Raw genomic sequence first — 136,052 nt, forward strand, 5'->3', positions numbered from 1 at the left:
AACAATCATGATTTAGATTTTCTAATTGCTGTCAAATTTTAGGACTAATGATACTATCTTATATAAAACTTTTAATTGCCCACCTACATTTCGACGAAAAATAAACCAAATCCGTCCGTATGTCTGTTTGTCTGACCGTCTATTACACTTCGTGTCCGGTCAATAACTCAGTCATTTAGCAAGGTTTTTTTTAAATAAATTGACACAAATGTTGACCATAAAACAACGACGTGTCATGCATCCCAATCTCCAAGGTCAAGATCACACTAGGAGATAAAATGTCAACATTGTCTGTTGGAGGTTATTTTTCGTGTCCGGCTCGTCCATTACTTTTCATCCATCAAGGAGTTTTGAAATAAGTTTTCACTAATTTATACCATAAAAAGACATGGTGTTATGCGCAACACCCAAGTCCCTACTACTTAGGTGAAGTTCACATTTACAGGTCAAAGTTTAGCATGGTCTGTATTTTCTATGTCCAGAGAATTCCAGTGAAACTTAAAATAGAAATAGATAACACTATGAGAGAAAGTGCAGAATCATAACTTCACCTTAAATAATTTTCGAATGATCATCTTTATTACATACTTTTCAGTAAAAAAAACTGCAGAAAACCTGCAAAAATGTATTTCTGTTGACACATACAAGAAAATATTTCATTTTATGTCTATAATGAATTAATTGTTGCGGTGCAAATCCACCATTTATCAAGATTTTGCTATGAAAGTGAAACTTTGGAATAGTACAATCGTGTGCTTCCTGTAAAACTTCCATTTTGCGGAGAACGTTGGTAAATTTGTTACAAATTCTTGTTACGGATACTTTAATGCAAACTTAATTCGGATATCATCATGTCTCTAAATGTGTATACTTGTTTTCTAATTTATGCGGTTGACAAAAATAATAATATAATGCAATAAAATATATAAATATTTAAGGTTATCTCTTTACATGTAGTATGAACTGATGGGCCTAAGTGAAAGCAATACTGCATTCTGTCAGGAAAATACAACTTACTGTATTTTGGTAGCTTAAGACCATTACCTTTGATACAAGGCCAGGAGACATGATAACATGTAGATGATGATGACGGTTTTGAGTAGGCAATCATATAAACCATAGAAATCTGTTTGACTGATTATCCATCCCAGTAGAAAAAATAGTGCAAAAAATAACAAGAATAAAAAGTTCGGTAAAGTGTCTCAAGATCATGAATACATCAAATGTAAAGCGGTCCCAAAAATATCACACATAATATTACAAATACACATTCAAGATTACCACCATTTTCAAAATGGCCTCCGTGTAAATTTGATCCCGTGCATTAGATTTGCATTGACTGAAGCAATGCTATCTGTTACAATTCGCATTCAGTGTTGAAATAATACAAATAAGGCAAATAGTCCTAACTAATAGTAATAGACAGTATAGACATGACTTGTGTTTATGGCGATATGGGCTTTCAATGATAGCGAGGCATAGTTTCTATGGGCGAAGACTAGAAAAAGATGTAGCCAGGCACTCGAGATTGTAAACGGTGTATTTTGTTGAAAAGGCCGCCCCAAAAATATAGAATTATCTAGATTCAAACGTCACGACGTTAGAATTAGTTAACATCTATTGGGGAAAAAAAGAAAATAAAGAAAAAAAGGGTCATGATGGCCCTGAAATCGCTCACCTGTATGTAAAAGCTCTCCACGACAAGGAACAAGTAATATTGTAAACTATATAAAATCTAAATCTTGAACTGATATCACAAAGTTCATATTTGTATCTAAAATAGTACATGTGTAAAAACATTACCTGAGAAAACAACAGTTTCAAAAGATGTGTACATGTAAAGAAAATCAATGACCCCGGGGACCCCGGGGTTTTTATTTGAACAAACTTGGTAGACACTCACATAAAGATGTTTCATGCTAAATATCTAAACTCTAGCTATTTGTTGCTTTTTTAAGATTTTTTTTAAAAGTTTTTACTATAAACATATAAAGAAAATCAATAACACCCCAGGGCGGAGCTAATTTTGACCCTAGGGCTTTTGTTTGAACAAATTTGGTAGACACACACTAGAAGATGTTTCATGCGAGATATCTAAGCTCTAGCTCTTTGGGTTTTTTAAAAGAAGCTTTTTTAGTTTTTACATGTACATACAAGGAAAATCAATGACACCAAGGGGCGCTTCCAATTTTGACCCTAGGGCTTTTATTTCAACAATTTACAAACTTAGCAGACACACACTAGAAGATGTTTCATGCTTAATATCTTAAATCTACATTTTGAGATTTTTAAAAGAAGTTTTTTAAGTTTTTACTATATACATAAAAGGAATGTCAATGAACCCCCCCCCCCCCAGCGAGGCAAATTTTGACCACAGGGATTTTATTTGAACAAACTTGGTAGATACTGGCTAGACGATGTTTCAAGCTCTATCTCGTTAAAAGGATATTTATTCTTTTTTTCTTTCGGTTCCCTGGCAACCAGAGTTCTGCATGGAATTAAATTCTTTGAACAATTTTTAAAGTTGATTATCAAATGAACATTCTTGGGAAGTTTGGATGAAATTGACTAAGCGGTTTAAGAGATGCCGTTTAAAGTAAAAGTTTACGGACGGAAGGACGCCGAACGAAAATGGTCATAAAAGCTCACCATGTCACTTTGTGACAGGTGAGTTGAAACGAAAAACAAGGATATTCCGATTTATAGAATCAGTATACATTTTTTTCTCTGATTACTGAAGTGGGAACATTTTAAAATATAATGGAGATCACAACCATGCTCATGACTACTACAAAATGTGTACACCCTTTCATTACTTTTTAGTCCAGACTCTTTGGAGTTGGAATTGCATGTTATGAATTTACACAAATGATGAGCTTATAAGAAAAAAAATGTTAGATACTCTAGGAATTAATTTGCAATCCATTGGCTTGTAAGTATCAAAACTTTCTTGAATAAAAGTGTTTGCTCAGAAAATTGGTTACTTCAGTCATGGAGCTTAATATAGAATGTATATGTATATATGTGCTTCAGTTATTTCTGGGACAGAAAGGAACATAATTTTAAAATTTTAGTCCCAGGTTATTTGAAAGCAAAGGTAACGTCTGTTTTCCAGTATTTTTCAATAAACTGACAAATTGGTCACCAGCCGGAACTTGACGGAAAATACCGAAAGGTTGCAGTAGATCAGTATGGTATGGTGCAGTGTTTTTTACAAATTCGGAGCTGTTCGGTATTTGTCGTATTGTGCAATCCAAAATAAACAAAAGTTAGACATTCATTAGTTAATTTTTAACTGAACGGTCTTTACTGTAAATTGACAATGCAAAATGTACAAATATATTATATCCCATATGCAAGCAGTTTAATAAAGCAATGACATGACAATACTATAGAGAGAATGCAATGTGTCACATATATTCGCGAGGTAAGTAAATTTTGTTTTTTGTTATTTTTGAGATTATTGTTTGATTGGCTATAATTTTATTAATGTGTCCTTTTTAGTTACGTTGTCTCAGTATGTTTATGGGCATAATTCAACGTAACTGATTGCTTTTGTTGTAAATCACAGATACTTGACATACTATTTTAATGTTTCCACATACTGCCAGTTTTCAATCACAACCACTTTTCAATCATCCCTGGAAATTCTTTATTTTTGACCTTATTTGTCATGTAACCAAACAGTAAGCACATCTTGTATTTACCTTGACTACATTTATAAGCAGCAATGTCAATTATGGTGTTAAAAAAGAAAATAACAGTATTTTAGTTCAAAATATGTAAAATTTGTGTTTTCCACTAATCCTTTATTTACCCAGTTACAAATTGCAATAATTTTCTAAAAATAATTAATTTACAGACTCAGTTTTTTGTCAGTCTGCAAAATGGATATTAAGTTAGACAACTGTTTCAATATCATTAAGTCATAATGTATACTGCACTTCAAAAGCTATAATTTTAATATGTACATATTTTACCTTACTATTCTTAATTGGAAGGTTATACGTCAGTAAACTAACAGTCACTAAAAGGAAAAACATTCTCTCTGATAACTTTTCAGAAAGCTGTCACTAGAATGGGGCCATATAGACCCTAAGATCCTAAAAATTTCACAAGAACATGCTTTTTCTGTTATGCACATTGAGATGTACATCCATACCCCAATTGTGACAGCTTTACTACTGCAAAAAGATATCAAGATTGAAAAATGTCATTATAAATAGGTTAAAATTGTTTAATACCATTTATCTGAAGTTGATTTTGTTAAAATTTCTTCAAAATACATAACTGGTTATATTTTAACATTGTATGACAATTTTTATGTGGTACAGTTTATATTTTGTTAACTGATTGAAAAGTGGTTGTGAAATTGTGAAGAACAGGAAAATGGGTCAGTAATGATTTGTCCTCGATTCATAATAATAATTCAGGTAAAATTTTAAAAAGTTGTTGCATTTATAAGCTGAAATGATAATATTTGCAGAATTGTAAGAGAAATTTTATTTTCATAATTTCACTGTCAGTTATTATAGAAAAATCTGTTAGCTGATCGGAAATTGGCAGTACGGGGATTCTATATGGGGTAGCCCGGGGGGGTGGGGGCGCCTAAAATAAGAAAGTGAGATTTTTTATGAAAGTGAGCGAAAGTGACTTTTGATATTTGAATTGCACTGTTTTAATAGAATTTAACAGTAAAATTGCTAACTTGTAAAATATCAAATATAGAGTTTGAATTGAAAATGTACTTAAATTGCAGTTTGTAAACGTATTATATATCAGAAACTAAAACGCGGAAAGTCCGAGCAGGGCCGAAGGCCCCGCGAGGGCTGTAGTGCTCTTAGATAACATGTATGACACGTATCAATTGAAATGAAATCAAATTAAAACTAAATGAAAATTTCAAAAAAGTATATATCCTATAACTAATGAGCTGTGAAAAAATCCTTAGTTAACTGGGCGCCGCCATTTTGAAATCCTTTTGAGCTAAATAAAGATATCAGATCGCTTTTAATGAGCGTCTACAAAATTCAGACTATTGTTAGCAGACGCATGCTAAGTAACACTTCCGGTGAAAAAATTGCAAAATCAGAAAATAAACCTACATTTCATTGATAAGAATTATAGTAACGATTATAAATATAAAAAGTTACTTTAACAATTCCTATTTGATAAATAAGCACATTAAAAATAGTGTTAAAACAAAAACTGTGATTAGAGATTAACAAAAATGGCGGACGGGATTTTCCAAACGCCGATGCATGCGCAGTGGTCCCCCTTTACGTTCGGAGATTTTTCGGAATATTCCAATCACTCCAATAATAGGTCGAACACCACCAAATTATTCGTTTTGTTTATGGTACAAAATACCTGCTAACATGTACACGAAACATGTTATGCTAAAATCATAATTCATAAGATCTTTCCGCGCCATAGGTAGCACCTAATTTCATATTAACATTTATATTCAAAAATAATCATTATGATGATTAAACATCCATGTATTTTCATGTACCAGATATCTATCATTTGCATTGAACAAAAAGTGACTTATTCGGACGAAAGTGAGAGGAAGCGAAAGTGACTTTAAAATTATTAAATATAGGGTTTAAATTAAACTTTATATAGTATGTAAACCTAAATTATCAAAAAATGAATTCTATTTAATTATAAAAGAAACTTAAAAAACGCGTGATTACTGTCAATTAAAGTGGGTACGAAAAACATTATTACAACACGTGTTTGCATGTAACCAATTAATTCAGCAAGATAACCTACACAGCTGTCATTGTTGTGTTAATGTGATAATATATTGCTCTGAACATCGGGACATAATGATATTTTTGATACAATAATATTATACAAAATATTTAAATGTAACATATTTACTGTACTTTCTTTAAACTGCAATATTAATATTAAAATCTATTTAAACGCTATATTTGATATTATATTTTATAAGGCACTTTCCTCAGGTACACAATGAGAGAAATGAAGATCTCAGAACTTGTGTATAGAAATTATGCAAATAAATGGCGATTAAATCATCATAGTGATTATTTTTGAAAAGAATTATTATTAGTTACTAATAATTTATGTCTACAAACAGAAAATTCACTGTAAAATTCTATTAAACAGTACAATTGAAATTTTAAAAGTCACTTTCGCTCACTTTTGTCAAAAATTTCACTTTCGTATTTTAGGCATACCGAGCCAGACGGTACTTAAGGTTTATAGGAAAATATTCAAATATAAATATCATACATGAATGAGATTTTTCTTCTATTTAATAAGTGAACTTTTTCCAAAACTGTTCATCATAGAATTATTTCCAAAGATCTAATTAAAATGTTATTTTTTAAACTATTTCCATTGTCTGCCACTGTGGGTAATTTCAGAGAAGGTTACTATGGTATCATGGTAATCCCCAGAAATGCAAGTATGGAAGGATAGATGGGTCAAAATCTTCAAGTTAAGTTGTGAAAAACTTTGAGCAGTTAACTTGCTATAATGAACAGAAAATATGTCAGTATATGTGATTGTAACATATTTTAATAGACTGTGTATAAACAATTAAGGGAAATAGTATAAATACTGTACATCAAAGATCCTTTTGTTATGATGGGAATTTTTTTATTAATACATTGATAAGGATAATAAATAATGCAGCTATTTTAAGATGTATTTTTATAATGCTTATTTGAAATTTTTGAATTTTTTTCATTTCTAAGAAAACATTTTACAAATGTATCTCATTATAAAGATATATGTCTCTTAAATAAAATGTATGCAATTATTTTGTCTCTCTTTTAGCCATTTTTAAAGAAGAAGGCATGTAAATACAATCCACAATCTTGCACATTTTAGTACAATAAACTTGTTCCTGTATGCCATCTTAAAAATAGGATAGGTCTAATGTATTAAATATCTTTTTTGTCGAAATAATTTTGGATATTTAAAATAGGATATAAAATGTTAATAATATCGTTTGTAATTATACACATGTGTGACTGTTTGGAGTCACCCTAAATTATGAGCTGTGTGAAAAATGAATATATTTTTATAATTTTTTCAAACAAGATAATTATGACCTTTTGGCACTGTTAAGCCTTTTATGTTTGTGTATTGAATATCTATTGACCTTCTTTGACTGGTTTTTCTCAAAAATTAAAAAAGAACAGTCCTGTTTTTTAAAGAAAATGCAGATACACAGTCTGATTTTAATATTGCACAATATTAGCCTGGTACCTGGCTTATGGTCAGGGGTACTCAATCCCTGGATGACTCATTGAACTGGTCTCAGTTATAGTCTGATTTTATTGACCTGTCAATTATGAATACATTATAGCACTCATTTAAATATTCGATCCTACTTCGGTTTTGTCCGTTTATTTTACGAGAATAAATATGGAGTATAAAGCTAACTTTTAGAAAAACCCCACTAGCTTAATGTAGGTTTTTGTAACATCCGCAATAGCAAAGACGGTTAAGTGACTACCTTATGTATGAGAGGTCCGAGGTTCGATCCCTTCTTTTGACATTTTTTAGACGTCACTTATTTTTAGACTTATTTTTTCTTTATTTTTAAGCAAATTATAATGAAAATGATCAAGCGCTTTCAGAATTTTCTACACAGATATGAAACAACTAATAAACACTGACTTGTCACGTTTTGCATTGTATTTTACGGCACTGAAATGACATTTATTGATCCGAATGAATTTTGAATATTAATTCTTTAACAATGTTATATACAAAAAGATAGTATTAACAAAAAAGTGCAAAACCTATTAACACAGAGGGAACAAACTTAAAAAATATCGAAAATAGTTATAAATTAGAAAAAATGTCTGGACATACGCTGTCTCGATCTTACAACGCGTAGGACATTTAGAAATTATATACCCATAGTTTACCCTATTGCGCTATAACGGTCAGTGTAACTAATGCAAAGAAACCAGATGAATTTAATAATATCTTACTGCTTAAATTTCACGGAATTAACCGAACATTTATCGAATATTAATATATTCTGTGCATTGACCGTATAATCAGTATGGAATTGACAGGTTAATAAAATCAAACAATAATAGCTGCATATATTAACCTAAACATTTTTGTTTATGTTTCACAACACATTTGTAACTGTAAAGATTCTTTTTCCAGAAATTCAAAGTACGGAAAGATAATATGGATTTAGAGAGATTTCTTGGGAATTTAAGTGTTTCAACATGAACTTGGGACTGATATGTTAGTTATGTGTTAGAGTACATATGGATGGTAGATCATTTGTGCAAGACAATTAAGAAGACCTTGCTTTATAAAAAATGGGCAAGCGAAAACAAAGACCACCACAAAAGGCCACTGAGGAGAAGAGAAAATGTCTGTCATGGAATATGCTAGACAATGCTGAGAATACTCATGATCTTGTTATTGATGACATTGATGAAAATGCTGAAAATGGAACAGTAAGTAACAAAAGATCCAGTATACTGACTGAGAAGGAAAAGAATAACACAGACTTTCCGACTGTTATTGAGGGTGGGGCTTGTTTTGATACAACAGGTACTAGTTATAGATCGGCGGATTTGTTTGAGATTTATGAACTACACGCAGATAATTGTTTATTCAGTATACCTGTCTACACAGAGTTGTGCACTAAGAAAGGAGCCTGGAAATGTGAATTAGCCGAGTTTCAGATACAATTTTCGCCACATCCTATATTTGTTCCGTTACCTACAGAAAAGTTACCAGACATTACAGAGTTTTCACTTTTTGTTAGTAAAGATGGTAAAAAAAATATATTCAGTTGTGAAACAAATAGATTTAAGAGGGAGTTGTTTGGGAGAAAAAAAGTCAGAAATAAAAGGAAAGCTGACGTCACCGATGTAAAATTTTGGTTTGTTGATTCAGACTTACCTCTGGTCTGTTTTGAAGCTTTGGATTGTAAAAGTTTTCAAGTGGTTATAGACAAGTTTGAGTGTAAGAATAAGACAGTCACATTGAAAATTTATGGGACAGAGGCATTGCTGCTACGTTTATCTTGTCCAGGTGAAGCTGTAAGAATGGCCAAAAAGCAGAATCACTCATTAATAACTCTTATGCAGCATTTCTATGGAATAACTACTCCAGGTAAAGTATTACAGAGGTTTTTATTTGTGCCATATTCTTTTAATCGTTTTTTCACCAGTAAATCCAGTTTTAACTGGATCAGTCAAGATTGGTTATCATTTTTATTTTTAGCACAACTAGAATCATCCAGTTTAAAATAATAATGAAGACATAAGCAGCCAATGAAAAGAGCTAAAATATGCATCGTCATTCAGTATGAAACCAGATCCTTCTGAGTCGTTCTCATAGTCCTATGTCGTTAGTAACCAAAGAAAAACGTGACAATTGCAAAAATGAATTATAGACATGAAAAATAGTTAACTCAGAGTACAGGGTTCACAGGCTGGCCTAGCTTTATGTATATACATTGTATACTAGAGCATTAGATTTTGTATTATTTGTATGGGTCTATTATTATCTAATTTATATTTGACTAACATATTTTTAATAAAATGTCTAATTAAGATGTAATTTTCAAAGAATTTCATGCTTGTTAATAAAAAAAAGTATTATTAAGACAGCATTCAAATCTGAACCTTTAATTTTCTTTGTTTTCATTGTTGAATGCTATGTTTTTTAATAGATTACGATCATTTGCCCTATACGAAGAAGCATGACATAGATGAGCTGTACAGAGTGATAAAAGAACGGCACATGTCTGTTTCCTGTCAAGTTCTTCCAGGCATTCAACACGAAAGTTTGTTACCAAGGTTACGGCCATACCAACAACAAGCTATCACATGGATGTTAAATAAAGAAAGAAACGACAAAGAATGTGACAAGCCTGATGGTATGTTAGAAATAAAAAAACAAAATCTTGACTTTACCCCTGAACACTGCTAAATATGTATAATAAACTTGTCCTGTTTTGAATTTGGTCTGTTTCTATATTTATGGATTTCTGTATAGAAATAGTAGAATTAAGAAGCTATAATAATAAAGCCTGTTTGATCAGATTGCATTTATGTACAGACTGCTCTTGCCGTATACTTGGTGGCAGATTTGGTAAATCATCTGGCATTAAATGATACAGGTTTGAAAATAACCACTATCTATTGTTATATTTCATTTGTTGTTTACATATAAGTTTGTTAGTCAATAGTTTTGTCTTTACTTATTAGGGGATTTTGAAATTAATTGCACTATTTGGAAATTTCAATAAAGTAATTCAATGTTTTGCATGTTGTAGCTTTAAAGGTGCTTCTATTAAGCTATCCAAGCCCCTCACCACTTTGGGTTCGAATCCCAACAGTGACTTTGAATTCAATATGTGAGGAAGCTACCCAGCTAGCTTATGTAACATCAGTGGTTCTACCTAGGTGTTTGTGCCTGAAACAATGCACAGAAGAGCACCTGATGTTTTTCTCCATCAGTAAAGCTGGAAAGTTGCCATATGAACTACTGTGTTGGTTTGACGTACAACCTACCAACAGAAAAACAACTACAAAAATCTATGCAATAAGTTTTACAGAAGGTGGACAATTCTGTTTCGGTGCCTACACATGCTCGAAGTAATTAATGGATTATCTGACCCACTGGTAATTCTCGAAAGTTGCTGTATGCCATTGAGTTTTTCAACAAATTTATTTTAGTCCAATTGTGTTGGAAATTATATTATTAAGCTTATTGAAACACCCTCAAATCCTTTCCTGGAACCAAACAGTACGAAGCAATGAGTGAAAAAGTTCCTGGTCACGGAAACAACGGCTTGCCCCTGATGAGGTTTGAACCCATGCAGCCAGCAATCCTTAGATTATTAGTCATAAGCATTAACCACTAAGCCATGCCATTTACTATCATGTTATTTTAAGTACCCATTTACAAAGCAACAACAAAAGAGAATTCATTAGAATCCTGTTAGCAAATCTAAATGTTATTCAGATGGAGGAAAGTAAATTTACTCTTGTATTGAAATGATTGTTTCAGATCAGCTACATATGTTATTTACGGAGGTTGTTACAGCAGACGGACAGACAGTCTATTTCCACAAATACGCAGGAATGTAGGTTTCTCTGTCTCCATTTTTTTATTTTTCATAAGCTTTTCACCTTAGTGCAGTTAACTCCTTATATAGATAAATAGAAGTTAAGAAATTAAATTACTGCACTAAGGTGATGACAGATGAATAAACAATGTACTGTAGATTATTGTTTTGGTACACGTTCGAACAATTCATCTTCTGTGTGCTATAGATGCAAATATAAAATAAAGCTTTTATTTCTAAGACTTCATATTGTTTTAATGGTAGAAATTGATCTTATATTGGCAGCATTAAAAAAAGGTATGTTGTGATGTTTCAAAATCTCTCATGATTTACTTTTGAAAAATCTTTACTGATTTTAAAGGTTTGTACTGGAGAAGCCATGTTGTGTTGCCCACCCACCTGGTGGTATCTTAGGAGATGAGATGGGCCTTGGCAAGACAGTTGAGGTGCTGGCATGTATGCTGCATAATCCAAGGGAAAACCTACCACTTCCAGACCCTCTTCCTTTTGTTGAAGGTAAACTTTATCTTGTTAAAGACTATGTTCATTGGTGAAAAAACTTGTTAACAATAAAGGCAGTAGGTGTCTACTTGCACCATAGGCAGTGTATGAACAAGAATTTGGTTTTGTCTACCATTAACAAAATATTAATATTAAGTTGTACAGTTTTAGTATTATATACTTCAAAATAAAATGGAAATGTTACTGTTTACTTTTCACTATAAAACTAGATTTTCATTAACTTATGAATTTTGTTTTCTCTAATTTTATAGTTTTTATGATTTTTGACTAAAGATAATAGAGAAATCAGATTTCTTACTAATATTTTTCAGTTATCACTCTCAAAGAAGATGAAATATCTGCTAAAAAGAAAAAGAGGAAACAAAAGCAAATCATTGAAGATTCTATCTCCCCTGAATCTGATGATGAAACGATCATTTATTCTGATGATGCAAATGAAAATATCTCATTAGATTTAAGCAGCCAATCAGATTTGAATACAACTGACCAATCAGAAAGCAACGATGTTAACAATCATTTAGACGAAAGTGAAATAAAAAACACTACAAGAACAGGGTCTGAAAACTTCAAAGAGAGTAAAAATATATTCACAGAAAAACCAGAAATTAATAAATCAGAATTTGAATGTTTATGCGGGGCATACAAGTTACGTCAACACGGGAGGCTGAAGAAGCATCCAGCACAATGTGTAAAATGTCACTTGTGGCAACATGCTGAATGTGTCAACTATGACCTGAAGGATCCGTACAGGGGCGAGTTTAAATGTCCACATTGTCATGTTGCATCTGTAAGTTGCTTGCCTTCATTTATACTTTATGTTATATACAGTCGGTTAGAGCTTATGTTGTAATGTTTGTAAACTTGCCGACTTGAAATAAAACTTATCTTTTTAAAATAATGTATATCCAAATAATTTTAATGTTTTAACTGGAGAAAAAAAGTTATTAAACATGGCGTGTTTTGAACTTGTTAGAATTTGTACAAACTTTTGGAAACTAGAATAAGTAAGTAAAAGCCTTTTACTATAAATTTTAAATTTCAGGATCCAATTCCATCAGGGGCTACACTCATTATCTCCCCTTTTTCTATTGCTCACCAGTGGCTGGAGGAAATATTAAAACATGTGAAGAAAGAGGCAATCAATGTGTTTGTAAGTAAGATTCAGGGCTTCCTTTAGTGGAAGTTTGGGTGTCTTTTACTCCTGATTTTGGCTTGTGACTTCCAAAATATAACACTTATTTTTTTTATCTATATAATGTGACTTCAAATGTCCGAGATTTTGCAGTCTCTGACTTCCAAATTTTGAAACTTAATGGAAGCTCTATGAGATTATTCAAATGTTGACTCTCATCTAGCTATTATTGATTAACTGATTACAGGAAGTTGTGCAATTAAAATGTTCTAGCATGTTTATGCATTTTGTGTAAATTCTGATATATTGGATTTTATAAATGTCTCTGGCCAAGAATAGGCATGTTTTTCTGTTTTCAATAGATTTTGATATGTTTATTACAATAAACATGATAAATAAGTGTTTTAATATGTCCTTTTATGAAAAAAACATGATTTAGAAAGTCGTCTTTTTTTGTGTAAAAATAAGTCAGATACAGGTTTGCAGTTAATTGTTTAACAAGTCTTATTCAAAAATTGTTTCCATAAACATAAAGAAATCTGTGAAGTATACTTATATAAAATGTTGGTATATTTTTTTTATGCCACCGCAGCATCTGCGATGCGGTGGCATATAGCGATTCACCTGTGTGTATGTATGTGTGTGTGTGTGTTTGTGTGTGTGTTATATAGATTATATAGTGAACTTAAAAAAACTTCTTGTGAAAAACCGCTAGTCCAATTTCAACCAAACTAGGCAGGATTGTTCCTTGGGTGAAGGGCTTCCAAAGTTGTTCAAAGAATTTCATTCCATGCAGAAATCTGGTTGCCATGGCAACCAAAAGGAATTATAAGGATAAATTTAAAAAATCTTCTTGTAAAGACCCAAAAGGCCTAGAGCTTAGATATTTTGCATAAGGCATTGTCTGGAAGACCTCTAACAAGATTGTTCAAATTATAGCCCTGGGGTCAAAATTGGCCCCGCCCCGGGGGTCATTGATTTTCACTATGTACATATAGTAAAAACTTAAAATACCTGCTTGTAAAAACCCAAAAGGCTTAGAGCTTAGATATTTTGCATAAGGCATCATCTGGTAGACCCTTACCAAGATTGTTCAAATTATAACCCTTGGGTCAAAATCGGCACCGCCCCGGGGTCATTGATTTTCGCTATATGTACATATAGTAAAAACTTAAAACACCTTCTTGTAAAGACCCAAAAGGCTTAGAGCTTAGATATTTTGCATATTAAAAGGCATTGTCTTGTAGACCTCTACCCAGATTGTTCAAATTATAGCCCTGGGGTCAAAATCGACCTGCCCCAGGGGTCATTGGTTTTCCTTATATGTATATAGTAAAAACTTTTAAAAAATTCTTCTAGCAATTGACAAATGCTAAAGGTAAGATATTTTGCATGAAACATTGTGTTGTAAAACTCTAGCAAGATTGTTCAAATTATAGCCCTGGGGTCATAATTGTCCCTGCCCTGGGGGTCTTTGATTTCAATATATACATATATAGTAAAAAATAAAAAAACTTATTGTCTGAAGGTACAAGGCTTAGAGCTTTAATATTTGTTAAATAATATCATCTAAAGGTACTCTACCAAAGTTGTTCAAATTTTGCCTCTTGTGTCAAAATTAGCCCCGCCCCTGGGAGCCATAGGTTTATCCTATATGTATATAGTTAAAACTTAAAAAATCATCTTCTCTAAATTTACAAAGGATAAAGTTAAGATATTTTGCATGAAACATTGTGTAGTGAACCTCTAGCAAGATTGTTCAAATTATAGCCCTGGGGTCAAAATTGGTTCCGCCCCGGGGGTCATTGATTTTCATTATGTACATATAGTGAAAAAAAAATTTTTTTGTCTGAAGGTTCAAGGCATAGAGCTTTGATGTTTGATATATAATATCATCTATAGGTCCTCTACCAACGTTGTTCAAATGTCAAAAATTGGCCCTGCCCGGGGGCAGTGATTCTCATTATGTACACGTAGTAAAAACAGAAAATAAAACAAATGTTTTCTGAATGGGAGAAAGCTATAGCTTAGATATTTGACTTGAAATGTTGTTTGGTGGACCTGTATCAAGATTGTTATTAAACCCTTGGGTCAAAATTATGCCTTGCCCAAGGGGACAGTGACCTACTTTCTTGTCCTTTGATGTACAGCAATGACATTTTGACCATGTGCACAGTTTTAGTTGTAAAATTGAACTTTGACCTAGATTTTGATGATGTGACTTTCTTTCTTGTCCTTTGATGTACAGCTATGAAATTTGAACCATGCGGTGGCATAGCATTTTTCTCAAATGCAATCTTGTTTTACTTTGTCATCTAAAGATTTCATTTCATTTAAATATGCACTATATTTTATTGATTGTTGTAGATGTATAATGGCGTATATAAACAAGGTTTTATACAGCCTCGGACACTGGCTAAACAAGACATTGTGATAACTACCTATGAGACACTGAGGAAGGAAATAGACTATGTTGATCTCCCACATTGTAACAGTAGGCAAATTTTTTATTGTTGTCTTATATTGTCTTGTTGTTAGGAACACGCACCTACTTGGTTGCTATTACACGCAGTATAAGGAAAAAGGCATATACAGGCTTGCATAGTCTGAACACTGTTCTGCTGCCTGAACTATTTGTCGCTAATGTATTTTCAATCCTGTTTTATACAAGTGACGGCATTCAAAAAGGAAAAAAACTACAAATTGTTCAAAAGTTGACCTTGAAAAGTAAATAATTGTCACAAGTGACTATCATTTTATTTCACAGTTTGAACAATTATTGCGCAATATTGCTTGTTTTGTGAGACCTCATATAAAAAATATTTTTTCTGGTTTGTAGGACTGCTGTTTGCTGACAGGTTTTACTGCGTTTTCTTGTATGAATTGTGCTAGATAATTTGAGCCGCGTCATGACAAAACCAACATAATGGGTTTGCGACCAGCATGGATCCAGACCAGCCTGCGTATCCGCGCAGTCTGATCAGGATCCATGCTGTTCGCTATAAGTGTCTCTACTTGCTATAGGGTTTGTAAGCCAACAGCATGGATTCTGATCAGACTGCGTGGATGCGCAGGCTGGTCTGGATCCATGCTGGTTGCAAACCCATTATGTTGGTTTTGTTGTGACGCGGCTCATTTTATTTTATTGTATTATTTATTTGATAATTTTGTGTTACAGGTTCTGAGGGTAGGAAGTTACGTCATGCAAAGAGATTTATGGCAATACCAAGTCCTTTGACAGCAGTAGAGTGGTGGAGGGTATGTATAACAATGTTTCATAATGAAGTCTACATACTCTTTAACAAATTACTACTTATATATTTTGTTTTTATAATTCTGACATGATTTACTCTCAATCTGTTTAAATGTCTGATGGGTGTTGTTTTTTTCCCCATTGTTTCTTTATCCTGAAATTCTGTGGAATTTTATTGTTATTTATTGCACATGAAGATATTTCTATTTTTATTCACAAGCTCTTTCATTTAAAATTTTTCTCTAGTTATATGTGCTACTATTTTGTGTATTTTAGATTTGTCTTGATGAGGCCCAGATGGTTGAATGTACAACTACTAAGGTGAGATATTAAATGTTTAATTCATGATTTAGAAATAACAAAAAAATAATTATGATTTTTTGTTCAGAATTGCTTTAGGAGAATGAAAGGGCATTGCTTCTTTATTTTACAAAATATGTTTATATATAATAGTGATATGAGATTAATTATGATTTAACATAATTCTTCTGTGTATTAGTATTTAAATGGGAAAATGATGATTATTATTGATACCTTAGTCACATATAAAATTGATTGTTGAACAAGACATATGATACAAAAACGATAAAAGTTTTAAAGGAACTCCAATGAGGTTCATAAGCGTAAAATCATAAAATTTTAATTTCTCACATAGATCAACTGGTGCACCTAAAACAGAAATATATACAAAAGATTATTAAGAAATATACACAGAAATACACTGAAAATCGTATGTTTGTGTTATTCTCAGTCCAATTTGAGTGAAAAGTGTTTAAACGCTTTTCAATTTTAGGTCATTTTTGACAATTAAAACAATTATTCTGGAAAAACGAAGCGAGCTAATAATACGAAATTTTGTACATAAGTTGTTGGTATAGACATACATCAGATGGAGTAATAATCTCAAAAAAATATTCCAGTGTTGTCATGTCAAAAAACCTCAGTGGAGTCCCTTTAAAGAACAGACTTTACTATTTATATGATGTTTAAAAAAAAAAAAAACAACAACATATTAGATAAAATTGTATGTACAGTGTAACTTCCGAAAACCGAACACCCATGGGACTTGTCAAAAAGTTCGGATTTCAGAGGTTTCCGGAATTCAGAGGTTTATGATAATGCGGACAAGACTAAGCCACTTAATATCAGGAAGAAATGGCCTTTACTGTAATATCATATATAATAGTTTTTTAATCAAGATAAAGATGTGAATGAAAAGAATACATTTTTATCTTACTTGCAATCTTAAATTTCTATCAGTTTGTAGAAATGTTGTTAATTGCATAAACTTACATAGCGTCCGATGCTAGTTAATTAATTATTACTTCAAATGCAATAAAATCCCTAAAGACTTTTGATGCATACATTGTCCAATTAATTGTCATTTAATCCGCTAATGAACACTTCAAATTAACTGACCGCCGTAAATTACTTTGATTAACCGCATCACTTCAAACATACCTTTTCACAGTTTGTGATTTTAACACGTGTCAAATTACACGATCACCGCTAATTAGTAAACAATCGATAGGGAGATTAAATCTTCCTGCAGGGTTTACAATGTATTTCACACCTTTGGATATTTCCGGTTTTAGGAGGTAAAATTGCATTGATTTGACTCTAATTTATCGTCCGGAATTCAGAATTTAGAAGTTCCGGAATTCAGAAGTATTATATTAATAGAAAATAGAAGGGAAAAAATCGGGACCGAAAAAATTGTTCGGTTTTTAGAAGTTTCCGGATTTCAGAAGTTCCGGAATTCGGAAGTTACACTGTATATACAGACATTAAACAGTTAATATATTTATCAGACATCTGAAATGGCATTACGACTGAAGGCAATAAATCGCTGGTGTGTAACTGGTACTCCAATACAGAGGAGTATTGATGGTGAGTACTGTGTCAGTTTTGATGTCAGATTCAAGAATATTTTTAGGTACATGTATATGCTGGTGTATGGTTTCCTTTTGGATTTTCCCACAGCTTGTTTCTGCTAAAAAAACTACCAATACTATTTTTTCCACAAATCATATTTGGAATTGTGGAAGAGGACTGTATGATTATCAATTATCAGTTTGTCACACTCGTCTTCTCTTTGGTAAATACTGAACAACCAGAAGTTTCTTAGTCCAGAGTAGTACCTATTGAAATCATTTTTTGATGAATCATTTGATATACAAAAATCTCCTTTAGTCATTAAACCTTTATGTTATCCCAACTAAAATTGTTTTGCCTTTAACTTGTCATATTTGCATTTTGGATTCCAAATTAAATTTTCGATCGCCACGTATATGTATATTAAATGATTCACATAAATTTAATATGTCTGTAATGAAGTAAACACATTTCACATGCTTCAGATCTGTATGGATTGTTACTATTTCTTGGAGTTGATCCATACTGGGTTTATATGTGGTGGACAAAGCTGGTCTTTAAACCGTACTGTCATGGTGTACCTGATGCCATGCATGACCTTTTAACCTCAGTTCTGTGGAGAACTGTTAAGACCGATGTCCTTGATCAGGTAAGTGGTCCTGGTATTTGTATTAGATGTGTAAACTTTATTGAATTTGTATTCTTTTAACCACTTATATGCAAAATTTTGATATTATCATTCTTTGAATATGGAATAGACATCTTTTAGTTTAAATTATCTTTTCTTATCAAAATTAATTATTTTTAGCTCGACTATTCGAAGAATATGAGAGCTATTGTAGTCGCCCCGGCGTCGGCGTCAGCGTCTGCTTTGGTTAAAGTTTTTTGTAAAGTCAAATATCTCAATTATTACTTGAGATATTCAATTGAAACTTACAATACTTATTTATAGTAACAAGGTACATCAGATTGACAAGTTGGATAACTCTGCCTACAATATTGACAGAATTATGCCCCTTTTTAACTTAGAAATTTTGGTTAAAGTTTTTTGTAAAGTCAAATATCTCAATTATTTCTTGGGATATTCAATTGAAACTTACAATACTTATTTTTAGTAACAAGGTTCATCAGATTGACAAGTTGGATAACTCTGCCTACAATATTGACAGAATAAAGCCCCTTTTTAACTTAGAAATTTTAGTTCAGTTTTTTGTAAAGTCAAATATCTCAATTATTACTTGAGATATTCAATTGAAACTTACAATACTTATTTATAGTAACAAGGTACATCAGATTGACAAGTTGGATAACTATGCCTACAATATTGACAGAATTATGCCCCTTTTTAACTTAGAAATTTGGGTTAAAGTTTTTTGTAAAGTCAAATATCTCAATTATTTCAGGAGATATTCAATTGAAACTTACAATACTTATTTATAGTAACAAGGTACATCAGATTGACAAGTTACATAACTCTGCCTACAATATTGACAGAATTATGCCACTTTGGAACTTAGAAATTTTGGTTAAAGTTTTTTTTGTAAAGTCAAATATCTCAATTATTGCTTGAGATATTCAATTGAAATTTAAAATTCTTTTTTTATAGTAGCAATGTACATCAGTTTGCAAAATTGCATAACTCTGCCTGCAATATTTGCAGAATTATTTGCCCCTTTGAAACTTAGAAATTTTGGTTAAAGGTTAAAGGTCTTCAAAGATATTTACTTAAAACTTTACACATGCACTTAGGGTCATAATTGGAGGGTCATAATTGTATGTCACTGACCAAGTTCCATAACTCTATCTTGCATTAAGGCTGATTCATATCCCCTTTTCTACTTAGTCTCTTGGTTAATGTTTACATGCAAGTTTTACATATCTCAATAACTATTAAAGATATTTATTTAAAACTTCACATATGCATTTAGGGTCATAATTGTAGGTCACTGACAAAGATCCATAATTCTATCTTGCATTAAGGCTGATTTTTCTCCCCTTTTTCAACTTAGAAATTCATGGTAAAGTTTTGCTTGTAAGCTGATATCTCAATAACTACTGAAGGGTTTGTGCCTTTTTTGGGACAATTTTATGCATTCATATTAATAAAGCAGTGATTTACTTGATAAAACATCTCAATAACATTTAGCCTTTGTACCTTTTCTGTCAAATTTATGTATTCATAGGTAATTAGTATTATTATACTCAATAAAACACCCTTGTGACATTACCTTCCGCATAGTCAAGCCAATACTGTATAATTAGAATCTCTCTAAGGCCAATAACATGAATTTATAAAAAAAAATTTAACATTATCAAGTCTCTTTTACTATCAAGCACTTAGAATAGTCGAGCGTGCTGTCCTACCGACAGCTCTTGTTATATATATAATATATTTAGGATAATTGGTGTGAAAGAAAATGCAAGTTTTTTGAAATGTTTATTTCAGATAAACATTCCCCAGCAGACGGATGAAGTTCATTGGTTGACATTTTCACCTGTTGAGGAACATTTCTATAGACGACAATACAGAGACTGTGTCAGACTCTCAATGGAGGTATATAACAGAAACTTTAAATCACCAGATGATGTTTTACAGTATGAATGTGAAATTTGTTGTACTACATTGTTAGTCTTATATAGCAAATGCGTTGTTAGTTTTATATTGCAAACATGTTTGTCTTAATTTGCAAATATGTTGTCTTATTTTGCAAATATGTTGTTTGTCTTACATTTCCTACATTTGTTTATTTTTTCCAAGGCCTGTAACTTGCAATAAAGGTTTTTTTCATGACATTTTCTAGAATTTTTATAGCCCTGATCAATATATACAAAGTCTAGTAAATGTATAAAACTTTTAAATTGTCTGTAAATTAGAATATTATAATACACATAAATATCCTAAACAATAGCTGATCAAGGATTGTGTTTCTCATCAAAATGAAATATATGCTGTTGATTTATATAAAAAAAAATGGCCATCATTTGAATGTTGAATTACTTCTTAGCTGCTGGCTTCTTGGCTGCAGGTTTTAGTCCTTATTTGTGTTCAGCAGGGGTAAAGATATTTTTTAAAATGTTAGTCCTTTTCTAACATGATTTTCATTGTTTATAAAGAAGAATGTTGTATTTATATTTATAGAGGTTAAGTAAGTGGACTGATAGTAACATTAGGTTGAGCAGTCTGGACAGACGGACGGTGAGCCAGGTAACTATATTATGTTATCTTCTTTGACAAAAATATACTTATTACAATATAAAGGTGTTGGGTTTAAAATTTGAACATATTTTCACAATTAGTAATCAGCTTAGAAATAATGTTGGTTTTAGCCATTGTCATTGACTATCAAACACCACTTTGGAGTTTTAATATCTGGGAAATCATCACAAAAGTCTTAGACAATAAAACGACAAATATAGAATAGCACTTACACTGATTTTCAAATGAGTTCTTTCCACTTCCGGTTGAATATATTGTTGTTATGCTCTACATAATTATGTAACATATATAGTGTGATTATTTCAGTTACTGTATCCACTTATAAGACTTCGACAGGCATGTTGTCATCCTCAGGCAGTGAGAGGGGAATTTCTACCACTTCATAAAAGGTATAATTTTTTTCTTTTTTTAAAAAAACATCTCTTCTTTTTCCCACCAGTAAAAAACCAACCTATGGGGGGGTTTCTGTACGGGGGCTTGTGATAATTGTTTTAAGTTTTTCAATTATAACTTACTACATGTATTTGGGATCAGTAAGCCTTTTTTCTCTAAACTCAAAATGGTGTTTTTTAACCTCAAAACAAAAAATAAAATTTTGGGGAAATTGAATCATAGCTCATTTACTCATCTTTTTTCGAAGAAAAAGTCGGTTTATATCGCTGCCATTGTTGTTTTGGGTCTTGAAAAATTTTTATGTACCTTTAGGTATTCAAACAAATTAAAAAGTTATAACAAAAAATTTAAATACTTGCTATCATGAAAAGGTTGCAAGGGGAAAAATTTTTTTAAAGAAAATTTTTTTCAGTAACCCCCTTTAATTAGGATTTTGAAAGAGCGTGTTTTGTTTTAGTACAATGACAATGGAAGAGTTGTTAGAATCCCTGACAAAGAAAGCCAAACTTGAGGCGGAGGAATCTCACAGGGCCCTCGTTGCTGCTATCAATGGTGAGGCCGGACTACTTATCATCAAAGAGGAGGTAATGTAAATTATTGAATGAGTATTTTAGATTTAGGCTTTGTTTTAAATGCTATTACAATATTGTTAATCCTCATAAGCAAATAAATTATTTCATATTCTTCATACACTTTTATCAATCATACATATGTATAGACAATACCAATCGTTAGAAATAATTTGCCTCATGCTTAAAATGTCATAGCTTTTAAATAAAAATGATTCACAGAACTATGAAATATTTAGAGCTTCCAGATATACTTTGCAACTTCCCAATTACTTGCTCCTCTTTGTTGTTCATTTGAATCACTCCAGTGATTTTATTCATTTATGTGAGGACACTATCAATTTGGCTTAAGAAAGTCAATAATTCTGCTTAGGTACTCTCTCATGTCTGATGGGGCGTCCGTTGCCGAGTGGTTAAGGTCGTTGACTTCAAACCATTTGCCCCTCACAGCTGTGGGTTTGAATCCGACAGGGACTTTGGATTCTTTCATGTGAGGAAGCTATCCAGCTAGCTTACGGAACGTCGGTGGTTCTACTCAGGTGCCGTTCGTGCCTGAAATAATGCACGGAAGGGCACCTGAGGTCTTCCTCCACCAGTAACGCTGGAATGTCGCCAAATGACCTATTCTGTGTTGGTGTGAAGTAAAACCCAATCAAAACAAACAAAAAACAAACTAGGCAGCTGAGGTCTACCAGTAAAGTTGAGAAGTTTTAATGGTTTTGTAACAATCATAATAAGTGTGTATTAAAATTCAGAATGCTGGTGCTGAAACAGTTAAACCTTTTATGCCAGTATAGAGGCAAATCAACCAACATATCCCAACCTCACGAAGGCATGATACCCAACCAATGACACAGATTCAATGTAGCAATTATAATTTTTCAGTTTGTTGAAGCAGTTGAGAAATACAGGGATGTTTTACGATCTGTAGAAGAACATAAAGATACCTTGAAGACAGACAGTTTACAACAGTTACATGCCATGTATAACCTGCGTGAAATTCTTGTCTCTAAACCAGACGGAGTTGCTCCTACACTTAGAGATGACCAATTACCTAAACAGGTAGAGAATGGCTTTTATTTATAGTAATTTGATTTTTAAGAAGGTTAAACTAAAGAATATTCAGTGGATACTCCGCAAGTGTTGAACGTTAAAATCATGTCAAGAAGTAATATGGTACATGCAAGAAATAAAGTATGTATTGGTGCAGTGTTCAGGAAAATGAATTAAGTAATTGGTAGAATGTAAATAATTGAAATACTTTAGAGCTGTCATTGATTCAGTGCAAAGCATATCAACGATATATTGATATCAAGTGACTAAAATCAACGATACACCGATATATCGATAATATACTATACTCACTTGTCTGTCATTCACTTTCATACCTGTTTCAATGATTTCAGTCAAAAACATGTTCTGTACAGTGTCTTGTCCACTGCATGATTTTTTCCAGACAATATTTTTTGTCACCATTGCTATGAAATAATTCCATTATATAACAAAGGCATAACATTAGATATAAATAACTGCTTCTGTATTGGGTGAATTTTATAATTTATAGACATTTAATTTATTAGTCAAAAGAATCGATTTTTTAAAATGTGTATCGATTATTGATCGGCAAAAAATATCAACGATACATCGATATTGTCGATATCAATGACAGCTCTAAAATACTTCCACAATGTTTCCCTATATTCAAACATTCATAATGATTATAAGAAAGATTTTGATATTTACAGAAAAACCTTAGTATGTAAAACAAGACCTCAATTTGTATTTGAAATTAAGCTTTCCATTAAAAATTGATTCAAGTTATTCTTTAGCTCTATATTTATATTAAATTGAAAGAATAATTGTTGTTGTTTTTTTTCACCACAGATTGATGAGTTACGTGACAGGTATATGGCCAAGGCAGTAGCATATGCAAAAAGTACAGAGGAGGCCCTGGTACCTTTGCAGCTTGATGTAAAACAACTTGAAAGAGAGGTCTGTAAAATATGTAACAATGTAAAAATGTAATAAAAATTAGCTTTCTTTAAAATAAGTGAGCTTTTAAATCAAGTAAGATAAAGTTCTTCTTCAGTTATTTTGTCACACTGCATGACCAGAGCAAATTCCTTAAATCTTCAGTTTTTCCATTTAACAAACTTATAGGTGAATACTATGTTGTAAGTTTTTCAATTCAACCCTTTAGTAACTAAGAAAAAGAGTTTCCTAACTATCACATGTTGTTTTTGTTGCCGTTTGTATGTGGAGAAAATTCTGTTCAAATTGAAATTTAAAAGGTAATCCCAATAAAATTTATTTACTACATTAGGCCATACTGTCAAGTTTATATTATATCCCAGTTCCAGGACTACAGTGAGTGGTGGTTAGAAGTGGTACAATGGGCTATAGACAGAGACTTGGATGATAATCTTGTCCTCAAGGTCAGAGATGATCTCCTTGACAACAGAAACCCTCAAGTTGATACACTTGTCAGAAGGTAAAGAAAAGCCAATGAGATTTTATTGTAATACTGATATCAACTTCTAAAGTTCTGAAATTTCAGCATGCTTTGAAACAGAAGACAAATTATTTTGACTAAATGAAGTGTTTATCAAAGTGTTTATCATTCTTCTGAAAAATTTTGACCTAATATTTTGGTTGTTTGTTGTTTCTTGTAGTGTATGTTTGAAATGTTTAAGATGTTTCTGTATATCATTGCTTTTCATAAACATAATTTTATGACTTCATTTTATACATGTTTTGTGTTTACAATTAAATAAGTCAACAAATTCCATATTTAATCAATTTAATCAATAGTAAGTAAACCCTCTGATAAATTTCAATTTTAGAGACAATTTTCATTACTTTTGTAAAGACCTCTGAAATCCAATTTTTTGTTTAAATTCTATTTTTTTACAAATTTAACAGCTGTAGATCTGCTTCTGGACTAGAGTATGCTGTTAACAGTCAGTTAACAAGTATGGAGGCTGCATACACGGCAGTGAAGAAGGCTATGAAAGGTTTAGAGGGCATACCTTCACAAGATCTTATAAACAAAACTGTAGAATGTTGTCTTAGACCTGTGGATAACATCTTGAAAAAGTAATATGTTATCTTGTAAATATCAACATTTTCAATTTATTTTGAAAAGTTTTAATTAGACAGAATAAAGGAATGTTACTTTAATTTCATAAATGTTTTGTTTATAGAATGACTTTTAAAATACATAAGATATAGATGTTAATCTTTTGTTGATTGAGAATAACATATAAAAATACAAACAACAACCTGCTGAGCTATAGGCTTGATTTTAAAAGGGAGCATATAAGATTTTATCTAATCAGCATTAACTGGTGTTGGAAATGTACATAACTTAAGTATATGTTTCATTTGTTTCAGCTGTCCTTTCTGTCAGTCAGAAGAATTGTTTGAGACATATGAAGCAAAATTGTTTTCTTTTGTTGAAAAGTAAGTATGTATAACAAGTTAGAGTATTTTTTTATGGTTACACAGGTCCCATAACTCTAAGTTACCTTTTTACAGAGTTCTGAGAAATAGTTATGTGCACTGTCTTATAGGCAGCTCTTGTTGTTTCTATGTTTTCCCTTTAGTTTGAAAATGGAAGACCTTATGTTAGAACAAATGTCATTGAGACAAAACGCTATACACAGAACACAGACAGTTTAGGAACTTTAGTAATTTAAGAAATAAAATTTTTGTTTTAGAAAAAAAAAAAACTTGTCAAGTTTCTTGGGTGCAAATTATTTCCTTTTTCATTTATCTGTAGATGAGTATGTATATGAAATATTTGATGAGTTTACATATTTTACTGGTATCTTGTGTTAATTACAGAGGTATTGAAGGTCATATGGATCACCTTGGTTACCAGGTTAACACAAAGAGACAGGGTACTTGGGCTGATAGTGAGGCTGTCAAAGCTTTAAGGAGCATTCTTACCTTTGCCAAACATTACAGAGGTTAGCATTTCACATTATATGTAAAGAATCATTGCAATTATCACTTTCTGCTTAAGTACAATATATCTTCTTCTTTTTTTACTCCTGTTTCATAGGTTTATTTTACTCGTATTTCCATATGATTATTTCATTTATATACATATACAAAATTGTTTGAAGTAATTTGAAACAAATAAATTGGAAATTATAGACTCAATTTTAATGGGCAAGATTGTTTTGCCAGTTCACCTGCCGGTTATACAGACAATGCCATGTTTGTTCTCGAAATCTTGAAAATTACCTACTCAGTAATTGCTTTCCAGCGGTTAAAATTAGAAACTGCATTGCTTTCAAAATTGTGAAATCTTGCTGATGATTGGCTGTTTGAAAGAGAATGTGTCAATCTATTGGTGGTCGTCAGATCCTAATGCATAGTGTTATTTTGAAGCTGATTTTATTCAGATGCATTTTTTCCATTAGGTTTTTCTTACTGATATTTCCATAATTTTATGATACAAGTTCCTTTTTTCATAGCTTTGTTATACTCATATTCCCATAAGTTTATTATACTTGTATTGTATGTATGTCATAGATTATTGAGATGATTATGATTTTCCATATTTCAGTATCAGAAGAATTGATAGAAAATGGGACAACTCATATCAAACTTATAGAAGCTATGAAGAAAGAATTTAAGGTAATAGTGGGAAATACAAACTGACAAAATTTCGACAGTCTATACTGTACCATTAAACGGCTTAGTAAGCATGCATTTATTAATTTTGAATGCAACAGGTTGACTACTGATTTATGCAAAATCCTTAGTATTTCTATTTTAAAGAAGTACTTTAAAATTAAAAAAAAAGAAATGGGAATGCCTTAAGTACAATGATAACAAAAAACAATAAATATAATTGTGCACTTTGTTTGACTTGGTCTGTTCAGTAAAGATAATGAATTTATACAAACCTCTTAGAGTGTTATCATTTAAAACTAAAATGTACAGCTATCATAAATATATGCTTTATGTTAATTATTTTATACAGAACAGAAAAAAAAGAATGCAACATTAAACACAAAAATCACAAGTAATGTAAAGATATGGAGACTGCTAGTGCTAGAGAGTCAAACACAATTTGTTTTCATATGCTGAGATATTTTATTTATATCTAAAAGTGTCCCATGGTCTGGTCTATGATATATGTTATGAATATTTACAGAAACTGAGAGCTCACTGGGCAGGTATTAAGGAGTATGTGGCAAATTTTGATGAGTTAGACATGTCTACTACAAGACTTCGACTCCGCCTCCCGGAGGAGCCCATCCCAGAAACACCTCAACTGAATATATTGGAAAAATCTGAGGTCAGTTGAGATGTTATTTAGTAAAAAATGTTCAGCATAGTCCAATACAATGTAAAAAAAATTGATCTTTGAATGCATGTGGACTGAAACTATGTTCATAGCAGAAATTTTGTTATTTATGAAATTAGAGCAGTTCTGGTGAAGATGCATGCATGCAATTTCAACAAATATATAATTTCATCATTTTATGATGTTTTATAATTTTTATAATGCATAAAGGTTCTTGAATTGATAATGTTATTTTTATAATATTTCAGTTATCACAACATAAATTGAAGTTAGCATCTGACAGAATTATTGCTCAGGGAGAATTAAAGAAAAAACAAGGGCAATTACTCTACCTAACAAATCTAGCTAAAGTAAGTGTAAATACTTTATTGCCATATTTTCCATGACATATCTCAAATTATTTAGTGTAAGAGTGCTTTCATTGTGCTCAATTATGTTTTGCTTATACCGTTTCCAACAACAAATTTTCGATTTGTTTTGTTCTACTTTATTCAGTTCCTAAAAGTATGGACTAGTGGCATCAATGATAATTTTGTCACCATATCTAAGTTAAACAAGTTTCAATCATATTGTATTTTGTTAGTTTATGTATGATTTAAAATTTTCTAAAGTATATCCATATTGTCAGGTTATATTTATAGATTAATGCATTTCAATATTCATTGCTTTTAGATAAAAATCAGTTTGTTGTTACTTAGCTATAATTGGTTATTGTCACTCAGTGAAGGCTGCCTAAATAATAAGATACATTTTTATAACCTATTTTTCAGAACCAGACTAATAATAAAGATGGAAAAAATCCTGAGCCTTGTCCTATCTGCCAGCAAGAATTAGGAAAAGAGGTATTCAGTCACTATTCACATGTGATTCTCTCTTCTATATGATATACAATTCAAGCAGTCATCTACTTCTTTCTTTGATTTTGTGCGTGTTGATTCTCTCTAGCAAAAAAATGTCCAAGCCCTGACCTTTTAAAGTACATGTAAGAGATAGTATCTTTATTGTGCCAGAAAAAAAACCCCAGAAAATGTCTATCATTTCAAAACTGCACAGTAAATTTTGTTTAAATTTTGCATACAGATGTCCTTAAAGGAATACGACTCAACTATGTTGTTGATTTTGTAGTTCCTTATAGTGGCCATTAGGGGTGTGCTACCTTAACTCTAACAAATACTAGTAATTAATAAATGACTAGCAGCTAAAGAAATGACTTAGCAGTCTGTGAGGACTGTGATTGTGAGTGAACAATGTGTTGTGTTCAGTTTGTTTCCTTTATTAACTTTGAATATTTACATACACAGGAAGTGACATAACGTTAATTACATAAACAAATATTACACGCAAAAGCGCATTACAAGTAGCAGCACAAAATCTAAAACATTGTCTATTGATTAAGGCTACTGATCTTGAACTATTTGCTGTTCCCTTTTAATGGTTCAAATAATATAAACATTAAAAAGTACCAGTTGACAGTTCAGTTTATGTTTCCATCAACATAAAGCATACTGATGCTCCTATGGTCATTTCTATGTTTTTAAGCGCGCTTTATAAGTTTATATGATAAAATTTAGATATTTCAGTATAGGAAAACATTCTTGTATGTGGTTTGTTCATAATATTTTTATTAACTGACATATATTTTACTTGTAGTGGAGTGTCATGCAGTGCGGACATTGTTACTGTATAGAATGTATACGTATACTAGTAGAGAGAGCTAGCTTTGGTCGTAGAAATTTCTCTGTGAAATGTGCAATATGTAGACAAGCTACACATCAAGGTGAAATATCTTATGTGATGACTAGTAGGGAACTTCAGCCAGACGATGTTGGAGTTAAGGTATTTCTGTTATATATAACTTTATGAAATAGATAGGACGAAGGAACACCATGATTTCTATTATTAGATAATAGGCAATTTCTTTCTTCATTGTTCATCAAAGTTATGAAAAAAAAAATATTTTTTTTTCTGCTTTTTGTTTTGTGACTGGTAACACATGCTGTGGGTTTACCTGGCAGGACTTGAGATTTTTTTATAGGTTTCACACAGACAAAACTATTCTTTAGCTTAACTATTTGAAGAATAGGAAGAGCTATAGTACGTACCCTGGCATTGGCATTAGTGTCGTATTGTCGTCATCAATATTACATGTTGGTTAAGTTTTTGTGTTCAAGTTGGTATCTCCAAATGTACTGAAGGGAATGGATTGAAATTTTGTACACTAAATTGAGAGCATCAAAGGAAGTCATTGTGTAAGGCCCATAACTAAAATGGATTTTGACAGATTTATGGCCCTTTTTAAACTTAGGAAATTCTGCATTATCTGGGCTCTTGTTTCACTCTCAAGCACGGACAATAGTGTGGCATGCTGTCTTTCTGACAGCTCAAGTTCTTCTAATTCTACAAATATTTACAGATTTTTCCTTTTACAAATAATCAGAGTAATGAATATGTGATTTTTCCAGGGAAGTCATTCTACAAAGGTGGAGGCTGTTGTCAGGTGCTTGTTGAATATTCAGAGAGAAGATCCCAAGTCCAAGTCACTGGTCTTCTCTACAGTAAGATTATGATACATATTGAAATACTTCTTATCCCTCAGAAATATTAACAAGCTCAGAAATATTTCAAACCCCCAAGAACATTAGAATTTATACCTTTCAGAAACAGTTTATTCTTCCCAGAACAACCATATACCTCCCAGAAAATATACAGCTCAGAATGTTTAATACCTCTAAAAAAAATTAATAGATTTAAAATAATTATTACCTCTCAAAAACTATACCTCTCAAAATAATATATACCTATCCAAAGTATTATTACCTCTCGGAAACATTACAGAAACATTTTATTTCTTTTAGAAATACTTTATACCCTAAAAAATTATACTTTATACTCAGAAATATTTTATGCATTTCAGAAACAATTTAATAGAATTTATACCTTTCAAAAATATTCTATATCTTCTAGAAATATTTCTATGCATTTCAAATAATCATTGTACTTTTCAGAAACTTATTTTATCTCTGTGAAACATGTTATACCACTTGAAAACATTGTTTAAGTTAATGAATATAAATCACATTAATATATCATCATTCTGTAAATATTTCAGTGGATTGATGTACTAAGTGTTATAGCAACAGCTCTAGAGGAAAATGACATCAAATACAAGGCCCTGTACTCCAGTGGAAAATTTCAGGTATTAAAAACTTTCTTAGTAGTTTGCCTGTTTGTACTTAAACTTACTAGAAGCAATAATAGTAAATAATTTTCACCAGTAAAGAATCAGGTTATCATTTTATCCTGGCAGTAACCTTTTGCTTTTCTGTTTGCTGCTTTAATGACAGTATTTCAAAATCAAAATTCCTAAAACCTTACCCTGCTAGAACCTTCAGTGATTGGCCATTGTCTCCATTATACAGTAGGGTTAGAAAGCTCTTTTATGCTGGTGGAATAGCATTAACTTGTCATCTTGATATCCCTATAAGTGATAATTGACAAATCTCAAAATAGGAGCTGAACAAGCCCATTACATTTTAGACTATTCCAAAATTCAAAGCATGACCCGTCCATTACACAATTTCACATTGTGTACTTCATGAATCTATCCTAACATGTTTGTTGCAGTGTTTATTCTAGGATTCGAAAAACAGGGGGGGGTTTTATCAAAAATTGAGAATTTATTACATTTGTTGATCTTTTTCCTTCTTTGTCTATGTAAAATTTTCCCCCTTCCTCTCAAAAAATAGGGGTAAATTTTCAAAATTATGGGTGAATCCCCCAATCGCCCCTCCTAGAATAGACACTGTTGTTGATAACATCGAGATAAAGTAAATATACATTTTTTAATTACACTGATATTGCCAATCTTCTTGGAAAGTTATGTTTAGGAAATAGATATCAATTCTGAGTGCATTGTTGTAGAATAATGCACGGTTTGAGTTCAAATGCGTAGTAATATAATCACGAAGGCCGATAGGCCTGAGTGATTAATTACAAAGCATTTGAACGAAAAACGTGCATTATTATACAATACTGCACGAAGAATTGATATCTATTTCCATTCTAACACGTCAAGAAAAAATATAATTATTATTATAACGTTGGACTTTATGTTTGGTGGTTGAATTTGTTTTCGCCTCAGAGTTTCCAATAGAAACGTTCTTTAAAGGCCGTTCCAGTGGGTTGAAAAAAAACTGTCGTTAAATCTACCGTGTATAGAAACATTTTGAAAATAACGAATTTTGAAAACGTTGATACAACTTTGTTTGTTTATTTATTTCAGGTTATAATTTTCCAAGCGAAATACAAATTATTAAAAGTGAAATAAATGTAAAACTAAACTCGTTTGCGACATTAAAATAGCGTACTTGATTTGATTGTTTTGCACGTGCTGTTTGGCGCTACATTGTGACGTCACGTAAACAACACTTAAAACGTCTGTACAGCGTTAACGACTGAATTAAAGATATTGGTGTTCGGATTGATTTTCTTAGTTAGACCATTTTCTTTCATTCTAGATAGTTTTCACAACAAAATTCGACAAAAATTGTTTTAATTTATCAGATTTTTTAAACAAAATGGCGCCTTCAATGTGAAAATACACAGGGAAATAATAAGAACGGCGAGTGCATTGTTGTAGAATAATGCACGCTTCCGGCCTTCTTTGTCTATATAGAAAAAAATCCGATAGTGTTAGAATATGCTGTAGAACTCTTTTATCCAATGTAATCAATTAAGAATTTTTTTTTTTTTAAATATTGGTATGATTTTCTGTAATTCATGGAAAACTAGTTATTGTCTACAGAAAGTAAATTGTTCAACAGATGTGACTTTAGACATTGGATTTTAAACTGTATCTAATGTAGCATCATCTCGGTATATCTTACTTATATATAAATCAAGTAGCATTATTTTGGAAATAAATATTTGAAATCATATATGACGATGGGGAGGATTGCATATAATTATTGACTGGTTTACAGGAAAACTTGACATCATTTAAAGAGGATGAAGATGTTTCTACATTGCTGTTACCAGTCCACTCAGGAGCTAATGGTTTAAATCTCATAGAGGCCACCAATGTGCTACTTGTAGAACCAATACTGAACCCAGCACAGGAACTACAGGCTATAGGCAGGGTGCATCGTATAGGCCAAACTAAGTAAGCTAGTTCATTTATATTATTATTGCTAATGTCCTCTTTGATGATTGAAGTATTTCGTCATATGAATGATTATTGACCAATTTCTACCAAATTGCTCAATAGTAAGTCATAATGGTGAAATCCTTCAATCATCAAAGTGGGCATTAGGATGGATGAAAAATGTTACCCTACACCACCCATTTTTAACACATGATTAACCAATTTCCTACTTAGGGAGTCTTATTTTAAAAAAATCCTTAAAATCTACTAAAATGAGTACCTGTTTACAAAGTTTCCCTAAATTTTCTCAAAAGTTGCTCTTGTAAAATATTAAATACTCTTTTACCATCTAGTTTTGATTTTATTGCACTTTGAAAATTATTTAGACAATAAATATCAATATTAATTAAATAATTAAAATTAAACACTTTTTTCTTCCCAAAAGGGATATGATATCTTATTGTACATGTAATTAAGTAGTTATTAAATTGCATAATTTTGATTTCAATTTTCAGACCAACACATGTTCATAGGTTTTTGGTCCGTCATACTATAGAGCAGAAAATGAAAGTTCTCCTACAGTCTATGGACAAGCATAGTGTTTTAGAGAAGTCAGAGGAAAGTGGTTTAACAATTGGTGACCTGTCCAGCTTGTTTAGCCAGCAGATAGAGGAGGAAGATAGAGAAGGGGTCCACAGCTTGGACGAGGAAGAGAGTTCAAGCCCAAGGTCAGACACTGAGGTGCCTAGTACAAGTGGTACCCAGCAAGCATCTGTAGAACAAGTTCCTTCTACCAGTTCTAGTTCACAAGTTGATTCAGGTAACGGAACAGATGTAGAAATGCCTGGTAGTAGTCAGGCATTGACATATGGTGATGACAGTATATGTTTAAGTATTAACACACAGTCTAGTGAAAGAGATCAGATACCTTTGCCAGTAGGAAGTATAACAGAAATCAGTAGTTCTAATGGTCAGAATGTAAATTCTCTTCCAGAATCCATAGAAGTGGATATAAGTGAAACACCAGAGATCACCAAAGATGATGATCAAGCAGGCTTTGATCAAAATACTGACATAGATACCAAAATAGAGGAAAATGGGGAGCTAGTGATCAGAGAGGAAATCAAAGGGTTAGGAAGCTGGCAAGAAATAGAAGGGTCAGGAAGCAGGCGAGAAATGGAAGTGCCAGTAAGCAGGGAAGAAATGGAAGTGTCAGTAAGCAGGGAAGAGATGGAAGTGCCAGTAAGCAGGGAAGATATGGAAGGGTCAGGAAACAGGGAAGAGATGGAAGGGTCAGGATGCAGGAAAGAGATTAAAGGAAGCAAGCAAGATATGGAAGGGTCAGGAAGCAGGCAAGAAATGGAAGTGCCAGTAAGCAGGGAAGAAATGAAAGTGCCAGTAAGCAGGGAAGAGATGGAAGTGCCAGTAAGCAGGGAAGAGATGGAAGTGACAGTAAGCAGGGAAGAGATGGAAGGGTCAGGAAGCAGGAAAGAGATGGAAGGGTCAGGAAGCAGGAAAGAGATGGAAGGGTCAGGAAGCAGGAAAGAGATGGAAGGGTCAGGAAGCAGGAAAGAGATGGAAGGGTCAGGAAGCAGGATAGAGATTGAAGGAAGCAGGCAAGATATGGCAGGGTCAGTAAGCAGGCAAGAAATAAAAAGGTCAGGAAGCAGGCAAGAAATGGAAGGAACAGGAAGCAGACAAGAAATGGAAGGGGCAGGAAGCAGGCAAGAAATGGAAGGGGCAGGAAGCAGGCAAGAAATGGAAGGGGCAGGAAGCAGACAAGAAATGGAAGGGACAGGAAGCAGGCAAGAAATGGAAGGGGCAGGAAGCAGGCAAGAAATGGAAGGGACAGGAAGCAGGCAAGAAATGGAAGGGACAGGAAGCAGACAAGAAATGGAAGGGACAGGAAGCAGACAAGAAATGGAAGGGGAAGGAAGCAGGCAAGAAATGGAAGGGGCAGGAAGCAGGGAAGAGATGGAAGGGTCAGGAAGCAGAGAAGAGATGGAAGGAAGTAGGCAAGAAATTGAAAGGTCAGGAAGCAGGCAAGAAATGGAAGTGCCAGTAAGCAGGGAAGAGATGGAAGGGTCAGGAAGCAGGGAAGAGATGGAAGGAAGCAGGCAAGAAATTAAAAGGTCAGGAAGCAGGCAAGAAATGGAAGGAACAGGAAGCAGGCAAGAAATGGAAGGGGCAGGAAACAGTCATGAAATTGAAGTCTCAGGAATAAGGCAAGAAATAGAAGGGTCAGAAATCACGAAAGTAATGGTAGAGTCAGGGATTAATCAAAATGAAGTTGAGCAACGAGGGATTAGGCAAGAAGATGTTGGAGAGTCAAATACTCAGCAAGAACAGATAATTCAGGAACCATAAATTAAAAGAAAAAAAGGCCCTTTTTTAATGGAAGCTAAAAAGTTAGAAAAGATATTAATGAATGAGCCACAAGCAAATGCTATTTATGATCAACCTCCTAGTTCCAGTTCTTTTCTTATATTAAATGTCAATGGAATAGTTGAATCTGGAATAGTCAGTCAGAAGTAAAACTGTTAATGTTCTTAGCAACCGTCTTAAGAAAACTAAGTAGCTGTGTAATATACATTAGATTGATATCGTGGTACTAAAAGAAGTCTTTTTGACTTGTTCCTACTATGATACAGAAGAAAAGAAATTGTTTTTAGAGTTGAAAGGTTTTAGTGACAATACTTTAGTGTTATTTTAATTCATATATGCTAGGATTGGTAATAACAAATTAACAATTAGACAAACATGGAATTATGCTTAACTAGTCTATGATGAAAACAGATCAGATTATCTTTGTTTTAGCTGATTTAAATATACAGACGAGAATAAATTTATGATTGTGGACCTAATATGTGACATGTCATATACTTTATACATAGCTGGTACTATGTGTTTTATGACTTGATGTCCGTGGTATGTATTTTGATATGAAAATAATGTACCGATAGATAAGTATTTTGTTGTATTGCTTGTGCATCAAAATTAACATTCAGTATTGTAATTTTTGATTCGCAATTTCATGTGGACCGTAATGAATTATCCAGTTTGTTACTGTTTTATTTCAGTGAAAGACCAATGATGACTTATGTTAAATTAGCCTGTTATATAGCCATTTTTTTCCATTTCATGCGGATGAATATTGATCCTTAAAGGGGCACAACTCTGTATAAAGGCAAGACTATTTCTTATGAATATAGACTAGATTTAACCCTTACCCTGCGGAAACCTAAAGTTATTTTATATAAGCCTTTGCTACCAATATAGAGACAGACTAGCATTTATATCCATGTACTCTGACCAGACTCTTAAACTGTTGGTAGCTCAATTTTTGTACTATTTCATTCAAATTCCTTGAAATTTAGACTGTGCCAAATTCAAAGGAGGGCAGGTAAAGGGTTAATACACTTATCATGAAACAAGATGAAAAGGAAATGATAAAGTAAGTGTCTGGTTTGTTTTGTTGTTTTTTTCTTTGCTTTTTTGTTTTGTTACTTCATAGCGTTAAAAGTTAGTTATTTTGTTTCAGTTTCTCTGAGTTAACTATTCACAAATTATATTAAGTCTTACATTTTACTGGTTGTGCAAACTGTATGATAATCATGAGATACTGGTACATGTGCTGTGAAAAGTTGTGATAAAATTGAACTATATCATTTACATTGTACATAAATTTTTCTAACTCATGATGTTGTTGTCGTTGTTATACATGTAGTAGAAAATAAAACTTGGTAAAAAAGATACTTGTTTTTTTCTGTCTATATTAATATTTTACAGTATTGCAAGCTGAAACATATTTGTCACAAAACTATGTATACTATGAATATAACATCCTTCACTATAATTTAAATCATTTTAATATCTTTTAATCAACCATCCGTTTTCGGCATACAGATTTCGACAAGCACATATGAGCGTCCGCGCAGTCTGATCAGGATCCATGCTGTTCGCTTACAAACCATATAACAAGTAGAGAAATATATAGCGAACAACATGGCTGGTCTGGATCCATGCTGGTCGCAAACGCATTGCGTTGGTTTTGTCGTGACGCGGCTCATCGAGATTCCTGGAACATATCCAATTTTTATCCTAGGGTATTTCATGTATGCAGACTGAGCAATGAACCACTACATTATCATGTCAGAGGGCAACCAGTCTGAAGGCATTTTGGATTCTGACAAGACTTTAATTTTCCCTATTTTAGAGTAAGACTATATAGAATTGATGACCCTTAGCCAATACTTACGCTGAGGCCATGATTCCAACAAACTGAGTTGACAATCACTGAATTAAACTTCATGACAAATACCAAAATAAAAGCTTTCACAGGTAATATGTCTATTTTGGCATCAATTTTGCTATCAGAGTTGCAAATGAATTTTGATCCTTCAAGATACAGAACTCCGAAAGGTAACATTCTGTCCTGCTCCTATACTATTAGGTGACCATGTGCTTGTTTGTTGAAAAACATAGTTATAACAATTATATTTATCAAGTGTCAGGGTTGTCTATGTGTCGGAGTTACTTCTCAGACCAGTCATTGTGTAAGATTGCTTTCAGACAGGTTTTGTGTAAGTTTTGTTTGAATCAAATAATAAAAAAAGCTATTCTCACATAGATCTACATCTTCAATTTTTTTACAAGTTAAGATCTACTAGAGCAATAGCACCTTTATTTGACATACCCATTAATTCTACACCTTTCTTACAAACACCATGAGCTCTTAAAATTAAGCGTTTTAACTAATATTTTTATCAATATTTACGTCCATCATTCAATTGATGACGTCATAAAAAATCAGACCACATAGGCAACGCTATTTCGCTTACATTGGTTTGTACGAAAGTGTGGTTCGAAAATTCGAACATAAGAGGTTGACCTATGTAACAGTAGAAATACTACTTAATTTTTGTCAAATTATACTATTGTTAACTTTTTAAACAACTTTATTGAATTTCTTCAAACTGGACCTTCAACAGATTGTCTAGAGTTAAATTTCCCGCCAAGGCGTGAGTGTCGAACTTAGGAACCAAATTTAAAAGGAGATTCGTTATGTGACAGAATCAAACCAATTTAGAATTAACTTAAATCAAACTGACCAAATATGACATTCCATGTTGCATTTGGCTGTGGACAAATAAGTATTAATTAGAGTATATAAATGTTAAGTACTCCGTAGTAACACGTTGTTCGATGTCGCTAATTAATACATTCTCATATAAAAAATACATTTCATTAGTAACATGTAATGGTAATGTTTCGTGATGTTGTTTATTCTGAAAAACAGGTACAACGTATTTGGTTAAAATGAACTTCAGCAATAGGTATATCAGTGTTTAAAATTACATACTGATGCCTAATTGTGTATACATGTCAAAAGAAATATTGCAGATGTTCGCCATCCAAGTTGATCAACGCTCTTTCTATGGTTCAAAGTGGTGTGATATCAAAGAAGATAAAAACAGCAATGATATTTGGCATACCGAGGAGAGCCCTGAGGAAATGCACCAACTGGTTTGAATCCAAACAGTACGTGCGTGCTGGCTGCAACACTACTTGTTATCCGCTTATCTGTTATGAAGTAAACAAATTAACAAGTCATATAGATCATTATGTATGGAAGAAAAACATTTTAGAAGACTATGTACCTGAAGAAAAAAATGCCGGTATCGGTTATTTTAATACCGTTATGCTACACGCTACACCGACTCCCTTAGTTAAGTGGCAGACTTGCTTTGACTTTGGGCCATTACTGTAGAGATACAATGTAACATAATTAATTTTATTACATGCTTTTCGGTGGTTTATAGAAATATATCAGTGATATAAAACTGGTAATTTCACTGTTTGAAACAGTGAAATTACCACTTTGATAATTTCACTGTTTTGAATTTAAGCCCCTTACGTTGTTTCAGTGAAATACCAGCGTGCACAGTACTGGGTACCAACTTAATGACGTGACGTTGTAAATGACGTCACGTTGTATTATTATTTGGCGCGCTTTTCATTCAGTATTAGGTTAAATGTCTTTTAAAACGTTTCTTTGCATGTAATAAAAAGAAAATTTGTTTAGTTTAGTGTAAGATTGTAATATATTTCACCTTGTGAACACCAAAAGTTCATATTTCACTCGTGGCTGCGCCACTCGTGAAATATACCTTTTGATGCTCACTCGGTGAAATATATTCCGATCTTACACTGAACTAAACAAATATCCTCTATATAATCAATGCATGACGAGTATCCATGGACTCTACCGATTATGTATTCAAAGTAGGCCTATGATTTAAACTAAGAACTAATCTAAAAAAGAAATGTTTCCGCTATACAGCCTGTCCGTGGTACATAATGTGCACTGTTGGCACAATGTAATTTGAATTCCCAGCTTCAAAGATTAATAAATAACCCTTTTCTCTATAATTAAATTATGTGTGTAAGACATACAAAAAATGTATCTACACATACACATTTTTACTGATTCAAGAGATAAACTGATCGTGCTTTTTAATGCAATATTCTTTCATAATCATGTTTGGGTCGTAATGTGTTATTAATAGTGTTGGAATTCATTTTACTTTTATATTATTTGAACTTTTAATGTATTTCTTTAACCTTAATCAGGGTGTCGAATTTAGGATCACCATGTCGAAATACCGGACCCTCAACGGACAAAGAATAAAATTAATGAGTTGATAAAATAAAAACCTACTAAACGCTGTAAGTAAAGTGCCCAGTACTACTTATAAGTTTTTGAATTCAGTTTAAAGATTCTTAAAAACATAATTCTAACACGTTGTCGTCACAATATCCCCCTATCAAACCGATAGGGCTGTCAAGTGCATTAAATATTACACGGTATATTGCGTACACGTCATATGACGCCAGATATGACGTCAATAAACAAATGACGTCTATGCTCAATGTATTTCAACATATTTTTATCAATTCTCTTTTGATGTTAGAGTGGAAATAGACACTGATCGATCTATTGTAGATCTATTAATTCTTCATGCAATATTGTACAAATAAATTGAAATAATATGGGACTAAACATCTAAATACTTTGTAATTTATCACTCAGGATTATCGGTCTATGCATATGGACTCGAACCGTGCATTATTCTATAACATATCTATTACATAAACAAATAACATCGTTTGTCACTTGTCCTCGTTTTACCCCTATCCGCGTTTTTTATAATTTGTTAATGCGTCTGCGTTTTAGACTGTGCCAGTTCTGAATTAAAATTTAAATGTTTAAGCCACATTTAAACAAAGATATTAGACTGTGTCAAACCTTAAATCAAGAAAATGTTAGATCAGACCATATAGCAGTTTTTTTGGACATAGATGACTACTGTAATCAGAGACCTGTGGAAAAAGAAATCTTTTGTATCAAAGAAATGGACATCCTCAAATGGCAGGCAAGCACTAAAGCGAGTTTTTCCTCATGGAAATCTGAAAATTTTCAAAATTTAAACACTGAAGATATATACTCATGTTTTCTAGAAATTTTTCATAATTGTATGGCTGAAGCTGTACCCAAAAAAATTGTGAAATATAGCAACAGGAGAGTGCACCAACCCTGGATCAACGAAGAAGTCAAAATTATAAAAACAGAGCTAAATAAATTAAAAAAAGTTTTCAAGCAAAGACAAACTCCCAGAAATTTAATAAAATTGAAAGAATGTGAGCAAAAATATGAAGAGGAAATTGAAAAAGCTAAAGATGAATGGGCTGATATGCTGTGTGAAAACATAAATATGTGTAATACTCCAAAAGAGAAATGGAAGTACTTTAAGAGTTTAACATCCTATCAAGTAGAAGATGTAGATACTATACTCCCCCTTGTTAACAGTAATGGTGATGTGATTTTTGAAAGAAAAGAAAAGGCAAAACTGCTAGAAGAGACCTTTTTCAGTGATAAACATCTACAAAATGTCACTTTTGATGAAGATTTCAAGAAACATATTGAAGAAGAATTGTTTAACATCAGACAAAGTAAACATCATGATACAGAAGAAGATGAAAGTCAAAGTTTCCTTAATAGATCTATTACAATTCAAGAGGTAGAGGCAGCTATCCAGCATTTAAAGAAAAATAAAGCACCTGGACCAGATAAAATATACACAGAGCTACTTTTATACTCAAATAACCACCTTCTTGAAGCCATCACATATATTTTTCAACACTCCTGGGATACCAGTATTCTTCCACAGGCCTGGAAAACAGCAACAGTGAAATTCTTAAAGAAACATGGAAAAGAGTCCTATTATAAGTCAGGATCCTACAGACCTATAAGCTTGACAAGTGTCCTTGGTAAATGTATGGAGAAAATAGTATATGCCAGATTATATGCATACTCAGAACACAAGAACATCATAGACGAAGAACAAGAAGGTTTTAGGAAATATCACAGCACTACACAAGCCCTGTTAAGACTGGTGCAGAGTATCTTTGATGGATTTAATGAAAAAAAGCACACACTAGCAGTATTCCTAGATTTGGAGAAGGCCTTTGACAGTGTATGGAGGGATGGTATGCTTGTTAAGCTACAAAGATTGGGAATAAGTGGGAAAATGTGGCAATGGTTGTCCAACTTCTTAACTGGAAGATCAGCAAGATGTGTAGTAGCATGTGAAATGGGAGATACCTTCCAAACTTCTGTTGGATTACCACAAGGCTCAGTGCTCTCCCCTCTTTTGTTCAACCTCTACCTAACTGATATATTCCAAAACATAAAAAGCAATAGTATCAAATTTGCAGATGATGGGACTATTTGGATGTCTGGAAATGATATACATGATCTAGAAAAAATAATCAATACAGACCTAGTAACAATTAACACATGGACAGAGAAATGGAGAATGAAATTAAATTTGGATAAAACTGAATATACCATCTTTAATAGGAAAAAAGAAAACTTAGGTCAAATAGAGATCTGCTTAAACAAGAAAGCATTGCAACAGAAAGATAAATCAAAAATTTTAGGTGTTATTTTAGATTCTGAATTGTCATTCAAAGAACATATAGAATACACTGAAAGAAGAGGCACTAAAGCATTGGCTTCCTTGATGTCAGTAGCCAAAACAGAGAAGATCAGTGTTAAAAATATGATAAATCTTTATACAAGCTTGGTTCTACCTCAATTGGAGTATGCAGTCCCTATTTGGCAGATTGCCAACTGTCAGCCCCTGGACAAGATACAAAGGAAAGGTTTAGCTTACTGCCTTGGATTGCACAACACAGCCAGTAAAGATGCAGTTGAAGTATTGGCTGGAGTTCTTCCACTTGATTTGAGGCGAGAAGAACTGAGTGTTCGAGAATGCGGGAAAATAATGGCAAAAGATATTAGGCAAAACATAGCAAAAAGTTTAAAAAGCTGTCAAGATAGATACGGAAAAGTCAGAGAAAAATTCCAATCTCCATTCTTTTGCATGCTCACACAGATAGAGGACATGAAATCATTAACCACCATTTCACTGAACAGTATTGAACCAGAGTTTTCATACCTTGAATATCTGCAACCATCTAGAACCAGACCAGATTACTGGAACAATCTAGGATCTTCCAAATCAAGAACTCTAAAACAAGAAGAAGATGCAAGACAACACATCTCATCACTTCTATCTGATGTAGATACCAAAACAGCTGTAGCATTTACTGATGGTTCCTGTAGAGGAAATCCAGGTCCATGTGGTGCTGGAGCCTGCATTCTTCTTCCAAACACAGAAGTTATAGAACTGAAACAACCAGTATCAAAATTATCATCAATTCTAGTAGGAGAACTGGTTGCCATTAAAATAACACTTCAAGCCCTACTTACTGAGATTGGAAGATTTGAAATAAAAAAGATAAAAATACTTAGTGATAGTCAGTCAGCTGTTGGAATTATTGATCTTGGATGGGAAAATAAGACACACAAATTCCTGTCAACAGAGATACTCCAGTTGAGGAAAGAGCTTGAATTAGCTGATGTTACTGTTTATTTTGATTGGACTCCTGGTCATGCTGGCATAAAAGGGAATGATATTGCTGACAGACTTGCAAAAGAAGCAGCAAAAGAAGCTGAGGAAATGGCAACAGAAGATTTACTCATTGTAACAAGTCAAAGTGACATTCGCCATTCAGCGAGAGAATCAGTCCGCATTAAATGGCAGAGAAGGTGGGAAATTGTTGAAACTGGCAGGCATCTCTATGGACTCAAGCCTCAAGTCCAACCCAAAAAAATTAATTTCCATGGCTTGAGCAACCAAAGACAGTTATTGCAACTACAAAGTGGATATTGTCTCAATGATTATTTGAACAAGATTGGGGCTAAAAACACAAGTCTATGTAATTGTGGACAAGTGGAGACAGTTACACATTTTATAGAGGACTGTACCCTGTACGAGACATCAAGAGAAAACCTGAAGAAAGAAATATTCCTAAAGACTGGAATTAGTGTATTTACAACAGAACTGTTGCTGTCAGACATACAAGAAGACCAATTCAAAGACCACAGACAAGAGTTGTCAAACATTGCAAATGAATTTGTCAAATCATCCAAAAGATTTTAATTTTTTTTTTTTTTTTTTTTTTTTTTTTTTTTTATATTGTAACCCTACTTGAGAGTTTTTACCGTAATCGGAAATACCAGAGTTTAGCTGTAAATACCGGAGTGACAACACGGCCATTATCAAGGCTTTGAACGAAACGAAACGAAACGATAAAAGGGCAAGATGTTTGTAATGCTATTTATACTCCTTCTGGTGATCTTGTTCTCTTATCTGCCTTCATATTCATCTAAGATATCAAGAAGTGTAAGTATGAAGTGTTGTATGATTTTATATTTTGATTGAACTTTGTAAAAAAAGAAGCGATGCTAGTTTACATATTTTCGGATGTTGCATTATTTTGGCTAAATATGTTCATTTAATTTAAAACCCCTTTAAATACTTTTCCTAAGTCGTATCCAACTGATTCGTTTGTGCCAGAAACTTAAGTCATATTCTTGAAAAATACAACTGAACAAAAAGTACATGTACATTCAGGCATATTAAATCTTACAAGGATCACAGATATACATGTATTTAGCTCCATGCAAGGTTTAAGTCTTAGACAATATGTCACTGTCAGTAGTAGTATATGGCTCCACGTCTACTTCTATCCCAGTGTCTTCAAGTGTCCCACAGGGTTCTATCCTAGGACCTCTCTTATTTCTTAGTTATGTAAACTTTCCAGACTTTGTTAAACTCTCTAAAGTACGACTCTGCAGATGACACAGCAGTATCCCTGTTTCTCGTATTATCGTGGTTTCTCGTATTATCGTGGAATAATTAAAACGGATGAAGGCGACGCTCGTCACTTCCGTCAATATCCGAAAACTTGTCTATTAAGCATCTCGGGCAAAAATAACAAAAGAAATGCGACAAAAACAGATAAAAAACAAAATAACTGTAGAAATTATCGTAAAATCCAGAGAAAAAACATTAAATTTACTAGTTTTTTCCCAAAAATCATCAATTTTCAAGTTTGTTTCCATGTTGCAGAAGCCTGAAGCGGATCTCTGACACAAGACACTTCAAATGACGGTCTCACACAACTTTATGTACAATACAGCTCAAAATATTTGTTCCACAAATAGATAATTTACAAATCATATGAACTCCAATTAAAAACCAATAATGAAACATTGTTTAACCTTATCACTTTATTTTTGACAACAAAACAACAAAAACACATGCTGTGGTCAAAATTGACATATTTTAGTCATGATACACCCAAAGAAGAAAAAATTTTATGTAAAATATTTTAAATCGATAGATTTTTTACGTAAATCAGAACAGCATTTTACTCATTTCTGCAAAGCCACAATAGTCCATTGATATGTGTGCATAAACATTCTTGCTTGTTTGAAAAATAAATTTTGAGTTACAAAGTAAAGATAGTTTTAATAATTAAAATTGAGCAAATTAACATTGTAATTTTAACTGAAACCTTAAAAAACCTACACCATTTATTCAATATTGCGATTTAAATGATGACATACTGTTTTGTCATTTGCAGACCCATGTTCTATGTCTGACCCATTGAATCTGATTTTGATTGAATAAGTTGTTGTTTCCTTTTGTCATACAGCAGAAAATACCTAAATGTTACAGTTTAATATGACAATTGTTTGTACCATTATGGCATATTTTCATTGTTTGTTTTCCTTCTTGTTTCAAAGGGTAAAGTATCGTGAATTAAAAGGAGCACAGTATACTGGTATAATACTAAGAATTGATAACATTATTCGCCCCCTACTGACGATTCACCCCACTTAAGTGACAATTCGCCCCAGACTAGTGATGATTATATTACCAATACTTATAACTTTTTCTTGACTTACAGATTGGTGGTTATTTCATCCATCTGACAGATGAAGAGTTAAATTTGAGACAACAGGTGAGAGACCTGAAAGCAGAGCAAGGAGCTGTCAGTATGTCAGATGAGTTTGCCAAGTATATGAAACTACAGAGGAAGATTGACCGGTTGGTGGATCAAGTGAAGAAAATGGGTAGGAATGAAATTTTTTTTTTTTAAAACAAGGAACATAAAGTTTTCAGGGCTTTTTCATGCTGTTTTGGTAAGAATGGCCTAAATTGAAATGGAAAAATACAGCATTTTGGAAATTTGAAATGTTGATAAACTACTATTGTGAGGGTTGATTGGATGTTGGCTGAATTACTTCTTATACAATCTACTATTAAAACCAGATATGCGAAGCCTTTCAGTGGTCTCAATAGCAAGTTTTTACTGAAAATGGTATAGAAAACGAAAATATGAAACTCACGACTGACAAAGAGGAGAAGTATTATTCAGATAGAGACATGTACAGTCATTGAACACTGAAGTTTGCATGAAACATTGAGCAACAGTACTTACATACTGTATTTATAGCTAGTACTTCAAGCACACAACATCAGTGAATTCATTGTTGGTTTACATTATTGTTAGTTTAACTTTCTTGATGTTTTCACCACATGTAACTTCAAACTGTATATTTCTTGCATATCAGAGAAAAACCCCTGTGTATATTTTGGATTGGAGTTGGGACTTTTCTTGTGATTATAGCAAAATGGCCTGATTCTTAAAAGCTATAAATCATATATGCAATAATAATCATACAATTTTGTGTTGATTTAGCAGTGAATTTGAAAAAGAGAGTTTCTCTGAATTTTCAAGCTTGTTTTTTATTTGTTTAATTTACATAAATACTACAATGTTTACAGATTTGCTAAGATGACTTACAAGTAAGGCTCCCACGTTTACAATTTTTTGTAAACGTTTACACGATTGTTAAGAACCGAAACGATGCCGTACTTCTTCCATGTATTTGAGTCGCCAAATGATGACTCTACTTTCTTTTTTAATACATGTACAAATAAATAATGTTCGATTGAGTCCGCACACATTTTCTGCATTGTATCCCCATTTCGTTCATTTGCTAGATCACAGGAAAATCAACTTTACAAAAATGTATTATGTCACAAGCGATTATTGCACGGTAATGCTGTCTGAAGGGTTGTAAACACCCATTTTTAGTTTTTTTACTTTGGAATAAATGAATATTAAGAATTGATAGAATTCATGATCGCAGGCAATGATAAATATATTTTGTAAGACAATATGGTCATTTCAATTAAACGGTAAAAATAACGTAAACGTTCACGGATGAAAATCGAAACGTAATCATTTAAACGTGTAACCGTGGGGGCCTTACTTACAAGTTTAGCATATTGTACCATTAAAAAGATGATCTTGAGAATTGATTGTCACTTGTTCCTGAAATTGACCTACATTTGTATAGGTTCTGTTTTCAGGCTCTTCAAGGTCACAGAAGATTACAATGTTCTCAATGGGTGTGAAGATTTTGATCAATGTTCTACATGTAAGTAAATCTTTTGTTGATGATTTTTCTGCTGGTATACAATGATGAATTTCATTTCATTATCAGGATAATATTCTGTACCCAGCATGGGGTCAAAACTGGTTTCCTTATATGATTCATGAATGGAGAGTTCAAGAGAGATTCTAGTCACTATACTTGTATGGGGCAATTCATTTGTGTATAGAAGCTATCGGGCAACAGAGAATGCAAAAACTACAAAATATTAATAAGGTAGCAGAGTGATGTATTGTCATTTAGTAAGAAAATCTAAGTTAAACAAGATGTTATAACAATTTCTATAATACAATGTATGTTGTAGTTATAGATGTATTATTTTCTATATTTCAGGGTATAGTAATGATATCTGTGATTATTTACTACAAGAATGATCCACTATACATGTTACCTGAGGAGTGGTTTTATCCTATAAATAGATTAATATCATTTCCTACTGGAGTTTCAGGTATATTGTACAATTTAATTTTTTAACATAAACCATTGGTCTAGATATCATAAGGTCGAGTTTTGTTTGATTTAATTTTAAATTAATCATTATTCATTTCTTATTTTATATTTAAAAGTCAAATTTATGTAATACATGTACATGTACAATAACAGCACTTATTTTAACATTTAAGACAAAATTTATTAATTAAAGTGTATAAAGCAATATCTAATGAAATATTTTAGAACAATTTAAAGATAGTTTTGAGTTTATTTATATTGTTTTCATACCCATATGACTGTTTCTTGAAAGTTTTGTAACATACATCATGTAGAATGTCTATGTAATTCACTAGATATTGTATATGTAATCAGAATAAGATATTCTAAAACAAAAATTTTGTTGCTTTTTTAGTATGTTTGGCAATGATTTCATGGATGCCCCACTTGCTTTATATAAAATATACTGATAAATTTCTTTTATTCTATGTACTCCATATTGTTTTTAATCAAAATATAAACAGTAATTTTACAATCCAGATTGCGATTATATAGCTTTATTTTCTTTAAAGAAACGTACAGAAAGTTCTTGCTATACATTGTTCTTCCCTAGTGCCCACTTTGAAATTAAGATTTGTCTTTTTTTTTTTTTTTTCTTTTGGGTTTTACATCACATCAACACAGTATAGGTCATATCGCGACGTTCCAGCTTTACTGATGGAGGAAGACCTCAGGTGCCATTCCGTGCATTATTTCAGGCATGAATGGGCACCTGAGTAGAACCTACGACGTTCCTTAAGCTAGCTGGAAAGCTTCCTCACATGTAAGAATCCAAAGTCCCTGTCGGGATTCGAACCCACAGCGGTGAGGGGCAAGTGGCAAGATTTGTCAGTAAAGAGGAAAACAGCCTGTTCATTTGTTTTAATCAGCATTGTTTACTGGACCATTTGGTTGATGGTGTATTATTTTAATGTTTCAGGAGGTATAGGGGTAACTTGCTGGATACTGGTGTGTAGCTCAGTTGTATACAGACTCAAAAACTTCATTAATGTTCAACCCTCGGCACAGGAGCTGAAGGTGGACTCATGATACAGTGTATCAGTTTATAGGGACAGCATTTTTAAGATATTTTATCATAGACCATAAACAGCTGATTATTACTCAGATGATTTCATATGAAAAAAAAATTCCCATGTCATGTATTTGAGAGATTGTCTTTTAACACAAATTGTGGAGTAATATTGTGTTCCTAGAAAAATGAGTGAGCTTTTCTCAGTTATAGCCAGAGAAATTTGTAGATCTTTTTCATCCCTTTTATTCGAATTTTGGGCAATTTCTAATTCATGTATTTTTTTAAATACTAAATGGCTTCTTTTGTGGTATTATGTGTGGAATTGCTTTTTTGTTTTAAAATAAACTTATAGCCTTTGTAGTTGATGGTAAAAAAGTTGGCTGTTTATTTGATTTTTTTTATGCCCCCACAATGTGGGAGCATATAGCGTTGCACTTGTCCGTCCGTCCGTCAGTCCGTCCGGCCCTTTGTTGATTTTTTCACTAGATACTATGTAGAAATTTTGTGAAAGCAACTCCTCTTAAACCGCATGTTAGATTTTGCTTAAACTTACAGGGATGAACAACCTTAATGTGTAGATGGCAGTAAAGGAAGGAATTTTTGCTGCGACCAAATTTAACAGAATTATGGCCGTTTGTTGATTTTTTCACTAGATACTATGTAGAAATTTTGTGAACAATACTCCTCTTAAACCGCATGGCAGATTTTGCTTAAACTTCCAGGGATGAACAACCTTAATGTGTAGATGGTAGTAAAGGAAGGAATTTTCGCTGCGACCAAATTTAACAGAATTATGGCCCTTTGTTGATTTTTTTACTATATACTATGTAGAAATTTTGTGAAAGCAACTCCTCTTAAACCGCATGGCAGATTTTGCTTAAACTAACAGGGATGAACAACCTTAAGGTGAAGATGGTAGTAAAGGAATGAATTTTCGCTGTGACCAAATTTTACAGAATTATGGCCCTTTGTTGATTTTTTCACTATATACTATGTAGAAATTTTGTGAATGCAACTCCTCTTAAACTGGATGGCAGATTTTGCTTAAACTTCCAAGGATGAACAACCTTAATGTGTAGATGGCAGTAAAGGAAGGAATTTTTGCTGCAACCAAATTTAACAGAATTATGGCCCTTTGTTGATTTTTTCATTATATACTAAGTAGATGGTAGTAAAGGTAGGAATTTTTGCTGCGACCAAATTTAACAGAATTATGGCCCTTTGTTGATTTTTAGTTTTCAACTTGTGGCACATGTAGTCCAAAAAATATTTGACCTAGAGTCATAAGATTGACAGAACAGTGGCGTGTGGGGGCATCCGTGTCCTATGGACACATTTCTAGTTTTTACCTCAAGCCATACTTGTAAGTTTGTCAGTAGAATGGTTATTAAATGATGTACTAGAGTTAATTAAAAAAGGTCATTACAAAACAATGAAATCCTTTCATTAAGTATGATATTTTTTATCCATTACTTTGATTTATTTTTTTCCTGGTATCTAATGACACATGGTCATTTTTATGTGTTGTGTGTCATTCTTCGAATTTATTTTAGTCAGGATCAGAAGCAAGGTTCATTTTATGGTGCCAAATAGCATGACATTACTTAATATTGCACAACATTTTATTTTTCTGTATGATTCTAATTCTACAATGTCTTAGACACAAGATGATAAGGAAGATTAAGGTAATCAACTGTTATATTTTTTAGACCATTAGTTTTGTTATATACTAGAACTATTAAATATATTTTTTCTTGTGATCATAAGACATATTATTCTGTTTTTACAAGGGTATTTCATCACAGTTTTAATTGTCAAAATTATATTATATGGTTAAAAGTTTGTTCAAATAACATACAAATGTATGCTTACAAAATTTTGATATGGAATATTTAAAAAACACTCTGCCAGTGTAATATATATACATGTTAAACATTATTATTGGTGCCAGCTGTCAGGAAGTAGTATTTAGCTAAGGTAAAATAAGTTTGAAATTTTGGAATTTATAGAAGTCTAAACTTCTGTTTCTCTCACTTTAGCATGACTATTCAAAGAGCATTGCTATTGTACTCACCCAGGTGTTGAGGCCACACTTTGGTTAAGTTTCTGTGTACAAGTTGGTATCTCAAAAACTACCTAACAAAATGGGTTGAAACTTTCACACACTTGTTTGAGAGCAAAATAGGAGGTCACTATCCAAACATGGATTTTGATAAAGTTATGGCCCTTTTTGAAACTTAGAAAATTTCTACATTACCCAGGCTCATGTTTTACTAAAAATAGTTTTCCACATTATCCAGTCTGATATTTACTATCAAGCACTAAAAATAGTTTAGCTTGCTGTCATATCGACAGCTGTTGTTATGGTTTGTTATTGTAATTTTTTTGATAAACATTTCTCCATATTATGCTGAATATTAATTTTTATTGCAGTGTAATTTACAATAATCTTGACCAATACATAAGGGGCATTTTTTGCAGGGTATGAAGTTCTTTTGTTGAGTTCAGCTAATTTTATTGTTTTACCTAGGACCAAATGTGTGTTCAGATTCATGCATTTCTTTTTTATTTCTTTTTTTTTATTTTTTTTTTTGTAATTATTAAATTTCTTTTTCATTTTACATTGTTAAACAAAATAGGATTGTTTGCATCAAAGGATTGTATGAATTTTAATTATTTGCTTTATAATATCAAGGCACAGAAATAATACAATAGTATTGTAGATTTCTGAAACTATTTTACCTAAGAATAACTTTTCAAAGCTTTTCCCATTTTTGTGTCGCCTTGAAAAGGCGACATATAGGGATTACTTTTGTTGACGGCGGCGTTGTTGGCGTCGGCGTCCCCTAAAGCTTGTCCAGAGCATAACTCAGTCACTTTAAGTCGGATTGACTTCAAACTTGGTATGCATGCTTCTTTCAATAACACGAAGTGCAGTGCACAAGGACCGGTACTCTGCACTTCTTAATTTTTGAGTTATTTCCCTTTATAAATTTTCATACTTTAATTTTGTCCGGGCCATTTCTCCTAATGTATAACAGCTATGGACTTGAAACTTCATACGCTGATAGATCTCATTAAAAAGAAGTGCAGTGCACAAGAATCGGTACTCTGCACTTCCTGATTTTTGAGTTATTTCCCTTTGTTAATTTTCATACTTTATTTTTGTCCGGGCCATTTCTCCTAATGTATAACAGCTATGTACTTGAAATAGGATGATAGATCTCATTAAGAAGAAGTGTAGTGCACAAGAACCGGTACCCTGCATTTCTTATTTTTTAGAGTTATTGCCCTTTGTTAATTTTCTTACTTTATTTTTGTCCAGGCCATTTCTCCTCAAGTATGAAAGCTATAGACATGAAACTTCATAGGATGATATATCTCATTAAGAAAAAGTGCAGTGTACAAGAACTGGTACTCTGCATTTCTTATTTTCGAGTTATTACCCTTTATATATTTTCATATTTTACTTTTGTCCAGGCCATTTCTCATAAATTATAAAAGATATGGACTTGAAACTTCATAGAATGATAGATCTTATTGATAAGAAGTGCAGTGCATAGAACTGCTGCTCTGCACTTATTATTTTTTGAGCTATTGCCCCTCGTTAGTTTTCTTATTTCGTTTTTGTCCTGGCCATTTCTCCTAAACTATATTGTTCACAAGGCGAAACACATCCGACTCGCGGAGTTCTACTTAGTTTAGCTGTTTCGCTATTTTGAAGAATATAAGGGCTGTTCTAGTAGCATTTTGGATTTTCTTATTTATTTTTTTTGTAATATAGGTAATCTCCTGAAACTTCATGCATGTCTTTTGGACCATAATTATTGCCACTGTTCAAAAATTAAAATTATAGCTTGAAATTACCTGAATAAATCCCTTTGTGAACATTGAAAATTTCTGTTACTGTAAGGTTTTGCATGAATGTTTTATGTCATAAAGTTCTGAAAGTGTTCTATACATGAAACCTTACTGACGAGTTTTGGGTCATGTTAAATGTAAGGATCTGTCAGACTCACAATATGATGTTGGATTAGGTAGATATACATATATTAATTATGGAATGTTTTCATTTTATTTTATAAATATTTTGTTAATCCAATTTTTTTTGTTTATATGATCTCCAAGGACCATTGTCAGAAAATTGTTGTGATTTATTATTATATTGTGTTTTTCTGTACATAGCTTTGTTTTAATGTAAATATGACAGCTTTAGTTTTTGTGTTATTCTTTTTTCTGTAAGCTAGTTAACAAAAGGTCATTTGTTTTGCACAGGTGCCCAATTATGTCTGAAACAGTGTATGAAGGGGAGGACACCTGAGATCTTCCTCCATCAGAAAAGTTTGGAAGTCATCAAATGACAATGTACAGTATAATTGTGACTTGAAATACAACAAAACAATCACCTTTGTTCCTATTAGTAGAAGGAACACATTATATTGGACCTCTCCAGTTTTTAGCAGTGAAAAATTAAGCCCTGCCTTTTCTGTTCAATGCTAGGTCAATTGGTCACAAACAGCATCACAAACAAAATCATGTGTTCTTTTGTGTAAACCATGTCAGGCAGTGATAATGTATTATCCCTGAGGTAAACCAGGTCAGGCAGTGATAATGTATTATCTCGGAGTAACAATAGGATAGCCATTCAGTGAATTTGCATAGAACTATAAACATTGGAAAGGTACATCCGAATGGACATCTTAAAACACTAAGCCTTCAATACTTGGATCTTTGTCAGAGTGCACATAAATGCATAGCCTGGGATTCAGGCGTTGATATTTTTTGCTTATTCATAACATATGCTCTATTTCATACACGTTCATGATTTTGATAATATCAATGTCGAACAGAAGCACATATAAAAATCAACAGACTGGAACCCAGGCTAAGAAATGCAGACTGACCTGGCTTTAAACTGGTTGCAAAGGCTAATCACCTTTGGTTCTAGCAGAATAAGGGTTAATAAAACAGTTTTTATTGAATAGGTTTAAATACTATAGAACTATTAATTGCTTTATTGGATCATAGACATAGATTTGTTATTTGCAATTAAACAGTATAATATTATCTAAACTAACAGCTGTATGTATTATAGAATGTTATATGCTTGTAGTTCAATATTTATTTGTCCTATTGCCATGCCAGATTGTATCATAAAAAAAGTGCAATAAAATATTACAATGACTATTTGTTTATGTAATTCTGACCCAAACCATCTTTTAATTAATATTAAAGAAACATACCTCCAGATTCATGATTCATTCTAATTATCATATTTTTGTAATGTATTTAAAAAGTTAAGATAATGTCAAGTCTACAAAGTTATTTACACTTTGCAAACCACACTTTAAATCCAGAAAAATTACTAAAAATATCAGAATATGCAAAAACAGGCCTTAGACGAGCAGTAAAAATAAGGTAATAAATACTGCAAAATCAGTCATTAAGTGCATACAATATGTAAATTATCACTTGAATCTTTTTACTTTTCTTAAAATTTTAGTACTTTAGGTTTTCTTGAAATAGTTTGGCTCATCTGGAGGCATGTAGCTTTATAAAATGTCACAATATACATGTAGGCTGTTTTAATCCAGTATTATACTACTACGGTCCTCATGATTATATTACTGTGCATCTGAACTCTATACCGTGCTATATTATATCATAGATCACTTAAAATCGAGATCTATTTCTTAAATTAAGACTAAGTTGTAAGAACACTTTCATTTAAGAAATAAAAAGAATGAAGACTGTATTTGTGAACTTCCTCTTATTTTAAATTTTAGACATTTTATCTTGGACAGCACTTTACCCATGCAATTGACTTGGGGGCGTCTGTGGCCAAGTGGTTATGGTCGTTGACTTCAAACCACTTGCCCCTCACCGCTGCGGGTTCGAATCCCGACAGGGACTTTGGATTCTTTCATGTGAAGAAGCTATCCAACTAGCTTACGGAACGTTGGTGGTTCTACTCAGGTGCCCGTTCATGCCTGATTTAATGCATGGAAGGGCACCTGAGGTCTTCCTCCACCAGTAAAAGCTGGAACGTTGCGGTATGACCTATACTGAGTAGATGCGACATAAAACCCAAAACAAACAAAAACAAAGCAATGGACTTGACCAGTTCTGCATTTGGAACTGTCCATTACAAAGTTTTAGGGAAAAGAAATATCAACCTGGATGTAATTTATGTATCAAGATTTTATTTGAAAAAATGAAGAATATAGAAGATAACTGTTTGTCTTGCATGTAAGATTGAAATATATTTCACTTGGTGAACACCAGATGCAATATAGCATAGCCACAAGTGAAAATAGAACAGCTGGTGTTCACTAATGAAATATATTTAAATCTTATATGTAAAACAAATAAATTTTCTTTTTATTTTTTATGCTTTTTAAGTGATTTTAAGTATTTTAACTGATTTTTCTGCTTAACATCGCGCATTCTCATTTGTGACGTCATCACATATTGGCGTCTCATCATCACTTTTGAAATATAGTTCTGTTAAATTGCTCTTATTTTGTTACATTTTTAACATGTTCATTTTCTAAAGAAGCAAAATTTATGTTTGACGGCATTTATATCATTTAGTTTTGATATACTTTTCATGCTCATTCAGATATAATCCGGCTACAGTGAAAATTATATTTTATAAATTTCACTAGTGGTTTATCAGAATATAATCATCTGATATATTACAGTAAAACACTGGAAAGCATGAAATACATAGAGAATATTTGTTTAATTCAGTGTTAGATCAGAATATATTTCACTGAGTGAGCATCAAAGGTATATTTCACGAGTGGCAAAGCCACAAGTGAAATATGAACTTTTGGTGTTCACAAGGTGAAATATATTTCGATCTTACACTGAACTAAACAAATTTTCTTTTTATTATATTTTTAAAAAGACATTAAACCTAATGCAAATTAAAAGCACTCCAAATAATAATACAACATGACGTCTTTTACAACGTCACGTCATTAAGTTGGTTCCCAGTACTGTGCACGCTGGTATTTCACTGAAACACTGTAAGGGGCTTAAATTCAAAACAGTTTAAAACAGTGAAATTACCAGTTTTATATCACTGATATATTTCTATAAACCACCGAAAAGCATGTAATAAAAATAAATATTGTTTAAACCAACCAGGATAAGGTGTCAACAGGTGAATTTGAAACTGATTACATCTACCCATCTTTCTTGATGTTATCTCTTGCAACAAAAAGAACCTTGCTTTTAATGTGATATCTTTACCACATATATAACAAAACAAAACATAACAGTTTAATTTTCCATTTATTAATTATAGCATGATTATGTCAATGATGAAAATATTTTCATGATTCTTTAAAATACAGGAATTGATAACAATGTCAACTGATTTCCGAATAACAAAACAGATACAATGTATAAAATCATATCATCAGCATAACAAGCAGGGGTTTGTAAATCAATGTAAATATAATAACAAATTTGCCTCTAACTAACAAAGGTGACCAGTATAGAAGTGTTTGAGGTAAGTTCATGGTATCATTCAGAACTGAAAATTCATAAGTTACACTGGAAATGTTTGGTTATTTCAAATATTATTTAATTGAAAAGAAACTGTTTATACCAAATTTTGGCCATTTATACCAATTCTTGGCTGTTCATACCAATTTCTTGGCGGTTTATACCATGTCTTGGCGGTTTATACCACTTCTTGGCAATTCCCTAATATCCTATATTATATATATTTATATATATATATGTATATACAGCTTCAAGTACTATCAGAAGCAGCCATCCTTTATAAAAAATATTTACATCTGTGGATAATTGTCCTGTGTATATAATCAAAATAAATCATATAATCTTAATTACAACAGCAAAAACAATTGTTTTATACTGAAAATGAAACAACCTCAAATACCTTTGTGATATTTTGACACAAGTTATAATACTATGCTCACCAACCTTAACATTTATATAAGTATAAACCAAAAATCACTTACATAATTATGTAAAATATCATAATTGTATACAATCTGTGATGGTTTCTTTGTACATTCTCGTTTTACTTTCACCAAAAAAAATCTTTAAAAAGTATTTTTCATATAAGATTATTTCTACACTATCACAACTGCGTGATTTCCAGAGTTTTTATGTTATAAACACTAGTTACTTTGAAGTAATAAATAACATCTCTGACCACAAAGATTTTTTCACCAGGTTTTTAGATTTTTAAATTTACAAAAATCCAAATTATCACATTGTTTTTTAAAAAGTCATTAATTGATGTCTGTCATATGTCTACAACTGTGCCATAGTTCCGCCTGACTTCTGCAAGAAAAAATAGAGAGACATGTTGAAACATTGTAAATGCATTCAGTCTCATTTGAGCCCTGCATGCAGCATTATACAGGGTGTATCGTATTAAATGTTGATTATTTCTTATCTAAAGGCCAGTCACCAATGGACAAATCAAAAAAGTAAATCTAAAAACTGTCTATACCTTATGACTGAAGACAAAAATTTCTTTATCTTATGACATAAAAAATAACTTCAAATAATTTGTACACAGTACAAGATTTTGACTGAAACCACTTAAATTTTTTAACACTTAATTTTTATTATAGTATAGACTATGCAAATACTAAATGCATTTAAATTTAACGCATGGTTGGTTATGAACTTTTTTGTTATCTTTTCATAAGATGGCGAGATACAAATATTATATATACAGTAAAAACTGTTTACAGTGACCGTCAATGGGAGAAAAGAAAATTTGAGGTCATTATAGACAGGGAGTCACTGTGAACAGTCTCTAAGGAATTTGAATATATGAAAATATTTTGCCAATATTTTGTTGAAAAGCAGGAGAGTAGCATACTTAGGGTTTTTATTATATTTTTCATTTATATTATACATATATTAAACATACCACATATCATTTATAAAAACAAGACAGTATTAAAATTGCATGTATAATTGGTTAAGATTTTTAAAAGTTACATATTGTTAAAAAATGTAATTTATATTGTTATATCTGTTTGTAAAAACAAAACAAACAAAAACTTTGTTTTAAATTCAATTTTACTAATAAGATACACTTTCTACAATAAGATACATACAGTAGAATAAAAATGAATAGGTTTAGGATTATGTACTGATATACATTTATTAAAAATTGTTGGGAGAAAATGGTGTTTAATATGTTTGAAACCTTTAGTTAAACTTTTTATGTATACATTCTGGTTTTCCAAACCATAATATTCACCTTCTTATGTCCTTAACTTATATTTTTGCCTTGCTTCCCTCATCTTTTTATTTCTCTTTCTTATTTTCTTAAAGCCCCATAATGCCTCAGATATTTTTAATTTAATTTTAATTTCTTAAAAACTTTTAATTTTTTGGTAACCCCATTCGAGTTACTCCCCTTGCAAAAGTTGCTTTTCACGGCTTACATAACGTAATGGGAGACACTAAATCATGGTCATTGTACGGACTAGACATGGAGTCGCTATATACAGACCATTTATATGGTAAATACTGTTCGATGCACCAAACTATGGAATGTCACTATATACAGGGGGTCACTGAAACAGTCTTTACTGTATAGAGAAGAGAAAAAGATTGTTAAATTTGTTTAAAAGATCAAACAGTAAAAATGTTTATATTTGTGTGTATCATGCCATTACTGTACCTAGCTCAAAGCAAGTCTAGTTAAAGCTAATTTGAAGCAAATTACTTTGGTAAAAACTTCTCTTGCTATACAGTATATAAACACATATAATTATGTACTTGAAAATTTATTACAACTAAGAAATTAAATTAAATATACTCTTGATATACAAATTTCACAATTTTAAATGGATTTAACCATAACCTTCTGGCGTAATGAATTTGTCCTATTTTGAACAGTCCAATACTAGTTTTAGGGATTTCAATATTGAACCCTTTCTACCCTAAATATCTAAAAATGGACCTATCCATTTTAAGTCTGGACGGAACCATAAATCATTTTTAGGGAAATTTTTTAAATATGTATTGATTGAATAACAACCAGTCTCAACATGTTGATGAGAAGTTGTTCTAAAATATCCACGCCCTCTACAAATTGCATTTATGTCTGTTATTCAGATATTTTGTCTGCTTATATTTTGCTAAAATAAATTTATCCATACAAACCTAGGCTGCAGGCTGTAGTGTTGCCAAAACATTCAAGAGTTAAACAAACATATTCACAACAAGCAAAACTTAAATGTTAAATATTCTAACCATTCTCAGAGTATTATGTGAAATTTTATTAAGATTTATAAATTTTATCTTTTGTTTTTTCTTCTAATTGTTATACTCTACTAAGAAACAAGCTAAATTGCGTATACACTTTGTTTTGCTTCTTTTACAGATGAGTTCTTAAGTCAAAACAACACTAAAAAAATTAAAATTATTTCTAAACTTTTCTTTATTTTCACTAAAAATAACCCAGAAAATTTAGGGTACATAAATGATTTTCTTGAAGATCAATAAAGTTTTGCAATACTTTCCTCAAAATTATGCCGGAAACACCAATTTGCTTTTAAATCAAATAACTTTGTTATTTGTCCAGGTAGCTATTCTAATTATCAAAGCTAGCTCTGTTTAAAGAAGGCATTCCTGAAAACTGATAATACAGAGTCCCTTTCCGAAGACAACTAAAAATTTCTTGATTGGTTGCTCGGAACTTTTTTTATCATTTCAGAAATATTAATGAAATACAAATAGATTCATGAATTGTTTTTATTCTTTCCCTAAAAATATGTTCAAAATATTACATAACCATTAATTTTAATTATACGTGTGACTAACTTCCATTATTTAAATAATTTTCCTATTGTGACTATTCACAATTCTTTTTCATTCCAATGCAATCAGTGATGGTGGAATTTCAAAAATTTCAAAAATGAATACAATAATCAATAATATTTTACAAACCTGTGATTTTTTCTTGTGCATGTCCAGTTTTTCCTGGATCATTCTACCATACTCTGGATCAGCTTTAGCGAAGTTTCCGACCGCCCTCTTCTGGATAAATTCTTGAGCATCTTTCATATGACCAGCAATATTTTCTGTGAGCCGTTCCCTCTCCTCCTTTGACAGCACCTGTGTATATAATGAGTGATGAAAACTTCCAATTTAATATAACACACAGAAATTTCAACATACTAAATATTCGAAATTTCATTGGATATTACTAACTTGATATTTAAAATATTAGGGAAAGTAAAAAAACATCTAGACCAATCTAGACCAACTTGACTCATCAGCATTAATCAAATAATTCTCCCAAATTTCTACAAATTGCGTACGTTATTTGGTTGACTGAACTTTTTTTATAGATCAGACATAGCTTTCTGTCTTAATTCATTTGTCATTTTCATGTTTAACCTTTTACCCCATGAGCATATTGTGAACAAGAGCTGTCACAGGAGACAGCGAAGCTCGACTAATAAAATACTGGACGCAGTAAGGAGGACAAAACTATGAAAGAAAAATCAATTATGTATAATTATGTATTAAGTTATAGTAAAAACTAACATTTGTTAACATAAATTCCAAGATCAAGGGGAATAATTCTAGAAATAGTCATGCTAGAGTTATGGACCTTGCCACACAACATTTGTGTAATGATAAGAAATATATATTTGAAGTTTGAAGTAGATACCTTAAAAAATAAAAAGTTATTATATTTCTTAAAGAAAATCCTAAGTTCAAACAGAGATAAATCTGTAAATATTGCTTCAAGAGTTATGAACATTGTCACATAAAATATAATTGATGATAAGGAATAAGTATTTGAAGTTTGAGGTAGATACCTTTAAAAATAAAAAGTTAAAATAAACAAGAGGGCCATGATGGCCCTGAGGTCGCTCACCTGTATATAGCCCCCCCCCCCCCCCCGGCCAATTTTTACCCAAGGGCTTTTATTTGTTTATTTTAACAGACTTGGTAGACACCCATAAGAAGATGTTTCAATTGCTAAACATCTAAGTTCTAGCTCATTGGGTTTTTTAAAAGAAGATTTTTTAAGTTTTTACTATACACATATAGTTAAAAACAATTACACCCCTGGGGCAGGGCCAGTTTTGACCCCCGGGCTTTTATTTGAACAAACTTTGTAGATATTTACTTAAAGATGTTTCATGCTTAATATCTAAACTCTAGCTATTTGGGTTTTTGCAAAGAAGATTTTTAAGTTTTTGCTATACACATATAAGGAAAATCAATGACCCCCGGGGCGGGCCAGTTTTGACCCCAGGGCTTTTATTTGAACATACTTGGAAGACACCCATTAGAACATGTTTCATGCTAAATATCTAAGCTCTAGCTCTTTGGGTTCTTTAAAAGAAGATTTTTTAAGTTTTTACTAAATGCATATAGGGAAAATCAATGACCACCTGGGGCGGGGTTAATTTTGACCCCAGGGCTTTTATTTGAACAAACTTGGTAGACATTCACTAGAAGATGTTTCATGCCAAATATCTAAGCTCTAGCTCTAACAGTTCTTTAAAAGAAGATTTTTTAAGTTTTTACTATATGCATATAGGGAAAATCAATGACCACCGGGGCGGGGCCAATTTTGACCCCAGGGCTTTTATTTGAACAAACTTGGTAGACATTCACTAGAAGATGTTTCATGCCAAATATCTAAGCTCTAGCTCTTACAGTTCTTTAAAAGAAGATTTTTTTAAGTTTTTACTATATGCATATAGGGAAAATCAATGACCCCCTGGGGCGGGGCCAATTTTGACCCCAGGGCTTTTATTTGAACAAACTTGGTAGACACTCATTAGAAGATGTTTCATGCCAAATATCTAAGCTCTAGCTCTTAGGGTTGTTTAAAAGAAGATATTTAAAGATTTTTCTTTCGGTTGCCATGGCAACCAGAGTTCTGCATGGAATTAAATTCTTTGAACAATTTTTAAAGGTGACCACCAAAGGAACATTCCTGTGAAGTTTGGATGAAATTGGCTCAGTGGTTTATGAGGAGATGTCATTTAAAGCAAAAGTTTACGGACGGACGACGGACGGACGCCGGACGAAAAGCGATCACAAAAGCTCACCCTGTCACTTTGTGACAGGTGAGCTAAAAATAACATTTTTCTAGTAAATAAATCTAAGTTTATTGGGAGATAATTCTTGCAATATTGGTGCTAGAGTTATGAACCTTGGCACATAAGATGTGGATGATGATAACGTAAAGATATTTGAAGTATGAAGTTGATCCCTTTAGAAATAAATAAGTTACAGTAAAAAATAATATTTTGTATGGAAAATTCTAAGTTCAAAGGGAGATAAATCTGAAAATATTGGTGCTAGAGTTATGAACCTTGTCACATAAGATGGGGATGATGATAACGTAAATATATTTGAAGTATGAGGTTGATCCCTTAAGAAATAAAGAAGAAACAGTAAGAAATAGAATTTTTTGAGGAAAATTCTAAGTTCAAGGGGAGATAAATCTTAAAATATTGGTGCTGGAGTTATGAACCTTGTCACATAAGATGGGGATGATGATAACGTACATATATTTGAAGTATGAGGTTGATCCCTTAAGAAATAAAGAAGTATCAGTAAAAAATAGTATTTTTTAAGGAAAATTCTAAGTTTAAGGGGAGATAAATCTGAAAATATTGGTGCTAGAGTTATGAACCTTGTCACATAAGATGTGATTGATGATAAGGAACATATATTTGAAGTTTGAAGTTGATACCTTAAGAAATGACAAAGTTATAGTGAAAAATATTTTACTGCACCAAAACTTTAATCTAAAATCTGGACGCCGACGCCGGGGCGAGTAGGACAGCTCTCCATATACTTCGTATAGTCGAGCTAAAAATGGCCGTTTTCATTGAAAAGCCTCCTGTAACAAGTTCCAACTGCTATAAAACTATAATAAATGCTTCAATACTGATGAAACTTGGCACAAATGTTGACTGAACCATAACCTCTGTAACAACATGCTCAATCTTAAATTTCCTGTTACCATGGCAATGGAAGGATGTCTCAAAATTGCGAAAAATCACTATTTTGCATTGTTTTTTCCATCAAAACTGATTTCAAAGTGCTGCAACTTATCAATGCAATGGGATAGAGTAAAAGGCTTTTCAGGGTTGGTATCACATCACCTTAAGATCGACCTGAGGCCATTTTTAGCCTGTCACATGTCCAAAATTTTCATGGTGATGAGGGGGGCTACTGCCCCCTTTCAAACCCCCCAAACAGACGGGGGCACATCCCCCTTCTGGAAACCCCCTGATGTATCATTTTGATGGGGGGCCGCGCCGAAAAAGTGGTCACTTTTTTTAACAGCATTTCTCAAACGAAAAAATGTGTTTGGGGCCTAAATAGGGCGCTTTTTCACTGTTTGAGGCCTCAAAAAAAAGGGGGGGGGGGGCAAAAAGCCGTCGAAACATGCTTATATCAGGGAAAAGGTTAAGTCATATTCTTACTTTCCTATATCTATTATTGGTTGTTGAAGATCCTAAGGTGGCCCCTTTCATTTTATACACAAAATCAGGCAACAAAATAGAGCCACTAATGAGCTATGCAGCTATACAAACAACCTATAATCAATTTGTGGGTTCAATTCCCAGGCTAGCCAATTACTTGTCATCAGTCTTTTGGATGAGACTTTAAATCGACGTCCAATGTATGAGTGCTTAAATCCTTGCCACGCTAAAAAACCAGGAAAAGCTTCTGGAATTGGGGAATCTTGCATTATCCTCCAAAAATTAAACAAGAGGGCCATGATGGCCCTGAGTCGCTCACCAGAAACAACTGCTTATCAGTGTTGGAATGTCAATATATTCTATTAAATTTGAGCATATAATATGTTTAAACAATAATTTGAAGAAATGCCATGACCTGAGGCATTTAAACTTTAGCTTAAACAGGGCTAATCAAATTAATATGAGCAAACTTGATAAAAGACTACCTAAGAATGCTACAAAGTTCGGTGATCATCTATCAATTATTTCAGTAGGAAATGATGTTCGGTGGCTTTTTCTATTTTTAGCTTTAGTGGCCCCTTAAAGGGGCCAATCAAATTAATATAAGCAAACTTGATAAAAGAGTACCCAATAATGTTACAGACAAAGTTTGGTAATCATCCATCAATTAGTTCTGTAGCAATAGACGTTTAAATGTATATCTATTTTTAATTTAAGCAGCCCCTAAAAGGGGCCTATCAAAATAATATGAGCAAACTTGATAAAAGACTACCCAACAATGCTTCAGACAAAGTTTGGTGATCATTCATCCATTAGTTCTGTAGAAATAGACATTTAAAGGTATTTCTATTTTTAGCTATAGAGACCAGTAAAAGGGGATAATCAAATTAATATGAGCAAACTTGATAAAAGACTACCCAAAAATGCTACAGACAAAGTTTGGTGATCTTCCATCAATTAGTTGTGTAAAAATAGACATTTAAAGGTTATTTCTATTTTTAGCCCTAGAGACCCCTAAAAGGGGCCAATCAAATTAATATGAGCAAACTTGATAAAAGACTACCCAAGAATGCTACAGACAAAGTTTGGTGATAGTTCTGTAGAAGAAGATGTTTAAAGGTTTTTCTATTTTTAACTTGGAATGATATGAGCAAATTCAAGTGTGACTGTCACAAGGATGCTACAGACCAAATTTGAAGTAAAACGGCTTAGTAGTTTCAGAGAAGAAGACGAATGTTGACGCATGACGACGGACGCCGGAGCATCCCCCTTTGATACTAATAGCTCACCCTGAGCCTTCGGCTCTGGTGAGCTAAAAAAACTAATTCTCCTCTTGAGGACTCGCCTATATAGAAAAAATAAACTCAAATACACACACAAAGTAGAGATGGGTCAGTGACCTTAACCTTTTTCTCAAGTTGAAACTATAAATCAAGAAATAACACTGACCTTGTTGAAGAATGTTCCAACTTGTGTGAAGTTATCATCATCTGCAGTATTGTATCTGCCAACTTGTCCATCCTTAAAGTTGTCCATGTGCTCCAAGTATTTAGTGTCATCCTGGGGTCCGCTGAAACTGTTGGGGAAATAATTTGGAGCACCACCTGTCAATCAAAATATGTTTAATATATAGCATTCAATACCAGTAAATTGGCAAGATCTTAAAAAAAAAATTTATTTGGATTGATTTCAAACCAAGGAGATTTATGGTTATACATAAAGGCAGATCTTAACCTCAGAAATGAAACAATTTTCATACTGTAAAAAGGGTACACATGTTTTATCATCTTGATCTTTTTATTTGTACATTTGGATTAATAACATGTGAGAATATAAAGAAATAGTGACGAATGTGTAATTATTTGTCATTAAGGTAGCAAAATGTAAAGCAAGTGGTATTTTAACTTCCAAACAAAGTGTATTAATTGGCAAAATGCGGAAAAACCTTTTAAACACCAAAAATTGAAAGCTTTTGAAAAATTTTAAAAAAATTATAGCATCTTTACCACTTAAAAGGCATCTAGATCAAAGTAAAAAGTCTTCTGCAACAACTTTTATCTTTTTTTAACAATTGTAAAACAGTAAATTATTTTTAACTGCATACCCTGGTTATCTGTGACACACTGTGGACCATCCCTCTGGTAGTTTCTAAGCCTGGCATTATAAGGACAGTTCACTGGGATTTGTAGGTAGTTGCTGCCCAGTCTGTGTCTGTGTGTGTCCGAATACGAGAACAGACGACCCTACAAACAATCATACCAATATATTGTTATTTATGCATTCATTTCAAATGTATAATGAAAGCTTAACATTTAGTCAGCATCCTCAACTGTTGCATTTAATGAATTACATGGAAATAATATCAATCTAAAGGACAGAAGAAGAGCAGTGAGCTCAACTATTTTCAGTGCTTGACAGTAAAACAAAAGCCTGGATAATGTAGAATTTTCAAAGTTCAAAAATGGCCGTAATTTTTTCAAAATCCATGTTAGAGTTATAGGCCTTAGAAACTGTCCTCCTAATATGTGTCAAGTCAGTGTCTGAAGTTTCGACCCATTCTCTTCATTAGTTTTATAGATACTAACTTGCACACAAAAACTTAACTAAAGTCTGTCGCCAACACTTTGATGAGTACAATAGTTCTCCCTACTTTGAATAGTCGAGCTAAAAATGTTAGTAAAACTTATTTCACAAATAATACTTAGTGCTGGTTGGATATGACTAAACACTTGAGAAACAAAACCAGTACAGTACCTGTAACATTTTATCAGGGCTGGCCTCAACACCTGGAATCATGTGTGCAGGTGAGAAGGCAATCTGTTCAACCTCTGCAAAATAATTCTTAGGATTCCTGTTAAGTACCATTCTACCTACTGGAATGAGGGGGTATTCTCCCTGCGGCCACACCTAAAACAATAATACATGTTTATTATATGCATATTATTTAAATGCATGATGGTGCATCAAAGTAAACGGTGTGTGCAGAATAATCTGTAAGTATTTCATTGTAATAATATTCACAAAGTACAGAAAAAAATATTAGGAAGAACGACTTTGTAGAAAGATGAAGGCATTTTTGTTATAACAATTAATCAATTTGATCTAAGTTACATGTACTTAACAGCCTTCATTATGAAACCTTTTTTATGTAAATTCCAAAAAAGTGGGTTCTATTTTTCCAAAAACTCATAAAATGCTTAATGATAATCTATTCAGTACCACATGACAGTTTGGGCAGAGAGAAAACTGAGAGTATAAAGTATTGATTTCCTTCCAAAAGGTTACATTATGTTGTAAGAATAATACACAAGTTTCTACTAATTGAATTGAAAATCAGAATATCAATGATAATAGATTGGTTTACATTACCTTTGTTAAGTCAAATGGATTCCACCTGAACTTTTCAGCTTCTTCATAGGTCATGACTTGAATCTTGAGGGACCAGGATGGGTAGTTGCCCTGGGCGATGGCATTGTAAAGGTCACGCATGGCATAGTCAGGTGAACTACCTGCCAAATCACCAGCCTTATCTGCCATAAGATTCTTGATTCCCTGGTCACACTGTAATAGTGAGGCATTGTTTAGTACATTTTTTCACTGACAATCTTAAATTGATTACAGAAAATATCATCAAACTTGTGTGACCTCGCTGTCTCTATTTCCTAGCCACATTTAAATAAAGTTAGAAGTAGCAATAGTCATGCACCAACATGTGTCTTGTACTTTGTGCAAATGTGCTCCATAATTTACAATTATTCATTAATCATATTATCAGTTCACATAATTATTGAAAAACAAACAAACAAAAAAAACATGAAAAATGTTAACTTTTTATTCAAAGTGAATAAAAATTATGAATATGAAGAAAAACCGATTCAACTGGAAGTATTTATCTTCTGAAAAGAACAGACTATTTCAATGTCTGCACAGGGTTGGGTTTGAAGGTTCTTATAAAACAATTAATTGCTAGATTTTATAATGAATTTCTACATGCCACATGTACAAACCCCCAAGCCAAATCTGATTATCTATGTTATATATACACGACTTCCTTAACTAAACTTCCCGATTTAAGCTATTTGCTATGGCAACCTCATAAAACAGTAATGAAATTTAAAAACTAGAGGACAAAGCAAGACCATTACACAAATTTAGCTATGAGAGTGTTATACAGAACAGACCCATCAGAATATTCACCAACCTTCCAGTGGAATTTACAGTACACTGCTTTATTGTCCTTGTTGACAAGCTTGAACGTATGACTTCCATAGCCGTTCATCTGTCTGTAGCCATCAGGTGTGCCACGGTCGGAGAACAGGAAGGACACCTGGTGGGTAGTTTCAGGACGCAGACTGATAAAGTCCCAGAACATGTCAGGATCCTAAAATAGAAATTTTAACTCATTATATACTATTTCTTATAACTTAATAAGTTTAAAATAAAGTTTTAATACAATATAAAGCTTGAGTGGGAGTATGCATAGAGAATACTCTAAACTATAATACACATTGAATTTAAAACATCTGTTCTAAAATATCTTGAATATACTAAAATAACTTAATTACCATAAAAAAACTAAAATTACTTGAATATGCATGTACAATATACTAAATAATTTGAATCTACTAAATTATTTTAAATAAACAACAATAACTTATATATAGTACTATCTCCTGTAAATCAGACAGCATTTTGTTATTATACCATAAAAGAAAATGTTATCAGTTTTTATAGACTTGGAATAAAATCTAGCTGAAACATCTTATTTTCAACTCACTATCGATAGTTAAGGGCCCGTCTACACCTATCCAAGTCTTGAATGCAAGTATCATATTCTCTTGTATTGCATAGTGTAGACACCCTACTTGAATAAGTTTTAAAGAGAACTTATGTGACATCCAAGAAGATAATTCCTTGCAAGAAAGTTAGAACACATTCTATTTTTCTACAAGTTTTGGCTGTCAAGACACTGATAACACCGGTTTGACACAAAACATGTGCCCCGAAGATGTGATAGTGTTGTTTTTTTTAATTATTTTCTCACTTTTTTTGTTACTGATTCAGTGTTCATGATCTGTAAATTTTAGTAAATGTATAAAAATATCTTGATCAGAGGAACAGATCAATACACTGATACACAGAAGAGCAAAACAAAAACAAAAAACAAAAAAGAAAGAAAAAAAACAACAGTTTTTCAAGTAGTCAAAATGGATTTTAAATGCTCTTGTTCATTTAGTGAATAACTTTCATCAAATAAAGAATTTGCATCAATTTATCAGCTCAAAAATATTTTTCACACATTTTTTGCATTATTTTAAAAGAATGTACACATTTCAATTTCATTTACTCCATTGTTTTTAGCTTATTGCATCATTTTCCCGCTTTTTTTATTCACATATTTTACAGAAACATGATAGTATTGCAAAGACAAAGGTATAAATCCTGGGAAATCTTAATTAGACATTTCGCCTGATTAAATATTGAAAGGACCATTTATTTAGCTTATCTAAATGTGAGATGTAAGAAACTTGAATAGGTGTAGACAGGGCCTAAGACAGGGAGTGGTGGCCTAGTGGTTAAGGTGTCTGCCTCTCAACAAGCGATCATGGGTTCAAGTCCTAATCAGGTCACGACCATGTTTTTTCATTTGACACTGGTACTTATTGGTTCCAGGAAGCAGACTGGAAAGTGCTTAATATAAGTTGCAAAAATCTAACTTCATAACAAGCCAAGTAAAAACTTGATAAATTACACAATTTATGATAGGACATGGTAAGGCTTAAATTAACACTTTAAATCAGTACATGTTACAGTTATTTATACTGAATATAAATAAGTTATTTAAACTGTATATTAAGTACATATGTACCTTCAAATGTGTTTGTGGGTTTCTCTTTTGTGTATGAATGAAACTTGGGAACTGTAATAAAAACAGGCGTAATGAGAAACAGAACATCAAAACATGTGTAATATGATATACAACTTTATAAAATATCAAGCTGTAAACAGAAAAATTTAGCAAAAACACTATATATATTATTTATCTATAGTGCACAGTTCACTTAACAAACAAAATGCTGCACTTCAAAAGCAGACAGACCAAAAGATTGAAAATGATACAAATGTATATCTGATTACAATTTATTTACAGTTACGTAGTTAAAGCCTGGAGACATCATTATATATCACTTCCAAAGTCTAAATCTGCTCAGACATATTAATAGCTGAAATAAATTGCAAATTTCATTTTCAAAGTCAATTAAGTAGAATCAAAATTAAATCAAATCAACATCATTAAGGACATGCTGGTATGTTTTCAGCTTTATTGGTTTAAAAATACCTAGATACCTCTCTGTGAATGATGTCTGTGACATTTTAGAAACACCAACACTCAGTAGGTGGATAGCTTCTTTCCATGAAAAAGTGGTTAGTGTATCATGGGATTTGAACACACTAAGCTAAGGGACAAGTGACCTATCAAACGTAGGCAATAGTTTCCATAACAAGTGGGTACCCATCAACCTCTTTACTTACAAAACTTCTTTTAAGTAACTATATCTAATAACAAAGAAATGAAAACACAAGTTTACCAGGAATGGGTCTCTGATGAAGAAGATTGGTGTGTTATTGCCAACCATATCCCAATTGCCCTCTTCTGAGTAGAACTTGACGGCAAATCCACGAGGATCACGTGCTGTGTCAGCTGACCCAGATTCACCACCTGAAAATCAATATAGTCAGTGAGTGTCTTCTACAAATAGATAAGATGAAACTAAATATTGTTTTAGATTTTAATTGAAATGTCTGGAAAAATGGCAATCTACATCGTTTTGAAAAAAGAAACTTTGTTGTCTCAATAACAATAATTTCACTTATTTCACTAAAATATTTCCCTGTCATAAATGTATATACATAAGAGAATAGCAAAAAACAAAACTGTCATCCAAAACAAGTTATTCAACAAGCTTGAAATGTGTCTAAAAGACACAGATGTCTCCAAATTCCATTGTTTTATCAGTCTCCATATGGACAGCATGACATTGCAACAGACTGACAAGGGCAAATCTGTATCCTCCCCCTTCTCCATGCCCCCCTCCAACCTTGCGCATAAATTATTATTATCTAAAGGGCTTGGTTCAATAAAAATATGTTAAAATTATAGAATATCAATGGATTTTTCGGTGTTTGTCAAATAGAACATCAAATATACTTACCAACAGTAGAGAACCTGATAGCAAGAGGAGTTTTCTTGCCAATGAATTCAAATGGCTTCAGCTTGGTGTATTTAGTAACATCATGTGTACATTCAAAATATCCAAATGCACCTGAAATACATTATATAAATGTTTCATGCAGTATTCATCTCAAAAATACTTGTCTGATATCAATATGATATGATATTGTATGAAACAATAACATCTTATAAAACATAAAAACAAAATTTAGTACATAATTTTATGAAATGAGTGAAGTCTGCAGGTGGGAGTAAAGAATTAAGGATTTGTCTAAGGTTTTGAGACCTCATCAGAGAAAATGACTTGCCTGCACCACCTCAATATAGCTGACATGTCCACCCAGCAATCTGATCAGACTCTGTGTTCTGTGGTAATATGATATCAAAATCCCTAAACCTAACAATGAACAGTTCCAAATTCAAAATAGGTCAAGTCCATTTCAAAAATTCAGGACTGCAAAGGGCAACAGGTGGAAAAGGTGTACATTTCTAAATTGCATGAAATCTAATTACCTACCTAACTACCTACATTTACATATATTTAACCTAATTACTTAAAATTTATGTAATTTAGATAATTCTTAAAATTCACATCAACTGATATTTCATATAAGACCTACATTTTTTACTGTTAGACATTTCAGTCATATATTTTCTTTGTCATTTTCATCATAATTATATCTTTAGATGCATGGTGCACATACATTGTAAGTAAGTCTTCATTTAAAAAAAAAAAGATTTTAATCAAAATAGCTATGAGCTGGGACATAAAAAGACTTTATAGTATGTTCCAATCCATCCACAGGTGATCTTGTTTTTAAATGCTTTTTTCGCATTTTTTACATGTTTTTTTTTCTCTCTCTCTCTCTTTTCTAACATGCCCTTTAAATAAACAAAATTTGTTTTAAATTAAATGGATTTTTCATTAGAACATTGTAAATTTTATCAGTACCTGGTGTGTATTATCTAACTGATAAAGTGGCTACATCACTTAAGTAACTACCTGCCTTGTTATAAAACTTATGTGAAAAGTTCAAACAAATGATAACTCGTTCAACACACAAAGTAATTTAACTTTGATCGAGGGGACATTAGCTTGTTCATTAGTGTACATGAATACATTAACATGTTAAGCCAAAGTCTACTTATCAGGAAAATGGGTGTACTCATTTCTTGCTGTGTGTTGTATAACATCACATGCCAGCAAATAATTCTACCACAAGAGACACTATATTTAGTGTTAGCATGCTATCTATAGACAATAAATGATTCCTAAAATAATGCTACATGTCTTGTATTCTTAAACAATGTAGTTTATCATTTAAGTTTCTTTCTTCGTAACATGTAAATTTCAAGATTAAAATTGAAAGTGAATATTAAGAAAAATCTCAAACCTAGTTCAAGATCAACATATTTCCTAAAGTAATCTACTAAATGGAACAAAAAATATGTTTACAAATAACCATGTAATGGCAGATGCACAATGGGATTTAAAATATGAAATTCTTGAAATTTTTACCATTATCATTAAATCATTATCATTACTTAATGACATTTATTGATTATAAAAGAAATACTTAATTTTATACAATCATTAATATGGCATTTCTGGCATTGAAAGGGTCATTGACAAACTGTCTTCTGCAAAATAATGCTGAATCAGAGATGACCTTTATAATAAAAAGATGATGAATTGTCTTCATTCAATATTCAAAGTGCTCAGATGGTCACTGAACTCATTTTAATTCCTAACATTTTAGGTGTAGGTTAGGGGACAGATTTATGTATTCAGAATAAAATGTTACAACCATTTTCTGTTCATTTTATTGATACAGCACGTAACAGCAGTCACTTTAAAATCTGTTAAATTTGAAAACATTATTCTGAGATTGTTCAGCATTAACTCCTGCTACATGGTGCATAGTTATAGCACTCTTTATGTAAATGGTCAATTATCAGAAGCAGAATGATACATGTAATGATAACCAAACTCTGTATCAACAACACATGTATGTATGAGAAGTAAGTTACGAAACCATTCTGCGTTTTAATTTCTTGACTCTTAGTTTTAAAATGACCGTATTTTATATAAACATTTCATGATAACAGCTATGTTGAAGTTCAATGTCAAATACCTCAAGTTATTTATAGACACTTGATCAAGTAACAAATTATGAACTCTGAAGTTTCAATAAACGCAAAAGATGCATACTGAGTATGTAACTTTTATATAAAATTTTAACAACCAAAAAAATGCATAATATTTGAGTCATAGTTTTACCCGATTTATAAAATTACAAAAATGACTGTATCCTGCTTTTCATAAAAAGGTATCAAGTAACAACAATTTATGTTACATTTGCATATAATGATGGGGATGATATAGCTTTTTGGTGATGTTGTAATCTAGATTTGCTTAAATTTCATCCTTGCACACAGCCTGTTTATTTTAAATCTGGAACATTGCCAGTTCTTAATTTAATGTAGGCCTTATATCTGGTAGATGTTATAAATGCCTAAGTTAGGACAAATTTATTGCAGGGATAAATCTGTAACATAGAGATACTTATTTACACTTCAAACTTTGATAAATAACATAATTTATTAGTTATTGTAAATGTAATGTAAAAACACTGGGTGAGAATCCAGGAGCTTGGGCCCTGTTGTTGAATGGATCATCTACGATCAGCTTTGTTCAGCGGTTGTGAATTCTTCAGAGGTCTTGTCAATGTAAATTAACTTGGACAAGAGCCTGATTGTAAATGTGCAGCCAGCATAATGTTTGCATAAAACTTTTAAACTCTTTGGTGCCAGTGTGTGGGTTATTATGCTGTTGCCAATGATTGTGTTGGTACGGTATTTGTGCTGCTGCCGGTATTCTTGGGTATTTAGTCACTGCGGTATACCGTACCCCGAATATTGCTCGATATTATGAGGACTTTCATCCCAATTCGCGACTTTGAACGAGGAAAGAAGGTATGTTTAGTGACGATATTTAGTCATTTTGAATTGGTTTGATATAAATTTTGTAGAAAAACAAATACTACGATAATTTCTCTAGTTACTGAAACCCCAAAAATGTTGAGAAATAGCTTTGAAATATAATTAGGAGGTAAAATTCGTCTCTTTGCTCACGTGATAAATGAGCTCGGATAAGTCAAATTTGATGTTTTTGTGCACATACTTCCTTAAAAGAAAAACTTGAATCGAGTGAAATGTGATAATGATGATTATGTTTATGTTGTAAATGTTCAATAAACAATAGAACCTAAGGTAACAGTGCATTTTGAGAATAAATACACATGTCAGTGTACCGAGTATTGCGTTGGAGTTGCCAGCCGGTGTCACAAGTATTGCTTTTAGTGTTACGAGTATTGGTTATCAATGAAGAATAAATGCAAGTAGTAAACACAAAGTATTTACCACATTTAATTTTAAATATTTCTTACTGTGTATACTTATTTACACTATATGTGCAGAATATGCAGAATTCGGAGGTACTTTACTGGAAACATCTGCGAATAATCCAGATTTTCATTCCTGCTCGTGAAAAATCTCAGCCGAACGAACTCAGCAATTTTCTGTGTTTAAAATGTTTTCGTTGCTATCGAAGGATCAACCTTTCCAGAATTTGTTAATAATTATTGCATATCTTATCTTAAATAGTTAAAAATTCATCCATTAATACTGCCTCAATATTGTCAATATTAGGCGGTATTGAGCAAGTGTGCCGATATCTAATATCAACCGACTTCCTACTATGCAAAAAATCCATAAAAAGGTAACTTTCGGGCATTTTGTACCTGCACTCTAGCAACGGCAGACCGTCTGTACGTGAAATTTTGTTACGCCATTAGCAATGAGTTACCGTATGACTGCCGGGCGGGTATAGCTAAAAAAAACCGAATAATAGAGTTTGATAAGATTATGATAAAGGGCAGCAGATGCAATAAAAAGGTTATGTTCCTTATAACCTTTATCTCATAAAGCTTTACACCCCACCCCTTTTGAGGCCTCAAATAGTGTAAAACATGCGCTATTTAGGCCACAAACACGGTTTTTTCGTTTGAGAAATGTTGTTAAAAGAGTGATCACTTTTTCGGCGCCACCCCCATTAAAAAGGTACATCAAGGGGGTTACGCAGGGGGGGGGGATGCCCCCTTCTGTTTGGGGGTTTTAAGTGGGGCAGTAGCCCCTCTAATCGCTGAGAAGACTTGGGACTTGTGGGGGGCTAAATGGCCTCATGTCGATTTAAAGGTACCGTGTAATAAACGCCGAAAACCTAAGACTTTATCTCAATCAATCAATTGAGAAGTTGGTGCACCTTGAAATCAATTTTGATGGGAAAAAACAACGCAAAATAGAGTTTTTTTTGCAATTTTGAGACGCCCCCCCCCCCACCACCCCCACCCCGTTGCCATGATAAGTGGAAATTTAAAAATTAGCATGCTATTCCACAGGCTATATGGTCCAGCTAACATTTGTGCCCAGTTTGATCAGTATTGAAGCATTTTTTATAGTTTCATACCAGTTTGAACTTGTAACAAGACGCTTAATTATAATTCAATGAAAACAGCCATTTTTCGCATTATGCTCATGCAGTAAAAGGTTAAGACGATACCGGCATGCTTGGACGGCATAAGCCCTCAGGCCAATATTTTATTAAGTGCGTCGATATGTTTCTTAAGGCAAACTTGCCCTGTAAAAACCTATTATTAATGTCATCTAAACATGTTTTTTTTTATTCTTGTCCATTTCAGAGATGGATCTCCTTGATAAAAGTGTCTTGAGACATGTATTTAAAGTTTTTTAACGTCAATTTTGATGGTTCTACCCTGCTTCCGACCCTGCACACACTTTATTTCATCCATAGTGTGATTTTCAACCAAATTGGAAATTAAATCTCTGTATTTGCCCGGAAGAAAAGAACAGTAATAACACTGAAAATGCACTGTTGAATCTGAAATATTTGAATAAATATCATATAAACAGTACATTATCAGAAAAATGAAATTGAATCGATAAACAGACGTGAAAATTAGACAAAAATATCGAGTTTCCATACTTATATGCTCATTCTGTTTTGCAATACTCTGTACACTAAAGTTGGGCTGTTTTGCAATACTCTGTACACTTAAAATCAATACTCGGTACACTGTCTTGTATCTTTTTTGGCCTGTATCTTTTTGTACTTTTACACTTTTTGCCTGAAATTTGGACAAGGCATACTTGGAATAGTGAATAAAAAAATTGCTCGATTCAATTTTTTTTTATATTGGTAATATTATAATTTCTAACGATTCTACAGTATCGCGGTCAGTATTTTCTAGTGAGCAGCGGATCGTTTAAGGGTAGTTTAATCAATTTTACAAATACCTGTAATACTTTTACGTCTTTTAGAGCTACAAAAATACCTCTAGATATATAAAACCCGTTTAGATAAATGAAATAGCCATTAGTTTGGAAAATATCGTCGCTGAACTTACCTTCGTTCCCCGTTCAAAGTCGCGAAATGGGATGAATGTCCTCATAATATCGAGCAATATCCGGGGTACGGTATACCGCAGTGTTAGTGCAGGTGCCAGTGCCAATCTAATTTTAAAGCTGTCCATTTAGCTGACAGTAGGTAAAGTGTTGGACTGTAAATCGGGCAAGCCGGTTTCGATTCCCGGTCAGTGCAAGTCACTTTCGATGTGATTGATCATGAAATCCTTTCTATGTACCTCTGCTCTAGCATGTACAGATGTCACAGTTCCTTGCAAAAAGTGAAGGCAACTAATACTGGTAAACTGCCTGACAGCCAACCCAGGAAAAATGCGGTGGCTGAACTGTGCTCTTTTAAATTAAATGTGGCTTAGTAGGCTTACTGCTGTGATCTGGAGTGAAAACTACCAGTATACCACCACCAATCTATTTTTAGATTAGTGATGATCTTGGTACCAGTGTGATATTTTTGACTAATTTTATGAGGTATTACATGTAATTTTCTAAATAAGAAATGATTAACAGCAAGAATTGTTTTTATCTTGTATTCCTACCTGCTCCTTTAGCATGTACAACACGCTCGGGAATTCTTTCTCTATTAAAATGAGCCATCTCATCAGTGAACACAAAGTCTTCCAGTAGCACGGGACCCCTCTGTCCAACAGTTTTGGAGGCATTTTTGTTACCTACAGGACACCCTGTACCTGTTGTCATCAAGTCAGGGGTCTGAAAACATAATTTGTATAAATGCATAATGTGTAATAGAGAATGATAGGGTGTTGTAGGAACATAAAATTTTGTAACATTCACTACATTCATTTCAGTATATGGGCACATGTATTATGCATGTATATTACTATTAGAATTCACAATAGTAATCTGGGTCTAATTTGAAGATGTTTGGATATATTTTACTGCAATTTCATATAGTTTTATTAACAAAACCATTTTTTGAATCTTGAGAAACAACCTGAAAAATTTGAGTATACTGTCATGACTGTGTATTTCAATACATTTATATCGATTTACAAGTAGATTGTAACGTTTACAGAATATACCAACTACAGGGTCAAATGCAAGAGTGCCAGGTCTGAATGTTGTTGGACAATACTCCTAAATTTTGAAATGTACCCCCAATCTCCCACAAATGGGTAAATGACAGCGGGTGCATGTACAGAATGAGAATATAATGGGAAAAGCAACCATGCCTTTCCCAGTGTCACCACAGGTCAGATTACCAGACCCATTCCTAATGGCAAATATGCTTATTTTTTCCCAATCTTAAAATCTTTCCAAAATGAACTACAATTCCTGGAGTTCATTCCAGTATTGTATCAGACAGAAGTAAACACAAATTTCATTGCTTAACTTTAAAGTTGTTTTTCTTTTGCTTTGAATGATATTTGCACTGGTTGTAATAAACAATTTTGCACATTCAAAATACTATGCCAAAAGAGCATGAGGAGATTTCAAAAGGTACCAAATATTTTTCCCAATTAAGCAATTTTAAGATCTATACAAAATTTCCCAAACTGGGCTAAGTACATGTACTTTTTCCCAAAATCACTAGGAAAATACATGGCAACTGGAGATAAGTGCCATGTTATCTTTTTGCCCAATCAGCAGCACTCACTGCCATTTTGTCATGTTCATCATTATGAAAGGGTATATTTTCTGTTCTTATAAATAGTGTAAATAAGAAAAATATTAGGTAATTGGCTAAAGGTTTTAACAGGCTTTTTGTATTTTAATGGTTTTAATATGATTTTCTGAAAAATTATCAATGTAATATATGATAATACATTTAATCAGCTGTCAAATGGATACATCATAAGACCCCTTACCATGTGAGTAGTTGCTTGTCCTATTTTATTATGTCCTAATTGATAATAATATTATGTTTATGTGCTGATGATTTTCCACATAAAGATTTGCACCATGCACTTAAGTAAAGATTCTCCCAATTTAATGAAGATTCATCCCCCCCCCCCCCCCCCCCTTTATACAAAACATTTGTTAATCAGTGTTTTTTTTTCTTTATATAACTACTACCCTAAAACGGTACCATTCCCAATAGAAAATAGACATTAAAATTCCCAATTTCAAATGCTAAATAAAATTCCCAAAATGGCTGTTCAAAATGCCCACAAGGCCAAGTGATTTTTCTAAAATCATTTAAATCCAACATATTCATATAAATCACCACTCAATAGTTCTATTTGACAGTAGAAGCTGTTAGCTATCTTTATTCAGGATGTCTAATCTCATTTGTAGCTGAAAAAATGCATTAAAAAAATTCCCAATTTTAGTCAAAATAACACATTTTTTTCCCAATCAGTCTGGTACTGGCACCATTCCCAAAGTAGAGAAAAAAAACACTGTTAATTCATTTGGACTGAAAAAAATGTATACATGTATGTTTTAGGTACTTAAATTTTAATGCATTTATTTTGTATTTACCTTATATAGATAACATTTGATTTGGAGATAGAATAAGAAAAGTATTTGTTTAACAGAAATGTTATATAATTAAGTTTAAACTCATTTTTTATTGTTTTATTTAGCTTTCAGAGATACCTATAAGTAGTTACATTGATGTTAGAAATAAGTGATAACTGTTTTTTTATATGATCTATTAGTGTTACTTAATGGAATTCAATTTATAAACAATTGTATTTTCTAGTAATGCTATATGCTAACATAAATTATATATTATGTCATTAAACTGGAAATTTATGTTTATAAATAAACTCAATGCCTTCAAATAAAAAAGGTGTAGCATTTCAGTGCATGGACCAACTGGAAAAACTGATATTTTTTCTCAGCAGTTACAAAGAAATTAGAATATAATTATGCACATAAAGGTAAGTTACATTCATGAAGAAAAATGATTTAAAACATGGTGCCATGATGATTGATGAAGTGGGACAAATTGGCCCTGGGCAAATCATTATCAGTTTTAATATTGATAACCCATCAGTTAAAATGACCAATTTCTGTTCTTAAATATAAAGAAAGAGAAAATTTTATTTCACAAATTTTAATCATACATTTAAATTTTAATGTTACACATTATGATTTTAATAATTAATGTAAATTACATCTAATATGATTATTTTGAAGCGAGAGGGAATCATCACTTATCTTGAGGAAACATAGTTCTGGCTTCCATAACTGTAGTCCAAATAATTAGTTGTACTGCGCGACAAGATATTGTGCTATTTTCGTGTCTGGGCAGTACTGGTCTAGCAGTACTATAAAACCTGTCCGCTGAAGTATCTTTAGTTACACAAAACGTATTTAGTTTGGGAGAGTAGTCACAGGACGAATTGTCATTCTGGCAAATGGTTATCAATAAAATTAACTGTTAATTTCCTTAGATTGGCAACAATAGCCCCTACAATTTATGTAGGGGTGAACTGTCTTGAGGGACGAGTTGTCTTGGTTTTTTGTGAGGTGAATCGTCTGGGTGAGTTGTCTTGTTACCCAATTTATTTGGATTAAATGTTTGTAGCAATAGCATGATGCATCACTCCACAAATGTTTTGTAGCGTTTCACAGAATACAAGCTCCAAATACTGCTTAAAACTTTAAAAAAGTATATGTCTCTTTTGAACTGTTTGACTATGTTAACAAGCTAATCATATTGTTATGTAAACTGGTAAAGAAATAAAGTCTGCCAAGTGCTATTTAATATAAAAACATAGATTTCTTACCCCTTGTGCCTTCTTAAACTCCTCTATTTGGTTGGTAGCTTTATCCCTTCCTGCCATTTTGGCTAAAATTTAATGACACAAACTAGCAAAGACAGAATCAAAGCTCAAGTGAAGAGGGTTCAGATTTTGTGATGTTTGATAACTGAGAGACCTTGACACCGTTTGACGTTTGTTACCTGGCTTCAAAATTTATCACATGCAGGGAACCATTTAAATTTTGTGAAAGACTTCCGGTAAGGTACAGTTTACTTTTATTTAATGTTTTCATTTTTTCTGATTAAAAATAAATCTTATTTATTGACTTATACTGATCCACATTATTTCCATATAGTATCGTGTATATTTGGCAGAGTTATGATAATGATTGTAATTTGTTCGTTTAATAACGTCTTTTGTAATATAATTTCGCGATGTGTTGAATAAATGTCACGATAGTCCACAGACTAAATTAGCAATTGTCTTGACCATATGAATATTTTATAGAGGTTTAAAAGCATTGCTCTCATTTAATCCAAATAATTGTCTACTATTTAAGACCGAAGTCATAAACTGTCTGATAATCGGGATAAACATACAAAAAAAAATAAAACGGGGAAGAGAAAGAAATTTAGAATGGGACCGCTTTATGATTGCAGACTTTGGGTTGCTCGGCTACAGACTACACTTGTCATGTTAAAGCCAGATTTTGGTTACTACGACATAAACGACATACCCTCAAAGATACAGATACAAAACAAATGATATATAAATTTCTATCAGTGAAATTCTCAGTGTCATTTCTCGTTTCAGTCTAACTCGTTGATAATACTAATAGTCGGGGTATTCCAATAACAGAACAATCGCAACATTTTGGCTCAATAATAATGGTAGAGGTTTTCCAATTGGACGTGGTGCATAATATTTGTATTGAAACTTTAAAAGTGTAAAATGAATGATTTTTTTTAACTGACTTCCTCGTTCATATAGGCTAAGTATGAAAGCAGTCCTGATGAAAGTAGGCAAAGCCTATAAATGGGGAAGTCAGATAAAACAAATCGCGTTCATTAGGTGAGTCATAAATTGACATGGTGAGCTTTTGTGATCGCTTTTCGTCAAGTGTCCTTCCATAAACTTTTACTTTAAACGACATCTCCTCATAAAATGCTTAGCCAATTTCAACCAAACTTCACAGGAATGTTCCTTTGGTACTCAACTTTAAAAATTATTCAAAGAATTTAATTCCAAGCAAAAATCTGGTTGCCATGGCAACCAAAAGAAAAAACTTAAAATATCTTCTTTTAGAAAACTGGAAGAGCTAGAGCTTAAATATTTGGCATGAAACATCATCTAGTCAGTGTCTACCAAGATTGTTCAAATAAATGCCCAGGGGTCAAAATTGGCCCCACCCCAGAGTGGGGGTGGGTCATTGATTTTCCTTATTTGTATATAGTAAAAACTTAAAAAAACTTCTTTAAAAAAACCCAAATAGCTAGTGCTTAGATATTAAGCTTGAAATATCTTTTAGTGGGTGTCTACCAAGTTTGTTCAAATTAAAGCCCTGGGGTCAAAATTGGCCCTGCCCCAGGGGGTCATTGTTTTTCCTTTTATGTAAATTGTAAAAACTTAAAAAATCTTCTTTTAAAAAAACGTAAGAGCTAGAGCTAAGATATTTAGCATGAATCATCTTCTAATGGGTGTCTACCATTTTTGTTCAAATAAGGGCCCTGGGGTTAAAATTGGCCCCGCCATGGGGATCATTGATTATCATGTATATTGTGAAAACTTAAAAAATCTTCTTTGAGCTAGAGCTTAGATATCGTATCACGAAACATCTTCAAATGGGTGTCTACCAAGTTTGTTCAAATAAAATCCCCTGGGTTAAAATTGGCCCCGGGGGCCTATGTACAGGTGAGCAATTTCAGGGCCATCATGGCCCTCTTGTTTATTTTATATTTTTCATTTTAAATTAAAAGTGTTATTCGGTATTTCATGCACCATTTCTGTAATCTGTTGTCAACCGGAACACCTCTGCGATTATTCGTCAGCCGAAAAGTTGTGATTGGTCTGTTATCAGAATACCCAGCTGTTATCATTGAGTATCATCAAAAATGGGGTCCAAACCAGGAATATATATAATACTAAATAGACTCATTCCATATTTGAAGTATTATTACTGTTTAACTATATAAATATTAACATTGATAGACATCGGAGTCTAATCCATTAGATTGCTTGGTTATGAACCTTTAGCGACATTTGTTGAGTGTCCGCCTTGTACAACTGTAATTGAGCGGTCCGGGGTTCAAGCCTGGTCAGTGCTGTTTACAATAGTACAGTGTTTGTCATTGCCAGTCTTCCCATTAGCCACAATGACGTCTGTTCATGAACTTGATGAGCCATTCTGTCTAATTACCCTAAGATACAAGACTACTTTAAAACACACATAAAGATTAATTTATCATGTCAATTAGTTACTAAAGCAGTCAAAAAGAATGAATTGATCTAATTGTCAAATGACAGTAACTTTTTTTATTCACTGAAGTTAAAGCATAAAATAAATTAGTTTAAAGATATAGTTATGTTATGGGAGAAAATAAATTTTAAACATTAAATTTATCATTAGGAACATCAACATTGATTTCACACAAATATATATTGAAGAATAACTTTGGTTTAACTTATCAAAAATACATTGAAGACTTTACAATATGAAAACTAAGTCATAAATATCAGGGCTGGGAATCAAAACTGCGTCGTATCCTACAAAATGTAAACAAACGCCGCCATCTTGGAGCGAAAAATGTATGTTTTTGTTTATAACTCTTTTTGTTGGAAATGACTGAAAACAAGATATATGTATTAACACACTACACTATTTTCCGCTTCGTTCGGTATATGTTGCTTGCACAACTATTTTGTAAAGCAAAAGTTATAGCGAACTTGCAACTCGAAGCGGGGCAGAATTTTTATGAAAATGTGTGGATACGACGCAGTTCATATTGCTTTATCTATCGTTTTTTCCTTCAAATCAATTATATATTTGTTTCAGAGTTCACCATAAACTTCGAAATATAATTTTGCATCATTTACTAAATTTTCATTAAAAAGAGATGTTTATTTTTTAAGAAAATAATGATTTTTACAAAATGATACGACGCAGTTGAAAATAAAATATGATACGATGCAGTTGTATTTTTGGCAGTCTTTTCAACATGGATAATTTTGGCAATATATTTCTATTTTAAGGAATAATCACTTGCGCTAGGTAAAAAACCCAGATATTTTGCGGTGTGTAGCAATGTTATGTTGCTTTTGATTATTTAGAATTCAATGTGTCATGTCCAATATAACATTTAATTTGAAAGTTTACATTGCGGAAGCTACTTTTCAGTTAAACATGAACATGTTACCTTATTGATCATAATATCTGAAATAATTTCTTATATTTTCCTGTATGTTCAATATTATCCCTAATTTTTTTCGCAAAAAAAAATGTAGAAATCTATTAACTTGAATTCATTTTGGCTAGCTACGCTCTAAGTTAACTGTGGTTCTGCATGTTCTGGGTAATGACTGCTTTTTTGTGGTTTCTTTTCAAACTTTCACTCTACACATTAGCTTTACTAGGGGCAATACCTCAGGTGCGCCTTTGCGCATTATTTCAGGCAAAATTTTGCACCTGCAGAGAACCATCGACATTTTGAAACTAGCTTGATAGGTTTTCCACACGAAAGAATAAAAAGTCCATGGTGGTTTCCGAATTCATAGCAGTTCAGTTCAAGTGATTTGAATTCAGTTAACATAAACAGCTCGGCCTCGGTCGGACACATTTGTTTTTTCAACAAAATTTGTTCACGTCAGCTGTATACATAAGCAGCTTTTTAGCTCACCTTGCACAAAGTGCAGGTGAGCTTTTAGGATGGCCAACCAAATGGCGTCCGTCGTCTGTCGTCCGTCCACATTTTAAATATTCTAAGGACATCTTCTATGATACCGCAAGGCCAATGTTAATGAAACTTGGCAGGAATACTCTTTGTATGAAGCTCTATCAAGATTGTTCAAAGAATTCCATTTCATGCAGAACTCTGGTTGCCATGGCAACCGAAAGAAAAATCTTTAAATATCTTCTTTTAAAGAACCGTAAGAGCTAGAGCTTAGATATTTGGCATGAAACATCTTCTAATGAGTGTCTACCAAGTTTGTTCAAATAAAAGCCCTAGGGTCAAAATTGGCCCCACCCCAGGGGGTCATTGATTTTCCCTATATGCATATAGTAAAAACTTAAAAAATCTTCTTTTAAAGAACCCAAAGAGCTAGAGCTAAGATATTTGGCATGAAACATCTTCTAGTGAGTGTCTACCAAGTTTGTTCAAATAAAAGCCCTGGGGTCAAAATTGGCCCCGGCCCGGGGGGTCATTGATTTTCCCTATATGCATATAGTAAAAACTTAAAAAATCTTCTTTTAAAGAACTGTAAAAGCTAGAGCTTAGATATTTGGCATGAAACATCTTCTAGTGAATGTCTACCAAGTCTGTTCAAATAAAAGCCCTGGGGTCAAAATTGGCCCCGCCCCAGGGGGTCATTGATTTTCCCTATATGCATACAGTAAAAACTTAAAAAATCTTCTTTTAAAGAACCCAAAAAGCTAGAGCTAAGATATTTAGCATGAAACATCTTCTAATGAGTGTCTACCAAGTTTGTTTAAATAAAAGCCCTGAGGTCAAAATTGGCCCTGCCCCAGGGGGTCATAGATTTTCCCTATATGCATATAGTAAAAACTTAAAAAATCTTCTTTTAAAGAACCCAAAGAGCTAGAGCTAAGATATTTGACATGAAATATCTTCTAGTGAGTGTCTACCAAGTTTGTTCAAATAAAAGCCCTGGGGTCAAAATTGGCCCCGCCCCGGGGGGTCATTGATTTTCCCTATATGCATATAGTAAAAACTTAAAAAATCTTCTTTTAAAGAACTGTAAAAGCTAGAGCTTAGATATTTGGCATGAAACATCTTCTAGTGAATCTCTACCAAGTTTGTTCAACTAAAAGCCCTGGGGTCAAAATTGGTCCCGCCCCAGAGGGTCATTGATTTTCCCTATATGCATATAGTAAAAACTTAAAAAATCTTCTTTTAAAGAACCCAAAGAGCTAGAGCTAAGATATTTAGCATGAAACATCTTCTAATGAGTGTCTACCAAGTTTGTTCAAATAAAAGCCCTGGGGTCAAAATTGGCCCCGCCCCAGGGGGGCATTGATTTTCCCTATATGCATATAGTAAAAACTTAAAAAATCTTCTTTTAAAGAACTCAAAGAGCTAGAGCTAAGATATTTAGCATGAAACATGTTCTAATGGGTGTCTACCAAGTATGTTCAAATAAAAGCCCTGGGGTCAAAACTGGCCCTGCCCCGGGGGTCATTGATTTTCCTTATATGTGTATAGCAAAAACTTAAAAATCTTCTTTGAAAAAACCCAAATAGCTTGAGTTTAGATATTATACATGAAACATCTTTAAGTAAATATCTACAAAGTTTGTTCAAATAAAAGCCCGGGGGTCAAAACTGGCCCTGCCCCAGGGGTGTCATTGTTTTTAACTATATGTGTATAGTAAAAACTTAAAAATCTTCTTTTAAAAAACCAAATGAGCTAGAACTTAGATGTTTAGCATGAAACATCTTCTTATGGGTGTCTACCAAGTCTGTTCAAATAAAAGCCCTTGGGTAAAAATTGACCCGGGGGGGGGGGGGCTATATACAGGTGAGCGACCTCAGGGCCATCATGGCCCTCTTGTTTATTAACTTTCTGGCGTGAAGTTTTAAGATTATAAATATTTTAATTAATTATTATAAAGAGAATTAAATTTCTTATTTCGGTATGACTAGCAGAGAAATTTTCAATGTAAACAGGGGGTATTCCTCTGTGAAGTCATCTTCTGAAAACGTTTGTTTAAGTTTTCAGGCAATTTATTATCAAATAAAAATCACACTTTAATATGAAGGTATGTTAAGATGTCATGTCTCTAGTCTGTTGAAAATTCGATATGATATTCTGACCTAAATTTTCTGTTCAATATTGTGAAAACTTAATAATTCTTTAATACTGTTGAAAGATCATGTCTGCCTATATCTGTATCAAATTTATCGGTGCATAGCGTAAAAGACCTTTGCAAAACAGACACCTTTTTTACAAAATAATTTGTAGTTGTATCATATGTAACTTGATTTTAAAAAGTGTTTTGATGGAGAAGAATTATACTTAAGTGCAAATATAGAAAATACATTCCGTAGACATTTCCTCATTGGCGATAAAGAAACGCAATGCGACAAAATCAGGGGTAAAGTTCCGTGGCGCTGAACATAAAATGACTAAACGGAACGCATAACCTACTTGCAAAAATATATTGTAGCTTAACCATTTAAAATATAATTTTAAAAATTTAATGTTCAGTTTCAAATAATAAAGCTCATCTGTTCTCATCGATTATTAATAAAATCGGCACGTAAAAGACATAAGTAATAACGGAATTGATGGAAATTATTGCTAATTACAAGTAACAAAGGTAGGCATGCAATTTGCGCATTCCCGATAGCGAGAGACCTTTTCAAAATTTGTAATTCTTTCTCTTTCTTTTTTTAGCTCACCTGTCACAAAGTGACAGGGTGAGCTTTTGTGATCGCTTTTCGTCCGGCGTCCGTCCGTCCGTCGTCCGTCCGTAAACTTTTGCTTTAAATGACATCTCCTCATAAACCACTGAGCCAATTTCATCCAAACTTCACAGGAATGTTCCTTTGGTGGTCACCTTTAAAAATTGTTCAAAGAATTTAATTCCATGCAGAACTCTGGTTGCCATGGCAACCGAAAGAAAAATCTTTAAATATCTTCTTTTAACAACCCTAAGAGCTAGAGCTTAGATATTTGGCATGAAACATCTTCTAGTGAGTGTCTACCAAGTTTTTTCAAATAAAAGCCCTGGGGTCAAAATTGGCCCCGCCCCAGGGGGTCAGTGATTTTCCCTATATGCATATAGTAAAAACTTAAAAAATCTTCTTTTAAAGAACCCAAAGAGCTAGAGCTAAGATATTTGGCATGAAACATCTTCTAGTGAGTGTCTACCAAGTTTGTTCAAATAAAAGCCCTGGGGTCAAAATTGGCCCCGCCCCGGGGGGTCATTGATTTTCCATATATGCATATAGTAAAAACTTAAAAAATCTTCTTTTAAAGAACCGTAAGAGCTAGAGCTTAGATATTTAGCATGAAACATCTTCTAGTGAATGTCTACCAAGTTTGTTCAAATAAAAGCCCTGGGGTCAAAATTGGCCCTGCCCCAGGGGGTCATTGATTTTCCCTATATGCATATAGTAAAAACTTAAAAAATCTTCTTTTAAAGAACCCAAAGAGCTAGAGCTAAGATATTAAGCATGAAACATCTTCTAGTGAGTGTCTACCAAGTTTGTTCAAATTAAAGCCCTGTGGTCAAAATTGGCCCCTCCACGGGGGGTCATTGATTTTCCCTATATACATATAGTAAAAACTTAAAAAATCTTCTTTTAAAGAACCATAAGAGCTAGAGCTTAGATATTTGGCATGAAACATCTTCTAGTGAATGTCTACCAAGTTTGTTCAAATAAAAGCCCTGGGGTCAAAATTGACTAGCCCCAGGGGGTCATAGATTTTCCCAATATGCATATAGTAAAAACTTAAAAAATCTTCTTTTAAAGAACCCAAAGAGCTAGAGCTAAGATATTTAGCATGAAACATCTTCTAATGAGTGTCTACCAAGTTTGTTCAAATAAAAGCCCTGGGGTCAAAATTGGCCCCGCCCCAGGGGGTCATTGATTTTCCCTATATGCATCACAGGCACAAGTATCGGACCTGGGAAGAAAAAATATGACCAGATTGATAAAAAAAACCTGTGTTCATCTTAAAAGTGTCAAAAAACCAAAAAAAGATGTAAATAATGACCCCCTTTAAAAATATACTATAAGTTAAGAGAAGGCCGGAAACTCCAGATTCGAGCCTACGAGCAAGGGATTCATTTCCCGGGCCGTTGTGAAAACAATTGGCCAGACAATTAAAAAAAACTTTTATCACTATTTCACGTTTATATTAAGCTTCAAAATGAGACCAACCCTAAGTCTCTAGCCCTTCCTGTTCATGAAATATCTATCAGGAAACGAGCGAATTCGTGCTAAAAATCCTTGGTAGACAGAATTGCGGCACAACAATTCGGTACGTAAACATAGACTAATACATGTATGTCAGCTGACTACGGGTCAAAATTACTTGAATTTACTAAATAATATTACTAAATACATTAAGTTGGACCACTCACAACCGTCAGAAGCATCTGATACACGCAAAATTCGAATTTCAAACCTTTCCACGGTCTTTAGATTACTTTCTACGCCATTGTCAATCAGCTGTTCGATATTTTGTAACGAGTCTTCTGATTGGCCAATAGCAACGAAAACCGCAACGTTTCACACAAGGATGCCTAATGGCGTAGAAAGCGATTGAAAGACCGTGTAAATGTTTGAAACTCGAATCTCGTGTGTATCAGATGCTACTGACGGTTGTGAGTGGTCCACATTAATGTATTTAGTAATATTATTTAGTAAATTCAAGTAATTTTGACCCGTAGTCAGCTGACATACATGTATTAGTCTATGTTTACGTACCGAATTGTTGTGCCGCAATTCTGTCTACCAAGGATTTTTAGCAGGAATTCGCTCGTTTCCTGATAGATATTTCATGAACGGGAAGGGCTAGAGACTTGGGGTTGGTCTCATTTTGAAGCTTAATATAAACGTGAAATAGTGATAAAAGTTTTTTTTAATTGTCTGGCCAATTGTTTTCACAACGGCCCGGGAAATGAATCCCTTGCTCGTAGGCTCGAATCTGGAGTTTCCAGCCTTCTCTTAACTTATAGTATATTTTTAAAGGGGGTCATTATTTACATCTTTTTTTGGTTTTTTGACACTTTTAAGATGAACACAGGTTTTTTTTATCAATCTGGTCATATTTTTTCTTCCCAGGTCCGATACTCGTGCCTGTTGCATATAGTAAAAACTTAAAAAATCTTCTTTTAAAGAACTCAAAGAGCTAGAGCTAAGATATTTAGCATGAAACATGTTCTAATGGGTGTCTACCAAGTATGTTCAAAATAAAAGCCCTGGGTTCAAAAACTGGCCCCCGCCCGGGGGGGGGGGGGGTGTCATTGATTTTCCTTATATGTGTATAGCAAAAACTTAAAAATCTTCTTTGAAAAAACCCAAATAGCTAGAGTTTAGATATTAAGCATGAAACATCTTTAAGTAAATATCTACAAAGTTTGTTCAAATAAAAGCCCGGGGGTCAAAACTGGCCCTGCCCCAGGGGTGTCATTGTTTTTAACTATATGTGTATAGTAAAAACTTTAAAAATCTTCTTTTAAAAAACCCAATGAGCTAGAACTTAGATGTTTAGCATGAAACATCTTCTTATGGGTGTCTACCAAGTCTGTTCAAATAAACAAATAAAAGCCCTTGGGTAAAAATTGGCCCGGGGATGGGGGGGGCCTATATACAGGTGAGCGACCTCAGGGCCATCATGGCCCTCTTGTTGTTTTTAAGGTCGTTCCTGATTAATACAGGGTCCAGGAGAGGTTACACTAAAATATTGAATTTTGTATCAAAAATAGTAATCACTCCCATTTCGAACTCACGGCCAGGAACAAGTTTATAAGCATGCTAAGGCAACACTAGAACACGTTGTCATATAGGTGTGCGATCACGTGTTTCAATGTATATTGTAAGCTAAGTCAAAAACTGTTCAAATAACAACTTTTATTGATAAAAAGTTAATTTCACAATTTCTTTATTCAACTCTGAAGAGCACTAAATTTGCTAGATCAACAATAGAAGTTTCCATGAAAATATACAAAATGCTCTTGTCACTAGTTTTCGCGACTGTCAGGATTTAAAGCCAAAATGCCAACTGAACACAGCCTGTCATGGCTACTTATATAGACTCTGAAATGGCCAGGACTGTCACAATTGACCAATCATAACATTCCATTTGGCCTGGCAGTCTGGCAGGAAAGACAGGAACTTCTTAAAATGGCAGCCATATTGACAGGAATAATTTAGAAAAATGTAAATTAACAAAGTTAACTAATAACAAAATATGCAATAAACACTTGAATTACATGCTTAACGTTGATGCACTTAAGATCTGGACCAAAAACAATCATGGTTATAGCTTAGAAAAATGAACTATTGATATAAAAAGATTCCAAGTGCCAGGAGTTTGAATTTTCCCTCCTGACAAACTTAGAGGTCATACCGGTCATCAACATTATTATGAAATACAGCAATGCCAGCTAATTATTTGGAATGTAGCTTAAATCTTAGGTAAATAAGGGTTACATTCTATGTTCTTACATGTAAAATGATAAGTATTTGTATATGTTTATGAAAATAAACGCATTTAAAGTTTTGAATCAAGGTAGACAACTCTTGTCGGCCATTTTGATGCCAGGATAAACAAAGTAAGTAAATAAATCATTTCTTGAAGTATAAACCTCCTTATAGTGCCTTATATAGTCCTAGAGCCTCAGAATGTCCTACATCATGGTCTTTAAATTCCTTCATTTACCAGAAGATTATCTAAACAAATTAAATCAGCAAATATGAATGGCTGAGGCAAGTTCAGGAATCCTGGCAGGTAAGTTTTAAGCATTGACTGAAAAGTATTACCTCATTTGTCAATAAATTATGCTATTTTAATGTTCATATTGTCATAAAACATTATTTGTTTTAAACTGATATATCCATTACAAGGTCCTAAAAGTAATTTAGTTGATAAACATTCACAGTCCCTTACAATATTGCATTTGATACAGCTTTTCGGAATTTGTAGATGCTTATGATTAGTACTAAAATGCGACCGAAAAATGCAGCTTTAATAGAATTGTATTACATTCCCATTTTTATGAAACCAATGAGTGACCTCTGCTTTTGACTTAAGTTGTAAACAAGAAATGTTGTCGGACGTTATAAGCATACCTAGCACATAGTTTAAATAGTTTAACCAATATTCAGCCTGCAATGAAAATTACTACTGTGTCGTATCATATTTTATTTTCAACTGCGTCATATCATTTCGTATAAATCATTATTTTCTTGGAAAATAAACATCTCTTTTAAATGAAAGTTTAGTAAATGATGCAAAATTATGTTTTGAAGTTTATGGTGAACTCTGAAAACGAGTATATAATTGATTTGAAGGAAAAAACGATAGATAAAGCAATATAAACTGCGTCGTATCCACACATTTTCATAAAAATTCTGCCCCGCTTCGAGTTGCAAGTTCGCTATAACTTTTGTTTTACAAAATAGTTGTGCAAGCAACATATACCGAACGAAGCGGAAAATAGTGTAGCGTGTTAATACATATATCTTGTTTTCAGTCATTTCCGACAAAAAGAGTTATAAACAAAAACATACATTTTTCGCTCCAAGATGGCGGCGTTTGTTTACATTTTGTAGGATACGACGCAGTTTTGATTCCCAGCCCTGAATATAGAAATCTGGGACCTTATATAAAGGATCAAGCAACTACCTATTACATGTAGATAAGCAGTCTAATGTTGGTTTCCAACTGACAGCCGATCAATCGATAAGTGTAGTGTTTAAATCATAAATTTATGGTTAGGTTTGTGAGACTTGGACAAGACATTGCTAAGACCAGTAGATGACCCTTACTGATTCACGGTCATTAATTGTTGTAATATCTGTCTGTGGAAGAGTAAGCTAAGGTTTCTCAAAGTTGTTAGGGACATTGACCATGGCCGGTAAATGGTCTCTTTTGATTTTGATTTATTAGGTCAAAGGTCACATTTATTGGGTCAAAGGTCAAGGTCACATTGACACTACATGAAAAATCCTTGTTGGCTCAATTATTTGGTTAAGTTCATGAAACTTTTTAGGAACATTGCCCTTGATCAGTGAATAGCTCCTATTGATTTTGAAGTAATTCAAAGGTCAAGGTCACAGTGAGACTCGGTGTAAAATCCTTGTCTGATTAAAACTTGAGGGCTTGAACTTTCTATTAATTTACTTGGCAGGTCACACCAGTCTTAGGTTTTATGACTTAAGTTGTAGACTATTGCCAAGTCATGTTGTATCAGGAGTATTAAATACTTATATAAGTGAAGACTTGTTTTACTCTAATGTACATTCTATTACCAATTTTTGAGTGTTATATATTTCAGGCATTACAGTTAAGGTTTATCAGGAGGATGGCAGATGGCTTGTCGACAATAGACACGGCAACACTGACTGCTGCAGTAAAATCATTATTCCGGAAACCTTTACCTGATAGTACCACACTGCCAGTACTTCAAACTGCCAAAAATGGTTAATTTTTTATCCCCCGCCGAAAAATTTCGGTGGAGGATATAGAAATAGTCTCCGTCCGTAGAACTTCCGTCCTTCCTTCCGTCCGTCCTTCCGTCCGACATTTTTGTCCGGAGCATATCTCTAAAAGTATTTGAGTTATCAACTTGAAACTTCATAGGTGGATAGACCTCATTGAGGAGGAGTGCAGTGCACAAGAATGATAACTCTACCTTGCATGATTTTTGAGTTATTGCCCTTTGTTATTTTTCAAAATTGATTTTTGTCCAGAGCATAACTCCAAAAGCCTATGAGATATTAACATGAAACTTCATAGGTGCATAGATTTCACTCAGGAGGTGTGCAGTGCACAAGAATGATAACTCTACCTTTCATAATTTTTGAGTTATTGCCCTTTGTTATTTTTCATACCTAATATTTCACCTGAGTGGAGCATAACTCAAAAAGTGTTTGAGATATCAACATGAAATGTCATAGGTGGATAGATCTTATTGAGGAGGAATGTTGTGCGCAAGAATGATAACTCTTCCCTATACAATTTTTGAGTTATTGCCCTTTTTTTTCATGCTATTTTGTCCAGAGCTTATCTCAAAAAGTATTTGAGGTATCAACTTGAAACTACAAAGGTGGATGGATCTCATTGAGGAGGAGTGCAGTGCTTAAGAATGATAACTCTACCCTGCATTATTTTGAGTTATTGCCCTTTGTTATTTTTCAAAATTAATTTTTGTCTAGAGCAGAACTCAAAAAGCTTTTGAGATATCAAAATGAAACTTCATAGGTGCATAGATCTCACTCAGGAGGTGTGCACTGCACAAGAATGATAACTCTACCTTTTATAATTTTTGAGTTATTGCCCTTTGTTCTTTTTCATACTTAATTTTTCAATTCAATTTTTTTCTCAAAAAGTATTTGAGGTATCAACTTGAAACTTCATAGGTGGATAGATTTTACTGAGGAGGGATGCAGCACACAAGAATGATAACCTACCCTGCATTATTTTTCAGTAATTGCCCTTTGTTATTTTCAGCCATCAGTATTCACATAGGTTTCAAATCTGTAATCACTATAGCCATCAGTTTTCATTACCAAAAGACCTCTTAAAATGGAATTATTCCGCTCTACTACATATACATTCTTCCAATGAGCAAACACATTCGGCGGGGGATGGCCATGTTGACATGGCTCTTGTTCATTTGATAATTTGATTATATTATCATATAATTTAACAATTTTGGAACTACATATGTATATTGTTTGTTCCACTTGATTCATTGTCTTTAAATATTGAAACTATATAGACAGTTTGAGAAGAAAGCATGTTCATTATGACTTGCCAATCATCGTAATTTATAGGCCTGAAAAGATTTATAAAAGTATATAATATGAAAGTACTGATAATAAAGATTGTATAAAAGATATAAAGAAGGTGTGGAAATTGTGCAATTAGCCTTGGGCATGTTCTTTTTGTTCATTGTGCAAGTTAGCATTAAATCTTACTGACTAATAATACTTTCAAATGAATAGTCAACAAACTTGAAAGTATTGATTTATTAACTTATTATCAAAATAGAGAAAAACAGAACCCAACACAGCAAAAAGACTTTAAAGTACATGAATTCATCAATTTATTTAAATTTACAGATTCTCAGAATAGTAGTGCAGAAACTCAATCTTCAGGACGTAAAAGAAAACCGAAGACCAAATCTACACCGAAGAAAGTCAAAACAAAAGCAAAAAATAAAACCTTTGAAAACAATCAGAATGAAGTTGAGTCAGCTGTAGTATCCATACCAGACCAACAACAACCACAACATCAGGCAACTGTAGAAATTCCAGGTCTGGAGCATCTGTCACAGATATCGCCCTTGATGATCAAGCATCTTTTATCATGTATAAGTCCACTAACTATCACCGATTGTCATTCAGATGAATCTCACCCGAATAATCTCAAATTATCCGTCGAAAATCTTCTCATTGGTCAGCATGATGCTAATACAGTTGTGAATGCACAGAATAATGGTTCGACCAGCGTGTTTGCCGTGCCGGAAGTGCAGGCGGTACAGAACCAGCTTGAAGAGGCCGATACTCCAGGTCATGTTCAGATTAGTGCTTCCCTTCTACAAAATCTTCTCCAGGTAAGACTTACTGTATAAACTTTATTCAGTCTTTCTTTTTAACCTGTTTGTTAATTTTTTATGACTGAATATCTTTTGTATTATGGACCTTATTTGGCTCTTGAAGCTTCGATTTTTCCTTTCTAGATATCCATAAAGGAAGAATGGTAAAGCAGGCTCAATAATTTAATCAGATATGAAAATTTGTTTTATAGATTTAATATATTGCTCTTTCTGTATTGGCAAATGCTTAAGAGTGTATTGTTGATCTTTTATTCAAAAGTTTAAATATTGTTGTATGTTTCTAATAGTTTATATAATATCACTTTTATTTCGTTTACAGGGTATTAGTAACCCACAGGTTCCTGCAGCAAGTAGACAGTCTGACCACCAGGCACCACTTCCTTCCATACATCATTTCACTTCACAGCCTATACACACACTCATTCAGAGTATGTTCCCGCAGGAAACCAACCCAATGCTTGGGAATACAAGTGAGGCACAGCTTCCTACATCTAGTCATAACATTAGTTCAATAAGTCCTGCATCTGTCGCCGATTCCTCAGCCGCTTCCATGTTGAACCAGCTAGCAAATTTTACAGCAAGTCAGTCGCATTTAAATCATCAGCCTTTAAGTCATCAGCAAAACATCTCGCAAACTGTGCCAGTATTCCATCCTGACACTCAGTCTATTTTACAAGAAGCAATGCAGAGTATGCGAAATCACCATGGCGATTATGACGAACATCCGATTTTTGGACAGATGATTCATCCAACACTTTCAACAACAGGGCTACAAGCACCTGTTCAGGGCAATATGTCAGAAAATAATATAAGGGCACCAATAGTAGAAGGTCAACATTTACCAGTTGTCTTATCTAACAGTGTTAATCAAACAGCTCAAGTAATGGTTCCAGTCATGGCAGTGCCAGAAGCCGGTATTCAGCAGCATCCTCTTCTGTTACAACCTACAGGGCCTGGTGGGCCTTTACAGCTTATATCCCTAGATAAAAGTGTAAATACTGAAGTATTGAAGGAAATAGTAGAAAAGAATATATCAACTCTTCCAGATAGAAATAGTGTTACAACATCTTCTAGTAAGTTTGACACTCTCACCATTTTCATTTGTACGAACTTGCCGTAATTTGAAATAGTTATTTCAGAAATGTTTCTATCAAAGTACAAAGTACTTAAATAAAGCAGGTATAGAAGCCGGTCAACCTTCATATAGCAATAGACAGGTCTGATTCTTTACTCTCTGCCTTTTTTTTCACTAGAGCTTTAACCATAATTTATTTCAATGTTTCAGTGGGTGTCCGTGGCTGAATGGTTAAGTTTGTTAACTTAGAAACCACGTGCCCTTCACCGCTGTAGGTTATAATCCATTTATGTTACGAAGTTGTGTGGCTAGCTTACGGAACATAGATGGTTCGACTAAGATCCAGTAAAGCTGGAAAGTCACTATATGTCCTGTAATGTGTTGGTTCTACAAATGTATGAAAACCAGACTAAAACAAAAGTTTCAATGCTCAAATATTTGACAAGGCAAAAACCAATAATTTCTGTTTTGGGTTTCTCCTTAGAAAAACTTAGGGTTATTCAGTTGTTAACCTATTGTTTTTCTTATCAAAATAATGAGTTTTATTTTTTAAAATCAACAGGAGGTACATGTTTTATTAAAATGTGAGGTGTCAACAGAAGTGACAATGGTTGGTCTGAAATTCTAAATTTACAGAAACTTTGTATGATTACCTTTATTGTAACTGATCATGAAGTTTTGTTTGTAGATTAGATTTGCTGGTGAAGTTTAATATTTATATTTCAGGTCTGATGACTGGAAATGAACCAAGAACCAGCAATGCACCAGTCAGCATTCAGCCCAAACCGTCCAATCATACGCTAGAGAATTTCCTACAGGCTGTACAGTTTAATACTGTCGTTATACCCAGTGTTCAAGATAATACAGTTGACCAATCAAATGAAAATACTCCTTTACAAGGTCATATAAATGGTAATTTAGATCTTTTGTCATTCTTACAAACTACATTTGTGTATATGAGACTCTTTGCTGAACCACTTCCATGCTTAATTTGTAAAGTGGAACCTTTGTAATCCGAACTTGTCCGGACCAGAAGAAAAATTCGGAGTAGAAAAGTTTCCTGATTAGAAAGTATTCAGATAAGGAATTGAATTGACAAAAGTATTTGTTATAGTGCTGTAAACGTTAAGATAATGGATGAATCATCAACTACATGTATAAGGAACTCACACTGGAACTCAGTTTAAAGTTTCAGGCACTTCTTTGGCCATGTAGTTATTTTTGTTGACTTTAAATCACTTACCCAGCTTCACAATGGGTTTGAATCTTCAACACGTAAGAAAGATATCATAGTTATTTATAAGGAGATGTTGGAACTATTGGAGAGTCTGCAAATTTCTTAAATTTTGCTCGAAGAGGCATCTTGGGTATTTCACCTCCAGTAAAACTCCAAAGTTGCCATTATAACCTTAAGTTACGCCTTAAGAGACTGAGTTTTAAGTTAAGATATTATATGCATACATCTGTTGTATTACTTTACAGAGGAACCCCAAGGTGAAAATATTGTTGATTCAACAAACTATAAATCTACAGAACACATCAACTTAGTTGACTTGGATGAGAATGAAGAAGTTTGTAATCAAACTGAGATATTAGCTGCAAAAACCAACATTTGTAAGTAATATTTCTGTGGATTTGTTAAATTGTTAAATAAATTTAATCTAAGGTTAATTGGTTACATTTCTGCCTTTACATGAATAAAATTTCCCAAAGGTTTTTGATGTGAAAATTAGTTCAAATTCTAATTTTTTTGAATATGAATTTTTAATTAGGACAGGAAATTTAAAACAGAAAAGGGTAGACGAAAACAAAAGGATGCCCTTTATTTAAATTTAGTATAAACCACTTTCCTCTCACTGTGTGTTCGGCACACAAGTGCTTGGGATTATAAAATGTAAAACTACCCGGGCCTTCAAAAGCTGTGTTCTCTCAGGTGGCCCATTTGTGACGAAATAATGTCAGATGGGCACTGTGGTCTTCCCCACCAAAAGTGGAAAGTTGTTATAACCTATAGTGGGGTCGATGTAACCCCCCAAAGAAAAGTTTTAGATTAGCTCATTTTAATAATTTTGATTTTAAGTTTTCTTTTTGACATCAATTATTAATTTTTAAAATTTTTTGTTGATGTTAAAAGATGAAGGAGCCCTGTAGGTAAACAAACAGATTTGTTGATATCCCAAACCCCCATATCTTAGCCGAGCGCGAGCCTCTCTCCCTCCATGTTTTACTCTCCAGCAAACTGCTACGTCGGAATTTAAACCTTTTCCAGGTTTGTATAACTTCATTTATAATAACATTTTATCCTGCAATTAAAATTAAAGTGACATTAGGCCCATCCAGGTGTAAATGGTTAGTGAACAAGTAAAAATGAAAATAACTTGACATTAAGCCATAATTGTGTTCAGTTTTATATTTTGCTATGGAAAAAAATTTATAATCCATGTGACCGAATTTTCTATATCATTCAGAATGTATTGGTTACTTTGAATTCTTAAAAAGAGTTGGGCATTCGTTTTATAATTTAGGTTGTTTTTTGTATAGTATCATAAACATTTATCATTATCAATTTTTGTTGATCATTATTATGATAGTCAATCTTTGAAATATTGCATTTGAATTGAATTTATATTAATTATTTAAATGAATAGATTTTGAAATTTTACTAAGTTTTATCTTGGGTGTTTCAAAGGAAAAGTCAAACTATAAAGATCGCTGTGAAGTCGTTGTTGTTGATGTCATGCAAAACCTTTAATGTAGCCAATTATTCAAACATTTCAAAAGAATTAGAATACTTAAGTGAAAAGTTAAACAATGGGCATAATTCTGAAAGCAATATCTTTTTTAGTTATACAGAACTTATGCCCCTTTTTAACTTAGAATTTTAACATTTGAGCGTTAACACAGCATGTGTACTCATAGGTAATATACGAGTGTTTTCTTGGAATCCTGTAAATACACTAAGCTTTTTCTGCTTTGAATTTGAAACAGTACATTAGTATTTTAACCCTTGCACTGCTGGAATAGGAAGTGTTTAGCCTTTACCACCAGTATAAAGCCAGATCAGCTTGCATATCTGGGCAGTCTGACCAGGTTCTGTTGGTATCTTTGAATGGACTGTTCCGTAATACTAAGCTGGGTGAATCCAAAATGTCAATTCAGCAGATAAAGTGATTTCATTATGAACATACTAAAATTGTCATCGGTCATATTCAGACAGATCACATATTTGTGCAGGCATGCCTGATCTATATTTTACCCTTTAGTCTTAGACAAGATTTTACTTCTGCTAGCATTCAAAGGCCTATACATGTTTTATATATTCCAATCAACAGGTGTTTGGTGTAAAGGATGTTTATCTGAAAGAACAAGGTTCGGACCAGTTGTTGGACAAACTGTTACTATGACAACACAGGAATATGAGGAACAAGTTCATGGATTTCAACCCTTCCTGGTATGTACATGTAGTTTACATGGCAACATGATTCCTATAATTTTACATTGCTGTCATTTATTAATGTTGAATCTTGTATGCAAATATGCCTTATTTCACTTACCATGCTTATATCTTGCTTAAATGGAATTGTTTAATTTTTTAATCTGGGTTGCAAATCCTTTCATTATTTTAACTGAAAATTTCCAAGGAAATATTGACTAAACAGAAAATGGTGCATAACATGGTCAGTTGGAACAGGTGTCATGGCACTGATATCAAACATTCCAACTTATTATGATAAAATTGCTGTTGATATCAAACATTCCAACTTATTATGATAAATTTGCTGTTGATATCAAACTTTCCAACAGTAATTATTATGCCCCCACTTCGAAGAAGAGGGGGTATATTGCTTTGCACTTGTCGGTCCGTAGACCAAATGGTTTCCAAGTGATAACTAAAGAACCCTTAGGCATAGGAACTTCAAACTTGGTATGGTGATTGGTCATGACCAGTAGATGATCCCTATTGATTTTGGGGTCAAGGGGTCAAAGGTCAAGGTCACATTGACCTTGTAAGCAAAAAGGGTTTCCGATCAATAACTAAAGAACCCTTAGGCCTAGGAACTTCAAACTTGGTGTGGTGATTGGTCATGATCAGTAAATGACCCCTATTGATTTTGGGGTCAAGGGGTCAAAGGTCAAGGTCACATTGACCTATTAGGTAAAAACGGTTTCCTATCAATAACTAAAGAACGCTTAGGCCTGGGACCTTCAAACTTTGTACGATGATTGGTCATGACCAGCAGATGACCCCTATTGATTTTGGGGTCAAGGGGTCAATGTCATATTTACCTTGTACTTAATGACGGTTTCTGACCAATAACTCAACAACTCAAGTTTTTTATATTTAACTAAAAATGCATTTGGTGTACACATTTGAAGGTCTTATGTAATAAAACAACTTGGCTGTCATTAATGAGGCCTACATGATTCATAAAATTTATGCAAATATTATTTTATTATTATTATTTCACTGGGTCAAAAGTCATGCATAATAACCTGATCACATGACTAATTGGCTGCTGATAGGGCGCATACATGTTTTACAAACATATCTTGTTATGATAAAATTGCTGTTGATATCATACATTCCAACTTTTTATTCTAAAATTTGATGAGTTATATATATCATACTTTTTAAGACTTCATAAAATATGAAAGTTAGTGAAAAGAAAAACGAATCAGTTTCTGAAGATCAGTTTCCTGAATTTGTGTTGTCACTGTATACACTATGTATACTGTAAAATTTGATACATTCCCCTCTAACAAGTGGGAAACGCCGACTCTTTGGCAAACATTTCTGTCACAAAATTTGATTAGTTGACAGTGATATTTAAAGCTGCACGCCTCCAGATGAGCCAAAATATTTCAAGAAAATCAATATTGAGAAAAATGTACTAATATTTTAAGAAAGGTAAAAAAAAATCAAGATCCAAGTTATATTTCACATTTTATGGTCGGTTTAAGACTGATTTTGCAGTTTCTTATCACCATATTTCTACTACATTACTAACACAGTAAGGTCTGTTTTTGCATAATATTATGTTGACCATTTTTTGGAAATTTTCTTGTATTAAAAGCGCCGATTGCAATATGTAAATTGCTTTAATTGTTCATCTCACAATATTTTCCTTTTTAAAACATTTTCAAAAATTTCAATAAAATTAACATGAATCTGGAGGTGTGCTGCTTTAAAACATGATATTTATGTTTTTATAGCTTAGTAAAGCTGAGACAGATGATGATTTACAAGCTAAGGGAGATAATCAGGTAGAAGTGTTACAGATGAAGAACGAGAGTGTGTGTAACTGGACAATGTTTATACGATTTGCTCCGTCTTTACTCGAACAAAACTGTACACTATATAGAGATCAGAACATGTTCTTTATAGTGACTAAAACTGAAATCAAAGAAGAAGAGTTACTTATGTGGTTCTCAGCGGAGATTTGTTATCAGTTAGGTAAGTAGAAGTCTTATTCTTAACTTGACTATTTGATACTATTGGTTTGAATCTTCACACACTTGTTTCAGGGCATACTGGGTCACTCTCCAAGGCCCATAAATCAGAATTATGGCCCGTTTTTGAACTTAAAAAATTCTACATTATCCAGATTTGTATTTTACTATCAAACCCTGAGAATTGTCTAGCACACTGGCCTTCTGACAGTTTTTGTTGATCTTTTTGTTGGATTTTAAGTCAATCTGACAATGTAAAGGTCTTATGACAACTTTCCAGCTTTTACTGGTGCTGGAAGACCTCAGTAGAACCACCAACCTTCTGTAAGGTAGCTGGATAGCTTCCTCACATGACATAATCTGAAGTCCCTGATGGGATTTGTACCAACAGCAGTGAGGGACAAGAGATTTGAAGTGAGCAAATTTACCACTCTGCCATGGAGGTCCCTATTTTCATCTGTAAAATTTATTAGAAAGTTAAGGTATTAAAGGTAATCTTTAAGTAGCTGAATGTCATTGTGATAAAAAATCATTCTTGTTGGCATGTAGGATTTTGTAAGGCCCTTTGTATACATGTATTATAAATCTTAGCCAAGTGTTGGAATCCATCTTGAGCCTTTGTTATTACTTTAGTATGCACGCTATCTAGCTACTTGAATGTTTCAAAATATCAGTAAAGCTATCTCGTGTTGATTTTTTTTAGAAATATAGCTAAGTAATGCTGAAAGTTTGTATTTTTCCCAGAAATAAAACAACACTGTATGGGAAAAACACTGCAATTTTTACACAGATGAAACTTTGTTTTTATAATTCTAGATGATAAAAAAATCCAGGATTTAAAAAGTGATTAATTATAGTTTTGTGATTTGATATAGTTTGTAATGAAATTTCAGTGCATGTCTTTGACATTTGTACTTAGCAGCTTGAAGCTTGTTCTAGAAGTCCATTTGATTATACAACTGTAATACATTAAAAGTCTGAACATTTTATTATAAGAAACACTTGAATTCTCCAAAATTACTTTTCAGGAATTTCTCAAAACCCTGGCAATATTAAATTCAATCAGTGTGAGGAATGTGGTCTCTATTTTCTTGTCAAACGATTGCTCCATTCTCATCTTAAAGTGGCACATCCAGAAAAATATAATTTCAACTTTACATGTTATGTGTGTGGTAAAAAATTCAAATCAAAAGGAAAGTTGAACGGACACATGGCAATACATATGTTTGTGAAGCCACATAGCTGTCCGTACTGTAAGAAACAGTTCTCTGATTCCAGTAACCTGAAAACACACATGCATATTCATACAGGTAAATATATAGATTCAAATTTATATCATAATTATATTGTTTTTAAACTTATAGAATCATTATTTCGGATCTAAGCATCTTGTTTGAATCTTCTTATAAAATTAAATTATTTATTCATCAGTCATGCTGTGTTTCTATTATGAAATTTAAAGTTTCATGCTTTCAATTCCTCATCAACAAAGATTATATATATGTTAGATATAGTGAAACCTGTGAACAAAGGCCACTAATGGAGAGACAAGTAATGGTCTTTATAGACAAGTGGTATTTATTAGGAAGTTACTTTATTCCAGTTGTCATTAAGGGATTGTCAAAAACTGGCCTTTATCTACAGTGTTATCTGTATTCAGAGATGGTCTGTAACACAGGTTTGACTGTAAACATTAAAATTTCAATGCTATCTGTTATGCTAGAGCTTATGCAAACTTACTTTTTTCCAGATATTATTGTATAAGTATTTTACTTTTATAGGGGAGAAACAGTACAAATGTGAGGAGTGCGGCAAAGCGTTCAGACAAAAAGCCCATCTTAACAATCATTTAGTTGTTCACACTGGTGATAAAAACTTTAAATGTGAATATTGTGATAAAGTATTTGGTCGTAGATCTGACTTAAAAACACACACATATGTGCATACTAAAGAGGTATCCTATCCATGTGAAGTGTGCGGAAAAACGTTTCATAAGACACAGAATCTCAAAAAACACCTAAAAGTTCATTCGGGTGAGCGAAATTATATGTGCAATAAATGTTTTAAAGGGTTTCAAACCAAATACCATAGAGACCGGCATCTAAAGATCTGTAGAGAAAAGAACGGGAAAGAATCATCGTACCTTAGTTTAGCTGAGGTGGTTAAGTTAGACAATGATGAAATGGTTCCTTTACAAACTGTCAGTGAAGATCATGAAATTTAAGCAATCGTTTTGTAACTTACAATGTAATATGTGTTTAGATCTGGTGTTGTGAAACTCACTTATCTTGAGACTGAATATCAAATATTTATTCAAATGAAATATTGATTCAAAGCTGCACATCTTCAATTATATAAACAGTTATGAAAATTTAAAAGGGAGATAAACTTTGACAAAAGTTTAAGAAATGTTTAAATTTTCATAATCTATTAAAGCTTCATTTTGAGCTAATTAATTTATATACAGTAGTGAAATTTCTGTGGGTTGTGTAGATTATTTATTATACATGCAAATTAGAATATAAAGTCAAAAACATCTATGGTGAAAGATAAAAACAATTGACTTCTTGACTTGTACTTAAACATTTGATATTTATACTTGCTTTGAAGTATCTAATGCCACTTTAATCTGTTTGAATATTTTTTCAGATTTTATGAAATTTATTAAGTTATAAATATATCTCAATGTCTTAGGCTACCTTCAATTACTTTTCTTGCACTCTTCTTAAATTTTTATAAAAATTTGCATAAATCTAGTGGTGTGTTGCTCTAACAATCTATTACAAATCTTGTTAAAAGCCAGTTTTTCATATTGTTATAAAAATGTTACAACTGTGCAATGATGAGATTTGATGTTGCGTTTTTATCTAAGAATACAAGAATGTATTTGACGACTGATGGTCCCATCCTTAACATTTAGTGCTGACACTGAAGGGTAGATCTTAAAATCTTCATTTTCTTATAAACAATACATGTAATTAACAAGTATAAATTCTTATCATTTCAAATGGAGGTCACAATGTCATAGCTTTTAAATGTATTTTTTGATATCTCAAAAAGAAATCTCTGTTTTGTAATGATCATCAATGATGATCAATTTATAATTACTTAGTAACCTTTTTATTATTTTATATCTAGGAATGGCAAGATCTGTTAATGTGGTTAATCAGTTAGGAAATATACACTGTTTTGTTGTTGATTATTTATTTATTTATTTTAATTTATTTAAATTTCTTTTGTTATATGATAATTAGTGCAATGATAAACTGCATTTTGTCAATAAAATTTACAATATTAATACAATATTTTGTTTTTTAGTTCACCTAAGCACAAAGTGATCATAGGTAATCTTTAAGTATAGCAAATTGACTGTCCTGTGTGGTTTGTTGTTATCCACCGTTTCTTTTAACAACATCTCCTCCGAAACTACTAGGTAGATTTTGACAAAACTTCACAGGAATGATCCCTAGGTAACCCTCTACCAAAGTCGTATAGATAGTTTCAATCTGATGCATAAATTGGTCACAGGAGCTAAAAATTAAAATATAAGATCTTTAATAATATTTTGTCAGAGAGCTTAGATATTATGCATGTAGCATCACCCTGTAGCCCTCTACAAAAGTTATATAAATCAATATTGATCCCTTCTAGGGGTCATTTAATTTAGACTCGCAAAAGACAATGCATTTAAACGTTTTGTGAAACTACAATGTCCAGAGCTTGAATATTTTCAATGTATCATTGCATTGTGGACCCCTACAATAGTTATATGAATTCATGCCCCTGGGGCCATAAATGGCCCTGTCCTGGGACCACTTAGTTTACATAGACTATACATGTATAGTAAACATGTGTTAATCTTCTTGTCTGAAAGTGCAATGCCCAGAGCTTATTTGGCATTTAGCATCACATTTTGGTCCTCTGCCTAAAGTATATAAATCATGTCCATTGGGTCAAAATTTGCCTGCCCTGGGGATCACTTAGTTTATATATAGTAGTAAAGGAAAATGCATGCACGTCTTCTTTTGTGAAACTACAATGCCCACAGCTTTGGTATTTGGCATGTTTTATTAACAAGGTATGTCCCATGGCGTCAAAAATGGCCCCATCTTGTTGGCCACCTAGTTGACATAAACATGTACATGTTTGATATCTTCTTTGAAAGTACAGATATTTGGCATGTAGCATCACCTTGTGGTCCTCTGCCAAAGTTTATCATGTCCCTGGGATCAAAATTGGTCCCGCTCTGGAAGTCACTTATTTTAAATAGACTTGCATAGTATAACACATTTAAGTCTTCTTATGTCAAACTTGCTATATTTAAAGCATAGATAGCAGACATCTAAAACTATGTTGCTTTGGTAAAAAATTCATGCAAAAATACAGACCAAAGCATTCACTGCTTCGTTTCATTCAATAATTACTTCTTGCATGTGTTTAATGTCAATGAATTAAACATTCCATTCTGCATTCTGTTTACCAAAACACACCTAGCCAGTCAATTATTGATAGCACATCGATTTTCTTCAAAGTCTTATTCCGACTGTCTGACAAGTAAAATTTAAACTTCTGTGTTTGTTTGTTTTCTTTTCTGTGGTAACACCTGGTGAAAACAATGAACTATATTGTATAGTTTTCAACTAAATTAAACTAACTTAATTTTTATTGAAAGTTCGCGCATTGTAATCTGTATTATAATTATATCATATAATTCATAATAAATGTTAGTGCAGGAAGTAGCCTAAACATTCTCTGTCCGCGTCTTGATAAAAAGGATGAACAATGAAACCAGTCATACTCATCATTGTATCAAACCATTGTGACGATAAAATTTAATAACTGCTTTCAAAAATGTACACAGCTGCGCCTTGTCCAATATAGGTTCGACTTTTACACGTACGCAAAGTTCAAATTACCGCATAAACCTAATCCGTTAGTAGTATTTTCGTGAACGTAGAAAATTTAAATGGCAAATTTATGATGTTTATGACCTTATTTATTTTATTGACATTTCTATTTGAAGCATATCTAACTCCTACAAATGTTATTTTATTCGTTTGCTCAAATAAAAAATGCAAGTTTTATCGTTATCTTACATAGGGTCAACCGCAAGAATGCACCTTCGTCAAGCATAAGGTGTCCCAGATATCATGATATACATGTCATAAGGGGATGGGCTCCGTTGCCGATTATTTAAGGTTTTTAACCTCGTGTTACTTGCCCCTCATCGCTATGGCTTTGAATCCCGTTTTTTCTTGTGAAGAAGCTATCCAACTAGCAGACGAAAGATCAGTGGTTCATAAAGGGCACGCTCGTGCCAGAAATTACGCACGAATGTGTGTCAGGGTTCCTTCTCCACCTGTAAAGCTGAAATATCGCCATATAACCTTTACAGAGTCGCCAGCAAAAGAAAATAAACAAATATGCCATAAGATTTTTCATTTTCTCTGCCAAATTCTAAAATAAGTCAGCAAGAAGTAACTACATACCAGTTAGTTTTTAATGATAATGTTCTTCTGAATAATTTATTCTCATTTTTATAAGAAATATTTATCGCTCTGAATAGTAGCTTTTACACAGAATTCATTTTAGTTTTATTGTTAAGCTTTATATAGAATAGTAAAATAATAAGAACTGTGAATATTTTTTGAATTATCTAGTAATGTATATTAGTATTACATTAGTTCAGATCACTTACATGCCATATGCTGTGCAATTGATTCACTTCAACATAACAATTAATATTTGTTATTTCCTTGTGCTAAAATCCTCAGGGCGTTCACTAATACGTCTTTGATGTATTTTAGCTGCTCTTTTCTTTATAACTTTGGCATTTTAACAGCTGCCTGCGTATTTATTGCCAAAGAGGCACCGCACGTATTGATTATAACTTAATACTAATATTAACCTGAACAAATAATGTCAGAATTTATGCTTTTATTAGACGACCGACATAACTATTTTGACTTGAAGTATAATACGTTTAAACAAATTCAAATGTTATAAGTAAAAGGTAATATTTGATTATAATTTCTTAACTTTCGATGACAGTTACAAATGATTGCAATGCACTGTTTTTTATGGTTAATGTTTATGCTTATCGGTGTATCCTAATAACTTTTCAGGATTAGACTTTTCGTGACAGGTATTTAAGGTACTGATGCATTATTTCATAACATAAATTTTACAGATACTAGTATAAAATTATGAATGATAAGCCAACATCATGATTTTCGGGGTCATTAAAGGAGCTCCACTGAGGTCTTAAAAGCCTTAAAAGATTAAATTTGAAATTCTTACATAGAATAAGCGAAGCGCTCAAAATGAAAAAAATCTGCAAAGTATAATATAGAAATATACCATACCCAGAATGAAATTGAATATCAAGTGTTTTCTTATGTTTTTAGCTTTACTGGAGTGAAAAGCGTTGCAGCGCTTTTCATTTTTTGATCATTTTGCATAATAAAAACGATTTTACAGGAAAAACGGGTAAGCGAATGTTTTGAAAATTTGCACACACTTTATTAGTTCAAACCTTTTACAAATATCAGGAATTTATGTCCAGTCCGGTCATGTCAAAACATCTTGGTAGAGTCCCTTTAATACAACATTATATCATCAACAACACATTCCAGGTATGACGTTTATTACTTGTAACCTGTTATCATAGAACATAAGCAAGAAGAAGATTGGTGAAATATAGGTTAGATAGGATGTAAAATATCATATATTGACAATAAAATGTCAACAATGCTTTTCTTCTTCACCCATTCCTACTATTAACTCAATAATGAAGACAAGAACATCTATTGTTTCCTACTTGCTCGTGCAACAACAACAACAACATTTTATAATAAATATCAGCAACAGTTCATAATAAATAACTGTTTTTTTCTCTCCATTTTTGACACACTCACAATGAAATAAGAAATCTATAAAGGTAACCATTAATATGATTAAAGATATACTATACTCAAATTCGATATTAGAAAATATTGATAAATACTACATACTTTGTAAATATAAAATAAATGTTTTGACTTCAAACAAAGTAGATATGCTATGTTTTGAATTATACACACTATAGATGGTCACAGTATGACTTCATAATGTCATTAAAAATGGCAGTTTTTTTTTAAGGTAAGACTATCTTTACTTTACCCGTAATTGGGAACGCTGCTTCCCATACAATCATAGTAAATTGATTTTTTTTCAAATTAGACATATTCAGTAAGACTTTCAAAGATTTCAATAAATTTCAGTGATTAAGATATTTTACTAAAATATTAACTTTAACACTTTATTATTTGTTACATATTTGAGTAACATATAAATGAGCCATACAATTTGTGAAATGGTTCGAAACTTCAACCTAACAATTACGTAAGTTTAATGACTTCCAAAATGCAAATATTTGATTGAAAATACGCCTCCGAATTGATAGTTGTTTTAATTAACTAACGTTAATAAAGGAGGTATCAAATTTTTTCAAAAATTCAAAATGATGTAATCTATTTTTTTCCTTATGTCGAAAAATAATATAAAATATTTTAGATTAATGATTTTCCCAGTAAGTTAATTTATTTTTATGTTTATGTTTTCGCTTAAACTAATTGTTATTGTTCTCATTAGTTTGGTAAAAATTTAGGCTGCCAAAACACATCATTGACGTGTTCAACCCCGGTAGCTTAATTTTCCAACAACTGCTTACAAACCGCTTTAATCTTCAAATTTAATTAAAAACATGTTTGATAATTGAAAAACATTCTGCAAGTAAATTATTTCAATCAAACAATATAACATAGGTAATAAAATGCACTCGATAATTGAATTTATGTGCATTATTCTAAAACGTTCAGCAACCAAATATTTATATATTCAAAAGAGTATACATTGTATATGCATATGATTTGTAGATGGAGAACACATGAAATCTAAAATATCTTCATCAAGTCTTAAAATATTCTTTTTGCATAGCATAATATCTTAAGAGCTTTTTCTTTTACTTTCAAAAACTGTATATTTCTATCACTTTTCCGGATATCTGTATTCTAAATATATGTTGAAAAAGTGCCAAGTACAAAACAAGCATTTCAAAACAATACTGAAATATTCTAAGAATGCTGGAGATAGTGCTTTCCTGTATATATGTTAATTTAAGTTGAAATATAACACATGCATATATAATATACCCTGACAGTAAATGCCAATTTAACACTATTATCTGATACCACTGAACATCAATGCAATGTGTTGCATCACGTAAGAACCTGGCTGAAAATACTGCCTTTCCTCATGAAATGTTATCACGTTAACAAAAGATGATACCTAAAATAAAAAAAAAACAACAGAAAACCCTTCAGACAAAAGCAAAGTCATACATCTCTTGAGGACGAAAAGTAAAGTGGATCGATATTTAAAATGACTGTTATTTAAAAGAGTTAAAAAAAGTACTTGCTGCTAAGTTTTCCCATTTGTTATTCGTCTTTTAAATAAAGTTAGATATTCTGAAGTTGCTGATAAGGATGTGTTTATAGTGAATTTATAGACTTTCGTTGCAGTTCATTTTTAGAATTGTAATCTTAGGATAATAAATTGACATTTTCACGTTCACAAAAATAACAAGTTTTCTGGAATTGACAGATAGATTCATTCGCTATTATATCCAAAAATTCATTGAACTATGATGTATGGAAATTTGTTATTAGATAAGACACTCCCTAAGTTACAGAAATGCTCTTTTTCCCTAAGTTTTATGATATTCTTCAAGCAATTCTTACGTCAATGCAAGACGTTTTTATTGCTAATTTACCTGTGGAGCAAACAGCTAACTAATTTAATCTTCACAGCAGGGTTGAAACACAGGTTATCAAATAGGTTCTTTTGGTTTAATACTGTTTGTTCATTAACGCAAACCTGTTTTCTAAAAAAACGTTTGTATTACCTGCTTCAGACTGTATGTGGATATACACAATTAGTTATCAAGAAGAAACACATACTGTGTGATTTTCAAAAGAGTATACATTGTATATGCATATGATTTGTAGATGGAGAACACATGAAATCTAAAATATCTTCATCAAGTCTTAAAATATTCTTTTTGCATAGCATAATATCTTAAGAGCTTTTTCTTTTACTTTCAAAAACGGTATATTTCTATCACTTTTCCGGATATCTGTATTCTAAATATATGTTGAAAAAGTGCCAAGTACAAAACAAGCATTTCAAAACAATACTGAAATATTCTAAGAATGCTGGAGATAGTGCTTTCCTGTATATATGTTAATTTAAGTTGAAATATAACACATGCATATATAATATACCCTGACAGTAAATGCCAATTTAACACTATTATCTGATACCACTGAACATCAATGCAATGTGTTGCATCACGTAAGAACCTGGCTGAAAATACTGCCTTTCCTCATGAAAATGTTATCACGTTAACAAAAGATGATACCTAAAATAAAAAAAAAACAACAGAAAACCCTTCAGACAAAAGCAAAGTCAACATCTCTTGAGGACGAAAAGTAAAGTGGATCGATATTTAAAAAATGACTGTTATTTAAAAGAGTTAAAAAAAGTACTTGCTGCTAAGTTTTCCCATTTGTTTATTCGTCTTTTAAATAAAGTTAGATATTCTGAAGTTGCTGATAAGGATGTGTTTTTATAGTGAATTTATAGACTTTCGTTGCAGTTCATTTTTTAGAATTGTAATCTTAGGATAATAAATTGACATTTTTCACGTTCACAAAAATAACAAGTTTTCTGGAATTGACAGATAGATTCATTCGCTATTATATCCAAAAAATTCATTGAACTATGATGTTATGGAAATTTGTTATTAGATAAGACACTCCCTAAGTTACAGAAATGCTCTTTTTCCCTAAGTTTTATGATATTTCTTCAAGCAATTCTTACGTCAATGCAAGACGTTTTTATTGCTAATTTACCTGTGGAGCAAACAGCTAACTAATTATAATCACAGCGGGGTTGAAACACAGATTATCAAATAGGATCTTCTGGTTTAATAACTGTTTGTTCATTAACGCAAACCTGTTTTTCTAAAAAAACGTTTGTATTATCAGACTGTATGTGATATACACAATTAGTTATCAAGAAGCATATGTGATTTTCAAAAGAGTATACATTGTATATGCATATGATTTGTAGAGAACACATGAAATCTAAAATATCTTCATCAAGTCTTAAAAATATTCTTTTTTGCATAGCATAATATCTTAAGAGCTTTTTCTTTTACTTTCAAAAACGGTATATTTCTATCACTTTTCCGGATATCTGTATTCTAAATATATGTTGAAAAAGTGCCAAGTACAAAACAAGCATTTCAAAACAATACTGAAATATTCTAAGAATGCTGGAGATAGTGCTTTCCTGTATATATGTTAATTTAAGTTGAAATATAACACATGCATATATAATATACCCTGACAGTAAATGCCAATTTAACACTATTATCTGATACCACTGAACATCAATGCAATGTGTTGCATCACGTAAGAACCTGGCTGAAAATACTGCCTTTCCTCATGAAATGTTATCACGTTAACAAAAGATGATACCTAAAATTTAAAAAAAAACCAGAAAACCCTTCAGACAAAAGCAAAGTCATACATCTCTTGAGGACGAAAAGTAAAGTGGATCGATATTTAAAATGACTGTTATTTAAAAGAGTTAAAAAAAGTACTTTGTTTTCCCATTTGTTATTCGTCTTTTAAGGATATTCCTTTATAAAGATTCATATATATTCAATACCGTTGACATTAAAGTGGCATCCATTCAAACGAAAATAGTTTTCTTTTTCTTAATATTCATTCAAACTTTAATTCTATAAATTCTTAGGTAGGCATTTAAATATATAAACAATACTTTTGAAGTCCTGCTACGAATTTGAACTGTGTGAAAATGTAAGTGGTTTATATTATATCTTATTTTGACGGTAAACTTTTAAAATTACGAATTGCTAACTCTTAAATAAAGTTAGAATATTCTGAAGTTCGTTAAGGCAGTTTATAGTGAATTTTAGAATTCGTTGCAGTTCATTTTAATTGTAATAGGATAATAAATTGACATTTTCACGTTCACAAAAATAACAAGTTTTCTGGAATTGACAGATAGATTCATTCGCTATTATATCCGAAAATTCATTGAACTATGATGTATGGAAATTTGTTATTAGATAAGACACTCCCTAAGTTACAGAAATGCTCTTTTTCCTTAAGTTTTATGATATTCTTGAAGCAATTCTTACGTCAATGCAAGACATTTTTATTGCTAATTTACTTGTGGAGCAAACAGCTAACTAATTTAATCTTCACAGCAGGGTTGAAACACAGGTTATCAAATAGGTTCTTTTGGTTTAATACTGTTTGTTCATTAACGCAAACCTGTTTTCTAAAAAAACGTTTGTATTACCTGTATCAGACTGTATGTGGATATACACAATTAGTTATCAAGAAGAAACACATACTGTGTGATTTTGTAACATTGTAGGCGTAGGTCAATAGTGTCTTTATCAGGTGGCTCAGAAGATGTCAGGAAACAGAATACAAGTACATTTTAAATTAAAGATTATGCGTTTTATTTCTTAGAAAACACAGTCTACCTGAAATGATTTTTTTGCATATACTTGTCCGTACGATTTTTTAATTATTTATTATTTTTTTGGCAAGCGAATTTTTTTCGATGATTGCAAAAATGGTACCCATACTTATTTTAAGGCCATCTGTAGCCGCTGATAAATCGAGGAAATTATAAAAACAAGTGCTCGCAATTAAGTATTGTTTGTGACGACATAATTAAAAATTCGACGGGTTTTTATTTCTATAACAAAAGTAACTTTGTCAAACTCACAAACTCATGCAAAGAAATTATTTATAATGGTAACACAAATTTATTTCCTAAATGACAAGAAATTTTATGCCTATAAAGCACAATGTTTGTCTTACAATAGCGCTTAAAAGCGTATAATCAATTTTATTCTTCTTTTAAAATCAGGTGTTTTGATGTAAAGAGATTTCACAGGCATCTCTTGCTGTATTAATTAGTCACAAAAACAATTATCCTGTAAGACAGAATTGGAACCTCTGCAACAACCATATATCAGGAACTATTGGCCTTAATATTGCAATTATTAACAACTAAGTACAATAAGCAAAAACATCACTGTACGCCTGGTGAATGCCTGTTCTTATACCTAATAAACATGATTTCTGACAAGTTGTTGATAAACACATTGTTGTAAGAAAAAGTTATATTCCTGATTCTTTAAGCTTTAAAACTTTGGCCATATACTAATCCATTTTAAAAGTTACAACATGCATATAATCATATTTTGTGATATAGATGAATGGGAAACACGGACTATCCTTTTTATCTATTATTATTTATCTTTTATTTTTAACTTTTTATCTATTTATTATTTAGTTTTTGTCGTCCCCTCCGGTATTGGTCTATTTGGATTTAAACTTATTCGATAATACTATTTTACTTGGAAATATATTCCACGAGTTTACCATTCTATGAGCGAAGGAATTTAGTTTTATTTAATATAATAGCAAAATAACGAAACCACGATGTAATTTCGTGTTTTCTTATCGTACTTTCGACATTTTACAATCGTAATTGTTAGTTATTTCGAATTTTCACTATCGTGATTTCGACTTTTCACCATCGTATCTTTTTTTTATCTTTTTTGTATCGTTCTGTATTAGTATTGGATAAATTAAACCCTTGTAACGTATATAAATATTTTTTTCATTACAAACACCTTAGCGTTTTTGGTACCAATCATCAAAATTATGAAATAGTCCGAAACTTAAACCGAGCAATTAATTTGCACATTAAAAAACGCTTAATGACTTGCTTGTGTATTATTTAAAACATGCCTTTGAATAGATATTTTTCTCATAAACTAATACATAATAGAAGTTGCCATTTTTTTCTCGAATTGTTTAAAATAATATATTGTTGTTGCCTTAAATTATGTCGGAAATTATGTTTTTGATTAAATTTACTGATATTCCCATTTCTTCAAACTTATTTAACAAACACTTTTCAAGTTAATTTATTCTGCTTCTTTGTTTATGTAGTTTTATGTTGTTATTCCCCCAGAAAAGAATTGTATCGTTATTATTATCCTCTGGTTTTTCAACAACGAGGCTGCCAAAACACACATCATTAATGTCTGGATCCCCGGCGGCTCAATTCTATTCCACTATTGTTTACAAATCGCTTTGATCAAGTTTAATTAGAATCATGTTTCTTAATTAAAAATATTCTCAAGGTAGATCATTCTGTTTAGACACTGTATGTCTCAGAATGAGTCCACCATATTTCTTGATTAAACATACATTCGTTTAATGTAGTTTTTTTAATGTTTTCTAGTTACCTGAAAATGTAGAATGTCGATTTATTTTATATAGTTTTTTGGACAGTGCCAAATATTTGTCTAATTTTAGTAACACCTGTTTTATTTTTAGCAACATTTATCAGAAATGTAGCTCTTAAGGAAAATATTTTTTATTTCTGATGAAGGGTATTGTTACCCGAAACTAGAAGAATAAATTAGAGTAGTAAAAAACTGACCAAGTGCTGGCGGCTGACGTGTGTTCCTCCTTGGTATTAATATTGTAGTATTTTATATAACTGTATAAGAAGATAATGGTATTATAATCAGCACACGTCATTTGTCTATGTTAAAAGGGTGCCAAGTACAAAACAAACGTATTTCAAAACAAATGCTGAAATATACAAAGAATGTTATTCATAGTATTTCCTTGTAAATGCTAATACAAGCTGACGTTATACTTAGTCTTTAGATTAAAGACCTTTCTACAGTAAAACTGAATATAAGCATAAAGAATATACTCTTGACAGTTAATGCCAATTTAACACTCTAATTTATCTGAACATCAATATGATGCATTACGTAGGAATTGTTTATTCACGTGGAATGTTACCGTGATAACAAGAAACGTTACCTGAAAGTTGAATGTCATTTTATTACATTTAATAATTTCGTACATAGTAAAAGGAATTTCTAAGACAAAAATTAAGTACCTGTGGTCGAATCATAAAATGTTCAAAATTAAATAAATGCTTTAGCAATAGAAATGATAACATTTCTTTTTTTATTTCTAAATGATACGAAATAGTTTTAGAGATAATAAAATGCTTATAGCGATATTCATAGACTTACTCGTAAACCGTATTCCGTTTTCAGGATATTTCGATTCTTATTCAATGTAAACAAATAAATTGTATTGAAAGCTTTTGGATGATATCGATATTATTTATTTATTTGTGTACGTTATTTATAAGATGCTGTCTTTGTTCATTCATAAAGTGATCTAGAAATACAATAAAACGTCAATAAAGAGATGGGTTTTACCAGACAAAACACTTCCGAATTTCCAAAATGCACATTTTCTCTCTATATTGTATCATTTTCTTGTTGCACTACTTGAGACGATGCAATCAAATATTTATGTTTTCATTTTAAAGTCAGTTGTTATTTTGTAATGTTCTGAGATATAGTTTTGTTTTAATGATATTCACTTACCACTTTCTTACTATACAGCAAAGGTCCTTTATACCTCACATATACTTTTTTTTTTCATTTCTCATAAGACTAAGTTTTTGCTGTACTTTTATAGTATTAAACGATTAATCACTGGTTTATTTCATGAATCATCTTTCATTTCAAAATTTGCTTTTTAGAAATAAATACAAGTATAGTAAATAAGCATTTTGTATGGAAGTTAAAATATTACTTTATTTATTTTACAACTTTTATGACAAATTATATCACATTTATAGCTACATTCTCCTAGTAATAAATATCTTACATTCTGTTCAAGCAGTATTTGACTGTTGTAAAATTCAGGTTTGCATTTTCTTAATAAGTTAAAAAAAAAAAAAAAAGAAAAATTGTTTCCTAAGCAAAATATGCATATAATTTAATAATATGTAATAGATATGTTGATATTGTTTAGTAATTATATTCTGATCTCAATTTGTATAAATGCCTCGTTAAATATTTTGACATTATCCTCATATTACATGTTGTATGCATGTTTGAGTGAATAAAATATGTGTTGTTGTTGTTGCATTTATTGCTGATTAACCTGTGAAATTAATAACATGCCCAAAGAAGTTGAAACAAAGGTAAGTAATAACTTAAAGGGTAGAATCTACGCCTGTATTGTAAAACAAATAAATGAGAGAGAAAAATGGTAAAAAATCAATGATATTTCAATGGAACTTCAGTAACAAACACTACATTTAGAATTATTGCAGTTATTAGCAATTAAGTGTTGCTAAGTGCTGTGTTGTTAACATAGTAAGCAGAAACCATTTTTTTCCATTGTTTACGCCGGTTCCTTTAACTAATAAACATGATCTCATATACATATTGTAAAAATAGATATAATCCTGGTTCATTGGGTTCTTTCAATATATATTTTCCAGAACCGACAACCTGAGCGTCCATGTAAAGGACGTTAGCTTGAAATCATTCCGCCCCCCCCCCCCAACGCTGTGGGGTCGAATCCCATCAGGGACTTTGGATTCTTTTATGTGAGGAAGCTATGGAACGTCGATGTTTCTACTCAGGTGCCCGTTAGTGCATGCAATTATGCAATTATGACGTAAACCCAAAATCAAAAAATAAAATAAAACCCTGGCAGTCCCTAATATATTTTTAAAAGCAGCATACACATATTGATATATCTATCAGATATTGTAATCTTTGGATTTCTAAGCATTGAACTTGTTATCATGTTAGGACAATCTATGATAATGATGATGTTACAGAAGTCATTTCCAGGTAGGTAACTGTTATGTGTTACCCATTTTGCTCTCATATTATAGAACTACGTACTGTATATTTTAAACAAGTAAGCTTATCTGTGGGGCCCACCCTTTGTACATTGACAATGCCATGACTGTATAACGCTCAAGAGAACATTGCATTGACACGATGGTATCGTAAGCAACTGTTTTAGGATAATATTATTATTATACCCATAATACCCAAACGTATATCTTTAACGTGTATCGTTCAAACACTAACGACAAACTTATATATTTATATCTGTGTCTATGAACGAAATCTGCAACTTTTCAATTTTGGGGTTTGGACTGTTTCCAAATTTCTTTTTAAAGTCAATTTTTGTTTTGTGTCATACATTTTAGATATGGATTTAATCAGCGTTCTATAAAATCTTTTAATTCCTCATCGACTTGCGTGGGAAAGGTATCATCGATTGTCTTGCCGAATTATTCACATTTACTTTCATGAAAATTAATTTGGATATCAAAGATGATTAATTCTTATATCAAATGTTACATTTAAAAATTCAAGAAGAAGATAAGATTACAATAAAGTCATCATTATTTACGTCTGCTTTTGATACAATCAACGATTAAATTACCTTTTGTACTCTAATTAATATGTAGATTATTTACAAATCGAGTCTTCGAATCAAATAAAAAGCACAAATAAATATCTAAGTTCACACGTCAATGGCATTTCTTGAATGCCTTTCTACTTGTTGAATAAGTCAGCAATCTTAACATACAATGTAAATTATAATATGCGGAATTTCTTTGTCAATACACTCCCAAAGCTACAGAAGTGATGATGCTTCTTTGAAACATTTCAGCATGTTTCATCATATATTATAATTATTTCTCGTTCAGAAGCAGGCAGTATTTACCTCAAGCTACAAAGTGTTTATTGCAATTTAACACATTGTGCAGAGAGCTTTATAAGCATAATCAAAGCAGACTTGAAACAAAGGTTAAATATTAACAGTTTGAAGAACGGTAAGGCTCTGCTGTTAAAGTACTAATGGTACATCAACATATGTTTTATTATTAGTTAATGCATATGGCAGTTTTCAAGGAAACAGGAAATTATGATGAGTATCGTCTTGTTAGCTCAAGTGATAAATTGCTTTTCCAGATACATATACGAGGGTTGTTCAAAAAGAAATAGGACTGGAGAGTCTTGCATATTCATATTTCATCAAGTTTAGAATATTTTCATATGTATAGGGCTCGTAAAATGTTTTCTACAATTTATGCATAAGTTTATTAATTTATTGTGATGAACGCACGTTTCCTGTGATATTGAATAACCATGGTAACAGCACATAAAAATAGTAATTGAAGCTAAGTTTAACTTATAATTAATTGAAAAACAACAGTGTATACAAGAAACAACAACAGTTTGTAATAAATACCAGCAAACATTTTTAGAGAGGTAATGAAATGTATCCGATAATTCAATTTAATTTATTTGCATTATTCTACAGCGGTTATAGTTGCTATTTAATTGCTTTCTTCGTTCTCGAAATATCTCTTATGCATTTTATTTGTTTGATTTCAATAAGAGTAAAAAGATTTATGTCATACAGCAGACTACGTCGTTTAAACGATGTGTACTTTTCAAAATGTTAGAGGAAATGGACCTTAAAATAAAAATTGCAAACACGTTTAACAAATAAGAAGGTGGCGCGATAGCTCAGTTGGTTAGACCACTGACTGTCACTCCTGAGGCTCCGGGTTCGATCCTGGGTAACACCCTTGGGATTTTTCAGAAACACTTTCAGTGTTTCCCACCTACCTTGAGGCTAACTGGTACGAAACCCAGGTAATCCTCGCATGTATCAGTGCTATACACTGGGCATGTAAAAGAACCAAGGGATCTATTCCATAAGAGCTAGGGAATGGTTCCCGGACTCCCTTGTATCTCATAGCTGTCTCTAGAATCTGCTGATGTAAGGACCCTACTGGAAATAAGTGCTTGCACTTTCGTAGGTTATCCTTGACCGCCCGGTCTTAAGAAAATCAATCAATCAACATGAAAAGAAACCCTCGGCATGGCCTAGTTCCGAAAAAAAAAACATAACATATGTACATGTATTCAGATAGAGAACAGATAGAGAACATATAAAAATCTAAAATATCTCAATTGAGAGAAATTGTTTTTGCATAACATGGTATCTTTGAGGTCCATTATGCCCCAGAAATGCTTTTATTCTTACTTTCCAAAAGTGTTTTATTCTGGTATCCAGTAATAGTTTCTAAAGAATTACTCTTACCATCCTTTTTGGCAACAATTAAGTTAAGTTATTGTGATTAAGTGATTTGTATGGAAGTTAAATTACTACTTTGTTTACATTTTCCTGCTTTTAGTGGTTCTTTCTTCAGATGATAGGCTTCTTACATGCTTTAAAACCATTTTTTAAATGTTATCGAGCTCTAAAGAAGAAAAATATATTGGTTTCTAAGACTTACTGTGCCTTTAAGAGCTTTTTATTACTTTTAAAAGCGTTATATTTGTAAAAGAATTTCGGATATATGTTGAAAAAGTGCCAAGTACAAAACAAGCATTTCAAAACAATACTGAAATATTCTAAGAATGCTTTCCTGTATATATGCTATAATTTAAGATGACATTATGCTACGTGTTTACATACGGTAAAATATAACGCATGCATATACCCTGACAGTAAGTGCCAATTTAACTCTTTTATCTGATTCCATTGAACATCAATGCAATGTGTTGCATCACGTAAGAACCTGGCTGAAAATACTGCTTTTCCTCATGAAATGTTATCACGTGATTTGACGTGAACAAAAGATGATACCTAAAATTAATAAAGACCAGAGAAACCTTCAGACAAAAGCAAAGTAAAAAATCTCTTGAGGATGAAAAGTAAAGTGGATCGATATTTAAAATGACTGTTATTTAAAAGAGTTAAAAAAAAGTACTTGCTGCTAAGTTTTCCCATTTGTTATTCGTCTTTGAGGGATAAACCTTAATAAAGATTCATATCTATTCAATACCGTTGACATACGTGTTAATAGTGGCCTCCATTCAAACAAAAATATTTTTTTCTTTTTCTTAAAATTCATTCAAACTTATAATTCTATAAATTCTTAAGGTTTCATAAACACTACTTTAATGCCTACGTCCTGCTACGAATTTGAACTATGTAAAAATGTAAGTTGGTTTATATTATATCTAATTTTGACGGTAAACTATTAAAATTACGAACTGCTAACTCAATAAAGTTAGATATTCTGAAGTAGTTGATAAGGACGTGTATATAGTGAATTTATAGACTTTCGTTGCAGTTCATTTCCAGTATTGTAATCATAGGATAATTAATTGACATTTTTCACGTTCAAAAACCAAGTTTTATGGAATTGACAGATAGATTTATTCGTTATTTTATTCGAAAATTCATTGAACTATGATGTATGGAAATTTGTTATTAGATAAGACACTCCCTAAGTTACAGAAATGCTCTTTTTCCCTAACTTTTATGATTTTCTTGAAGCAATTCTTACGTCAATGCAAGACGTTTTTATTGCTAATTTACCTGTGGAGCAAACAGCTAACTAATTATAATCACAGCGGGGTTGAAACATAGGTTATCAAATAGGTTCTTCTGGTTTAATACTGTTTGTACATTAACACAAACCTGTTTTCTAAAAAAAGGTTAGTATTACCTATATCAGAATGTATGTGGATATACACAATTAGTTATCAAGAAGAATAATATGAGTGATTTTGTAACTTTGTAGGCTTAGGTCAAATGTATCTTTTTAAGACATTCAGAACGTTTTTAATCTTTAACATTTTCATTTGCACCGGCTTAGCTTAGACCTCCGTTCGTCTCTGAAATAATGCACGGATGGACACCTAAGGTCTTCCTCCACCAGTTAAGCTGGAAAGTTGTCATATGACCATTACTGTATTCGTGCGAGGTTTAAACCAACTAAAAAATTCGTTATTAAACCCAACTAATTACGTGGTTCATAAGATGTCGGAAATCAGAATGCATGTACAGTTTAATTTGAGATTCTGTAATATAGATTAAAAACGGTATTCGTACATATTCTTTAGGCCACCTGTAGTCGATGTTATATTGAGCTGCAATTAAGTAGTGTTTGTGACGATCTAATTACAATTTCGACGGGTTTTTATTTGTATAACAAAAGTTACTTTGTCAAACTCACAAACACATGCAAAGAAATTATTTATAAGGGTAACAAATTTATTTCCTAATGACAAGAAATTTTATGCTTACAATAGCGCTTAAAAGCATATAATCAATTTTATTCTTCTGTTTTGATGTAAAGGGATTTCACGGGCATCTCTTGCTGTATTAATTAGTCATAAAAAACAATTATCCTGTAAGACAGGATTGGAACCTGTGCAACAACCATATATCAGGAACTATTGGCCTTAATATTGCAATTATTAACAACTAAGTACAATAAGCAAAAACATCACTGTACTGGTGAATGCCCGTTCTTTTACCTAATAAACATGTTTCTGGCAAGTAGTTAATAAACAAACGTATTGTTGTAAGAAAACAGTTATATTCCTGATTCTTTAAGCTTTAAAACTTTGGTCATATACTAATTCATTTTAAAAGTTACAACATGTTTATCATCATATTTTATGATATAGATGAATGGGAAACACGGACTATCCTTTTTATCTATTATTATTTATCTTTTATTTTTAACTTTTTATCTATTTATTATTTAGCTTTTGTCGTCCCCTCCGGTATTGGTCTATTTGGATTTAAACTTATTCGATAATACTATTTTATTTGGAAATATATTCCACGAGTTTACCATTCTATGAGCGTAGGAATTTAGTTTTATTTAATATAATAGCAAAATAACGAAACCATGATGTAATTTCGTGTTTTCTTATCGTACTTTCGACATTTTACCATCATAATTGTTTGTTATTCCGAATTTTCACCATCGCGATTTCGACTTTAAATCATCGTACCTTCGATAAATTAATACATAATTGAAATTGATACAAAACAAGATTTATTTTTAAAGTTATTCTAAAAAGAAAATGGTGTAGTGTTTTTGTGTTTTAGCTTATGTCGAAAATTATGTTGTTTTAGATTAAATTTAATGATATTTCGTTTCTTCAAACTTATTATTTTTCAAGTTAATTTAATTTGGTTCTTTGTTTATATAGTTTTCATGTCAGAAAAAAAATTGTATTGTGTTTACACTCCTCTGTTTTTTCAACAACGAGGCTGCCAAAACACACATCATAAATGTCTGGATCCCCGGCGGCTCATTTCTATTCCACTATTGTTTACAAATCGCTTTGATCAAGCTTAATTAGAATCATGTTTCTTAATTGAAACATGTTCTCATGGTAGATCATTCTGTTTAGACACTTAAGTCTGAGATTGAAACCATCAAATTATTTGATTAAACTCGAACTGATACACACATTCTTTTAATGTAGCTTTTTAATGTTTTCTAGTTACATGAACTTGAAAATAAAATGTAGAATGTCGATTTATTTTATTTATTTTATATAGTTTTTTTAGACATTGCCAAATATTTGTCTAATTTTAGTAACATCTGTTCTATTTTTAGTAACATTTATAAAAATGTACTCTAAATACTTGTACTTAAAGAAGGTTTTGTTTTTATATTTTTATTTCTGATGAAGGATATTGTTACCCGAAACTGGAATAATTGATTAGAGTAGTAAAAAAACTGACATTGTGCTGACGTATGTTCCTCCTTTATATTTGATTATTGTAGTATTTTATAATTTTCTAACAAATAAAAGAAAACAATACTGACATGTACAAAGAATGTATGCATAGTATTTCCTTGTAAATGCTAATACAAGTTGACGTTATATAAGTCTTGAGATTAAAGACATTTCTAGAGTTAAACTAAATATAAGTATATAGAATATACTCTTGACAGTTAATGCCAATTTAACACTCTAATTTATCTGAATATCAATATGATGCATTACCCAGGAATTGTTTATTAACGTGGAATGTTATCATGATAACAAGAAACGCTATCTGAAAGAGTTTCTTGTCATTTATTACTTTTAAATCATTTCGTATATATAACAATGAATTTCTAAAACAAAAATTAAGTACCTCTTGTCGGATCAATTCAATACAAACAAATAAATTGTATTGAATGTTATAGGTTGATGTCGATACATTAATTTTTTGTGTGTGTGCGTTATTTATATGATGTTGCCTTTATCATTCATAAAAGAATCTAGAAATACAATAAAACGTCAATATAAGTTTAAAGATGGTTTTTACCAGACAAAACACTTTCGAATTTCCAAAATGCACCTTTTCTCTCTATATTGTATCATTTTCTTGTTGCACTACTTAAGACGATGCAAATCGTATTTATTGCTGATTTACCTGTGAAATTAATCACATTCTCAGAGAAGTTGAAACCAAGGTAAGCAATAACTTAAAGGGTAGAATCTACCCCTGTATTGTAGAACAAATAAATGAGAGAGAAAAACAATAAAACGTATCAGAGTGTAGGTGGATATGCACTATACACATACTGATTGATTGTGTTACTTAATAATGCAGAGTCAGTTCATGAAGAATATAAGACAGAAGTATTCTATTTTCATATTAAGTTTCACCGGCTTAGCAGCTAACTATATAATTAGAAGACAAACTTACAAGACAGGAACACATTTTTTACGTCAATTAAAAGATGTCAGAAAACAGAATACATGCACATTTCAAAATCATTATTCTGAACACAGGTGTTTGGCTCGTAACCAGGTCAGTAACTAGTAACACCCCCCTTTTCCCCTACTCAACCTATTTCTCTATAACCAAAAATAATATATGTATAAGAATAACACCGTTTAAAACATAATAAATATCATTAAATGTCAAAGATCAATGAAATATTATTATTCCATAAAACATATTATATTTGATATGATATATAATATGTTTTTCTACGGGTAATCAGTAAGAGGATAAAAAACTCTTGTAACGCACAAGTGGTGTTTATGACGATCTTATTATCTTTCAGAAGGTTTCATTCTTAATCTGAATGTTCAGTGATAAAACGCACCCATTTATGCCAAGATATTTTTACTCTAAATGGTAACACTTATCGACAAAACATTTTGTGATAATGTATAGAAAAATAGTTTGTCTAACAAGATCGCAAGTGTAATGATATAACCTCTTTCGACGTGCTAATTTTATCACCAAACGTTCATAATCAATGTTTAATAATGTATATCTAGTAAGAAAAAAAGACAATGATATCTCATTGGAACTTCTGCAACAGACACTACAAATAATAAATTATTGCAGTTATAAGCAATTAAGTGTTGCTAAGTGCTGTGTTGTTAAGATAATAAGCAAAAACCAATTTTTTTTCGTACTGTTTATGTCCGTTCTTTTACCTAATAAACATGCTTTTCTGACAAGTTGTTGATATACATATTGTAAAAAACAGATATAATCCTGGTTCTCGGGATTCTTGTATTTGCATTTTCCAGAATCGACAACCTGCCATAGATGAATTACGTTTTTACCATGTACGTATAAGGAGCGTCCATGTAAAGGGCGTTGGCTTAAAATAACTTGCCACCACTCCCAACGCTGTGGGTTCGAATTCAACCAGGGACTTTGGATTCTTTCATGTGAGGAAGCTTTCCAGCTAGCTTATGGAACGTCGGTGTTTCTACTTAGGTGGCGGTTTGTGACTGAAATAATGCACGGAGGGGCACCTGAGGTATTCCTCCACCAGTATTGCTGAAAAGTCGACATATGACCTCTAATATGTTGGTGCGACGTAAAATCAAATAATAAAAATAAAATAAAACCCTGGTATATATTTTAAAAAGCAGCACACAAATAATGATATATATCATTGAATTTTCAAGCATTGAACTTGTTCATCAGCAAAAAAAACAAAACATTTTTTCATGTTAGAAAAAATATATGATAATGATGATGTTACATTTTGGGAAACATGCAATAAAATTAAGATGATGCGCATGTTCTAATGTATTTTTGGATCAGTGAAGTCGTTTCCAGTTATGTAACTGTTATGTGTGCGAGTACGTGGTACAGTTTTCTTAACATTCCATAATCATCATTTGTTACAAAGATATATTCAAATGCCATAAAATGATATATATGGGCAACATTTCACTATATGTTCATTCAATAATGTCTATTTCTATCTTATTTTCATAAATATTTGAAACAGCACAAAAATCAGTGTTCAGTTAAATAAACATATAATTAATTGCTAACATAAACATATTCTAAACATTCACCAATTCTTCAGTTAAATCTTATATAATTCGATGTGCTCAAGTGGCTCGTTTACAAAATTATCTTATGCTCTTAATCAAGTTCAATATCTATCATAGTATCCGCACATTTTTTATTGTATATTTCTGTTGAAAATCTACCTAATATTTATCTCTAAGGTAAGAGATATTTAATTTATTTACTGATAGGGAAAATGGTATGAATTTTTATTTATGATATTTTTGTTTTAGGTTATGAATTCAAAAGTGTTGAAAGGAAATTAATATTATTAAATATGGAGATCCCTCAAAGCAATAACAACAATAGTAAAAATGCGAGCATTGCAAACTCTGTCTTAAAACGATAAGTCCAACATACTCAGATTTGAAATCCTCTAATACATTTAACGTATGGGTTTAATCATTAAATTCATTTAATTCCTCATCGACTTGCACAGCAGGAAAGGTATCATCCATTATCTTGCCGAATTATTCACTTTTACTTTCATGAAAATTCATATGGATATCAAAGATGATTAATTTCAATATCAAATGTTACAGAAGAAGATACGAATACGATTACGTCATCATTATTAACGTTTGCTTTTCAACATGATACAATCAACGATTAAATTGCCTTTTGTACTCTAATTAATATGTAGATGAATTCTTACAAAATAAACACTGGTCAAAAGTCAACCAGGTTAAATCATCTTTCACAAGTGTACAATTTTAAAATAAATAAAATCTTTGAAATACACTGAGGGTATAACATTAACCTGGCAATTTTTATAAACAACCTCATGTTACCATTGGGACACACATTCTTCAGCAAAGAAAAATTAAACCACCTTGCATACACAAATCGAGTCTTCGAATCAAATAAAAAGTACAAATAAATATCTAAGTTCACACGTCAATGGCATTTCTTGAATGCCTTTCTACTTGTCGAATAAGTCAGCAATCTTAACATACAATGTGAATTGTAATATGCGGAATTTCTTTGTCAATACACTCCCAAAGCTACATAAGTTATAATGCTTCTTTGAAACATTTCAGCATGTTTCATCATATATTATAATAATTTCTCATTCAGAAGCAGGCAGTATTTACCTCGAGCAACAAAGTGTTTATTGCAATTTAACACATTGTGCAGAGAGCTTTATAAGCATAATCAAAGCAGACTTGAAACAAAGGTTAAAGATTAACAGTTTGAAGAACGGTAAGATTCTGCTGTTAAAGTACTAATGGTACATCAACATATGGCAGTTTGCAAGGAAACAGGAAATGATGAGTATCGTCTTGTTAGCTCAAGTGATAAATTGCTTTTCCAGATACATATACGAGGGTTGTTCAAAAAGAAATAGGACTGGAGTGTCGTGCATATTCATATTTCATCAAATTTAGAATATTTTCATATGTATAGGGCTCGTAAAATGTTTTCTACAATTTATGCATAAATTTATTAATTTATTGTGATGAACGCACGTTTCCTGTGATATTGAATAACCATGGTAACACACACCCGGCGCAGCACATAAAAATAGTAATTGAAGCTAAGTTTTACTTATAATTAATTCATAATTTATCCTCTGTTTGTCCATATATTCCACCAACACATTAATTAATATCTAAGTGACATTATATCTAAATTTGACGTGATTCGGGCATGAAATGGCATAATTATTTAGTTTTAAACAGCTGTGGTCATGACGTTAAATGTAGAAATACGGCACTCGGTAACAAACAGAAATTCGTGCGATCGTTAAATTGTGCCAAAAAAATGGCAATATTCTATTATTAACTCAATAAATGAGAAAAGTATATCTGTTCTATCCTCCTTGCTCATACAACAAAAACAACAACAACAATTTATAATGAATAACAACAACAACACTTTATAAATTTATAATAATAACAAAAACAACAGTGTATACAAGAAACAACAAGAGTTTGTAATAAATACCAGCAAACATTTTTAGATAGGTAATGAAATGTACCCAATAATTTAATTGAATTTATTTGCATTATTCTACAGCGGTTATTCAGTCCTACGCATAAACCCAAGATTTCCAGTTTTCCCCCAAAATTTCATAGCTCTGGCCAGTGATGAGCATTTAATTATAATTACATGGCTTGTCACAGTATCACTGATAGCAGCACCCTAGAATGTTTTATGATCCTATCATGTTTCAAGAATGTATAGTTTTAGCTGGAGGATATAGAGAACATTTTAGATATAGATTTTCATAGATACATTCAATTTGAAATAAGTTTAAAGACTAAAAAGACTGGATTTCATTAAAAAGAATTTTAATCACTTACAACTCACAATCACAGGGACTCAGTACAGTGTTGGGATATAGTAAAAAATTAATTATAGAAACAAAAATATTGAATAGGTTTTTTATTTCTAAAATTTCTTTTTACACTATCCCAACACTTGCACTAATGTATAATTACTTTCATGGTAAATGCATATCATGCCTCAGACATTTATATTATTTTTATTTTTTTCTTAAGGAGCAAAATAATGTTTAGTAATAATAATAAAAATAATGGGTTTAAAGCATTATTGATGCTTATCATTCAATTTGATTGAAAAGGAGCTCTGAAGTGAAAAAAAATTGTAAAAAAGGTAGCAAAATGTAACCAAAGTAGTATTTTGACTTCCATACAAAATACTAAATCACTTTAACTTTACCAATTGCAAAAGAGCAGATAATAGTAAAAATTTGATGACCTTTAAGTTATTGTTAGGAAACCATAACTGGACACCAAAAGTCACAATAGCTGCCAGAGGAGCCAGGACTCAGGACAAAGATAATACTCAGAAATATATGAATTTTCACTAAATCCCAAGTTCAAAATTTAATGGAGATAATACTAAAATACAGGAGTTATAAATCTATTCGTACCTGACATAAGTGTTCAGAAACATATTTTTAAGTCCAAATTTAATGCGGAAAATTCTTAGTAAAAAGGATGATGATTCTGAAAATATTGACGCTAGAGTTATGTAGCTTGTCATGTTATTGTTTAAAGTTAGAAGTAAATTCTTTCATAAATAAAGAAGTAAGAGCAAAAATATAAATATATAAAAATAATATATAAAGAAGAGCTGTCACAGAACGTGACAAATGCCCCTAAAGGATTCTAGTTATGAACCACCTATAACATGTTAAGTGTGGTGGTAAAAATTGACAAAGTTCGAACCCCAGCTGAGTGACCTTTAAGTTAGAGAAAGAAACCTTGGTCTTGTTCACAACACATTGTCCATCTATGGTGACTTTATATTTAAAAAAAATGAAACTTTCATGTATATGGAAGTTACAGAGCGGACACAACAACCACCATTTATATGTCTTAAGGGCAACACATCATACATTTATGATAATTTCATATGTGAAATAAAACATATTATCCTTTCATGCATATTAGTTTCAGAGCATACACGGCCATCTCTGCCTATTTGTATATTAACATCAAAATTGAAAGTATGAACCCCCACAGTGACCTTGACATTAGTCGTAAGAAACCGAGCCTTGTTCGCGACACACCATGCATGTATGGTTATTTCATATATGAAAGAAAAAATAAAATCCTTTCATGCATATAATATAGAGAAATACAGAAGTTTCAGAGCGGACAGAACCACCACCTTTTATATTTATATAACATAAAAATGACAAAGTTTGAACCCCAACAATGACCTTGACTTTAGTCGTAGGAACCCGAGTCTTGTTTGCGACACACCTTATACATCTTTGGTTATTTCATATATGAATAAAATTAAAATCCTTTCATGTATACTGAAGTTTCAGAACGGACAAGACCACCACTGTCTATATGTATAAAGCCGGACGGACTAACAGACGGACGGTTCGATTTTAATATGCCACCCTTCGGGGGCATAATAAACATCTAAGTTCAAAGGGGAAATAATTCTGGAAATATTCATGCTAGAGCTATGAATATTGTCACACATGTATAAGGAACATATATTTTTAAGTTAGAAGTAGATACCTTAAGAAATAAAGAAGTTAGTAAAAAGTAACATAATTATTTTGGGGAAATATTCTGGAAAAATATTAGTGCTTAAGTGAACAACATTGTCACATATGATGTAGTTGTTGGTAAGGTACACATATTTGAAAATTTAGGTCAATCCCTTATGATGAAATGAAGCATAGAGTAAAAAATAACATTATTTTATGGAAAATTATATGTTCAAAGGGAAATTGTTCTGTAAATACTTTTTTTTTAGTTTAACACCTTATCGCATGATGTGTATGATGATAAGATATACATGTGTACATACAGATGTATAATGAAAATTAATGACCCTTTGGGGCGGGCCAATTTTTATCCCAGGGCTTTGATCGGAATAAACTTGATAGACACTCAGGATAAGATGTTTCATGCCAAATATCTAAGCTCTAGCTCTTTGGATTTTTTAAAAGAAAGGTTTATAATTTTTTTTTGGTTGTTATGGCAATCAAAGTTCTGCATGGGATTTTATTCTTTGAACACCTTTGGTAGAGCTTTATGCAAGGTACACTCCTGCAAAGTTTTAACAAATTTTGCTAAGTGGTTTAGGAGTAGAAGTTGTTTAAATAAATTTTTGACGCACGGACATTGTCCTCAGATGAGCTAATAAAAAAGTTAGGGATAAAATATTTACTGCACATCTATAGGCATTAATTTAAAGTATGTACGCTGGCGCGAACTTAAAAACCGAGGTGAGTAGGATAGGTCTACATATACTTTATGTAGTCGAGCTAATAATAAAAATATCACTTACCTGGTCACTTAGTTAAGAGTCTTGCACTTTACAGTAAAAAATTACAATGTTTTTTTTTTTTTGCTTTTGTTTTTTAGCGTTTTTTTTTTGGGGGGGGGGGGATGAGTAACATGAGTAACAGTGACACTTAACTATGAAAGTTTATTAATTAAGAAGATGAAGATCACTTATAAAGGTATATCCCAACATATAATTCATTTAGTAGCTAAAATTTATTAGTGATATTAAGTATATTTACAAATAATTCAATAATTGCTAAAGTTCACAATTCACTTGGGCCGCAGACCCAGAGAACAAAACATCGATAAAAAGTGAGTGTATCTTCAGAAATTTGATCCTTCAACGTTAGATAAGAACACAGAGGACCAATTAATGATGACAAGACTCTCAACTCAGTGGACGTGTTAATGGGAGATATACAGTTAATAGTGATTTACTAGCTGATAAGCCCTTACTGAGATTCAGCAGGCTGGAAGGGTTTATGCGTAGGACTGTTTTATTTGTTTGATTTCAATAAGAGTAAAAAGATTGATGTCATACAGCAGACTACGTCATTTAAACGATGTGTACTTTTTAAAATGTTAGAGGAAATAGACCTTAAAATAAAAATTGCAAACATGTTTAACATTTAAGAAGGTGGCGCGATAGCTCAGTTGGTTAGACCACTGACTGTCACTCCTGAGGTTCCGGGTTCGATCCTGGGTAACACCCTTGGGATTTTTCAGAAAGACTTCCAGTGTTTCCCACCTACCTAGAGGCTAACTGGTACGAAACCCAGGTAATCCTCGAATGTATCAGTGCTATACACTGGGCATGTAAAAGAGCCAAGGGATCTATTCCATAAGAGCTAGGGAATGGTTCCCGGACTCCCTTGTATCTCATAGCTGTCTCTAGAATCTGCTGATGTAAGGACCCTACTGGAAATAAGTGCTTGCACTTTCGAAGATTATCCTTGACCGCCCGGTCTTAAGAAAATCAATCAATCAATCAACATGAAAAGAAACCCTCGGCAGGGCCTAGTTCCGAAAAAAAACACATAACAACCAAACATTTATATATCTAACAAAGAATGTATAAATGTGTACATGTATTCAGATAGAGAACAGATAGAGAACATATAAAAATCTAAAATATCTCAACTGAGAGAAAAAATTTTACATAACATGGTATCTTTGAGGTCTATTATGCCCCAGAAATGCTTTTATTCTTACTTTTCAAAAGTTTTTTATTATGGTATCCAGTTATAGTTTCCAAAGAATTACACTTACCATCCTTTTTGGCAACAAGTTAGGTTATAGTGATTTAGTATTTTGTATGGAAGTTAAATTACTACTTTGTTTACATTTTCCTGCTTTCAGTGGTTCTTTCTTCAGACGATAGGCTTCTTACATGCTTTAAAACCATTTTTTTAAATGTAATCGAATTCTAAAGAAGAAAAATATATTGGTTTCTAAGACTTACTGTGCCTTTAAGAGCTTTTTACATTTAAAAGCGTTATATTTGTAAATTTCGGATATATGTTGAAAAAGTGCCAAGTACGAGACAAGCATTTCAAAACAATACTGAAATATTTTAAGAATGCTATTGATAGTGCTTTCCTGTATATATGTTAATTTAAGTTGACATTATGCTACGTGTTTACATACGGTAAAATATAACGCATGCATATACCCTGACAGTAAGTGCCAATTTAACTCTTTTATCTGATTCCACTGAACATCAATGCAATGTGTTGCATCACGTAAGAACCTGGCTGAAAATACTGCTTTTCCTCATGAAATGTTATCACGTGATTTGACGTGAACAAAAGATGATACCTAAAATTAAAAAAGACCAGAGAAACCTTCAGACAAAAAGCAAAGTAAAAAATCTCTTGAGGATGAAAAGTAAAGTTGATCGATATTTAAATGACTGTTATTTAAAAGAGTTAAAAAAAGTACTTGCTGCTAAGTTTTCCCATTTGTTATTCGTCTTTGAGGGATAAACCTTAATAAAGATTCATATCTATTCAATACCGTTGACATACGTGTTAATAGTGGCCTCCATTCAAACAAAAATATTTTTTTCTTTTTCTTAAAATTCATTTAAACTTATAATTCTATAAATTCTTAAGGTTTCATAAACACTACTTTAATGCCTACGTCCTGCTACGAATTTGAACTATGTAAAAATGTAAGTTGGTTTATATTATATCTAATTTTTGACGGTAAACTATTAAATTACGCCAACTGCTAACTCAATAAAGTTAGATATTCTGAAGTAGCTGATAGGATGTGTTTTATAGTGAATTTATAGACTTTCGTTGCAGTTCATTTCCAGTATTGTAAATCATAGGATAATTAATTGACATTTTTCACGTTCAAAAACCAAGTTTTATGGAATTGACAGATAGATTTATTCGTTATTTTATTCGAAAATTCATTGAACTATGATGTATGGAAATTTGTTATTAGATAAGACACTCCCTAAGTTACAGAAATGCTCTTTTTCCCTAACTTTTATGATTTCTTGAAGCAATTCTTACGTCAATGCAAGACGTTTTTATTGCTAATTTACCTGTGGAGAAAACAGCTAACTAATTATAATCACAGCGGGGTTGAAAACACAGGTTTTCAAATAGGTTCTTCTGGTTTAATACTGTTTGTACATTAACACAAACCTGTTTTCTAGAAAAAGGGTTAGTATTACCTATATCAGAATGTATGTGGATATACACAATTAGTTTATCAAGAAGAATAATATGAGTGATTTTGTAAACTTTGTAGGCTTAGGTCAAATGTATCTTTTTTAAGACATTCAGAACGTTTTTAATCTTTAACATTTTCATTTGCACCGGCTTAGCTTAGACCTCCGTTCGTCTCTGAAATAATGCACGGATGAACACCGAAGGTCTTCCTCCACCAGTTAAGCTGGAAAGTTGTCATATGACGATTACTGTGTTCGTGCGAGGTTTAAACCAACCAAAAAATTCGTTATTAAACCCAACTAATTACGTGGTTCATAAGATGTCGGAAATCAGAATGCATGTACAGTTTAATTTGAGATTCTGTAATATAGATTAAAAACGGTATTCGTACATATTCTTTAGGCCACCTGTAGTCGATGTTATATTGAGCTGCAATTAAGTAGTGTTTGTGACGATCTAATTACAATTTCGACGGGTTTTTATTTGTATAACAAAAGTAACTTCGTCAAACTCACAAACACATGCAAAGAAATTATTTATAAGGGTAACAAATTTATTTCCTAATGACAAGAAATTTTATGCTTACAATAGCGCTTTAAAGCGTATAATCAATTTTATTCTTCTTTTAAAATCAGGTGTTTTGATGTAAAGGGATTTCACGGGCATCTCTTGCTGTATTAATTAGTCATAAAAAACAATTATCCTGTAAGACAGGATTGGAACCTGTGCAACAACCATATATCAGGAACTATTGGCCATAATATTGCAATTATTAACAACTAAGTACAATAAGCAAAAACATCACTGTACTGGTGAATGCCCGTTCTTTTACCTAATAAACATGTTTCTGGCAAGTAGTTAATAAACAAACGTATTGTTGTAAAAACAGTTATATTCCTGATTCTTTAAGCTTTAAAACTTTGGTCATATACTAATTCATTTTAAAAGTTACAACATGTTTATCATCATATTTTATGATATAGATGAATGGAAACACGGACTATCCTTTTTATCTATTATTATTTATCTTTTATTTTTAACTTTTTATCTATTTATTATTTAGCTTTTGTCGTCCCCTCCGGTATTGGTCTATTTGGATTTAAACTTATTCGATAATACTATTTTATTTGGAAATATATTCCACGAGTTTACCATTCTATGAGCGTAGGAATTTAGTTTTATTTAATATAATAGCAAAATAACGAAACCATGATGTAATTTCGTGTTTTCTTATCGTACTTTCGACATTTTACCATCATAATTGTTTGTTATTCCGAATTTTCACCATCGCGATTTCGACTTTAAATCATCGTACCTTCGATAAATTAATACATAATAGAAATTAATACAAAACAGGATTTACCTTTAAAGTTATTATATAAAAAGAAAATGGTGCTTAGCTTATGTCGGAAATTATGTTGTTTTAGATTAAATTTAATGGTATTTCGTTCCTTCAAACTTTTTTTTTCAAGTTAATTTAATCTGGTTCTTTGTTTATGTAGTTTTCCTGTCAGAAAAAAATTGTATTGTGTTTACACTCCTCTGTTTTTTCAACAACGAGGCTGCCAAAACACACATCATAAATGTCTGGATCCCCGGCGGCTCAATTCTATTCCACTATTGTTTACAAATCGCTTTGATCAAGTTTAATTAGAATCATGTTTCTTAATTGAAACATGTTCTCATGGTAGATCATTCTGTTTAGACACTTAAGTCTGAGATTGAAACCATCAAATTATTTGATTAAACTCGAACTGATACACACATTCTTTTAATGTAGCTTTTTAATGTTTTCTAGTTACATGAACTTGAAAATAAAATGTAGAATGTCGATTTATTTTATTTATTTTATATAGTTTTTTTAGACATTGCCAAATATTTGTCTAATTTTAGTAACATCTGTTCTATTTTTAGTAACATTTATAAAAATGTACTCTAAATACTTGTACTTAAAGAAGGTTTTGTTTTTATATTTTTATTTCTGATGAAGGATATTGTTACCCGAAACTGGAATAATTGATTAGAGTAGTAAAAAAACTGACATTGTGCTGACGTATGTTCCTCCTTTATATTTGATTATTGTAGTATTTTATAATTTTCTAACAAATAAAAGAAAATGGTATAATGTTTAAGAGCTACCAACGTCATTTGTATTCTATGTTAAAAGGGTGCCAAGTACAATACAAACATATTTCAAAACAATACTGAAATGTACAAAGAATGTATGCATAGTATTTCCTTGTAAATGCTAATACAAGTTGACGTTATACTAAGATTAAAAACCTTTCTACAGTTAAACTGAATATTAGCATAAAGAATATACTCTTGACAGTTAATGCCAATTTAACACTCTAATTTATCTGAATATCAATATGATGCATTGTGTAGGAATTGTTTATTCTCGTGGAATGTTATCATGACAACAAGAAACGCTATCTGAAAGAGTTTATTGTCATTTATTACATTTAAATCATTTCGTATATATAACAATGAATTTCTAAAACAAAAATTAAGTACCTCTTGTCGGATCAATTCAATACAAACAAATAAATTGTATTGAATGTTATAGGTTGATGTCAATACATTAATTTTTTGTGTGTGTGCGTTATTTATATGATGTTGCCTTTATCATTCATAAAAGAATCTAGAAATACAATAAAACATAAATATAAGTTTAAATATAAGTTTTTACCAGACAAAACACTTCCGATTTTCCAAAATGCACATTTTCTCTCTGTATTGTAGTATTTTTTGTTGCACTACTTGCGTTGATGCAAATCGTATTTATTGCTGATTTACCTGTGAAATTAATTACATTCTCAGAGAAGTTGAAACAAAGGTAAGCAATAACTTAAAGTATAGAATCTACCCCTGTATTGTAGAACAAATAAATGAGAGGAGAAACAATAAAACGTATCAGAGTGTAGGTGGATATGCACCTATGATATATATGGGAAACATTTCACGATATGTTCATTCAATAATTTCTATTTCTATCTTATTTTCATAAATATTTGAAACAGCACAAAAATCAGTGTTCAGTTAAATAAACATATAATTAATTGCTAACATAAACATATTCTAAACATTCACCAATTCTTCAGTTAAATCTTATATAATTCGATGTGCTCAAGTGGCTCGTTTACAAAATTATCTTATGCTCTTAATCAAGTTCAATATCTATCATAGTATCCGCACATTTTTTATTGTATATTTCTGTTGAAAATCTACCTAACATTTATCTAAGGTATATTTAATTTATTCACTGATAGGTAAAATGGTATGTTTTTTTATTTATGTTTTTTTTTTGTTTTAGGTTATGAATTCAGTGTTGAAAGGAATTAATATAATCCCTCAAAGTAATAACAACAATAGTAAAAAGGCGAGCATTGCAAACTCTGTCTTAAAACGATAAGTTCTACATACTCAGATTTGAAATCCTCTAATACATTTAACGTATGGGTTTAATCATTAAATTCATTTAATTCTTCATCGACTTGCACAGGAAAGGTATCATCCATTGTCTTGCCGAATTATTCACTTTTACTTTCATGAAAAATCATATGGATATCAAAGATGATTAATTCTAATATCAAATGTTACAATTACAAATTTAAGAAGAAGATACGAATACGATTACGTCATCATTATTTACGTCTGCTTTTGATACAATCAACGATTAAATTACCCTTTGTACTCTAATTTATATGTAGATTATTTACAAATCAAATAAAAAGTACAAATAAATATCTAAGTTCACACGTCAATGGCATTTCTTGAACGCCTTTCTACTTGTTGAATAAGTCAGCAATCTTAACATACAATGTGAATTATAATATGCGGAATTTCTTTGTCAATACACTCCCAAAGCTACATAAGTTATGATGCTTAGCATGTTTCATCATATATTATAATTATTTCTCATTCAGAAGCAGGCAGTATTTACCTCGAGCAACAAAGTGTTTATTGCAATTTAACACATTGTGCAGAGAGCTTTATAAGCATAATCAAAGTAGACTTGAAACAAAGGTTAAAGATTAACAGTTTGAAGAACGGTAAAACTCTGCTGTTAAAGTACTAATGGTACATCAACATATGGCAGTTTGCAAGGAAACAGGAAATTATGAGTATCGTCTTGTTAGCTCAAGTGATAAATTGCTTTTCCAGATACATATACATTGTATATGAATTGTTATGCTCTCTTGAATACTTTTTCAGTTAAATGATTATAGCATGAAAACATTCTTTTTTTCCTCATCAAGGAATAGTCTAGTTGTTGGATAACAGCAAAAGAACTGACTGATGATAATTGAGCCGTGTCATGACAAAACCAACATATCGGGTTTGCGACCAGCATGGATCCAGACCAGCCTGCGCATCCGCGCACTCTGATCAGGATCCATGCTGTTCGCTATCAGTTTCTCTACTGGTAATAGGGTTTGAAAGCGAACAGCATGGATCCTGATCAGACTGCGCGGACGCGCAGGCTGCTCTG

The 136,052-nt window shown here is 32.2% G+C and overlaps 6 protein-coding genes across 9 annotated transcripts; 5 read left to right on the plus strand and 1 right to left on the minus strand.

The window, feature by feature from the left end:
* The first annotated feature begins 3,227 nt into the window (after window positions 1-3,227).
* LOC132727121 (E3 ubiquitin-protein ligase SHPRH-like) lies at window positions 3,228-36,269 on the plus strand. Its single transcript, XM_060712527.1, has 31 exons — window positions 3,228-3,427; window positions 8,167-9,132; window positions 9,695-9,901; window positions 11,038-11,113; window positions 11,457-11,611; window positions 11,929-12,404; window positions 12,660-12,767; window positions 15,117-15,243; window positions 15,928-16,007; window positions 16,279-16,323; window positions 17,814-17,892; window positions 18,363-18,526; window positions 20,324-20,431; window positions 21,017-21,082; window positions 21,401-21,483; window positions 21,945-22,071; window positions 22,942-23,118; window positions 23,941-24,048; window positions 24,411-24,547; window positions 24,979-25,152; window positions 25,450-25,518; window positions 25,903-26,027; window positions 26,633-26,703; window positions 27,227-27,370; window positions 27,628-27,729; window positions 28,150-28,221; window positions 29,030-29,215; window positions 29,842-29,934; window positions 30,489-30,575; window positions 32,362-32,540; window positions 33,038-36,269. Exons 2-31 carry the CDS (start codon window positions 8,328-8,330, stop codon window positions 34,887-34,889), a joined length of 6,282 nt encoding a protein of 2,093 aa, XP_060568510.1. The 5' UTR covers window positions 3,228-3,427; window positions 8,167-8,327; the 3' UTR covers window positions 34,890-36,269.
* A 3,537-nt stretch (window positions 36,270-39,806) lies between these two features.
* On the plus strand, window positions 39,807-43,128 carry LOC132727122 (uncharacterized). The gene has a single exon (XM_060712529.1). It carries the CDS (start codon window positions 39,938-39,940, stop codon window positions 43,091-43,093), a length of 3,156 nt encoding a protein of 1,051 aa, XP_060568512.1. The 5' UTR covers window positions 39,807-39,937; the 3' UTR covers window positions 43,094-43,128.
* Window positions 43,129-43,248: 120 nt separating this feature from the next.
* On the plus strand, window positions 43,249-53,149 carry LOC132727123 (guided entry of tail-anchored proteins factor 1-like). Of its 3 annotated transcripts, none has more exons than XR_009625295.1 (6): window positions 43,249-43,336; window positions 44,910-45,075; window positions 46,382-46,449; window positions 46,798-46,912; window positions 47,873-52,553; window positions 52,593-53,149. XR_009625295.1 is itself a non-coding variant. In XM_060712530.1 (5 exons), the coding sequence occupies exons 1-5, from the start codon at window positions 43,256-43,258 to the stop codon at window positions 47,980-47,982; spliced, it is 540 nt and encodes a 179-aa protein (XP_060568513.1). In that variant the 5' UTR covers window positions 43,249-43,255; the 3' UTR covers window positions 47,983-53,149. The 3 variants fall into 3 exon arrangements, 1 of the variants encoding a protein (XP_060568513.1); XR_009625296.1 differs by having other exon boundaries at window positions 47,873-52,523; window positions 52,563-53,149; XM_060712530.1 differs by having other exon boundaries at window positions 47,873-53,149.
* Window positions 53,150-55,248: 2,099 nt separating this feature from the next.
* On the minus strand, window positions 55,249-79,050 carry LOC132727126 (catalase-like). Of its 2 annotated transcripts, XM_060712534.1 has the most exons (13): window positions 78,880-79,050; window positions 75,718-75,889; window positions 69,660-69,770; window positions 69,036-69,166; window positions 68,315-68,365; window positions 66,647-66,826; window positions 65,815-66,006; window positions 65,200-65,352; window positions 64,550-64,688; window positions 63,895-64,049; window positions 58,928-59,095; window positions 58,142-58,153; window positions 55,249-56,293 (listed from the first exon to the last, which is right to left on the minus strand). In XM_060712534.1, exons 1-12 carry the CDS (start codon window positions 78,934-78,936, stop codon window positions 58,142-58,144), a joined length of 1,521 nt encoding a protein of 506 aa, XP_060568517.1. In that variant the 5' UTR covers window positions 78,937-79,050; the 3' UTR covers window positions 55,249-56,293. The 2 variants fall into 2 exon arrangements, with proteins under 2 accessions (XP_060568517.1, XP_060568516.1); XM_060712533.1 differs by lacking the exon at window positions 58,142-58,153.
* On the plus strand, window positions 79,015-96,087 carry LOC132727124 (uncharacterized). The gene is made up of 6 exons (XM_060712531.1): window positions 79,015-79,112; window positions 91,105-91,249; window positions 92,894-93,387; window positions 93,710-94,463; window positions 95,192-95,377; window positions 95,948-96,087. Exons 2-6 carry the CDS (start codon window positions 91,132-91,134, stop codon window positions 96,085-96,087), a joined length of 1,692 nt encoding a protein of 563 aa, XP_060568514.1. The 5' UTR covers window positions 79,015-79,112; window positions 91,105-91,131.
* A 568-nt stretch (window positions 96,088-96,655) lies between these two features.
* Window positions 96,656-103,103, plus strand: LOC132727125 (PR domain zinc finger protein 4-like). Its single transcript, XM_060712532.1, has 5 exons — window positions 96,656-96,734; window positions 97,798-97,916; window positions 99,680-99,920; window positions 100,945-101,226; window positions 101,698-103,103. The coding sequence occupies exons 2-5, from the start codon at window positions 97,866-97,868 to the stop codon at window positions 102,138-102,140; spliced, it is 1,017 nt and encodes a 338-aa protein (XP_060568515.1). The 5' UTR covers window positions 96,656-96,734; window positions 97,798-97,865; the 3' UTR covers window positions 102,141-103,103.
* The last annotated feature ends 32,949 nt before the right edge of the window (window positions 103,104-136,052 follow it).

The sequence above is a fragment of the Ruditapes philippinarum genome, unplaced genomic scaffold, assembly GCF_026571515.1.
Source record: "Ruditapes philippinarum isolate M1 unplaced genomic scaffold, ASM2657151v2 ctg1111_1_1_1_1, whole genome shotgun sequence".
Taxonomy (NCBI): Eukaryota; Metazoa; Mollusca; class Bivalvia; order Venerida; family Veneridae; genus Ruditapes; species Ruditapes philippinarum.

Bases quoted from the DNA above. Each gene is read 5' to 3' on its own strand.
- LOC132727121 (XM_060712527.1), top strand. From the start codon at position 8,328: ATGGGCAAGCGAAAACAAAGACCACCACAAAAGGCCACTGAGGAGAAG. The intron at 16,008-16,278 runs GTATGTATAACA...TGTGTATTTTAG, and splicing joins CAGCAGTAGAGTGGTGGAGG to ATTTGTCTTGATGAGGCCCA. The intron at 32,541-33,037 runs GTAAGCTAGTTC...TTCAATTTTCAG, and splicing joins CATCGTATAGGCCAAACTAA to ACCAACACATGTTCATAGGT.
- LOC132727122 (XM_060712529.1), top strand. From the start codon at position 39,938: ATGGACATCCTCAAATGGCAGGCAAGCACTAAAGCGAGTTTTTCCTCA.
- LOC132727123 (XM_060712530.1), top strand. From the start codon at position 43,256: ATGTTTGTAATGCTATTTATACTCCTTCTGGTGATCTTGTTCTCTTAT. The intron at 43,337-44,909 runs GTAAGTATGAAG...CTTGACTTACAG, and splicing joins CATCTAAGATATCAAGAAGT to ATTGGTGGTTATTTCATCCA. The intron at 45,076-46,381 runs GTAGGAATGAAA...TTCTGTTTTCAG, and splicing joins GGATCAAGTGAAGAAAATGG to GCTCTTCAAGGTCACAGAAG.
- LOC132727126 (XM_060712533.1), bottom strand. From the start codon at position 78,936: ATGGCAGGAAGGGATAAAGCTACCAACCAAATAGAGGAGTTTAAGAAG. The intron at 75,890-78,879 runs GTAAGAAATCTA...TTATGTTTTCAG, and splicing joins AGTTTAAGAAGGCACAAGGG to ACCCCTGACTTGATGACAAC. The intron at 66,007-66,646 runs GTTGGTGAATAT...TCACTATTACAG, and splicing joins ACTGTAAATTCCACTGGAAG to TGTGACCAGGGAATCAAGAA.
- LOC132727124 (XM_060712531.1), top strand. From the start codon at position 91,132: ATGGCAGATGGCTTGTCGACAATAGACACGGCAACACTGACTGCTGCA. The intron at 93,388-93,709 runs GTAAGACTTACT...TTTCGTTTACAG, and splicing joins TTCTACAAAATCTTCTCCAG to GGTATTAGTAACCCACAGGT. The intron at 95,378-95,947 runs GTAATTTAGATC...ATTACTTTACAG, and splicing joins TTTACAAGGTCATATAAATG to AGGAACCCCAAGGTGAAAAT.
- LOC132727125 (XM_060712532.1), top strand. From the start codon at position 97,866: ATGACAACACAGGAATATGAGGAACAAGTTCATGGATTTCAACCCTTC. The intron at 99,921-100,944 runs GTAAGTAGAAGT...ATTACTTTTCAG, and splicing joins GGAGATTTGTTATCAGTTAG to GAATTTCTCAAAACCCTGGC. The intron at 101,227-101,697 runs GTAAATATATAG...TTACTTTTATAG, and splicing joins ACACATGCATATTCATACAG to GGGAGAAACAGTACAAATGT.